This window comes from Triturus cristatus, chromosome 8, assembly GCF_964204655.1.
Source record: "Triturus cristatus chromosome 8, aTriCri1.1, whole genome shotgun sequence".
NCBI classification, from domain to species: domain Eukaryota; kingdom Metazoa; phylum Chordata; class Amphibia; order Caudata; family Salamandridae; genus Triturus; species Triturus cristatus.
Window position 1 is genome coordinate 207187430 of NC_140591.1, and position 144179 is coordinate 207331608.

At 44.7% G+C, this 144179-nt stretch overlaps 1 protein-coding gene across 2 annotated transcripts; it reads right to left on the reverse strand.

The window, feature by feature from the left end:
* Positions 1–15516: 15516 nt before the first annotated feature.
* On the reverse strand, positions 15517–99105 carry IFNGR2 (interferon gamma receptor 2). 2 transcript variants are annotated; one of them, XR_014967658.1, is made up of 8 exons: positions 98931–99105; positions 80602–80764; positions 67857–68026; positions 50186–50331; positions 44559–44718; positions 36779–36936; positions 16617–20474; positions 15517–16522 (listed from the first exon to the last, which is right to left on the reverse strand). XR_014967658.1 is itself a non-coding variant. In XM_085621377.1 (7 exons), exons 1-7 carry the CDS (start codon positions 98986–98988, stop codon positions 20382–20384), a joined length of 948 nt encoding a protein of 315 aa, XP_085477503.1. In that variant the 5' UTR covers positions 98989–99105; the 3' UTR covers positions 15517–20381. The 2 variants fall into 2 exon arrangements, 1 of the variants encoding a protein (XP_085477503.1); XM_085621377.1 differs by having other exon boundaries at positions 15517–20474.
* Positions 99106–144179: the final 45074 nt, after the last annotated feature.

The following is a 144179-nucleotide window of genomic DNA, read 5'->3' on the forward strand; positions in this document are numbered from 1 at the left end:
AAAAGATTTAATACCTAATGGAGTATAAAAACACCCAAGATGCGTAATCCCATTCAAAAACCATCTTTCCATGCATAAATCATTGAAGATCCCAGGGAGATGGCTATTTTTAAGGATTAGGGTGTAAAAAGATAGTTGTCCAATATTAGTAAGTTTTCTAACGGAATTCCAGGTCTTATAAATACCAAATATGGACTTAAATTTAACTTTTTTAAAATAGCTATCGTTAAGATGACGCCACAGGCAACCTCTGGATTCATTACCTAATAGCAGCTCTTGTGGAGTTGGAATATCCCTTTCGCTGCTAGATGCAAACGTGAATAAAAGCTTATTGCAGTATTTTAAGATAGTAGCCCAGTAATATAGCTTAAAGTTGGGCAATCCCATGCCCCCTCTATCTTTAGGGAAAGTAAAGGTTCGCAAGGCTCTACGGGATTTTTTGTACCCCCAGATAAAACTAGAAAACATACTATCCAAATCTTTAAATACTTGTGAAGGAAATTCTAGACAGATTGATCTAAAAAAAATAAAGAAATCTTGGAAGGAAAAGCATTTTAATCAAATTACACCGACCCACAATGGATAAGTGAAGATTGTTACTCCTAATCAAATCCTTTTTTGTACGTTGAATTAATGGATCAATATTATCGGAAACTAAATTCCCTATTTTGGCCGTAATACTCACTCCAAGATATATAGCTTGTTCGATGACCCGTGTATCCATCATCTCAATTTTACTGTTAAGGATAATCTGAGTTTTTGATTGGTTGAGTTTATAGCCCGATATTTGGCCAAAAATGTTAGCTTCCTCTTCAATCACCGCAGCCGAAATCGCTGGGTCACTGGTAACCAGCGCGATATCGTCCGCGTATGCCAATGTTTTGGTGGCCTGATCTCTTATCCAAATGGATGGTATCAATGCGTTGTTATCTAATCTTCGGATAAATGGGTCAATATATATAGCAAATATGAGGGGTGAACAAGGACACCCCTGTCTTGTACCTCTAGTAATAGAGAATGGTGCTGTAACTGACCCATTCACCATAACACCGGCAGACGGGTTGCTGTACAACATTTTTACCGCTGTAATAAAGGGATCTCCAATGCCACATCTAGCCATCGCAATCCAGAGATATTTCCAGGAGACCCTATCGAAGGCTTTTTCGGCATCTAAAAGTATAAGTGCCATAGGGTCTCCTGAAACTTCGCACCAATCAAACAATGAGATGACTCTCTGGATATGGTCTGTGGTATCTCTACCCGGGATGAACCCGTGTTGTCGAGCCGATACGATTTTGTGTATATTGAGAGCTAATCGTGTAGCGAGTAACTTAGCGTATATTTTAGAATCACTGGTTATTAAAGTAATTGGGCGATACGACCCAAGTTCTGTAGGGTCTTTATGTTTTTTTGGAAATACTATAATTTTGGCCCTTGACCATGACTCTGGGGGTCGCCCCCCTAGGAATATATGTGCAAAAAGTGTTGTTAGTATATTCTTAACTTGGGGAAAGAATTGGATATAAAATTCAGTGGGAATCCCATCCATACCCGCCGCTTTGCCTGAAGCAAGACTTTTTAATGCGAGAAGAATTTCCTCCCCTTGCGGGATAAAATCCATATCTTCTGAATCATTACTTTCTAATCTCGATGGACTATCTTGATTAATGTAATCATTGATTGCATCTATTTGTATATTAATATCATTATCCCTATATAGAGCCTGATAGAATTTATAGAAGGCAGTTCTAATTGCATCCGAATCTGTAATTAGCCCTACTTCTGGATCTCGAATCATCTTAACGGAATTAACGGAATTGAGTTCACGGGCGCGTACCGCTAACTGATGTCCAACTTGTTCACTCAGTTCGTAAATAGTTTCCTTATATGCGGTTGCTTTATTAATAGCTTTTGTAGTTAGTATATCTATGACACTGTTTTTAGCAAGTGAGATCTGTCTTAACTCATTTTCCGTGTCTCTTCCCTCCTGAATGGCTTTAATTAGCCCTCCTTCAGCGATTGCGATGTTACCCTGAAGTGTTTTCATCACTTGTTTAGCTTTTTTATTAGCATTCAATGAAAATCGAAGTGTTTCCCCTCTGATTCCAGCTTTGAGAGTGTCCCAAATGATCTCAATTGGTGCACTACCTATATTTTCTTCTAGGAATCTGGGGATCCACTGTCGCATGCATTGACAGTAAACCTCGTTTAGTAATAATGCTCTTTCAAACGTCCATATTCTATTGCTCCGTTTTTGCGTACCAATTTCCATAGTTAAAAGAAGGGGATTATGGTCTGAAAGAACCCTTGGTAATTTTTCGATGAAACAACTAGTAGATAGGATACTAGAGACCAAGAAGTAATCCAACCTTGCATGGAGTGTATGTGGATGCGAGTAATATGTAAACCCCTGATTGTTTGGGTATTGCGCCTGCCAACTGTCTATGAGACCATGAGTTAAGCAAAGATTTTTGAGGGCTTGGAAAACTTTAGGCTTTCTGCTTTTATATTGGAACCCAGACTCCTCTGACCAATTACTAGGTAGATTTATGTTAAAATCCCCGCAGATTATTACTGGAAGTGGCCAATGGACCAGTTCGTTAGATATGTGATCCAAAACTACGGGGTCATCATTAATATTACTATAGATTGTACAAATTGTCATTCTATCTCCGTTAGACATCTGACACTCCGTAATAGCCCAACGACCACATTTATCGGAGATTGAGCGAGTGAACTGTGCCATATTCGCTCTCCCCAAAATAGCAACACCCTTTGTCCTGGTCCCTTGTGTAGTAGCGGTAATAAGCTTAAAACCCAGTTGATTCAGCAAATGAATTTGTGACCCCTCAATATGCGTTTCTTGAACACAGAGAATGTTCGCTCCGGATACTTGAAGCCCAATGGCCACTCTTTGTCTGTTTTTTTCATCATTGAGGCCACAAATGTTAATCGATAATATTTTTAGTTTATCCATACTGTTATTTTCCTTGCTCTAAAGAAATAAAAAAGTTTACTTAGTTCCTCAGTATTAATCTTTTTTCTACATTTGATACCGTTAGTGCCATTTTCTATATTAGACATAAGATTTTGCGAAAATATTAAGGACCCAGAACTGAGCTTTAACCCCCCTTCCCCCCTCCACCCCCCGCCCCCCACCACTATGTAGGCAATCAGGCTCAAACCTGAGCCTGTTATGATGGCGCCTGGTTACACCCTCACCCCAACCCCACGGCTCTCTATTTTCCTAATACTTTTTTTTTTTTTTTTTGTATCCCCCCCCCCCTCCCTATTTTTTTTTTTTTTTTTTAGCATTTGAAGAATTTTGGCCACAATCACTTCCCCTCTCTCTTTTATCTCTTTTTTTTCTTTTTTTCCCCTTTATATCTTTTTTTTTCCCCCCTTTCGCCCCCCCCTCTCACACTACAGCTTTCTCCTTCGACAACCAAGAAGAAGAAAAACAAAAAAAAAAAAGATTACCCACAAGCATAACTATAGGGCGAGTCACTAGGAATAAATGTTACCCATCTTAATTTCTACAGCTACTTCTCATCGCACCCTTTTCTATCTCCTTTTGTAATCTCCTCTAGTAATTTCTGCGCTTGAATTTATGAGGTAAAGTAGCGGTACTGTCCTTGGACATTAACTTTTAGTTTAGCAGGGTTTTGTAGGAAAACAGTAGCCCCAGCTTTCTGAAAAGGTGCAATCAACTGTCTAAGTCGCCATCTTCTCTCAACTGTAGCGTGTGCAAAATCTGGGCGAACAAAATATGAAAAGCTCTCCCAATTCCTTTTCTTGTCAGGTCTTGCGAGTTCAAAGACGGATTGTCGCAAAAGAAAATTTCCAAAGAAAATCAATATTGCTCTTGGGTATTGTTGATCATTTGGGCGTCGTCTTGAGATATTGAGGGGCAATCTATGCACTCGCTGGATTTCTCTATCCCACTCCCAATGATTTAGTTCAGGTAAAGAGTTCTTTAACAAATTGATAGTGAACCCTCTGATGTCCTCTCCTTCGCTATTCTCCGGAACCCCGAGGAGTCGCAGGTTATTGCGACGCTGCCGATTTTCAGCCTCCTCTAGCTTCCACATGACGTCGTTCAAAGTACTTTCCTGAAGAGTGGTGTTCTTTTTTAAGGTATCCACCGTGGTCTCCAACAGCTCGGTGCGATTCTCCAGAAGACTTAGCCTGTCCACAATCTCCGTGCAGGTCTTCCCCACTTTCCGAATTGAAGCTTGAATTTTTTTTGAAGCTACGCGAGCTTGTCGGCTCTCCTGCTTAGATTCGTCTTGAAACGATTTGAGGGACTGCAGGATTGTGGATAGAGATGGTTCCAGGGAGAGATCAGAATCCTTCTGTGCAGTCAATCTCACTGATTATTTTCCGGGAGCTTTCCCGCTCCCATCAGGCAATACCTGTGTATCAGAATAATCCCATCTCAGCTCTTCTGATCTCTCCTCTTCTTCATCTGTAACCTTGCGTCTCTGGGGACCTTTTCTCCCGTCTGAGGGCCTCTTGCTTTTCCTGGGTATTTTCTTTTCTGACTCATGTTGGCTGCAATTGCTTGTAGAAGTATCCTCGTCTCGCTCCCCATCACTGTTAGAGCTTAATGACATACTTTCTGACTCTCCAGACTCCTCGTTAACAGAATAGAAATTTTCCTGAGGATCAGGGGATAAGTAGCCTGCTTCCTGGTTAATTTCCCCTAGTGTCTTATTCGCTTCTTTAGCGGAAAGAGGGGAGGGAGCAGAGAGGGGAGCCTCTAAATCCATACCTGTGTTCTTCTCCATAGTGACCATGTCAACAATGTCCTTTAGTTGCTCGTCCAGCCCTGGCATATCTAGGACAGTTGTTTCCCCGGTGGACCCCCATAAAGTCCGCACATTGTTACTCTCTGGAAGTTTAGCTACAGAACTATTAGAGCCATAAGCATCCGTATCAATTATCACAGGATTAGAGGGGGAAGGATTAGCTATTAGCTTGTCAGAAAGTCCATCTGAATCTTTTGAGTAGGCTTGTCCTTTTGTAGGGTCTAATATATTTTTAGCAGGGAACAAACTCGTTATGGCCAATTGTTTTTTGTTCTGATCCCCAGGGCAGCAGGATTTAGGCCCGGAATTCTTATTACCTTCTTGCTTACCGGCTTTCGCAGTTGAGCAATCTTGTTTAGGCTTGATACATTCAGTTTTCTTTTTTAACTCAGGCTGTGCCACATTGGGGTTTACAGGTACCGTCGAGCGGGTCTTACTCCTTGCTCCGCGGGTAGCCATTACACCAACACCAACTACCTGCTCTCCCAGAGCACCCGGCGTCCTGGCGTCCGTGTTGCCTAGCAGCGCCGCTCCCACGTCCGAGATCCCACAACCGGCCGCCGCCGTCAGGAGAAGCCGTGCGAGAGACTCCCAGCGTTTCCACCGCTCCGCGCCCTGCACTCTCCCCGTCAGCGATCGTCGGGTTGAATGAAGGCAGCCTCTGCACCATCCGCCCAGAGTGGGCCAGTCAGAACCTCCTCCTCACATCCCAGGTACGGGAAACTTATTCGCGTTCCGGGGGGGTCACAGGTAGAGAGCTACGGGGTTGAGCCTGCGAAGAACTTCACTCAGTCGCCATCTTGCCCATTCCCCAAAATAATGCAATCTTAATTGGAATATATTTTTTCATCAAGAGATATTTGACAACCAAAGACGAGCCTAGATACAGTCATTGTTCATTTCAAAGAAAAAAGAGAAGGAAAGGAAAACATAGAACCATTGTACAAAAACCAAGAGTCAGATATATATATTTGTTATGTTATGTCGGGTATTTACAGAGCGCGTGGCTACTCCCGGGAGTGTCCCGGCGCTAGAGCAAAGAACACGCACCCGAACAACAGAAAGATGAAGCAGAGTACCAAGCAACAAAATGCTAGTTAAGCCGCTTTAAAGTTGGAATAACCATGTATTGAGCATTTTTCTAAAGGCAAGCAAATCCTGGGCCTGGCGGAGAGACAGGGGGAGGTTGTTCCATAGGCCGGAGGCAACTGCCTGAAAAGAGCGACCTCCGACCCGTGCAAGTGCGATTTTCGGCACAGAGGTCAGGAGTTGAGATGAAGATCTCAGAGTACGTTGAGGGACATAGCGGGGGAACCTATGTTTTAAGAAAGGAGCTCCAATTTGATTGAAAGCTTTAAACACAAGAACCAGGGCTTTAAAATAAATTCTCTTCTGGACCGGCAACCAGTGCAGGGAGGACAAGAGCGGAGATGTCCGAGTGCTAGAGGGGACCAGGAAAATGGCCCTGGCCGCTGCATTTTGAATCACCTGCAAACAGGAGATCAAATAGCTAGGGAGACCCAAATACAAAGAATTCGCATAGTCCCGACGCGAGGTTATCAGATCCTGGACTATGATTCTTCTGTGAGAGACAGAGAGCAAAGGTAAGAAGTTCCTCATCATTCTTAAAATCCCGAAACAAGTCCCTGCTACAGACTGAATCTGGGGTTTCATAGAAAGCGAGGAGTCCATCTTGACTCAGAGATTCTTAACCACGGTCACTGACGACCCAGGGGGGGACAGATCCCGCGGCCACCAATTATGCCAGATCTCACAGGGGCGGTGGCCAAAGAAGATAATCTCGGATTTGTCGGGATTACATTTCATTTGGTTATCCTTCAACCACGAGAAGACTTCAGAGAGACAGGTATTTATTGCATGACCATCAAACTCGGCGCCCTTCGCACAGGTGAATAGCAGCTGAGTATCGTCTGCATACGATACAATCTTTGCCCCGTGTTGTTCAGCGAGGCAGGCAATAGGGGTCATGTAAAGATTGAACAAAGTAGGGCTCAAGATAGAGCCCTGCGGGATCCCAACATTCAAAGGTGGATTAGCAGCTGCAAACGGAGGGGACCATAAGGTTTGAAGACAATTACTGAGAAAGGACCTGATCCAATTTAGTGCCAATCTTTGCACCAGTCTGTTATGGGGCACGGTGTCAAAGGCCGCAGAGAGGTCCAAAAGGACCAACACCGCGTTGCCTCCCCTATCAAGCGTGGCTTTAATGGTCTCAGATATTTCTAAAAGGGCGGTTTCGGTACTGAAATTAGCCGTAAAACCGGACTGACTAGGGTGCAAAAGATGGTTAGTCTCAATGTACTCCGTGAGAATGGAGTGAACATATTTCTCCAGAACATTTGCAAAAAAAGGAAGTAACGATATGGGACGGCAATTACCGGCTTCCTCCAGATCCGCCGTGGGTTTTTTTAATAGAGGGAGAATTCTGGCATGTTTCCAGCACAAAGGCACATATCCTTCCCGCAGGGAGTTGTTTAAAATCCGATTCACTATGGGGTTGATAGCCTCAGCAATAGCCGACAGCACCCTGGCAGGACAGGGGTCGGCCGGTGAGCCCGATTTCAAGGACTTCATAATAGATGGTGATTGGACCATGGAGATAGCAGGAATCTGCAAAAGGGAGAATTCAGAACTAACAGCAACGCCGGAAAGATCTAGGTCTAAAGTTAAGTCAAGCGACTGTATTTCAAATACATTCTGAATCTTTTTAATTTTATCATAAAAGAAAGAAGCCATCATGTTGGTCCATTTACTCGATGGCACAAATGGACGTCTGATCACTGCGGGGGAGGTAACATTTTTAACAATATTATAAAGTTCTCTGCTTTTATTGCCGGCTTGGTCAATTTTTGTTGAAAAGAAAAGTCTCTTTCCCTCTCGGACTTTCTGGTAGTGATCTCTTAGAGCTGCTTTTGTAAGTCAATTTGTCAAGAACCAAATAATTTGCTCGCCATATCCTTTCTAGATGTTTGCAGGCGGTTTTACTTTTCCTAGCGCTTCAGTGTACCAGGGGGCAGAAGCACGAGACGTTTTTGTCGCTCTCAGGGTAGGGGGGGGCAAGTTCGAAGGCTCTAAGGGATAGCCATTGATCCAAGGAATGCACATCATTTTCGAGAGTTCCACAGAATGAAATGGGGTGGGATTGCAGGGCGCTCTGTAAGGCCTCAGAAGTAATTTGGTTAAAAGGCCTAAAACTGCTAGCGCAGACATTTACCAATGGACGGCATCGATTGAGACTCTTAGGGACTCTAAAATGAACCAAACAGGGGTCAGACCAGGTAAGGGGAAGAGGGACTTCAACATCTAATGGAGTTGAAGAAAAAATCTGGTCTAAAATATGACCCTTATCGTGAGTAGGCAGGTGAACAAAAGGGCTCAGGCGTAATATATCAAGGGATTCATACAATTTAAGCACCTCCGGTGCTAGCAAATTGTCCATGTGCAAGTTAAAATCACCAATGACCAAGCAATGACTATATATAGCGGCTAAAGGGGAAATAATGTGGCTGATCGCCTCCAGGAACTTCCCAGCCGGCCCTGGTGGGCGATAAATAACCGCCCCGGCGATAGACTGATGGGCCGAGATGGTTAAAAGAAAACCAATGGACTCAGCCCCCTCGATCTCGGGGAGAGCTAGCGAAACACAGCTAAAGGTGCTTTTGTAAATAAGGGCCAACCCCCCCGCCCCTCCCTTTTCCCCAGGATCTGATAGCCTGCGGGGATCGCCCCGGCCATAGTAGGGTTGGAAGCCTCGGTTAGCCATGTTTCAGTTAAAAACATCATGTCAGGGCGGGAGTCCTCTAATAGTTACTGAAGTTGGAGCTCATGTTTTTTAACTGAGCGTATATTAAGCAGTGACGCTGAGAGGTACAGGCCACCCCCGCCCCTGTGCATTTTGTTCATCACTGGATGCAGTGTATCACCCCGTAACCCAAGAGCATGGGAGGCCAGCCAGTTGCAATCTTTGCAAAGGACAGCCTCCACACTCAAAGCCACAGAAGAGTGCAATCATAAAATTACTGACTAAAAATATATCTTTCTAGTTGCTAAGAATAAAAACACCCATCGAAATGTAACAGTCCCTTTGAAATCCACAGCTCCTCCTCGTTCAGCTGAATCAGTGTAAAGCTCTCATGTGCTTAAACCTACATAGTTAGAAAATGAATTAAAAGCCTCATCCATTTGCTTCAATTTACTCTAAATAGTATCACACAGAATTTTCAGAGGCAGCACACTATACAAATCATAAATGGGCAAATTGTTATTACCTGCATACCTACTATAAATGCACAAAACTACCCAAAAACTATGAGTCACCTGATCTGGCGATCTCTATACAAACTGTGTTCTTAAGATTAGATGAACGGACCGATCCACATATTCAGAAAAAGCCCCATTAAGGGTTCCTTTAATCTTGCAATAGAAGCTTAAGTAATGCAGAATTATCTAGGCTGGGAAGAAAACTCTTAGAACTTGTATCCAACACAAAGATCGCACTCTCCTTATATAAATAACTACTCACTTAGAGCTCCAACCAGTTTTCAAAATTCCTCTCAGTCATCCAAACGCCTGACGAAAAGCAATACAAACTCTTCTAATTCAATGAGGGCGGCCACGAGTCAATTACCATTTCGGTGCTGTAACATTATAAAACTCTATGTCAAAGACACAGGTCGGGAGTAATTGACCAATCTAGTCTTGAAATATCTGAGCTAGCACGGTGATTGATGGCTACAATCCGGTATTGCAGCGTATACTCACATAATCTTCCAATCAGAGGTCAGACCACTCAGCCAACACAGAAACATGTGCTCGGTAAAAACCAGAGCTTTTAAAAACAAGCTCACGAGTGGGACGCGCGCGCAGCAAAGAATGTTAGGTATGCAGCTGGCACCTGGCCGCGCTGCTGCTCGCTCCCGAGATCCGTAGGCCATGGGAGTCAACGTTTAGAGAGAAGGCGGGACATGCACCCGCCTTTGGCCTATTGCAGGCTTTCAATTTTTGAAAGCCACACGCAAAGGCCAATGGAATGTATGGGAGAAGGAAAACCCACACGGAGAAGTCTCTTGGAAGCTGGAGTGATTCCAAGAGGCACTCTCCTAAGGCAGCGCTTGCGCGCTGCGCTAGGCGAGACCCAAGAAGGACGAGTGGAATTCTTTAGTTAATCACATGCTTTGAGCACCTGTAGGGAGCCCTGTAGCCCTAATATGAGGAACTACACCTTTCGGCTTATTTTAGAGGGATTACTAGTAACAACCCGAGATACTGCACCTATTCTGACAACCTCAGGAGGGCTTCTAGTAACAATATGAAGTATAGTACCTTTTCTACTCACTTCAGAGGAACAGGTAATACTACTGCAGTATAAAAAACAGAAGTAGCAGGTACAGGACTCCCTGTCGAGGAACTATAAGGAGTGTAGCATCATCATTATACGCACTGTCATTTCCATGTGTAAATGGCTTATTTTATTATTAAACAATCACTTTCTCTTATAAAATAACCAAGTGTATTAGCGCTGATGTAAAAGGTGTGCATCCATCCATGCAGTCCCAAAATCACCCGCCACCCATTGCTGAACTCAGTTATTAAGCCATTCATCCATGTATGAATTTGCTTACACTGTATTTCTTCATGCACTGTCACTAATTCGTCCATGCCCTCAATCATCCATCCAATTCCAATATCATTATAACATTCACCGATCCAGCCACACCAATCAAGGAATAATTATTTTCAATTATAAAACACCCAGGTCTAATTGCTTTGGTGCAATATAGCTGCATCCATTCATCAATCGATCAGTGTAGTTATTCAATCATTCACCCACTTATGAATACACTTAACCTACTCGTTTTTCGAATTGACATTCACATACTCACCCACTCATCTACACTTGGCAATCAATGAAGAATCACTTTCACTTCTCTATCTATATCTCCTCATTGCAATTGGGCCTCTATACGTTATAAGTGCAAGGTTGAGTAAAACTGGGGCCGTCCTTGCTGCCCACTGTGATGTCAAAATGAAATAAAAGTAGATCTCTAAGAAAGAGAGTTTTGTCTGCAGCTCAGGCACTGCTCTGTCTGTAGGCGCCTCCAGTGGCTGCCAAGCTCCGCCATACAAATGCCTGGCCAGCCCTGAAATAAACAATCTCCACACCTTGTCGCCTTAGGGCATAGTGTGCTTTATAAATCAGATCACATGATTGCCTGACCTCCCACTTATCTCCAACTGGTTACTAAATTCCCCCCCATCATGTTATTAGTCTCGTGCTATCATCAAAGCAAAATGTTATCATACTATTCTTTATTCACCTTAATTAGGAGTAGGGCTCGGACTGTGATCCCAAATCAGCCCTGACAAATTTTGTCAGACCAGCCCCCATATGGTGCAAAGCGATTGAGCACAGCAAGGGAGCCTGACCACTACAAAACGGGGCTTGGAAAAGATTTCCTTCCCCCAAAAATTGGGGAAAAATGACAAAATCATGCATTCTACAACACATTTTGCATTATATAATCAATTGTATTAGTTTTTAAAGAATAGTAATTGATCAATCACCTTACAGTGCACCACGATACAGCAATCTTTATTAGGACTCTTCAATGTTTACCTCACTATCACCCTCCAACAATGAATCTCATCTCTCCATAGCCCCTCTCTCACATATATTTCATTAGTTTTATAAGTGCCTCTCATACCAGTGTTGGGTGTTGGAAGCATTTTACATCACACACACATACAAAGACAAGCAATCATACATGTGTAAATCAGTGCATAGAAAATGTTACATAAGACAAAGGGGACTACAAGGTATAGGATTCACATGCCATCCATTCTAGTAGGCATTTCTTTAAGCGTGCTTGGTATGGGGAAGCACAAACTCAGGATTCTGAACGTAATAGTGGTTAGGATTAACTTTACTAAAAAAAAATTATTTCTACCTAAAAAAACTTTTTTTAGCAAAATTAGAATAATAAATACCAAGACAAAAAAATAGAACTTTCTAACCTAGATTACGATTGTAATTTATGTACTGCACAGTAACAAAACGATCTCTGTGACAAAAGTAGTAGCCCACTGAGTTATGCACATAAAATACTATTCTGTGATCTGCATAGTACACGCTCTTTGCAGCAGGCAGATTAACCTGCTGTACTACCTTGGATGAGTCTAAACTGCCACAAGACAAAACTGCGATCTCTCTCCAACAGGTACATTAATCACCAGAATTATTTTGGTACTTTTATTGCTGCAAGAAAATTGTTGGATATACAAGGAAATCTACAGTGCTTTAAAACTGCTGATCTGCTACAAAACTGGCCCTCAGTAACAAAAACAAACGAGCCCGCACCCCTCCAGCCTCCCAAGAAACGCACAATGCCTGGTACATACAGCCAGTCTGGCCTTGATTTGGAGGTTTTATTTTTTATATATAGCGTGAACTAAGCTCCAAGAAGCAGCGCAGAAAATATTTTTATTACAGCAGGAATATCTGGAACATGACGTGCTGTACACGGAACACTACTGCGCATGTGCTGTTCCACAGATACCAGATTGCAAGCAAAAAAAAAAAAGTATATGATGGGAAGGGTGACCGTGAAACCATTCACTGTGTACTGCTTTTTAGGTCTCGCCTGACCCAGCGCATGCTCTGGTCTGGCGAGACTTTGAGAGGGCTCCAAAAAGTGCTACCAGGCCAGCCTAGAGCTACAGTGCACGTGCGCTTTACCGCGATTACTTTCATGTTTGATCGCGACCGCGATCACTTTGGCGGCCGCACGTTTTTCTGAACTTATTGATCGATCTTGGATCGGTAAGTTCAAAAAAGCACCCACATAATTTTATAGGCTCACGTATACATGCATGCGCAGGTGTGATGATGCATGTGCGTGTATGTCGTCAAGCATGCATGCGTATACAAAAGAATGCAGCTCCTCATTTTCCTTTTTTTCCTTTTGGCCGTGCTGCACAACATTGGCAAGAAATGCTTTTTGCTGACACTGTACAGCTTGGCCAGAAGACATTAGCTATGCCATTGGTTTTGCCAATGCTTATTTCAGAACATGTCACCTGCAAAGCAGTACCATAAAGCTTCCTTTTATTTTACAGTCTCTAATTCTCCTACATCTATGTCGTGCGGTGCTGGAGAGCACGCACAACATTTTCCATAAGCTCAAATGTACAATAACATTATTAACCATAGAAATAATAACACTTGCACGACACTCACGGACTGGCAGGCCACATGCCTTCCACAGCAATCTCAGCAGCATCGTTACTCCCCTGTATCACACATCACGTGCTGCCAAACCCATTGGAAAAGTAAACGCAGCATCAGTGCTCCCCCATCACTAACCGCACAGAACGTGTTAACGCTACCGGGTGATTTGATATTCAACTAACATGGCAGGTCACAACACTTCACAAACAATAAGGCTTCTTCGCTAATTGAGTTTGTCCTTACCCCTAAACACTCTCTCCATTAAATGGGACCCTTCCAAGCTACGGATTGCCGTAAAGTATGTAGATTTGGGTAAACAAACTGGAGCTTCTCACTGTTGCAAGCATTCACTCCTACCTCATGAAACAGGAACTGTTCCTATTTGATACAGTAGGTCTGAACACGTTTTACTTCTCATAGTCAGACCCACTGCCAAGCGTTCCTGCTTCTAGCCATGTCCAACTGTGTCTCCTGCTTTGTCTTCAGGACCCCCGGATGGTAAAGTGCAGGTGGAGTCAAAACTGCTTACAGTTTTCCTTCTCCTTGATGACGTGGGCAGACTCCGCTCTGTAATCATAGCTGAAACACATCCTCATCACCAGTGTAGGAGCCAAATATTGCAAGCCAGTGGTGATGATAGACTACTGGCAACTTCATTGTTGGTAATTTGTTAAAGTTAAAAGGAGTCCGTCATGGGGGTGTGATCAAGTGGAGTGCAAGATGACCGCAGATTTGTGAGCTCTGTGAGGCCGCAGAGCCCAACTGAGTTTTCTACTCGCACCAAAGAACAAGCATTTTCAATGCAATAGGTCTTGCTTTTGTGAGCCTTTAGGTGATTGTCATTGTAAATGAGAAGGCCTATTTTTTAAGTGTTTTAAACCCAACACATATTTAAAAGGCATTGTTATTTTTAATGCCAATAGCTCAAACTCTTGCGGCTGCTGAAGTGAAAATGGCATGCGCTATTAATTAATAAAATAAACAAGCGCGGCGGCTATTGTGAAAGCGTCTGCCTGTAAAATAAATAATTATATAAGCACAGCCTCTAAACTAAAAGTGGACCATGGCTTAAATTAAATAAGTGAATAAGTGCGGACGTTATAGTTAAAGCCGACCGCGTAGTAATTTAAATAAATACAGTAGTAAGCGTGCAGCGTGCTGCAATGTCGTGCGTGGAATAGGGGAAGAGCATTAAGGCAAATGGTGCTCACCAACTTGTAAAGCAGAGCATGTAACAACACCAGTAAAAGGTCCAGTCATTATGGGCGGTAACAAAAGGAGACAAGCATTTGCAATGCAATAGGTCTCGCATTTGCGAGAGTTTGAGCTATTCGCATTGCAAATACCAATGCCTTTTATTTATGCGTTTGAAAACCTGCAAGCTGTGCGTAAACAAGCACTTTGTACTAATAGTCCTTGCTTATGAGAAGCAAAGCTGGCAGTCTCTTTTACTGACAGCCTTGCTTCTCGTAATCAAGGATTATAGGTACAAAGTGCGTGTTTATGCACCACTTGCAGGTTTTCAAAACAGATGAATAAAGGGCATTGTCATTTACAATGCTAATTGCTCCAACTCTCGCAAATGCGAGACCTATTGCATTGCAAATGCTTGTTTCACATTACATTTAGACATTTAATTACACATATATACATGTTATCTGACTACCCGCACATCACTTCCCAACGCTCCTCTTGGGCAGCAATTTCCATCTCTTTCACCTAAGCACTTACCTCAATTTACACCCTGCCTCCGCTGAATCCCCCCCAAAAACCATCAAGTTCATCTATTCTACAGCTTAGGTAATTTTACCATCTGATTCTTCTTCACCGGAACACCTTTGTTGTGGATCTGTGCTTTGCCACCGTTCAAGAACCTTTCAAAAGCATCAACGCAACCTAATAGCCCGTCCTCCCCATTCACTGATGTACTCAGGCACACGTCTTCCCATACCCCGATATCTGTTACCAAACACTGAGGACCTGATTATAGGTGGTATTTATCACACATGATAAATATCAATACCACGGGGCACGTTATTTATAGTGTGTGAAACACCCCCTCTTACAAGCTGTTGGGGAATAACAGGTGGATTGTGGCGTTTAACGAAATAAAATAATTCACATGATACTTACTGTAAATACCGTAGGGTTTTCCTTTGTTAAATTTTGGCAAGCTTGACAAAGGATGAGGTATTTAAATTAATACAACTGACAATTATCAGATGTGTTAAATACCTACAAACTCGAAATTCCAATCCGTGACAGAACGAGCAGCTGAGTAACTCGCAAGCAGGACCCTATAAGTGGTATGAAACCGATGTGTTGCACTACTGTTACCGGAGATGTAGGATGCATAGATAAATACATGTACATTTGAGAATGTAAACACGTTATGCTACAGGGAAACCAAGTCTGTGTATTGGAAATCTGCCACACAAAAACAATTATAACAGCCAATAATGTAAAAATAAATTTAATGTTGTCTGGACATTGTTTGAGAAATAAAACTAAGTAAAAAAAAAAAAAAAAATCCCATGAAAAGCCTGAAAAAATATATGTTAAAAGACAACGTTTAACAGCTTGTAAAATGACATTTTCGCTAACACAATCAACTCATCAAGCTACATACATAAAGCAAATATTAATTGAACAAGTCTGTTTTATGGCACCAATTTAAATAAACAAACTACCAAAGATTTTGATAAACATTTCCAAATAAATATGCGTTACATTTTTATAAAACCTTTTTCAGCCATCACTCGCGACTTGAGAATGTAAGGTGGAGTACATGAAGTCAATCGGCACAGTCACAGGATTAGTTTATGGTGGTGTAGCTAAAGTCAATCAGAACACGGTTACAGGATCAGGGTGAGCACTAAGTGAAACAAGTGGTTTCGTGTTTGTGTGGCATCTGGAGGACCTTTAAAAGCATTTGAGGGTCTGAAATATTTCTTTTTTTTAAAGATACAAAACCCCAGCCGTTGTGAATGCTGCCAAGCTAGACCCTGGACCACACAAACCTAATTGACTGAAGTACCCATTTGAGGTCAGGTCATTATACTGCTGAAAGCAAATAACGGATGAAAAAATAGGCTTCAGGGCTGGTGCTTTTATGTCTACATCTTGAGATAACTGTCCGCAAGGTAGTTATCTTCTACAATGTAAATCACAGAGTATTACAAACTGTACTGGCTGAAGCCATTCTTTTATCATTCTTTACATTCCACCGCAGGATCCATTTCAGATTTTGAGGCTACCCATAGACGTTCAATTTCATACACTTAATATGAATGGAACTAATATACAGTGAATGTTATCTTGAAAATCTGACATAGACTCGGGCCCACCTTAGACTATTACCTTAGATTGTTCTGTTGCCAATGGTTCCTCCTGTCTTGGAAAGCGTCTGCCCCTTTCTGTTTCAATCCAGGGCATTAATTAAGTATGTAGATAATGAGTGACCCTAAAGCTCACAAGGCGGAATAGGGCGCTGAGTATATTCTGCCCCTTTCTGTTTCAATCCAGGGCATTAATTAAGTACGTAGATAATGAGTGACCCTAAAGCTCACAAGGCGGAATAGGGCGCTGAGTATATTCTGCCCCTTTCTGTTTCAATCCAGGGCATTAATTAAGTACGTAGATAATGAGTGACCCTAAAGCTCACAAGGCGGAATAGGGCGCTGAGTATATTCTGGCTGCCACCCTGGACAGAAGTCAATCCTTAGAACAGTTTGTAGTGAGCGGGTCTCACTGTGGGTGCTCACTCCGGCAAGCAGATCTGTGCACTGACACTTGTGCAACTAGCTAGACATATATTAGTTTCCACAATTACACACATTGTGTAACGTTTATCCCTTTGTGAGTGTCTTACCATTTGAACTTACACATCCCCCTTTACCATTTGTACATCAAAAACTAGAATATGAAAATAGATGAAGGTGGAGATGAACACACGCGCCAAGGCCTAACACATGTATGGCTGACTTTACCAATCGCGCGCCTGGATGAAGTTGTGAGACATAAAACATGTACCATTTCAATACACAAACCAATGGAAATGACAAATAACATAAAGGCCCTATCCCTGGGAAACTGCAAAGGACATTTTGCCCCACCTATTAAACCTATTTTTAAGGCAGACTAGTGTTTAGAAAACATATCAAAGTAAAATACAATTCTACAGCCTGATTCTGCAGTTATCTACACAATACCCTGTGCTACTAAAGGTTTTTAATTAAGATGCAAAAAATGTATTAACAGTTACACATACCTTCAATAAATAAAGCAAAACACAAACGCGGGAGACACAGCAAGAGCACATAAATAAATAATTGTGTGCCCTACACATACTTGACAAGTTTCCCAGGTCCATACGAGACTATTTAGTCCAGTCCTGGATTTTCTCAGACTTGTGGGACTTGCAATTCTGGGTTTTATTCTTGGTTAAAGAAGACTATAAGTCCCAAAATTTAAAAGAAAAACCGTGACTTGACAAAATAATCATGCATGGAAACTTGGCAGCTATGCATGCACAATTGTCAATACTAACGGACCGCTATCATTTTCCGTTTCAATGTTGACATGTTTTGCTTCTGTAATTGAAGATATACGTATGGGTTTGGCTGAAAAAGCCTACCATTTAAAGGTAAGCAGACTGGACTCTGTCAGCCGTTTCATGTGAACCACAGCAAGTCGTGGAAATGTGCATGCTTGAGGGTGGCCACACCATACAAACAGCAAAACATGACTTCCCTCTTCTGTATATCCAAAAAATCCCCGTTTTTTTCCGAATAAACATCTGACCCCAGAAGAAAGAATTGTGCCTGTTAAAACAATGATATCTGGGTGGATATATACATTTTTTTGTAAACCCAAGGTTGCAAAAATGTGTTTTCGAAAAATTGCACTAACTGTGGTTCAACATTTGACAACAATTTTGCACAAAAATGACTACACTCAAAGCTCTGAAAAATCCCACCTTTTCCACTAAGTAAAGGTATCGGGTAGATTTGTGTCACAATCCCACGGAAAGTTTTTTCCGGTTTGCCCTTCCGCATTAATTTTTTTTACACTAAATATTATCATCTGGTCATGTCATGTCAATATCCAGCAAAAGCGATATAATGGCCAGATATGAAAACATTATGATGACACAGCAGCAACAGAAGACCGGTAATTTTGTCTAAAACGATCAGTCGCAAAAATTATTCATTTTTAGCCTTTACATAGGGAAAGTCAAGACTTCTGAATTATGTTTCATAGCACTTATCCCACCTACAGTAACAGGACAAACAAATGAAGAAACAGTAATCACTTACACTGTAAATTACTCGCTGTGTTAATGTTTGCGATCCTATTTTAAATCCTTGAGAAAGTAAATCATGTACCTGTACTTACAAAGACTGGGGTTAGCATTAGACAGTATCCTGGGTAATTTTAATTGAAGAAACTACACTAACTCCTTTGGCATAATTGTTAACTCCAAAAACACATCATCTCCCTGCCTTAAGAAGGCAAACCTTGTGCTGGTCAAAAAATGATGAAAATTGTGAAAGTTTCCAAAATGGACACTATTCAACGAAGGAAGACCTTATGCAGTAACTCATCTTTGCACCATAAATAGAAAAGGGTGCATGGCCCCCTGGAGCTTGAGGCTAAAGATATATTTTTTTTTTTTGCTGGGGGTTTCTCTGCTGACCTCTGTAGTCTAGTTGACGTTGATATTAGACATACCTGAAAACAATTTCTAAAGTAAAAAGGAAAGCATTGGTTTGGAGACCCTACTGACCTCTTAAACAGTGATCTTTGTGCAATTATACTAACTTCTGAAGTGCAAGTTCAAGGGGCCTTCTTGCTACTGCTTACATCTTCTTATCACATGTACAGTCCATACGAAAATCTCTGAGCTTCTCGATGCTAAAGTGCACTTGTACCTTCCATACATGTTGCGTGAAATGTGGCTACTGTATTTCAATACTACTGGAATAACAGTGTTTAACTCAACTCGTGATAGAAGAAAATATTTAGTAAAGTTCTCACTGAGATCAAATAAACTGATTGCTAGGAATGTGGGGAGTGACTGGCGATCAACGCTTGCATTTCATGTGTCCTCTGACTCAACAGCAACTTTCTATTGCAAAGTCTTAGGTTTTTTCAGGCTCTGAAGGAAAGGCAAGCCCATAGCTGCAGTGAAGCTACCTCTGGCTTCTGCCTGCAGCTCCTTCCCAAGGGCTGCATGGCTGCCTCTTAGCAGCAGGAGTGTATTTTAGGAAAGGTGGTAATGTGATATTTTTGACCTATCCATATGTAGAAATCATCACGTTTGGCTATGGAAATCTAACTCTGGAAGAAGTAAATAATCCCATAATGTGCCTGCAAAATCACTGACAGTGTATGTTCAACTGCCAAACTGTGAAATGTCCAAGAGAAACCTGCGGTTATGCTGCAAGAAGTTGTCTGAATGGTGTAACTGTTTCTTAGTTAAAGGCTAGAGTCACATCCCCCGAACACTTCTTTATATGAAGATGTACTAGGCAAATTCCGGTCTTTAACTGGGGAAAAAACAGAATTTCATCTTCCAGTGGACTGAGAACATGCACGAAAACCTTCCAAATAGCCTGCAGCAGAGCCAGCTTCTCCGACATATGGTAAAATGGTTACCTTGAAACTTCCAGATGCCTACTCAACAGACCTTCAAATACACAAGCAGAGTGGATAGATCCATGGATGGAGGGATGAAAAGAATTGTGTCCATGTATAGCAATAGGTGACATTAAACGTCTAAACCCATAAAGTCATTTTTTACCCAATGCCACTCAGTTCATTATTTCAGAATGAAGAAAGGCTGAGTCAACCCACTAAGATCCAAACTTCAGGTTACATATATATCTCAACCCGTAGAGGTATTTTATCAATGTTTGTGGCCATTGTAGCGAAGTAGTTAAACCCAGTCAGAAGGTGTGCACATACTGCCCATGCCAGGGCATCCTTACAATACAATGGGCTTCTATTGAATGTCTCCTCTTTTACTAGCATCTGCATCATGTACATCCTCTCTTTACACCAGTCAGGGCGTATTTACAAGAACCACACCTGCAAGGGTACTGCCTTGTATGATACAACAAGCAGTCTTTAAGCTGTTCAGATGAATGCTCTTGTTGAAGCAGTGACTTCGGTTGCAAGGAAGACACGGTAACAAGCACAGTTGCTTGATCTTTAGCAATAGCTTCAAGCACGAACATGTTTTCATCGGAGCAGGACGACTTTTTGTAAACAGATAGTCATTCTTCTGCAGCTGTACAAATCTGAATAGATGCTTCACTTTAAACAAAAGTTAACTTGTCATAATGATCCTCTTCATTGACTTGTGATTCCAGCTTCTCAATATATGTGTTCGAACAGTGATCATGCAAATACTAAAAAAGAAAAAAGAAAAATGTAAATTACATGGTAGACAATATCATCATCATATAGAACTATATTCGGTCATTTGTACAAAACACCATCAAAGTATGCAAAAAATAAAACACAAATAAAAATACAATTAAATTAGTATTAAACCATTTTGAGCACAAGTACAAATGACATCCCAAATCAGGTTAAAAAACATACATATAAAAATTCATTTGACCTAATCAAGCTAAAAGGGAGTGCTATACAATCCACCAGACATTTGGGGTGCTGCACCATATGTACCAACTTAATATTTTAAGATACATGTACAACATAAGGAGGGATTTTGCAATACGTATAGAAAGCGAGGCAAGGACATCATTTTAAATAGTGATGCCCTGCCCAGCAGTGAGAGAGAAAGAAACAAAAAATGACTTTATTACTACAATAAGATTTTTTTGCGAAACAACCAGAAGGATAATATCATAATGCGAAGGTCAAGACAAGCAACCCACCCAAGCAGTGTAAATGGTTCACTATTTTCATTCCTGAAAATTACTCCTTGATGCACATCACTAAAACAAAATTCTGTGCACTGTCTTTTGTATAAGAGATGCTGAAAAAGATTGGCCTATACAAGGCACACTCTCGTGGAAGTTCCCCCTTTTCCTTACTTTCTGCAAACATCGCACGCATGTACAGGGCGAATCTATCAGGTCTGAGTTTGTAGAACTCAATCAGTAGGCCATTGGGGCCTAAGGCCTTCTCGGGTCTGAGGCTTCTGATTGCTTGGGCTATCTCATCAGTAGTAAGATCTCCTTCTAAGAACTTTAAGTCTTCGGCCGAAAGGGTTGGCAGGGCAAGGTCTTTGAGGAGACCTTGAGAATCGCGCACTGTGTATGCCGTCTGCGAACAATATATTTTCCAATAATGAGCCGCAAATGTGTTAGCTATCTTCTGGGGGTCAGTGATCAGTTGTCCCGCACTGCCAGTCAACTCAGGTACCAGTCTACCCGCAAGTTCTTTCTTATCCAACCACGCAATTAGTTTCCCCGCCTTGTCACCAAGGTCTTATATTCTGCCCTGCGTTTCTCTTCCCAGTGCTTTCGCTCTTTCAGTCACTATGGCCTTGTAGCCATCTCTCTTCAGTTGCAGGATATGGAGTCTGTCTGGTGTGACCCCCCCCCCCTCCGGACTGAGGACTTCTTCATCAACGGCAACTTCCTCTTTTACTTTCTCTTTCCGCACCCTGCTATGTGGGAGAGTGCCTGCCCACTTATTACAGTTTTAAACGATTCTATTTTCCGTTTTGAAAGTTATTTTTCACACCCTCCGGTGGGCCATGTCTGCAGAGCAAGTTATTTTAACCCTCTTCTGAAGTGCTGACTGAGCGAGGAACAGTTCCTACTCACAGCCCCCCTCTCGTAGATCTAGGGATGGTGCTATTCTCCACGGCGGGGCGCCGTGTTAAAGATAAACCAAGTTTGCCCAGAGCAATGAGAACGCACTCACTTCAGGAGAAATCTTCCAATTTATTTGGATAACAAAAATAACTTTCAAAACGGAAACCAGAGCCCACTGAAGGGAAGGAATTAACTCTGCACTTGACCTCAAGTACCAGCCTGCATTGCAATAATGACGCACTGAAGCGACGCCCACTGGGGGGTATTTAAATTAAGGCTGAATCAGAGTCATCTGTGGAACGTTCTGAAAGGCATCCATGATTAAGAGGCAGGCAGCCTCGAAGTTTCAGGGGCGTTATAGTTAGCTGGACTTTTCACTCGTACAAAACCATTGAAATTCCCCCGTTCTAGTTAGTTCGGCTAACTATAACTCGCAGGCACGCAATGCACTGCTAATGACATCACATATTACATCACTCATGACATGGTCAGTGACATCACTCATGACATCACTGACGACATCTCAAATGACATCACTGATGACATCATCCAGTGAATGTGTGTTTTTCTGAAAATTAAATATGTTTTATATATGTACATCTCAAGGTCGATGGAAGAATAAATGGGTATATAAGTGTCTAAATGGATGATTTGTTTTTGAAAAATTGATTGTATAACTGACTGATTAAGTGTATCTTAGTGAATACATGGCTTAGTGAGTAATGTTTAAATGTGTTAATATCTGTATCAGTCTCTCACTTTGGGCCATATGTAGGAAGCCTAATACCGGTCGGTAACGGCCGATTTTCGGTAAATATCCCGTTACCGACTGGTATTTAGGCTTTTGGTATGTAGGGGGCACATTTCAGGATTCGGTAATTTACCGAATCGGTAAAATTACCGATTCGGTAATTTTACCGATTCGGTAAATACCGAATCCTGAAATGAGATGTAGGGGGAAGTGTGTCGGTGGTGTGGGGATTCGTTATTTACCACCAACTAAAAGTTGATGGTAAATGACGAATAGCTGTAAAAAAGCACTTTTGTGCACTTTGAAGTGTGCAATGTGGCAGACATACATGCCCTTAGGGCATGTATGTGCGCCACATGTGCACACATGCAGGAATCAGGGGTGCAACAGGGTGTCAAAGTGACACCCTGCCACCCATGATGATGCCTCCCCCATTACCGAATCGGTATTTATCGATTCGGTAATGGCAACTGGCTTCCCATTCATTCCTATGGGCCTCCAGGCCCATAGGAATGAATGGGAAGCCAGTTGCCATTACCGAATCGGTAAATACCGATTCTAAAATACCGACACTTACCGATTCGGTAATATTTTACCTACATTACATTTACCGATTCATTAATACCGAATCGGTAAAATTCGGTATTTAAGAATCGGTAAATGTAATTTACCTACATATGGCCCTGAGTGTATAAGTGGCTGCATGGGTTGGTGAGTAGCTACATGAGTGTCTATATAGGTTATTAGTTGCTTTTTGAGTATCAGTATGAGTGTCTGAGTGTCTGTATGGTTCGGTGGGGGTATTACGTAGTGCATAGGTGCATGAATGAGTGACTCACTGTTTGTATGTGTTGAAGACAGCATCTGTGCAGGACTGTATGGGTGGATGAGTGTGTGCATGGGTGTGTTAGTGAGTGAATGACTGTCTCAATAGTGTCTTTATGAGTAACTACATATGTTTTAAACTAGTATATGTGACTATTGGTGTATATAAGGGAGTATATGTGAGAGTGAGAGATTGAAAGAGTTCCTGTATGAATAAGTATGTGTTTCTATAAGTGATTTTTTAAAAGACTAAGTATGTCTAAGTTTCTGTAGAAGTAAGTGTGGTGGTGTGTGTATAACTGTATATGCAAGTAAATGGATGTTTGATTTTTTATTAGCATGAGTGACTATGTGTGTGAGTAACTCTATGGATGAGTGGCGTTGTGTAACAGGATGTATAGGTGTATGAGTACATATGAGGTGTAAAAAGGGGCGTGGCCCCAGCACACCTGTCTGCAACGCAGCTCCCTGGCGCATACTGGAGATACCTGTTGGGCTAGTTGGCCCTCAGGAACCCTCAGTATTGAAGGGGAATTAATTCCCCAACTTACATCTGGCCAGGGGACGCGTTTGCAGAGTACTGCAAGGAGGGGGAGTGGCCTCCGGCGCGATGCCGGTCTTTTATTTATTTTATTTTTTTAAGAAGGAGGGCTGTGTGGCCCCCCTTTTTCTAATTTATTGGCCTTGGGGACCCCATCCCCCAGGGCCTGCACCCTAATTTTTTTTGTTGAAAAAAATAAATGTGGCCCTCCCAAGACCTTAATCGGCCTCGGGGACCCCAACCCCTGGGTCATGGCCTTTTTTTTTTTTTTTCAAATTCTTTAGGAGGGGCGCTGCATTGCCCCCCTCCTCAGGCCACTTATAGCCCTGGGGACTCCATCCCCCGGGGCAGGCCTTTGTTTTGTATTATTTAAAAAAAAATATATTTATAGAAACACCTAGAACATGCTGGACAAACCGTATGTACCTATCACCATGACGATTTGCGTGATATTCATTAAAAGGCGACTATGCATACAGTGAATCCACGTGGAATGTATTTACACCGCTAGTGAAGCTCTGACGTGTCTGATGCCCTACCGTGCCTAATCCCGGCACCCCCGCCGGTGGGTACTCTCCAAGTAGACACCCTTGTCGTTTATTTATACAAACATGGATAGCTGTTGACAGGCACATTTAATACACACGCACACCAAGCCATTCAAAGGGGATTCGACAAAAATGCGACCAAACTATGCAAGAAACCCCCCTCACGGTTAATAAAACACACATCCACCGCCGGATGTGTAATACTTTTATTTTACTCTCTGGAAAGGAGACGAACCTCACTTGAGAGTCACAGCGTGCTCCTGGCTGAGTCCAATGCTATGTTACACCCACCAGTGCCCGCCGAGTGCCACACACCTCTGTGTTGTATTCCACCAGCTAGTGCGTATGCTATGACACTCTCTAGCCCATGTGCACTATAACACCACCCCGTGAATATGTCATGCCACACTTGCCTTCGCACGGGTTATATTGCCCCATCTAACATGCCTTCCTCGATGCCTATGTTATAACGCACAGCGCTATGCCATACATATTACAATCTGGGATTCATATCTTTGTCACAGTGCATATGCAACGTTACACTCCCCAGCACATATTTTATATTACAGCTTTAGAGACTAGTTAGGTTACACAACACTGCCCTGTGCATATTACACTCCAAGGCGCATATCGCATAGCACGCACTAGTGCCTGTGCTATCTCGCGCTCTCCAATAAATCTGTCATTGCGCACAATGTATTGCACATTATATTTCACGCCCCGGTTCATCTTATATCACACTTTTTGGTGCATAGTTTATACCATATACTATATCTAGTTTTAATTTTCAATCGTGCTCTCAGGACTATGTTCTATATAACACTGCGTCCACCTACCCTTTTGACGGGCATTACATTTTGCGATGGGGGGGTGGAGGGTCAGGGGGTGTTTCTGCCAAGTGAGCCCGGAGTCACAGCAACAAACGTCCTCTTCTTCCTGAATAAAAGTGAGATTATGCTGCATACTTGTTCATAATTTAAGTAGTTCGCACAGACCACACATTTTAGAAACAATAAAGTTCCTAATACCCACCATCTCTGAACAGTTAGCTTGCTGCCCCATCCACCTCCTCCCTATCCTCTGTTGTCTGAATCCATGGACTAGCCTCCTCCCTCCTGCCATGCATGGTCTGATGTGCTGCCACTGCCCTCCATTTAGCATGATGTACCAGTCCACTCCTCCTGCCCTCCATTGCCCAATTCTATGGCCCATCATTGACCTCCTGCTTAGCCTCTGTGCTTAGCTTGCTGCCTCTATTCTCCTTCCCCCTGCCCTCCGATGTCTTTGTGCATGCCCCTGCTCCATCCTTTTTGCCCACCATGTTCCATGGACCTGCCACTCCTATCTACTCTGAGTGTTCTGTTGAGCTGCCACTCCCCTCCCACCTGCCTAGCATTGTCAGATGACTGTAACCTGTCCCTGCCACCTCCACCCTGCCTGTCCACATGCCATGCCCCTATCCCCTTCCTCCTGTCCTCCATGGTCCATTTTACTGCCACACCCTTCTGCCCTCCCTGGTCTGTTGTGCTGCAACTGCTCCTCCTGCCTGCCCCACGCGGTCTGTTGTGAGGCCCCTTCCCCTGACCTCTCTTGTCTGTGCCCAGGTCCTGACCCTCCCTTCTATCCTCCATGGTCCTTTGTGCATGCCCCTGCACCCTCCTTCTTGCCCATCATAGCCATTGTGCTGCCACTAACCCTCCCGCTTGCCATGCATGGTCTTCTGTGCTGCCATGGCCCTGCCCACCTTCCCTGTATGGTCAGCTAGCTGTCCATGACCCCCTCCCACCTTCCCTCCATGGTCTGTGTGTATGCCATCATAGTCTCATTGTTGCTCTCCATGGTGTGTCTTGTTTCTAGTGCCCATCCTGCCTGACCACCATGGCCATCTTGCTGCTCCTGCCCCCTTGCCCCCAGCCCTCTGTTTCCATGTGCAGACCCCTATTCCCTCCCTCCTGGCTTGTCTGTTCCATTGTAATTCCCCTGATCCGTCCCTCCTGCCCTTTATGGTCTCTTATGCTGCAGCTTTCTCTCCTGTCTGTCCATCATGGTCAGCTAGCTAACGTTGCCTCTTTCCTCCCTGTTCTCTGTTGTCCATGTGCGGTCCTGTCCCCTCCCTATTGCTTTCTATGGATTGTTGTGCTGCACACCCGTCCTGCATGCCCTGTGTGGTGTATTGTGCTGCTGCAAACCCTGATGCCTGCCCTGTAGGGTCAGTTTGGTGCACCTCTCCATGTCCCTCTTGTCCTCTGTTATCCGAGTCCATGTCCCTACCCCAATTCCTCCTGCCTACCATGATCCAATGTACCATACTTGCGAACATTTTGAACTTGGTAAGAGGGAAATTTTGAAAAAAAACTGGGGTATTTATTTTCCCCTTTGAGTTACATTGAAAAAGAGGAGATTGTAGACAGGAGACAGATCAAATAAAGCCCATTTGAGCTTAAAAACATTGGACGTTTCCTGGCTGAAACGGGTCTGTTGGCATGTATGGTTGTACTACCACTGCCACCTTCTTCTGCCCACAATGGTCTATTATATTGCCACAGCCTCTCTTGCCAGTCCTGTATTGTTGGTTTGTTGCCCCTGCCCCCCTTTCTACTGCCCTCCATAGTCGGTTGTGCTGCCACTGCCCTTCCTGCCTGCCCAGTGTGGTCAAATTGTTGCCTCTGCACTCTCCTACCTGCCTTCAATTTTCAGAGTCCGTGCCCCTGGCCTCTGCCTCTCCATAGTATCCCAATGAACAACTAGATTGCTAACATTCTATATTTATTACAAAAGTGTGGAACGCCTGACGTCATCTTGATGTGATCAAAACTGTAATACCTAGAGCATTTCCTTTAGAAATTACATATATGAGAGGGTCTTATTTGCATCAAAATTATGGTTAGTGCTCTAAAAAACTAAAATGAGGACATATTTTCTGAGTTTTCAAATAGCGACAACGCATTTTAAATTATTTGTTATCTTTATGTTTTTTATCCAGTTGACCACTTGATTAAATGTTGCACCTAGGGGAGAGGATGTGGTGTTACTTCCAGAGCTGCAGACTTTGCAACTGGGGAACCAGGTTGGAGTTTCTGCTTCAGCTCAACATTCTGTGATTCTGGTCAAATCACTTAGTCTCCCCATGTCTAGAACCAAAATGAATTTGATCTTGTGTGATGTAACCAATGCTCATGTAAAGCACTCCAATACCTGACAAGTCTGCACTATATAAAACTGCAAATACACAAAAAATAAGTGTTTTGCACACTTCTGTCATTGGGCTACATGTGGGCTACATCTGGGTGATATTTGGCCTACATTTGGGCTCTTTTGTCTCTGGTGGCCATCTTGGGAGATTTATTTGTTATGCAGTTTCCGAATTTCCTCCTTTACTGCAGTCTCCTCAGTAGGAAATACTTTCAGTCTTTTACTTTGGTTCCATCAAGAAGGCATTCAGATGTGTCACACATTTGCCATAAATTCTGAATGTTAGCACACTTGTTGCTCATTAGATCACTGTAGTAAAGTTACTGCTCACCAGGGAAGTCTGCTGCTGGTATTCAAAGTGCATGTTTCAGTCTGCATGTCAGAATTTTTTTATGAAATAGAAGAGGATTTGAGAAGTCAAAATGTGCCCCAATTTTTCTTTCTGCAGCACTAATCATAATTTCTATGGCAAAATGAACCCCCTCTTTTTGTTCCTTTGTAAATTAAATGTTTTAAGTGTTACCACTTTATTCCAATCAAGATGGCTTCAGGTGTGCCATACTTTTGTCATAAATAAGACTGTTAGCGTTCTAGTTGTTCGTTAGAACACTCTGGGGCATTCTGTCATTGGGCTATACTTGGGGTACATCTGGGTGATATTTGGGCTACATTTGGGCTCTGTTGTCTCTGGTGGCCATTTTGGGAGACTTATTTGTTATGAAGTTTCCTAATTTCCTCATTTACTACAGTCTCCTCAGTAGGAAATACTTTCAGTTTTTTTACTTTGATTCCATCAAGAAGGCATTCAGATGTGTCACACATTTGCCATAAATTCAAAATGTTAGCACACTAGTTGCTTATTAGATCACTGTAGTATACTGGTCACCAGGGAAGTCTGCTGCTGGTATTGAAAGTGCATGTTTCAGTCTGCATGTCAGAATTTTTTAATGAAATAGAAGAGGATTTGAGAAGTCACTCAAAATGTGCCCTAATGAACAAGTTACTTAGCTTCGGTAACGCTTTTTCGGGTGGATACAGTATCTGCCTGTGGATTCCTCACCTTGTGAATATCCCCTGCGCCAGCATTCCACGGAATTTTTCTTCCCCAGCACTCCACGTGGGCGACGTCATAATACATCGGCTCCGCTCGCGACTCCGTATGACGTCACCGGAGCCATAAGAGGCCCACGTTGGCGTGATGACGTCAGTTCCACCCATTTTTTCCGTGCCTTCGAGGCTAACAGGTGGACCAACGACAGACTCAAAGTATACACAGTATACAATATACCAACACATATACCCAGTATACGAAGGAAAGGAATGCTAAGTAAACAAGCATTACCTACAAATGTACAAGAAAGTATTAAAACATATCAACAAGACCTTTTCCATGGTATACAAAGGTGGACAACGGGGAGGCGGGTGGGTCAGTGAGGAATCCACAGGCAGATACTGTATCCACCAGAAAAAGCGTTACCGAAGATAAGTAACTTGTTCTTCTGATGGATACATCTGCCAGTGGATTCCTCACCTTGTGAATAGATTCCCACAGCAGTCCCCACTCCCGGAGGAGGGTGTCCACCTTCCTATATAAGAAAGTCTTGCAAGACAGAGCGCGCGAAGTGGCCCTCCCTCCTCATCTCAGAGTCCAAGCAATAATGCTTTGCGAAAGTATGGAGGGAGGCCCAATTCGCGCCTTTACAAATATCTGCCACAGGAACACCCCGGGTCAAAGCAGATGACTTCGCTCTAGTCGAATGAGCTCTAATGCCCTCAGGAGGAGTCTTACCAGCCAGGGCGTAGCAGATCTTGATGGCAAGGATGATGCATCTCGATAGCGTGCGCTTGTGCACCGCTCTACCCTTCGAATGACCAACATAGCCAATGAAGAGTTGATCATCAAGACGAAAGTCTTTAGTCCTGTCCAGATAAAAACTCACAGCCCTCTTCGGGTCCAGGCGATGGAGTCTTTCCTCCTCTTTGGAAGGATGAGGAGGTGGATAGAAAACAGGGAGAGTAACAGACTGTCCCAAATGAAATGGAGTAACAACTTTTGGCAGGAAGGCAGCCCTGGTCCTGAGAACCATCCGTTCAGCATGTAAGGTAAGAAAAGGAGGTTTGGAACTTAGAGCTTGAAGCTCACTCACCCTCCTTGCCGAGGTTATGGCTACAAGAAAGACCACCTTAAAGGACAATAGCCTCAAAGGACAGCTATGCAGAGGCTCAAATGGAGAACCCATTAGAAAGGTTAAAACAAGATTAAGGTCCCACTGAGGCATTACAAAGGGAGTGGGAGTAAACATGTTCGTAAGGCCCTTGATAAACCTCAGAACAACTGGAGATTTAAACAGTGACGGTTGATCTGGAAGGCATAGAAAAGCCGATAAGGCCGAAAGATAGCCCTTGACCGTGGCCACAGCACAGCCCTGCTGAGCCAAGGAAAGAGCAAACTGGAGCACATCAGAAAGATGAGATTTTAAAGGGTCAATGGACCTCTCTCCACACCATTTTACAAATTTAGACCACCTATAGGAGTAAATGGACTTGGTGGAGTGTCGCCTGGCCGATAAAATAACATCCACCACATCAGGCGGGAGAGAGAATAAACTCAGGTTGCCCCGTTCAATCTCCAGGCATGAAGGTGTAAGCTCTGGAGGTGGGGGTGTAGAACCTGCCCCTCCGACTGCGAGAGGAGGTCTGCCCTCAGAGGGAGACGGAGCGGAGGGCACGAGGAGAGGTGGAGAAGATCTGTATACCACACCCTTCTTGGCCAATCCGGGGCGACCAATATGACTTGGGCCCGGTCTAGGCGAATCTTCCTCAGAACCCGAGGCATCAAGGGTATGGGAGGAAATGCGTAAAGGAGTTGTGAGCCCCAACTCAACTGAAACGCGTCCCCCAACGCCCCCTGCATCGGAAACTGGAGACTGCAGAATGACGGGCAGTGCACGTTCTTGCGGATGGCAAACAGGTCCACCCGAGGGGTTCCCCACGTCCGAAAAACATGACGAACCACCTCTGGATGGAGCCTCCACTCGTGGTCGGCGGAGAACTGCCGACTGAGACTGTCCGCGCGCACGTTCAGCACCCCGGCCAGATGATTTGCCATGAGACAAATCTGATGGTCCTGAGCCCAGGACCATAGACGCAGGGCCTCTCTGCACAGACAAAGAGACCCCACTCCTCCCTGCTTGTTGACATACCACATCGCGGTAGTGTTGTTTGCCAGGACTTGAATCAACCGACCGCGAAGGGAAGGGAGGAAGGCCTTGAGCGCCAAACGAATCGCCTGCAATTCCAGAAGGTTGATGTGAAGCAACCTTTCCTCTGGAGACCAAAGACCCTTGATCTCCAGATCCCCCAGATGAGCACCCCACCCTAAGGTGGATGCATCCGAAATCACTGTGCCCACCGACGGAGTCAGATTGAGACAGATTGCCCTCCACGCTCCACCAAGATAGATCCGCTGCAGCTTCTCTGGAGATCTTGATCGACTCCCTGAGATCCCCGTCGTGCTGATACCACTGCTTGCGGAGGCACCACTGGAGCGCCCTCATGTGCCAGCGTGCATGGTTGACCAACAGAATGCAGGAAGCGAACAGACCGAGCAGGCGAAGGACCTTCAGAACTGGAACAACCGCTCCATTGTGGAATAAAGGGACCATCTCCTGAATGTCGAGAATCCTTTGAGGTGGAGGGAATGCTCGACACACAGTAGTGTCCAGTACCGCCCCTATGAACAGGTTGCGTTGAGAGGGCACCAGGTGAGATTTGGGCACATTGATTGAAAAACCCAAGTCGAACAACAGCTGAGTTGTCACCTGCAGATGACGCTGCACCATCTCTGGGGACTCTGCCTTCAGAAGCCAGTTGTTCAGGTAGGGGAAAACCGGAATCCCCGACCTCCTGAGATGAGCAGCCACCACTGCCATCACCTTTGTGAAGACTCGAGGTGCGGTAGTAAGACCAAACGGGAGGACCGCAAACTGGTAATGTTGCGACCCAACCGTAAAACGGAGATACCTCCTGTGCGACTTCAGGATTGGGACATGGAAGTACGCGTCCTGCAAGTCGAGCGACACCATCAGTCTCCTTGCTGCAACGCTTGAAGAACCTGCGCAAGAGTCAGCATCTTGAATTTCTCCTGTCTCAGGTAAAATTTCAAGGTTCTGAGGTCCAGGATCGGACGCAATCTGCCGTCCTTTTTGGGGATCAGAAAATACCAGGAGTAGCATCCCTGACCCCTTTCCTGCTCTGGAACCACTTCTATTGCACCCTTTTGGAGCAAGGCCAGAACCTCTTTCTGAAGGAGTAGCAGATGGTCCTCTGAGCAGTAACCTTGGCAAGGAGGGTAAGGGGGAGGAAACTCCCGAAAGGGAAGGGCGTACCCAGTCTCTACGAGGTTCAAAACCCAAAATTTCCAACCCCATAGAAAGTAGGACACCCGACCCCCCACAGATCTTACATGATCCGGGATGGGGGATCTAGGGCTGCTTCCCTGATGCCTCATTGGGAGCAGAGGAGGAGGAGGAAGAGGGGTTGCGTCCAGAACCTCTTTGCCTCCCTCTATAGGATTTATAGAGGGGATTCTGCTGTTGCTGCTGCTGCTGCTGCTGTTGTTGCTGAGGCTGTCGGTAGGAGCGAAAAGACGATCTTCCAAAGCCCCTAAATTTTCTAAAACTAGAAACCTTTGCAGGAGCCTGCAGACCCAGAGACTTTGCCGTTAATCTGCTGTCCTTAAATCTCTGCAGTGCAGAGTCAGCCTTCTCACCAAAAAACTTTTGCCCATCAAATGGCACATCCACTAACGTGGCTTGGACATCCGATGAGAACCCCGACGAACGGAGCCATGCCTGCCTTCTTGCAGCTATAGAGGAGCCCATAATCCTCGCCACCGAATCCGCCGTATCCAATCCTGACTGGATGACCTGTCTGGCAGCGGCCTGAGTGTCCGTAACCACCTCCAAGAAGGATGCCTTATCGCCCTCAGGTAGCTTAAGGGCCAAAGTCTTCATGGAGGCCATCAATGCATGTATGTAACGCCCCAGCAAGCACGTGGCATTAGTTGACTTTAATGCCATACTCCCTGAAGAGTAGGACTTTTTAGCTGCCTGGTACACCTTCTTAGACTCCCTATCCGCGGGAGACTGAGGGAAAGCGCCCGAAGCATGTTTTGAGCAGGATGCCTGCACAACTAGGCTCTCTGGAGACGGGTGTATTGATAGAAAGTCCGGATCCCCAGGCGCCACCCTATACCTTCTTGCCACCTGTCTGGAAACCGCCGGAGAAGAAAGAGGTTTTCGCCATATATCCAAACAGGCTCCAAGATGGCCTCATTAAAGGGCAGTAAAGGCTCTGAAGTGGTCGTAGGAGAGTGCAGAACCTCCGTCAACAAGTTCGACTTGTACTCCGCCGTTGGCAACTGCAAATCGAACAGCTCTGCAGCCTTTTTAATCATATTATGGTATGGAGCCAATCCCTGAGGCGGAGAGGATCTTGCCGATGTGTGCTCCCATTCTGGGGTAGTGTCCAGGCCACTAGCCTCTTGTATGCCCTCAAAATCATCAGAGGATGTGTCCACCTCACCTTCCTCTATCTCTTCTCTGTACCTTCCTTCTTCCAATACCCTCTGGGCCTCCCTCCTTGAAGGAATCCGAGGAGCCGGTGTCGTCGACGTCGTACACGGCGTCTGTGGAGCCAGAGGTGTTGGGAGTCGGCGGCACCATAGATGGAGTCGGCCGCGGCGCTGATGGAGTCGACAACGGCGTCGAGGAAGGCTCTGAAGTCTGACGGTCCATCCGAAGTCGTGTCGAAGTCGTGCCGGAAACTGCCACGAAGGTGCCATCGGCAGAAAGGGCATGAAGGGGGCCTGAGCATATTGCTGCGGCACCTCCAACGTATAAGCCATAGGGCCCACGGGACCAGTTGGTGCTCCGGATGGGAAGGCCGCCCTATTGAAAATACCATACATGGCATTCAAGAATTGAGATGAATCAGTACCTGGAGCAGGAAACTGAGGAAAAGGCAATGAACCTACATCCTATATGCGGAGTACTTGGCTGCGGCGCCTCAGTGTCCTCCACCGGAGCCATAGATTCTTCCAGCGCCGGAGTCGGTTCCTCCTTTTGTTCCTGATCCGAAACAGGCACCTGATCCGGAGACGACGCCGGAGATGGCGCCGGGGACTGCGCCGGTGAATGCGCCGGAGCCCGCTTCGGCAACGGAGAATCTCTCGGAGTCTTAGAAGGAGAAGGAGAAGGTGAAATGTCCTTACTCCGACGACGCCGAGGTGAAGTCGACCTCGACTTCCTGCTCTTCGAGGACCGGCGTCATGAAGAGTGCTTCCTCTTCTTATGACGCCTTCTTGACTTCGACGACTTCGAAGACGACGACTCCTGCCTCGACTTCTCTTTCTTCCTTCCTCTCTTCTCCTTACCGATCTTCGCCATAAACAACTTGGCCTTTCTTTCCTTCAAAGCTGTAGGGTTCATTCTCCTACAGCATTCACAGTCTTTGACTTCGTGGTCCGAAGAGAGACACCACAAACAGTCTTGATGTGGATCTGTCATGGACATATGTCCGCCACATTCCCTACAGGGCTTAAAGCCGGACTTCCTCGTCGAAGACATCACTGGATTTTGCAACAGAAACACCATAACACTACAAAGTAGCAGGAGTACTGGAAAAAACCGTTGCGCGTCGACGGCGCGGAAAAAAGGGAACGGACGTCATCACGCCGACGTGCCCCTCCTTTGGCTCCGGTGACGTCATACGGAGTCGCGAGCGGAGCCGATGTCTTATGACGTCGCCCACGTCGACGTGGAGTGCTGGGGAAGAAAAATTCCGTGGAATGCTGGTGCAGGGGATATTCACAAGGTGAGGAATCCACTGGCAGATGTATCCATCAGAATTTACTTTCTGCAGCACTAATCATACTTTCTATGGCAAAACGAACCCCCTCATTTTGTTTCTTTTTAAATTAAATGTTTTAAGAGTTACCACTTTATTCCAATCAAGATGGCTTCAGGTGTGCAATACGTTTGTCATAAGTAGGACTGTTAGCGCTCTCGTTGTTCTTTAGAACACTCTGGGAAGCTGCAGTAGAACACAAAGGAATCAACTGACAGTCTCTGTCCTTGTTGGATGTACATGTTTTACTGAGAATGTCAGACTTAATTCTCACATGACTGAGAAAGATAATGTGAATTTACAGAAAATATGCTCTCCGTTTAGCTTATAGATCACCTTCCAAACCTCTGTGGGAAAAGCATGAGAAAATAGTTCTCTCAAACATGATTCATGATATTACAGCAGAAGGCTTTTTCATATGGTAAAATCACCTTAGAACACACCACAATTCCTAAAATGAGTATGGTACCATCAACAAATGATTTATAATGTAACTAAAGTCTTAAAATCTTCTATTAACTGCAATGCTTTTCAATGAGGGGCTATCATGTATATTGGTCACAAGATGGCTGTCAACACTTCTTGGATGAAGTACTGACAGCCAATCAGATCTCACGATGAGATGTGTGGTTAGGCTCCGCCCAGATATATGTAACTTTTTAACTCTAAATTTCTCAGGAACTACTGAACGGATTTACACTATTTAAGCAAAAGGCACGAGTCTGAACTGAGGACTACCTCTTTGCCAAATTCGGTGTAATCCCGTTCAGCAGTTCGGGCTGTAGCTGCGTTAACAGGTCCTATGGGTAAATGCATGGGGAAAGCGCGTTTTGGGACCGCCCTTTTTTCTCGGCCCCCGCTTGACGAATCACCTTTTTTCAGGATAGGGGCGGACCGGAGCTGGGCAAAAGTTTGGAAAATTTCGCCAAGATTCGTCAATCGGTGCCAACGTTATTCCAAATAGAATGTTGCGGATTTCCTTTGGAGAATAGGTCCTAACTATAACTACCTACTGGTTATAAAATATATATGTTTATGTGCCTATTGAAGATAAAAGGCGCATATTATGTTGGTTTGGCATTGAGCTGCGAAATGTACAACTATTTGTTTTTATTTTTTGCACATTCATTTATGAGTGATGTCATAAGCATTTATAATACTGCATTTATGCTGTTATTAATGTAAAGATCTCTATGCAAGAGTAATTTTTCTATGTTGATGCCTGCGCTTAGTGGGAAGGGCTTTAAATACCTACGCATTTTTGGCGACAAATAGATTGAGACAGCCTTCTGCGAAGGCGAAACGCGTCTCTCTGAGCTCAGGGTCGAGGGAGACCCATGCAATGAATAAGCCGTATCCTGACAGCTTCGTGTGCGAGTATATATATATATATATATATATATATATATATATATATATATATATATTCTCTGATGAATTATATTGGGGCAAATGTACAACTTGTAAGAATGCCAGTGCAACAGATGTTTTCGCACAGCATGCCATCAATAGGTTGTAAATAGACAGCCGGGGATCAATTGATAATTTGCCCACAACTGAATTTCATGGCACCGTGGACTAGCTGCTCTTTAGCAAACGTGATCCTTTGTTGCGGTAGGGCAATGGCTAATTTGTAAGCTTTATAGATCTGCTGGAATATTCTGGTAGGACGGAAAGATGCTGTGGGAGGAAAAAAATTGATCCACTGAATGGGCAAACCTATTTTACAGTTACTCATGAGCATATCGACAGCTAGGTAGACACTGCTTAAGCCCCTCCACTTTTGTCAAGGAAGGTCGTGCTGAGCAGAGCTTTGATGGAGTTTCTATTTTTCTGGGTGTATTTTAAACGAAATATGATTGGGGGGGGGGGGGAGGGAGAAGTGGGGGTGAACCAGCTTAATACCATGTATCTCGGGTGGGTACAATGGTATGCAGGACTTGAGGTTTCAAAATCAGGAGTTCATTCAAGAGGAATTGTTTATGATAAAATCAATGGTTTGTTCAACTTTTATTTACCTCCAATATCTAGCATCAGAAAATCTTTTATATTCCTCTTCGACCTTTAATTATGGAAATAAAGATCTTGTAACATACGCAAGAAACACAAACTGATTAATCTTAGGAAGCATTACAATGGGGAGATGTAAATACCATACCTCCTCTATATGCTCTGGTATTCGGAATGGCGGGTAGAGCCAGCGTTTAATGTCCTTCTGAAACTTGTGCAGCAAGAAGAAACATCCAAGCCCCACAACAAACACAGTCAACATGGACGAGAACAGGATTATGGCGATGTAACCTGCTCTGGTGAAAGCTGTAAAAAGCACACAAGCACAAATGTTGGTGTTAGCAAATTCAACCCAAGATAAAAAAAATCTATGGCTGCTCAACTTTACAGTCTTCCTTCATACTAAACACCAGAACTTAAATATCCCAGAACAGATCTCAATTTTAGCATAGCCTAGGTCTTCCATACATTTAGTGACACAGTACCAGTGGGGTGCAAACTCTACACCTGTAAACTCTGATCAGAGACAATGGTAAAAGGGAAAGGGCGGGGAGGTTGTCTGTATGCAGGGCAGGTTGGAGTCCAGCAAGAGTGGGTCAGCCATGCTCCTTCGTGCTGTGGGAAGTGGTCTTTTAGAAGCCGCATCCCCTGCCTAGTCCTTTAGCAATTTTGCCACCCCAATTTTGGGGCTGGTAAAATCTGACCCAGTATTCCCTCATCTAAATAAGACTGATGCAGGAACACCAGACCAGTTGTGTTCTGGCTGAGCAGTACAATACCCCAAAATACCGCCCGGTCGCATAGGAATTGGAATCTTAGTGTAAAGTACAAAGGGGGGAAAATAATATCAACTAGCAACTTAATCAATGAAATAACATTTGGGTTAGGTACAAAACACATTTTTCCCATTTATGGAAGGATGTCACAATGCCTTTGAGTTTTTGTTACTCCCATATTTCTGAGTTTTAGTGAAAAATTCAATACATGATTCACTGTGTCAAGTGTATGTTTATTGCGGTCTACCTACAGGGCACTTTAGAGGCTCGTTCAGCACAATATATATCCGAGGATTCCTGAATTTTCCCTTGAGATGTGATGGTTGACCTTATGAGTCAGGATTCACATCTGATGCTTTTCCACATACAAAAGCAGGTTTGATATTCAAGACCAAATTATTCTTTAAATACAGTGTCAGCACTGGGGTTCATTCGTTCCGTAAGTTCGCTCAAACGTTATTTTCAAAGTGGCAAAATACACAGTTTTCCATTTTAAATAACTGAATTTGAGATTTACTTGAGGACTGAATTCTTTTCACGATTCAAAAGGGTCCTGGCGGTAATTTATGATATAAAGCAGCATGGTAGAGCATCTGAGTGACAAACAATGAGGAAAAGAAGTTACTACCTTGTGGTTAACTGCTACCAAGCTCCCAAAATGCCTAAAAATGAGAAAAGGATAAAAACTATGCATCTCTAAGGGTATCCTGGAAACATTTGGCCTCAGCAGCGAAGTGTGCATTGGGGATTTTGCGAGAAAAAAAACTCAATCAATATACAATTAAACTGACAGCCTTCAAACCACCTACAAGGAGCTGTACAAGTCAAAAATAAGCCCTAGATTTTTAGGTCTCGCCTAGCGACGCAGCACATTCGCGGTCATTGGTTTTGCTAGCGAAGGGGTACAGGAGATGTGAATGCGCCCGGACAGGCGATGTGCACGCGTACATCTCGGCTCCCTCAACACGCGCATGGCGTGCTTTCGCTTTCCCTTGGACACAGACATGGCCTCCGATACTGAGCATCTTCACCGAGTGAATGAAAACAAACTTGTGCCTACTATTGTACCCTTCTTCAGACATATTGTCCTCACCGTGTGAATGAAAACGGACTTGTGCCTACTCACGCGACCGGCCTTGGCCATAACATCCTAGTTGCGTGAATAGTGAATAAATGTAATTTTAGAAATTCACTAAATGGAGTGGACTTGCTAATTCCGTCCTCAACAAACACTTCCCTGATACATGAAATCCACTGCTACACACAAATTCTGATTTACTTTTACATTACAGCCCCTCACATGAAAGTTCACTTACGTCTACCCATAAACGTAAACAATACACTGCAAACGTTTGCAAGTGCCCCTGTTGTCTGCCGCGTAGTGGGCAAACACACAATGGTGTCTACATTCACAAAGTAATGTATGAGTAAGTGGCGCAGAAGTGAGGGGATACTACCTCACCTGCTCGTGTTAGTTGGCCTCAAATCACACTGCATTCTGGAACACTCCGCTAATCCTCTCCCTTCTCTGTTGCTAAATCCCGGGGAACCCTGGCGCCTGCAGACTGACAATCCCAGAGTATATGCGTTATCCATTTGGGGTGTAACAAGGCTAACTGAAGAAAAACAGATTTTAATGATATGTGCCTTGGATATCCCTCGGTTCGTAAATCAGCGGTAAAATATATTTATATAACTTACAATTTCCTGCAAGATTAAACCCCTTGATGTCAATTCAGCAATGCCTGAGGTAGATCGAGCGAGGAAGTGGGGCGATGCATCCTTTAAACCGGACTTGCGACTGAAAACAGCGTTGTAAATCAGGCTACTCTCGCAGAAATACTAAATCCACCCAGGTTTAACGCATTCTACAACAAGAGTACTAGCTGATGTAGCATGTTTTCTTAAACCTTAATTTATAATCACAGATAGGAAGGGGCAATGAATAAAGATAGCATTTCATCCTGAAACATGTGGGTATGATATATTTTTCATTCAGCCTGGGGGAAATATCAGAATCCTCATATCAGTCCGCCTGCACTTTATAATGTATTGCCAGATTTATTTATTTTTAAATCTTTTATAAAACTCGCTTCCCTGCTGCAAACCATAGCGCAATGCCTTCCAAGCAAAGCTTGGAAACATGGCCACATAACTCTGGTATGAAACTAGGGGTGGGCGGAATTTGCGAAATTCACTTTCGCAAATTATCGCGAAAATGTAAAAAATCTCCGCAAACACGCGGAAATATCGCGAAGATGCAGAAGTTTTTTTCCTGCCCGTTCGCGGTATTTTCTGCGTGGTCGCGGCTCGCCAACTTACCCATGCGGTTGCTCGCGGGCACGGCCATCTTGTTTTCACTTGTCTCGCGGTGCATGATCGCGAGAAGAAAGACGTGATTGCTCTACGAATGACGTTACTGCGGGCACGAACTGTCGCGAGACAGCGCAAATGGCTACCAACAATCCAACATCTCGTGGAGAACGTGACCAGACCGGGAAAACTTGTCGGCGAACGCGAGAATGTATTATTTTACAGTGCGAGCAAGCAAAAAATTTCCAGTAAAATGCGGATTGCGGAATTTGACATTTTAGTGCTCTCCGCGGAACGCGAAAATGTCAAATTATTGCAATTTCTGTGAGAAGAACGGAATTTTAGCCCAGGCCTACGTGAAACTACTGCATAATAATAGTATTGACGGAGACAATAAACGCATTGAGCGGAAACATGCGAGCATGAAGAAAAGCTGCCTCTACTATACTGAGCCAGTAGATGGCAGGCAAGAGCTTTGTTGACAGACAACGTTCCTACGATATTTAATACGGATGCCCTACAGATATGAACAACAAGCATCTGCAATGCAATAGGTCTCGCATTTACACGAGTTTAAGGTATTGGCATTGTAAATGACAATGCGTTTTATTTAGGTTTAAAAATGAAAACATAAATAAAAGGCATGGTCATTTACAATGCCGATAGCTTAAACTCGCGTAAGTGCGATACCAATTGCATTGCAAAAGCTTGTTTTTATCTTGCGTTCACCCAAACATCACTGATTAATACTGTAGTCATTGGCAACTTTTTCCGAGTAGGCAACTCAAAGCCATTCTTCTCCTGGTCTTCACAGAAGGGCCCGCCCTGGTAGTTCGAGCGGCAAATTATTCCGGCCTTCATTCCTGCTTGCAACGCAGCAGGTTTTACAGCAGGCTGCCTTAAAAAACAGGGCACTCATCACCTGTTTTCAGTGAATAGCTTTAATTACTTAAGATACTCACAAAGAGCCCACTCAGTATCTGACAGCAGAGACGTAACTGACGGGAACATGCCTTGAATTCCTCAACTGGAACAGAACCTTCTACCAACATACAAATTCTACTGATATGGATCCAGATTGTGTTTGGCATAGAGAACCCTACTCTTACAACAGAAATGCATACTTGACTTCCAAAGTAACTCACGATGTCAAAGGACTTTGGCGACTTCACCAGGTGTATCTGCCTTTTAATAACGTACAACTATACTGAAGCAGGCCTGGGATGGAATTTGGCATAATAGGGCTAACAAAAAACACAACATGGCCCAATTAATCATAACATAGCAATGTGCTATTTAAATCAAAAAGGTCACGTGCTAGCAGGAACCGGGACTCACTTCCTAGTGATTTAGGTATTTCACACTGCAGGTAAATATTCCGCTTCGGGAAAGACGTTACAGCCTGGTTTAGTGTACAGAAGGCTGATTATCCATCTGCCACTGCAGCAGATTTTCCCACCATGGCAGCAGACCTTTTCCCATCGAAGTGGCTGTTTCTCGCACAGGAGTCACTGCGAACCTTAGACTTTCGGAGAAAAACATAGCAATGGCATGGGGACTGCTGCAATGTCCACAATCAAAGGTGGGCACCAGAAACATATAGAGGTATTAAATAGAAGCAGGTCTGCCAGCATCATTTGCAGCTGTCCAACCCAATGGCACAGCTGGATGGTGTGATCTCCACTAACAGTATTATCATTGTTTAGGAAAATGCACTTGCCATTGAGCAGCAGGTGTAAAGCCAGCCATTTTAGGTACATTCCCTCTCTTCCTTATGTCAAGTCCTTCAATTTATTTAATTATTATTTATGGTCATTTTAGGCATAAGCACATCGCTCTTGTAGAAAGTTGAGGAAAGCATCCTTACTCAATGCGCAATAGTTTCTAAGAGGCCCTTATATGCCAAGACAAACAATTGCTCAGAAAAACCATACAAAATACAGTGCACAGCTTCACAATGATAAACAATACATAACAAGAAGGGCCATAGCTTTAGTAATATTCTCTATCAATATCCTAAGCTTATTTTTGCTAAATGCAATTCCATTTCTGTGTGTTTATGTTTGAGAGTGAACACTACTACAGAAGACTGGACTCATGTAGGACTTCAGGCTCATCTTTTTATAAGGAGTAATGAACAGGTGGCTTAATGTTCAATGTAAGGAAGTGGCCCACAATTGGATCACTGTGACTGAAACCCTCGCCATCCATTTTTTAATGGAAACTGGTCCAGAGAGAGACCAAAGTATGGAACTCCCTACCAACCCAACTCAGACACATACAAACCGAACTTAAATTCAGAAAGTCTTTGAAAACTTGGATTTTTGGTATCCCAGATAACACGGCCTGGTCTTTTCTTTAACTTCTATCTCTGAGACTATGCCAGCTTTCTTACTCCTTCCGGAAGGTGCCTTCTCCCCCCGCATACAGCACCAAGATACTCCTTGGAGTGAACGTTGCGCTATATAAAAGTTATTTCATTCATTCATTCATTCATTCAAAAGCCTAGGATGATGCTTGATGGTGAAATGTCCCTGATGCCCCTAGTTATGAACGTTGTGATAAATAGGTTCAAGCGATATGCATTATTTAATTGCCCCAAAATGTTAAGCATCGAGCTCAAGCATTTAGGTAATGGGTCCAAACAAGTCTCAATTATACTATAAGATTTCTTAGACAATATATAATTCCCAAACACTGCAGAGAAGCTACTGACATCAACTGCATGAAATGCACATATCTAATCAGCCATTAGATTACACTATGGACTGCCTTTGATCGAAAGAATCAGATTTTAGACTCTGTCTCTAGCACATAGTGCATTGTATCAACAGCAAACCTAGGTCATTTAGATAAGATCACCCCATATAAACTGCATGCCCCAAAATTGAAGAAAGCAGGAACTGGGGTGTCAGCCTTCTTGGAACAAGCCGGTAGAATGTTGAACCAAATCCTACTCTACCTGCGAAAGATAGAGAATAATCTTACATTGAGACATAGCTTATGTTTGTTCCTGAAAGGGGAATATTTAGTTCGCCAAAAATAGGAAGAGGCCGTCTTCTCGACAACAGAGTTTGGAGACAATTGGCACTTTATAAGAAAATCCATAATATGATATTTGAATCTCCTCTCCAGAGCAAAACAAAAAGTAATGGACTACAACTTTGATCAAGCATATTCAGGTCAAAGAAGAAAGGAGGTAAGAACTAATGCTGGACAAATGAATAAAATAAAACAAAACAAAACATAATATAACAAAACCATAAGTACACCAATATGCAAACAAAAAAAGGAAGTTAAATAATCAAACTTAAGGGAAAAAAGGAACTGGAATAGCAACGAGGAAAGGAACACCCTAAATAAAGGTGACATGGTTGGCAAACTGATGAACCATAGCAGAGGACGAATACTACGGCCAAATAAATAAATAGATAAGTAAATAAATAAATAACAAAAGGTTTAAGTTCTCATCAGCCTAAGAAAATCCAGCTAAAAGATTAACAGATAGCATACTACAAAAGGAGCACCAAATGATCATCAATAACAAAACCAAATGGAATCCAACACTAGTCAGCTACTGTCCTCACAGACAACCCTAGTCATTATATCACGGTGAAGCCCACAAGACGGAATCTGATTAGAAAGTAAAGTGAACAGGATGAACTAAAAAATGCCAGGACTGAGAACACCCAGTATTCAGGAGTTTGATAACAATATATCCAGACACAAGGGTTGAAGAATGCAACCTTAAACACCCGTCCTGAAACAGACCTCAAAGACTTGCACCAAGATGAGAGTTGCCAATGGATTTCCAGTTATAAACTCTTGATAGGAGGAAAATAAACAATGAAGTAGATCCAGGCAGTAATTAAAAAGATGGAACTGCAGACCTATCGCAACAGGACTCGCAGCCCTTCATAAAAATGGAAATATCTACAAGAACATTATCATTCAAGCAAGTAAGAACACTGAAGGATTTTAAAGGGACATCTACAAATCTAAAGAAGACAAAAGAAATATAAAGGCAACAGTTGAACAACAATAACTGATGGCAGATAGGAAGATCCTACTCTAGAGGTATGCAAATGCAAAGTGCTCTATAGAACAATTCTTTTACTCACTCAATTAGATCGCAGGGCACAGGACAATCAAATGCTAGAGTGTCACATCACATAGACATAAACTGCAGACAAGCCTAAAAACATAAATGGCATCAGACCAACTCATCTCAAACACACAACAACCACAGTTTCAGAGATCATAAGTTAATAACTTGCAGTCAAATAGGCAAAACAAGTTAATAAGTTTCACCCAAACAAAAACATCTCAAGGGTATGAAAAGAGACAACACATCCAGCCATGACATGTATCATGATTCATATGTTAGGCATAATTGTGCAGGTATATAAATGACCGGCAACATACTACGAGACCTTTTCACGGTACTACTCACTACCAAGTCATATTAGCGTCAGATAGGTATTTAAACTTTCTTCTCTCTCTCTCTCTCTCTCTCTCTCTCTCTCTCTCTCTCTCTCTCTCTCTCTCACACACTCTCACTCTCTCCATCCATCCATCATCTCAGAATTGAAAGAAGAGGGGAAAACAAAAAAATCTGGCCTGTTAAACTCCCTCTTAGTTTTCCAGTCTTTACTCCTTCTAGCTGCCTGCCCGAGGTATGGTAAGGGAGCACAGACATTTGTATTTGTGGTCCTCATTGTGTTCTGGCTATTGTCCTCCTAATGCTCATTGTTTCTGGTGTCCGTTTCTGTTTTTTGATTTGAACACATTGTTTTAGGGTTCAATTAATTAAGCAAATCTCTAACACCCAAAACCTACCTGTGGCTTCAATTTCTGTGCACACCACATCACTGATCTTCCCTCTTCTCTTTCCTCTGGAGGTATTGTACCTTGGTATCACCTCAACACAGTATTCAGTCCAAACCGCTACATCTGAAAGCGTGTGGACAGTTTTCTTTGTGTCAATGCATGCTTTATCCTGTTTTAAAACAAATTTGCAATACAATGAAAAATACACATTGGCAAAATCACAGTTCACAGCCTTAGAGTGAGTACAAAACTAGTAACACTCTAAAAATTGGAGTATGAATTTTATTACGCGCTTACACTTTTCCCAATAGTAAAAACAGAGTAGACAGGAATTGCACGGCGGTTAATCCTTGCTAGCATTGTAATGCACCATTTAGTAAATGTATTGTCTTTAACAAATCTTTCCATAAGGTAAGCCCTGTCCAAATGACAAAAGGTAGTTAATCAACTGGCAATCAATCAATCAGGGGTTTGTATAGCGCAGCTACTCACTCGTTAGGGTCTCAAGGTGCGGGGGCAGCTCCGTTGGTGTCATCTGAAGAGCCAGGTCTTGAGGTCCTACCTGAACTGGAGCAGTGTAGGGCTTTGCCGGAGGGGAAGGTGGAGGTCGTTGCAGATCTTGGCTGTTCTACCTGCTCTGGTCCTGTAGAAACGTGGGCCAGTGGCCAAGGAGAGGTCAGCTGATTGGAGATTTTTGGGGGGCGCGGAAGGTTGAGGTATTCTGGTCCGATGTTGTGGAGAGTCTTGTATGTGTGCATGAGCAGCTTGAATGTTATTCTTCTTTCGACAGGGAGCCAGTGGAGATCGCGGAGGTGTTGGGTGATGTGGTTGTGTCGGGGAATGTCAAGGATCAGTCTGGCTGCGGCGTTCTGGACGGTGTGGAGCTTGCGGAGGAGTTTTTTGTTGATTCCGGCATAGAGGACTTTGCCGTAGTCCAGTCTGCTGGTGATGAGGGTGTGCGTGACTGTCTTTCTGGATTCAAAGGGAATCAATTTGAATGTTTTTTTAAGTATGCGGAGGGTGTTGAAGCAGACCGAGGATACAGCGTTTATCTGGCGGTTCAATGAGTCGAGTATGATACCGAGGTTACATGCATGGCCCGTCTTTTCCGAAGGCGGGGGGTTACCAGGAGTCATCCCAAGCTGAGGAAGTGGGGCCATGGATGAGGACTTCTGTTTTCTCCGAGTTGAGTTTCAGGCATCTGTTCTTCATCCAGGTTGCGACGGCTGACATCTCTTCTTGGAAGTTGTGTCTGGTGATGTTGAGTTCCTTGGTGAGGGAGATAATGAGCTGGGTATTATTATCTTAAGAGACTATGTTGAGCCTGTGGTTTCTGACGATGATTGCGAGGGGGGGCCATGTAGATGCTGAAGAGAGTGGGGCTGAGGGAGGATCCCTTCCGCATTTGGTCTCTGTCGGTTCTGAAAGGTAGGGCGGGAGTATGACTCTGTTCTGTCTGTGAGGAATGAGCGTATCCAGTTTAGGGCCTATCCTCGGATGCCAGTGTTGTGGTTGCTAGTGTGCGGTAGGAGACCGCGTCGAAGGCTGCTGATAGATCTAGTAGGATGAGGGCTGCCATTTGACCCTGGTCGAGGAGGGCGCTGATGTCATCAGTGGCGGCGAGAAGGGCAGTCTCGGTGCTGTGGTTGCTGCGGAATCCAGATTGGGAGAGGTCTAGGACATTGTTAGCTTTGATGAAGCTTGCTAGCTGGGTGTTGGGCCTTAAATTCTTGAGGTCTATCGGGTTTGCAGAGGGTTTTTTCAGGAGAGGGGTGGACTTTGGCGTGCTTCCAGTCATCGGGGAATTTGGCAGTCTCAAGGGAGCTGTTGATCATCTGGAGTAGCTCGGGTGCGATGGCGGTGGCGACCCTGTGGAAGATGTGGGACGGACAGGGGTCTGAGGGTGCTCCGGAGTGGAAACTCTTCATGGTCTTTAAGGTGTCTTCGGTCGTGAGCAGGGTCCAAGTGAGTAGGGTCTGTTGGGTGGCGTCGCAGGGGTGGGGGCGGAGGCTGTGCAGGTCTTGGTTGTCAAAGTTGTCTTAATCTTGAGGTGCAAGAAGGAGCGGAGTCTGTTGCAGAGGTCTTGGGAAAGTGGGCGTCTGTTTCGCTGCTGGGTTTGGCAAAGTCCTGAATGATGGAGAAGAGTTCCTTGGAGTTGTGGGTGTTGGAGAGGATTCGGTCTTGGAGGAAGTTCTTCTTTGTGGATTTGATGAGTTGGTGGTGTGCTGTGGTGGCTGTTCTGCAGGCGGTGTGTGTTTCAGGCATTTTGCTGTTTCTCCATGACTTTTCAAGTCGTCGGCAGGAGTGCTTGGATTCTTGGAGTGCTGTGGTGAACCAGTGTGCTTTCCTGTTGTGTCATCCTATAGCTTTCTGGAGGGGGAAGAGTGTGTCGGTGCAGTTGGTGATCCAGCGGTGGAGGTTGCTTGCCGCGGTGTTGGCATATGGCATTGGTGGAGGTGGTGTGCTGGTGAGGGCAGAGGCGAGATGTTCTTCGGTGACTTTATTCCAACTTCTACGGGGGAGGCGGCACACATGCTTGTGGGCGGTGGGTTTTCTAAAAGGAAGTGGATGCAGTGGTGGCCTGCTCAGAGCCATTCCATGGTGTAGCTGTAGGAGATGCTGTTTCCTCCTGCGAAGATGGGGTCGAGTGTGTGTCCTGCTGTGGGCCTCAAGACCTGGATTTTAGGCACACAAAGTGTAGGGGACAAAATGGATACACAACAGAATGTTTTTTGCTGTTTGCCTGTGTCAGGATATAAAATGTGTGCACGTGCTCCAGATATTGGGCTGCGTAAAGGTTTATGCATCAAAAAAGTCAGACACACTGAGGAAGTAGCCTCCTGGGAGAAGAGAAGTTCTTTGTTTCTGTGGGAAGCTGAGAGTTGCTGGAACTAGATTGGAAAGGGGCAGAAACCAATTTTATCTGTAAAGCAAGGCACTGCTAGTCTTCCACCAAAATGTCCCTTTCCCTCAACTGCATCATCTTCAATAACTAGCTGAAATTAAGAATAGAACTTTCCATATTCCAGGGAAAACTTCTAGGCACACTTTAGAGCGAACATGAAACGAGCGACCAATATCACAACATCAAATTAGGCTTTGATTCACAAACTTATCTTTATTCTAAAAACAATGTTTTAATTTTGGAATTGCTTGGACAATCTTAGGATCCATATAAAAATTACACTTTGTATAAATTCGTTCTACATTAAAAAAAATAGATAAATTGCATGTCAAAGTCACAACATTTATGAATTATATATTTAGATCCGTCTATTCAAAAACAACACCTAGGAATGACAGACCATTTTAAATGACTAGTTATAACTTTTTACAATATCCTAAATAAAGTTTTATTTAGATGTGATTTATAATCTAATAATATTTTATAGTCCCCAACAACCAATTGAAATAAAATCTTTTGGAAAAGAGTTTTAAAGTATAGTAACTGATAATTTCAAACAACATACAACTTCTTTTGGTTGTTATTACATGGGCGAAGCACAGTATTACAGTCATCTTTTTTCCCAAATAATTGTACCCAAATTTGTACTGAAAAATTGAATGGAAAAAGTTCTATAAACAATTTTGCCTGAATTTTACGTTGATAAAAAACACAACTTCACCTGCGAGCTACACATTGTTATCCATTTTCGGAAGAAAATATGTACCTTGAAATAGCTTCAATCACCATAATTAAGCAAATGCTAGTTGGGAGTTCCATTCTGTAGATCAGGTTTGTCCGCCATATATGGAAAATATGGATCCTCTATTGTTTGGCAGACAAAACCCAATTGAAAGATAATACATCAATGGAAAGTCACGGAAGTAGACATGAGGCAAACTAGGGTCTGTCTTGCAAGTTCTGCCTTCATGGCTGATACAGTGCTGCATGGCTTGAGACTATAGATTCTCTGTACTCTCCGTTAGCAGCACAATATATTTCTGCACTGTAAATAGTGCTCTTTCATGGCTTAGGTTTGAATGGCTTGAAGTGTTGCATTAGCGAAGCTATTGCAACAAGAAAACTGATATGTTATCTTCCACATAGCCTCTCAACACAACTGGGATGCCAAAGCAACTGCACCATTCTAAGATAAGTTCTAACATATATCAAGTCTTGGTTTGTATATCTACTACACCACTATAGCCTACACTAGAGATATACTAGAAAACATTTATACAGTGGGGACACGTCACTCAAAGTTTCCAGAGAAGCCCTTTTGTCACCGACAAAATAAATAATCACTTCCAAATGGTAGATAGTAAAACCCTGTGTGATGGCAAAAGGCTTAAAAACCACAGCAGGGGAGATCCTAACAGCATACAGAGACTCCTCCGGCTGCCTCAAATGTAACGCTCAAGATTTCTAAAGGCAACAGAACTGCTCAGGAGACGTCCGTGTCTGATAAACTTAGATATCTGGTTACCTATAATCCACCAATAAGCAAGCTGTGGCACAGGGTAAACATGAGGTGTGGGAACATTATCTGAACCTGTTGTGAATAGAGAATGCCAGAGCCTTGCACGAACGAGAAATGTGAAAATTTCCGTTGTTACCAAACCCAATAATTTATTTTTCTCACAAATAGCAAAACTCAAATACTAGTTTTAAGTGATACCAGATACATTGCTTTATTTATGGCCGTTATTTTCTAAGATTCTCAAATGCTCAATATAAGAGGATTTTTGAAGAATTCAGAAAGGTTTCTATGCAAAAGGAATCCACTAATACTGGCACAAAGGCATCACAATCATGCTCCTGGCGATGCTCCAAAGTGGTTCCAAAGACTTGACATGTGTCAGTTTAAAAAAAAAAAAATAATAAACACAAACTAAACAAAGATAGTAATAGGACACTTCAGACCATTGATAGAATAGAGTCAGCAAAACCACAATCACCTTTTCTATTCGTGTCCAGCAGCTCAGGGCATGGAGAGTTTGGCACCACTATTTTTATGGGACCATCAGTGTGACGTTTTAGAGGCATTTTAAGCATCTCACCATTCACCTGAGAAGTAACATGGTAACACTGTTAAAGTGTCTCAGGAAGTGGAAGGACAGCTGAGTCCTAAGCACATTTCTTTAAAAACACATTATCTGGTGCCCCACCTAAGCGGATGACTGTGCAAGCGGGTCACTTCAGAAGAAGGCAAAAGGTAGTAAGAATGACAGTGGAGTTTTACTCTCAGAATTTCGGTGTTACACCCCCAAAAAATGTACAGCAAATGAAAGAAAAAAAAAAAAAAGAAGCCACTCTTGTCTCTATGCCCACCCCATGTTTCATATAGTGCCCTCGGATGCAAAAGGGTAGGCTAAAAAACACTCTAAAAGAGGCTTCTTACAAGAAAATCAAAATAAAGCTTGGATTGAATTTACAATTTTGACTGGATTTTAACAGCATATTTTCAGGCCTGTCAGCCCTAAACAAATGCAATCAAGATTTGACTAGAGGGTAAAATTTAACCCATTTAGTGCCCATGTACATATACATACAAGTATGTTTTTTTATGTAAAATACACACCAGGTGGCAAAGAGAATGACTAGCATATGCCCACATTCACTCCTTAAAAAGAAAAGAATTATAGCGCAACATGGTAAAATGGTTTCAAACATGTTTCAGGGCAGCACTTGCCTCAGGAGCAGACTCCTTTTTCCAGTAGCAGAGCTCATACTCCAAGTTCCATACTTCAGGTGTATCCTGGAAAGGTGCAGAGTAACTGATGAAAAGCGACCCGGACTCTGAGGTGACGTTCAGAGAGTTTACTGGTCCCACAACAGCTAAAACGAAGAAAGAAAGAAATCTTAAGTGCAAGAAAAGAGGTTTGGAATTCACTATTTTGACGCAAAGAAACCAAAGACCTAAAAATTAAAAAATCATGAAACGTTTGAATCAAGTCCAAGTAGTGCAAATATAACTGTTAGGAACTTAGAAGTGTTGTTTCCCCATATTAAGAACTATATGAAAACCGCCACAACTAATAAAAATCATTCTAGAAGTCCACACAAGTTCAATTTCTCCCCTTCGCGATCACTAAAATTCTCTTCATATTACACAAAAAACCCAAGGGAGTGCTTGCAAATGCAAGACAGTTACGGGAGGGCTGGTGTTTCAGTAGTTAATTCCTAACCTCTCTATGCTAGATGGGACACTCAGCGGGTCTCCGCCCTTACTCTAGCACACTCACTATGGAAAGGAGGAATGTCGAATATTCTCATGTAGGCCGTTAGCTTTAGGGTCCTGCCCTAGAAGCCGAAATGGATTTTCATCACAAAGGCTAGGAAATTCAGAGTTGATAAGGCCAAGGTATAGTTGTAGAATTAAGCCTTTAAAGTAAAATGTTCTTTAATGTTCTTTCCGTCAAGTGCAAACATACAATAAAAAAGAAAAACGTTAATTGGGAACAAAGCGACCCCAAACCAGGGCCTAAGTGTAATTAACTCCCTCTCCTTTAGTTACTACGTCTCCCTACCAGTCCAAGGTCTGCTTTGAGTTCTTATGGCAAAGCTCTACACCAAGTCAATCACCTGTCCTAGACGCAGTGCTGCAGTAGACAACTGTGCGAGCATTCGTGCCTCAGGCGTCAAGACTCCGCTCTAAAGCTATAAGCTGTGCAACTCTAAGGTGATATAGTCACACATGTTCTCTGAATTTAGTTTGAAAATCTTTATCTGACTTGTCACTGGTCGATGTTATTTTTAACATGGTCTGTTGGTGCCAAATCTTAGCAAGTCTATTTGCTGTGCTACGAGTTCGTTCCTTACCGCAATAGGAGGTGATCCGCTATTTAGCTACCAGAAGCGTTTGGGGAGTATGCCTTCCAAGGTTACAATATACCAGGAAGGTCTTAGTACTGGCACTTTAGAATATCAGTTCAGTGACAAAGATTGCATTCATCATTTCCTATTACTTCCTCCAAAACACGGACAATTATGAGCATTCTCAAAATTCAAACAACAGAGTATGGTCCTCATCACAACAAAAGTTTGATCTCCCCAATCCCATTTTTGATGCAACAGGATGTATAGTACCAGCATAGAAAGAGTCTCTCCACCAGTCACATTCCTTGTGGTTTCATGAAGCTTCGTTACTATGTGATCCCTGTTTCCACTCAATAACATTTGGTCTCGTTCTCACTCCTGCGACACGCCTTCTTAGTGTTGGCATCGAGAAGCAAGTGTTGCCTGGTTCTCACTCCCACATTACCTCTCACTCCCACGTTACCTCTTCTAAGTGTTGGCATCAAGAAGTAAGTGTCACCTTGTTATGAATCCCACGTTACCTCTGTGCAGCGTTGATATATTTATTTGTAAGAAAATGTTTCTCCTCTTCTTTCCTATGTAACAGTAAATGGTCTGGTCTTCACTTATCGGATAGTTGGGTGAGAGGCAGTGTGCCGCACTTGGCTTTATCTCAACTTTTCAGTTTTAAGTACTTGAAAGTCCTTAATTAAGGATTTCGACAGTGTTCCCCGCATGTATACCATGAACCTTTGTACAACACCTGCAAGAGCGTAAACCCTATGTGTATTTACAGGTGTAAATTCTGGGTTGGATGTTGGTGCTGCAATGCGTGACTAAAAGAAAAGAGGTGAGGCCCTTCTTCATGCAGACCCCATAGTATATTTGTGCCATGATCACTTTAATTGGAAAGTTGAAGGCTCCTTTTGGACTGCGATGCCTGGATAACCAATTGGGCAAACCATTATGTGTTATTCGCTATGTGTGGTCAACAAAACACCACTATCTATCCATCTCCTTCCTGCTCTATTGCTATAGAAACCTTAGTAGCGCTGTCTCATTAACACAATATATCCACGACCTCCAAACCCATGCTATTGTTTTGGATGAATCTTAGTCTCTTTTATGGAGATTCAGAGCTTATTCCTGTCCCACAGGAAGTTAATAATCCCTCTCTGTACGGCGGGAATCAACGGGTCTTGGATTAGTAGGGTTAAAGCCTGGAAAATATTACAGTTATGGCAGGAGTGTCATCTTAATATCAGTTATCCCTCATAACAATGATTAGGCCGGGGGAGGAGCCAAGATGGCGACCGGGACAGCAGCGTAGGCTCCCGGCTCCGTGAACCTCCGCATCCCGCACAGATATCCTGTATGAGATCCTTCGCCTGCGCTATATGCCCGTGTTGGTGAATGAGAGCGGCAACCGATCGTGTGACTCTGAAGTTTCTGGCGGCGGTATCGCCGGAGAAATGTCCGTTTGAAGATTGCGGCCTGTGCAACCCTGGAACCGGGACCTCGAGTGGATAACATGGCCGGGCGGCAGTTAAACAACAGCGGCCTTTGGTGACTGGGTGGAGTCGGACTAACCGAAGCGGTGCGAATATCGGCCTACATTTCGCCGTGACCGTTCCTACCACTAAGCGTAGCGGAACGAGTGCAGGCCCGAGGTGGCTAATCCAAGATTCCCCGGTGATTGCCTCAGCCTTCGCCGGTGAGCTGCCCGGCCGCCGCCCGTAACTCGCCTTGATTCTTGCGGCCTGCTCCCGGATTTTCGCGGGCGCAGGTCCGTGGTGGGGATGACTGTTGCCTGTGACCACATACCGGATATATTTTTTGCCTGCCCCCGAAACCCTGATTCCAGTGACATGGAACCTGCGGCGCTTGTCCCGGAGTCCTGGTCCCAATCTGGGTTGGACTAACCCGGCGGCCATCTTGACAGGACGAAGTCTACCATCCTGTACACTGGGTCGCAGCACGATTGGAAGTGTGCGACTATGAGGAGCGTAGCGGAGCGAGCGCCGAGAGCTGTGCTGGGGTATGGTGATCTTCTCGAGGCTCTCGGTGCCCTTCATTCCGCCTTGGTTCACGGCGCCTGGGTATTGGGGAGTAAGCTTGATGGGGTGGCATCAGCATCGGAACAGTTGCTGCCTGCCTGTCCCCAGGTACACGGGGACTTCCTACACTGCACATAGGAGGACAGTGTCGTGGCCGGCCCTGTGGATAGTGACCAGCTGGAAACTCCGGACAGTATATTAACGTGTGATCGGCAGGCTGTGGGTCTGGTCTGTTCCGGAGGTCTTGGACCTGAGTGGGGGGTGGTGGCCTTGTCCCGTGCGCGGCCTCCGGCGACCCAGGCAATATTCAAGCAACGGTCGCCTGTTCTGGCTGATCTCGCCTTCTTGGACCTTGTGTGCAGTGCAGATCCTGGGGCAGCACTGGGAAAGACGACTCTCCATACTGCTGACTGTGTTGGTATTCAGAGACTTCCACCCTGCCTGTGTGTGTCGCTTCCTGCTCTTTTTTGGACGCTCCTCTTCTTTGTAACATTGGACATGGTACTGGGTCGATGGGTATGCATGGGTAGATTCGCAAAGAGTGGCCAAGGATAAGGTTGATCCTTCAGAGGTGGTCATCTAATAGGCGGACGGGCTCACGGGTTGCGTGCTCTCACGGCATAACTGGTAGTGTAATAGGCGCATAATGCTCCCCATTCTTCTTTGACATGGTCGATTCTGTGTTGCTTATTGTTTGCTTTGGGGGAAAACATACTGTGCGGGAGGGAGAAGCCGGGGGCATGTTTTGAAGGCCCTCCTCCAGTTTATTAATACTCTCTCTACCCCCCCGTCTGGTGGGGTTTCTTTTCTTACTCCTCTTTCTCTGTTTCTTCTATATTTCGGGTCTGGTTCCGGGGCGACAGGCACACTGCTGGGGGGGGGGGGCCGTACTCATCTGCAGAGGTGCAGGGTGGGGGGTTGGGGGAGGGGATCCTTTAGTCTTTAACCCTTTTTTTCCATGGCCTCCTTTTTCTTCTCTTATTCTTTTTTGTCCTTCTTTTCTGGGATCAGCATGGTAAAACTCCTTCGTTGTTAATCGCTGCGTTTTCATGTGTGCCACAATTTCCGTGGTGTTTTCTGGGTTTTAGGGCAGGGGACTGCAGGCGCAAATGGCCGTGATATTCCTCCACATCCTGACTTTCCTGTTTCAGCGCCATTGACTAGATAAATTGCTTTATTGTTGACGTTTATTATTCTGCCTGCCATTTCTTGCTGCTGGGAAACTGTTTGGCACCTGATCCTTCCATCCTCCCTTATTATAAAATGAAAACCTTTTGTATCCTGGTCACCTACTTGGGCTGTTCAGTGGCCGACAGTTTAATAGCATGGAGATTCCGCTCCCCGAGGTGCTGCCTGTGATAAATATTGATTTCTGTTACTCTGACTGCTTAGCGGCCGGCCCCGGGGGTTGTAGGCCCATACTTGTTATTGGTTGAAATGTCAATAAAGGTTTTTAAAAAAAAAAAATAAAAAAAAAAAAAAAACAATGATTAGGCCTTTGAACATCATTGGTGCAATTCTGTGTTTCCCGAAGCAAAAAAGGGGTTGGGGGAGGGGCTGAGATGCATAGTTCTCTGTACTGCTGAGGAAATCCGGATACCTGAAATTGTAATGGCATGGATGTACATTTCAAGGAGTATTGCTCACTAAGCTCCTGGACCACTTTCTGTAGTGTGCAGTTGATCAGTATTTCAGGTTTCTGCACATCAATTTTAAAGCGCATCCCCTTCCAGTATTTGTTGGAATTTTCAATCAAGGTTGGACTCTATGCATGAGGCTCAGACAGGCTGATTAAAATATCATCTGCACAAATGTAAGCAAGAGGAGCAGCAGAGAAAGTGGGCATGTCCACCAGATCCCTCTTCCGTTCTGTAACATTTTTAGATATTACCCCATTCACTCTCTATTTCGCCCCTGTACTCCAATAGCTGCCAAAAACCCATAACCTAAAATTGGCCCACTGCTGCCATTGCATCGACTATGAATTCTAATTTCACCTGATGAAAGGAGTTCTCTGCGTTTAATTTAAATAGTTCTGCTCTACAGCCCATGTGGTACCCATCATCTTTGATATACAAAATCCTTTTTGGTGCTGTGGCTCCTTTGTCTTTACTTAACCCAACTGATTAGGATGGACTGGCATGGGCATTCTATTCTCTAATCAACGCACAGACACTAGTGAAACATTTGCCATCGAAATTCAAAAGAGAAATGGGATGGTACAACTTATGTAAACAAGGTTCCTTGTCTAGCTTTGGAATGTTATGTTAGATAAATTTATAACGCGCGATAGTTACTCCAAGGAGTGTCCCAGCGCGAAGCCAAATGAGGAGAACTAAAGTAGAAGGATATGGAAACAGATGGGTTTTGAGGAGACGTTTGAAATAGAGTGGGTCCTTAGTGTTGCGCAAGAAGAAAGGGAGAGCATTCCAGGCAGCGGCAGCTTTAACCGCGAGCGAGCTGCCCCCGATCCTGGACCGGGAGAAACGAGGAACCTTGGCCAGCAGAAGGGCTGAAGAGCGGAGAGCTCTGGTCGGGACATAAAATGAAAACCGCCTCTGCAGGTAGATGGGACCCAGGTTGTGAAGGGCTTTGTGGGCAATGACCAATGCTTTAAATTTAACCCTTTCAGCCATGGGCAGCCAATGCAGGGCACGGAAATAAGTGCGAACGCTGCTGCTCCTGGCGATTCCAAGGAGGAGCCTTGCGGCTGCATTTTGGATCACCTGCAGCCTGTACATGGAGTAGCCGGGTAAGCCCACATACAGGGCATTGGCGTAGTCCAGGCGGGAAAGTAGCAGTGCCCGAACAACCGTTTCCTTGGCAGTTCTAGGGAGAAGAGGAAGAAAACCCCTAAGAACCTTAAGAAGGCCAAAACAGCCACCCGAGACCTTCTTCACCTGGGCTGAGAACGACAGGTTATCCTCAAACCAAACTCCGAGATTTTTAACGGAGTTACCATTAGAGGGAGGAGGAGGGAGATCCGGGGGCCAGATCTCGCGTCTGAAGTCCAAGGGGAAGTTACCATACAGAAGGATCTCTGATTTGTCTTCGTTGCACTTGAGTTGGGCTCTAGCAAGCCAACCAAATACCGAAGACAGACACTTCTGTACAGGCAAGACGGAATCTTCCCCCTTGGCCCAGGTAAAAAGAAGCTGTGTGTCATCCGCATAGGCTATCACCTTAGCCCCCAACTTCTCGGCCAAACAGACCAGAGGAGTAACATAGATGTTAAAAAGGAGGGGGCTAAGGGACGAACCTTGGGGGACACCTGTGGGAACCTCCTGCCGAGAAGAGGCGGCCGGTGGCACCCAAACCTGTTGGGTACGGCCCTCCAGAAAAGACCTCAGCCAAGCGAGGGCCAAGCCAGAAACCCCAATCTCAGAGAGGCGGGAGAGCAGTCTGGCATGGGGCACCGTGTCAAATGCTGCTGACAGATCAAGCATTACCAGAGCTGCTCTGCCACCAGCATCTAAGCAGTCCCTAATCGCCTCTGAGATCTCCACTAGCGCTGACTCTGTGCTATAGGCTGCCCGAAACCCAGACTGGGCAGGGTGCAAGGCCTCAGATCTTTCCACGAATTCGGAGAGATGTCGGGTCACTACCTTCTCACATACCTTAGCAAGGCAAGGGAGAAGGGAGATAGGGCGGTAATTGCCGGGCAGCGTGGGGTCAAGGGACGGTTTCTTTATTAAGGGAAGAATTTTAGCCTGTTTCCACTCCGGCGGAACACAGGCCTCCCTAAGGGAAAGGTTAATAATGGCATTCACCTCAGGGTTGATGATCTCCGCGACCGCGGCCAGCAGTCTGGCAGGGCATAAATCCGAAGGTGAACCGGACTTGAGGCCCTTAAGTAATTTCAGAGTACTAGCCATGTCGACAGGAGGGAAGACCGACAGAGCGTGTATTGGAGCGCCCCCAGAGGGAACAATCAATCCATCATCTGCCTGGAGAGCTGAACACACAGGCAAGGACTGCTGTATCATACGGATTTTATCCTTGAAAAAGCAGGAAAGGGTATTGCACCAGTCAGTCGTGGCCGGGCCCGAGCAATTGAGAGCGACAGGGGATGTAAAGCTCTGCACTATGTGAAAGATCTCCTTCGAGTTGTTGCAGGCCTGTTCAATACGCTCGGTGAAATATTGCTTTTTAGCCTGAGAAATGGCGGCATAATAGATCTTTTGCTTAGTCCTCAGAGCGGCCTTAGCCAAAGGACAGTAGTCCTGACGGCGCCAGGCCCGTTCCAATTTTTTGCAACTGTGTTTGAGCGTGCGCAGCTCATCCGAAAACCATGGTTTAGAAGGCGCTACTCTCGAGGGCCGAGAGGAAGTAGGAGTAGCCAGCAAGGTCATGGACTTGTCCAGCCAGTTGGAAAAACCAGCAAGGCTACCCTCGAGATTATTAATGAGGTAGGGCCTGGAAGCCGCCAGGACCCTAGCCAAAGAAACGGGGTCAACCTTCTTAAAGGCTGGTTTCCGTGAGGTAGAAACAGCCGCATGAGGCTGGCCAGCCTTCCAGGAAAAAAAAGTGATAAAGTGGTCTGACCACACAAGGGGAAGAGGATCCTCAACTAGGATGTTAAAATTAGAACAGATCGGGTCAAGGATGTGGCCACCCTGATGCGTAGGGTGGATAACCCATTGAGACAGTTGAGTCATCTGAAGAATCTCTTTAAAGGCACACGCCTCGGTAGATGACCCTTGATCCAAGTGTAGGTTCAAGTCACCAAGGAACAGGAACTGGGAAAAACGAAGCGCCCTTGCAGTAAGCTCATCTCCCCACTTCTGAATGGAAGCATGGGCAGAGCCAGGGGGACGATAGACCAGCGCCCCACCAAGAAGAAAATGGGGGGAGAGCCTAATACTGAAATCCAGCGCTTCACCAGTGCCCCAAGCATGGGTTTCGCCCCTAATAAATTCCCATTTGTCTCTGAAGACAACCGCTACACCGCCGCCCCTGCCTTCCGAACGGTCGGCCCTTGCCATTTTAAAGCCCTCCGGGATAGCCAGAGTAACGTAGGGGTCAGAGTTGGAATCGAGCCAGGTTTCCGTAAGGAACAGAAGATCAACAGGGTGGTCGGTGAGCAGGTCGAAGATGTCGGCGTGATGTTTTTTTAAAGACCGTACATTGATTAGGGCGGCAGAGATAGATGGACCAATATCCTGTTTATGCCGTTGACCTAACAAACATGAGGCATCAGGAGAGATAGCCGGGAGACGAAAGCCACAAACAGGACAAACATGCTTCTGAGCATTCAGCATATCAAACTGAGAATGTGAAAGACCTAAAGTCACATTGAGACTCAGTAGCTTGTCCCTACCATATGTCAGCACAGCACAAACGCCCCCCATTGGAAGAGCAGGGTAACGGGCGCAGGGCGCATCCGAGGCGCGGACGGGCGCATCCGGGCTTGCCTTAGGCGCGCCTTCGGCGCGCCAGCGGCGCGCCCGCTGCGCTCGTCCGCGTGCATCTTTGTAGGCCGGCAGCCAGAAAGACTAGAGAGCGTACTGCAAAAATGGCGTCTCTCTATGGCTGACCGGCAAGACCAGGAAGTGAGTGAAGTCCCCCCTGAAGCAAATAACAAACAAATCACCCCACAGATTCCCTCGCCGAAAATAAAACGTTCACAATCTTTTTAAAAATATCCCCCTTTCACCCAGCAATAAAAACGAGCGAAATACGATCAGACAGATAAGTAATTACATTAGCATTTACAATTGCTAAAAACAGTGTCATACAAGGAAACGAAGTCTAGTTTCACAGATAGCCCGGAATCACCAAACCTGGTACCTCCTGCTGAAAGCATACGACTGATCCCCGCTAAGAAGGGATTAAATATCACTGCAAACTCTGTTTCCTAGATCTGTCTAAATGTCTTGCAAAATGACTCTACAAAGCCATCAGGGAGTGGCACCTATGTAAGCTTTAGACCCCTGATTGCATTGGTCACCTTGTCCATTCTCACTGGTGCTTATATGGGGTCAGCTGTGGCTTTATTGTAATTTCTTCAAACTCACATGGTTTGCGCATGTTTGAATGACCTCCTTTTCATTTGCGTCTGCTGAATAGAGCTCTTGATAGAAAGCTCTGAACAGGTGGACTATAACCGGGTCATCATATATCGTGAGCTTCCCTATCTCCTTAACCAAATCTATTCTTTACACCATCTTGTCACAGAATGTGTTTGCTACTAATTTTCCTGCTTTAATCTCCTATGTGGGGAGAATCACAATTTAATACCCAATAGTAATATTCATGCCTAGAGATCTCAAATGCACGTGCACCACTACCACCTTGCTCCAGATTGTTTTGGGACACTGTCTTCTTATGCTATGCCTCCAAAGCTTCTACACTAGCCGTGAACTATGTTTTGACCGCCACCCTCCACTTGTTGACAAAGCCTAAATAAATTGCCCTCTGATGACTGCCTTCATGGAGTGAACAAAGAATTTCCTTCGCGGTCACCTTCCTCTCTTTTTCTTAAAAATACCATCAATATCCATTTCCTAAAATCCTCAGTTGTTTAAAGGTCCTCTCTGAAGCCATTAATACACTGCCATATTTTGACTCAGTAGTGTAATTTAATCCAAGCTTTTGTCTTCAAATCTTTGCAGGTGGAACAAATTGAAAAGTAGTCTTGTTTGACATGCTTGTTTAGAGGAGCATGAGGGACAGTGATTTTTCTTCATGGGTCACCCTCCGGGAGGCCTCAGACTCCCCCGCACTAGGGTGCTTTTTTGGCTGCAGTTACCGCTGGTCTCTAGCAGAGTTCCCAGACTTCAACGCTGCCTTTTCACCTAGTGACTGCCCTCCTGCTCTTAGTCATGTGCTTGATGCCGTCAGTGCACCTACGGTGTGTTTCAGTGGCTCTCTGGAGGGTGTTGGGTGCTTCATTCACTCATGAACAGTTGGAAAGGAGTTGAGCAGCAACCATCCATCCACTGCTGTGTAAAAACATGGACTTCATGGTTAAAAGAGAGATTTAGCTTCTTTTCACTGGCTTTACAATTTAGAAAGATAAACCTATGCTTTGTTGCACATCACTTCATGGGTTCAAGTTTCTCACCTCTCACCCACTACCAGATGTCTCACCTCAGCTACTTTTGTTTTGAAGCCACACTACCATGATATTGTGATAGTCTGTATCAAACAGATCCCAGCGTGGCATTGGTCAAAGCTAGCTCAGGTTTTGTGAAAAAATTCAGATGATAATCAGGACTTCTGACTAGGGCCTGGCGTCCGGACCTTTGAAATCTATTTTGGGAAATAGAAACTGGAAAGTTACCTGCAGGACCCATGTCCACTCTGAAAATAGAAATGTTTGCACTTGAGAAAAGAAAATGGGGCGGGAGCTGAAAGAAATAGAAAAGTTAAGAGCAAGTAGTCACAAGCAGATGAGAGTGCAAGAAGAAATAAGGGCAAATCTAAAACAGAAAGAAATGTTTGTCAAACATGTTTTCGTCATGATGAATTTCATCACTCACGGCTCTCCTAGGATAAAAGATCCTCCCAGCATACGCTAGTGGGGGTGGTATTCCGAAGTTGGAACTAAAAGCCCAGTTTAGAGTTCAGCTACCCGAGATCACAATTATGCATTTCTGCCGGGCCAGGAAGCAGTAGAGTCGCTAGTGATATTCTTGCCAAAATGGCAAATTGCAGAGATGCATTTACTGCCAAATGACAAATCCGTAAGTGGAGTTTACAAAACTGAGTGGTTTCAGAAGCAGTTTCTGCTACAACAATAAGTGTTTTAAATGGGCAGGTACAGTCCAGTACCGAATCCCTGCACTTTTTAAATTTGAAAGGGTGAGCATTTGCACTTTTCAGCCTTGCTCCAATACATTTACTGGGATAGTATGGGCACTTCTCACGGGGAAATATGTACTCTATACAGAGTACGAGAACTTCAGTATTTCCATTTAAAGCACTGACTAAAACGTAACATTTGCAGACACATAAAAAGCAGATTGGCCACTATACTTGCCGCTCCTTTTCATACATTTCGCAGGCTAAAAGTCTACACTAAAATGGTTAGACAAAACCTCAGGATTAAGATTAGTTTCAAAATTGCCATCCAGGAGGACTGTAAAGGGGCAAAACAACGAAAAACACAATCAAGCATGTCGAATGATGGTTATTGTGGAATGCCTGCATAGCCCCTTTAGCACAAGGGAAGGGAGAGAAGGACTCATCAGACAAGGCTATAATTTGCCAGAAACTATGTGATCCCTTGGCAACTGCTGGAACCAGAGAAAATAAAAAGAGAGTTTACATACATAGAAAGCGAGGGACTATGCAGTCAGTAACTCAATTTTTCACCGCGTGGGATAAGCCAAAATCTCAGCAACTGTCTCCCCCTGCTCTTGAAGCCAAAAGTTCATGAAACAAAGACAGTGTGAAGAATGGACCCCCATGTAACTTGAGATCAGATTCCCTTTGAGAGTAAGGTAGAGCATAGAATCTACTACCAGGTATGTGACCACAAGGAACATCTCACAATGTGTGAATGTTTGACATTTGTGAACAGGTTTAAAGACCAGTGGAGCCGAAAGAAGGTGCAAAGCTTTAATTAATGAGGTCCCCCTTTTGCCCATTCAAGATTCCTATTAGAATATTTAGAGTTGATCTGCAAAAGAAACAGGTAAAATCGTAGCCATTGTCATGAATAAAACACACTATTTCCACAATATGCTTGTGTGGGAAGTCTGTTGCAAAGGATTGATTTTGCTCCTTTGCCAGGTGCAGGCTACCACCAAATGAATCACATTGATCAGTTTTAAAAATATTATCAGGTTCCAGAAGTCAGAAAAGAATACCCCTCAACAGGTTATTCTTCAATCTCCAATTACCATCTCATGAGACACTAGTAAGTGGATGACCGAACACTAAAGTGTCACTGCCTTGCTGTTACTGGAGGAATAAACAGATTTGCAATTTCCTGAATAAGTGATGTTTTTGATAGGTTCATCATCATCATTAGTGGCCCTCTTAAACCAGACAAGCAAGAGGGTATTAGAGTTGTGGAAAAGAAGCCAGAGTCTGCAAAGTATTTAGTTAGAAGTTGTATATCCCCCTGCAACTCAGAGGAACTGTTATTCCAGTCATGATATTAGTGAATTAACCTGGGAACTATCTAGTACTGGCAATACGTTGCTTCTGCCACAAAGCAAGGTGTGTTTCAGTAAGGTTGCTACATTGGTCTACGGAACAATCAACAGAGCAAGACAACTTTACCTTCGTGAGAGAGGATTTGTGCCAATGACACCATTATGATTTTTTCCCCCCCACCAGAAAAGGATCATTTACTAAGCACCAGTAGAAGAGGATTACTTAACCTTTGACAGAAGCTACAGAGAAGGGTTTGTAAAGGGAAGAGAAGACATGCAGAGAATAAAGGGTGGTAATACGATGATCTGGCCCAATACAACAAAGCCGCTGCTTTGGAAATTTCTCCTCAAGTGCTTTAGCTAGAGAGAAGGTGGTCTCATCTAGGGGAGGACCTGCCTGATGATAAAATGTGTAACCTCCAGGCAAGATTAAAATGTATTTATTCTTGCTCCTTGGTGTAACAGTCAGGTTTTGAGCTTCTGGTCTAGAAATCTCTAAACCTATAAATGAACTGACTTATTCTGATCATGAAGACAGAGGAGCTAAGTGGGATATAGCCAGTGCTTAATTTGAGACGGTGGTTTCCGGTGCTCAGCACCTGCACTTAATCATCAACACCAGCGCTTTTCATGAGCACTAGTTAAGGACACATTTATGGTTCGGGAAGATTAAGTGATTTGCCCAGAATCACAGGATGTTGAGCAGAGACTCAAACCTGGTTCTCCAGCACCAAAGTCTGCAGCTTTGGCCGTTACGCCACATCTTCACCCCACTTTCAATGTTTGTAGTTGATTCTGTTTTAGGCGGGACTAACAGGAGAAACGGGCTGGTGCAAGCTGCCTCCTGACAAAAGCCCTGGCACTTATTTTGTTTTAACAAATTAACCACTGGATATAGCCAAAGGTTTTATGGTATTTATTGGGAAGCCAGAGAGCCTATAAGCCTGAGAGTAGTCTCTATGACTTTGTCGGGTTTGAGAGTAGCTGGCCCAAGGTTAATCCTTGCACAGTAGAACAAAGTGGGACTAGAAGCTGCGACAAATATCACAATGAAAACAGGGCCTTCTATGGTCCTGTAAGAGAACTCTACGTTCATACCTGATAAAAGATAACTCTTGAATATTTCCAAGGAACATTTTTGAGAGGATAGCATGCTTAGAGTTGTAAAAATCAAGGTATCAGCCTTTATTATTGAACTGGGCAGAAGAGGGAGTTCTTGAAAATACAACACTAAACTAAGCCACCACAATGATGTCTTTCTGTCCCTTACCTTCTTCTATGGCCTTCACATCCCTAAAACATTGCCCTACGACAGAAGAGAAGAAGTATAGGGGCCAATTACGATGCGGCCCGGAAAGGCATCTATCGGTCAGAGTCTTTCCGGGCCGCATCACGGTTTCATTTTTGACAGCTGCATTACAATGCTGGCGGTCGTAACATAAACCACCCAGTCATTCTGGCTGTCTTCCAGCAGCTCAAATAGCCATTTTGGAGGCCAGACCGCAATCCCAAAGGGGGGCCTTTCTGCCCTTGCAATTACGATACTCTGTCTCAGGCAGGCTTTCCATTTTTTTTTTTTTAAAACATAGTTTATTGGTTTTTTGTACAACCACATATAGATCCATACAAACTGTTTTTGCCTTGTTTTCCACATGCTCCCCGAGGATTAATCACAAACTCCCGGTAGTCATACAGTGCATAATACAAGGCCATGTAAATCTCTCCAGAGCTTATGCGTCAAACAAACAAAAAAAACCTCCATACGAAATACCCTACCCCTAAACACTATGAAAATTATAAATTCCCTCCCCCTCCCTCAGTCCTCACCAACAACTCAGGTGGCCGCCTCTGTCCTCTGGTATCCTACATTCCGAGGAATATCTATGTGTTGAGTTATATGATGTACCCAGCTTGTTCCGGGGCTATCCCCTCATCCCCGACTCGGTCTCCGCCATCAGCATACGGTTCATAATCTCGTAGTGCCTGTACTAACGCCTCCCATGCAGCTGCCGCTTCTAGCGCCTTATCGTCGTTGCGTCTGCGCGCCCATTGATACCGTAACGCGCCCTCACTGGTGGCCCATTTAAGAAATACCCTTTCCATCGTTTACTAGTGGGACCCACTGTTGCTTTCCAACGTTTCGTGATTTCTCGTTTCGCTAAAATAAGTCCCATATCTATGAATTTGCTTGTGATCTTAGTTTTGGGCATGTGTGGGAACCAGTGCAATATACTAACGGCCATATCAAACACCAGCCGCCTCTCTGTCACCTCGCTCAGGGTATCTCCCATCTCTTTCCAGTAAAGACCCATCGCTGGGCAAGACCACAGCATATGATCCAATTCCACCCCAGTTCTCATGCATCTGGGACATGCCGCCCCCGCAACCTTAAAATATCTCTGGATTTTTCCAGGTGTCAAGTAAGCTCTGTGGAGGATATAGAAGTGCACTAGCCGAAACCTTGCGTTCCTCGTGCTCTTCCAGGCTCGTCGCACTATCTGCACCCAGGCTGTCTCAGGGATAGCTTTACCTAGATCAGTTTCCCACTTCTCCTTCAATTCAGTTAGGGGCGGTAGGTTTTCCAGAAGCATTCTAGAATATAGGCACGTGATCGCTTTGAAAGTCCCTGCCGTCATCATGGTGTACTGGCAAGCCATCGACGTCTTAGGCTCCATCAGCCCCTCCTTCCAGTGTGCCTGCATCGCTCTGGTAAGCGCTGCGTGCAGCAAGAAGCCTCCCATTGGTAAATCAAACCTCTCTTGGAGAGTTTGGTAGGTCAGCAGAATCCCGTCTTCATACAGGTCTCCCACCACCTGCAGTCCCGCTTCTTCCCAGAGTTGTAATTGCGACCAATCGCCCCCGTGTGGTAGTGCCGTCAGCATCCCCAGCGGCATCTCCGGCACATACGGATGTAACACTCCCGCCTGCCGTTGGGACCGGTTCCAGCAGAGTCTGAAGGTTGTCTCCTCTGTGAGGAGGTCCCTGGGCTCCCGTCTCTGCTGCAGGGCAATATAGGAAAGGACATGTCGTGGGGTACCCCCTCCCCTCCTATCCTCCGGGCCTCGGAATACCCGCGCCACATTCTGGGTGAAGATCTGCAATTGAGCCGCCAAGTAGTACAATTCAAAGTCTGGGACCACCAGCCCTCCCTCAATCTTGGGTCTTATAAGCGTTGCCTGCGCTACTCTACGCCTACCCGCACCCCACATAAAAGACACCACCATCGATTTCAGCAACCTGAACGTGGAGCCTGGAATCCACACCGGGAGTGTCCTAAAATAGTATAATAATCGAGGGAGTGCCACCATTTTCAAAAGGGATATGCGGCCTGTCACCGACAACGGAAGGGTGGCCCAAAAGGCCATACTCCCTCTTAATGCTCTCACACTGCGGCCCACATTTCCCTCTAGTATATCTGCCATCGTGTGATAGATGTGTACGCCGAGGTAGTTCAAACAGGTAGGTTCCCAGCGCACCGCGCGAGCCATGTCCGGTCTAGTTTCCCCTTGCCTCACCGGGAACATGCATGTCTTAGCCCAATTAACTCTCAGACCCGAGATGTCCCCAAAACCCGAGAGTAAGCTCTCTGCTCCCGCCAGTGCCCTATCGGCGTCTTCAAGGAATAGTAAAAGGTCGTCTGCATAAAGCGATATATGCAACCGTCAGTCTCTGCTATCTAGGCCCCCGTAATAGTGACCTCTCCGAATCTTAGCCGCGAGGGGCTCCACCGCCAAGGCGAACAATAATGGGGAGAGCGGGCATCCCTACCTCGTCCCGCGTTCAACCAGATACCTCGGGGAGATCAATGAGCCCGTTCTCACTCTAGCCACTGCCGAAGTATACTCAAGCGGACTTTCCATGTCGGGCTTCCCGACATGGAAAGCCTGTCGGAGAGAGAGTATGGGGGACCCCTAGCAAGGCCACCTTGCCTCTGCTGCCTCCGGTTGGGGGCAGAGGTGTCACCCTGTTAATCCCTGCACCCCCCTGGCAGGCACCTTAAGGCACCTTAAGGTGCCTGCCAGGGGGGTGCAGGGATTAACACCAACTCCCATCTCCCTATAGGAGCATGTACTACGGCCGGTTTACAGCCGTAACACATGCTCCCATTGCATCCTAATAAGGAGGTCGGTACCATTTCCAAGATGGTGTTGGGCAGACGCAAGTCCGCCAGACAACATTAAAGGCCCCATAATGTCTCCATCAGAAAAGGTGCAGGATGCTCTTTTGTGCACTCCTAAAGAATCTCCCCTATTAACCTGTATCCACACTTCCCCGTGTGGGCTTAGAAATAAAGGTCATGAGCACACTGAGGTCTAAAATTGAAGGCAGGATAAAGAAGGGGCACCAGGCTCATATTGAAAAGCTTATTCAGGAACTGATTATTCCAGGGAGAGCTCAGAAACTGCATGAAAGAGATAGGCAAATCTGCTTGGTGCGACTGCCACTGGGAAGGGCCTAGGTAAACAGGAGAAACCTATTGCAGCTCTCTGTTAATTGCTTACTGAATTTATGAGCGGATATTCGGTATGAAGAAAGCTATCCTGGTCTGATTATTTGTGGGCATCGGATAGTTCCCAAAGAGCCTCAACTCGCACATTAGGAGGCATTTATTTTGAAGTAGACCACACAAGTTAAGATTTTATTTGAAGAGCCTTCCACTTCCTTGTTCCGACACTAGGCATACCGAGCCCGGTGTCTAGATCTCAAGAGTTTCTAACACCACCTGCGGCTGGTATTTGGACATTTCTCAAGTGTGCTCTTTCAACTTGAGTAAATTAAGGTTAATGATTGGCTAGATAATGGGGATATGCAGCAAAGACACTGCAGTGGAAATGTGACACGCTTATGTGCAGTTACAAGGAAAATGTATACATCACACCAGTGATACTGTGATACAAACAGAATATATCTGAATCTATATAGGAAGACAGTGAACGGAACCCGAGATTACAGTACACACATAAAACAAATATTAAAACATAGGCAGAACACTTGAAATTACAACGAATAAGGCAACAAATTAGAGAGCACCTGTTACTCGCACACGCAGGTAGTGTGAAATATAGTGGTACTAAGTGTCACAGGATACCATTTTGACATCAATAGAATGAATCCAGTTAGGTAATAGAAACCACTATTGTGCAAGAACCAAAAACATTCGAGTATGTGGTGGGCTATACATAAATATCTACATCCAATAGTGATATATATGGGTTCATATCATGTCTTAATTTATATACTTCCATCTGCAGGACAATAGTGTTATTAGTCCTGGACAGGCAGAATAAGAAGTATGGATGATGAAAGTAAAGGTGAGATCAAAGGGAGTGTATAAACAAGTTATTTTATTCTTAGGTTTATAATAAAAAAAATAATCAAAGTCCTGAGAAATCATTCTTACTGTCTCTGGTTGCCTCAAACTCTTGAGTTTCTACCCAGTCAGATTTTAGCTGCCCTTGGGTAGCCTGGACTCGAAGGCATATTCTCCAAAAGGGTGGCGCAGTTTTTGTGAAGTCACACTGTGTCTGTGTGGCATCTTCACAGGTAACTGGATTCCAACTGTGGCGTGATCTGTAAAACAGTAACATTAATGCATTAGAGAGTCAATGTTTTGATGTGGTCTTTTGTGATTTAGTAAGTCATGCTGAGACTGGCACCAAACCCTCGCATGTGGTTATATTACACAATAAGATTCAGGAGGGATACTGAAGAATTTAACACAGTCAAATCTAACGCAGTTTTTCTTTGCTCACCAACTGCACAGTTAAGCCAATACATCCAGTGCATTTTCGGTTACCAGACTGAACTCAGATGCCCACACTAAATCTTGTTCCGTCTATCCTGGATGCAAATCATATGTGGGTACAGTCTTGGCTTGTGGACCACTCCGCCAAATAGGAACGTGGAAGTGTATGCAGACAGGCCACGTGTCCAAGATTACCTATCCAACTGCTAAGCAGTTTTGGGTAAATGATATCTGACCCACTCATGGTTAAGTAGACAGACGATCCAAGCAGCTGTGTAGCAAAGCCATACAGCAATAAGCTCCGAATGAAGATACATTAATCAGAGAAACCCAATTCAAACCATAGATGACAACATTGAAAAAGAGCAAAGATGTACAATCAATTAGGGAGAAGAATAATGGACAGAGAGATTAAAACGGATTCAGATGGTTCAGGATTAAAAAGATGCAGTGACAAACCGAACTCCCTTGAAAGTGGGCACATATGATAAATAAAGCCTGGAGGAATAATTGGGCTCACTGAAGGGAAATTAGTCACCACAAACAATAAGGATTTTGTTTCAAAGATCTAAGGTGACTTACTGTCCTCACCCAAAAAAATATAGCACAGTAATTCAAAAAAATATTCCAGCACCCAGCTCGAGGCAAGTCAAAAGAGGTCAATATTGTCCTGGTTCATTTGTCACAGGAGACAATGATTAAACAAAAGAGTGAACAGTAAAACTTTGATAAGTGGGTATGACCAGTAAGGAGTTACATCACAATCTATACTCTGCTATACCCTATAGAAGGTGGAAACTGGCACACCATATTGACAAATATTAAAAAGCAGGTGTCACCACCTTTCTGAAATACCCTGGAAAAAATCAGTTATTACCAGTTGAGAAGTAACATTTTTCTTTATTGTTATAAAGAAGTAGCAATGTTGTTGAAAATTGTCAACATGAGTAAATGGAAACACACACAAAACAAAAGTGTGGACGTCTACATCTGCAGTAAACGGATTAAATCAAGACAAAGAAGATAGTGGAGTATCAGAATAAAGTTAAATGTAAACCATAACAAAACCCTTGCATATGTATGGAAAAGGGGGGGGAAAAGGAATGTTTAGGAAGTAAGACACTAAGGGCCCGATTCCGATGCAGTTAGGAAAGCATTCCCACCTAGGCCTGATTACAATGCGGTTAGGAAGGCCTCCTAATGGCAATTGCTCCTTCTGAATCGGATTGGTAATGTGTCTTCCCGACCAAGGGTCCGATTACGATGCAGTTAGGATCATAGGCTCCCATTGAAGTCAATCTGGAATCGTATCTGGAAGTATCCGGATGCATCGTACTCGGTCGGTCGGACTCTCCCGATCCGAGTGGGTCGGAAACCATTTCCAAACCGATTCGATCGGGAAGGTTTCCTAACCAGATCAGAATCTGGCCCTAAATAGTAGCTAAAACTCAAACTGTAAAGAACTGTGTACGAACGCTGCAGATAAAGAAAAACCACTAGCAAAAGGGACAGTTTTAAAGTGCTAAATTAATGAGAAAGATGAAGACTCATGGAAAATCAACAATAATGAAACAAGTAAAGATTATAACCAGTAAGCAAATAATAGGTATAATGAGAAAAAAGAACAGCAGGCCAAATTTATTTTTACGGTACATACAGGATAAAAGTTAAAAGATAAAATGACAAAACAAATAAGACATTTAATTATACTGCAAGACATTTCAAGAATCTAATTTGTCCAATCAAGGATATTAAACTGGCAAATACTAATTGGTTGAGAATAACTGGGTAGACATTGTTGGATGACAAAATTAGAAGCGTCACAATTATGTATGGTCAAAATATGAGAGCTGAAATGAAGACCACATTACAGGTAAGGAACACACACCATTTGAAAAGTAAATATTGAAGAATTAAAACTGTTTCTCGATTTTATGACTGAAATCAAGATTAAACAGGATAGGGATATGAAGCACTATAAAAAAAACAAATTACAATTGTTATTTTTATTATTAAATCTGACTTTACAAGAGAAATTTTCCACCAATAAAAGCGCATTCAAATTTGTGAGGATTTTAAAAAATATATTTCTTAATTGATCTTATCATGAAGGCGCCGATTTGATGCGGCACGTAAAGGCTCCGACATATGGTCGGAGCCTTTACAGTCGCATCATAATGGGCTGTTCAGTTTTCTTTCTGACCACCTCATTGCGATGGAGGCGGTCGGAAAGGAAACCGGCCAGTCATTTCGACTGGCTTCCGATGGGCTCAAAGAGCCAGTCTGCCATTCGGAATGCGGCCTGTAATTCCAAGGACAGCTCTTTCTGCCCTTGAAATTACAATGCACGTTTCCAACATGGTTTCCATGTCGGTCTGTCTGACATGTAAACCATGTCGGAAACCGTGTTAGGAGGCCCCCCTTTGGTTTATGGCCTCCGGTTAGAGGCCGAGGGGGAACCTATGGCACCCCCATGTTGATCTCTACACCTTGAGGTGCCTACCACGTAGTGCAGGGATGAACTGCACTTCCCATTTTACAATGGGAGCATGCATTACGGTCGGAATGCATGCTCCCATAGTAAAATATAGGATTGCGACCGAATAGTGTTCGGTCGCATCCTAATGGGGCGGTCGGTCCCGTGACCGATGCGGTATCGGGCGGAAGTGATTCCGCCCAAAATCGTAATGACCCCCAATGCCGCCTACATTACTGCATAGCAATGCCCTTTCAATTCCCATATGCCTTCATAAGAGTGATCAAGAACAACTCTTTGAGGTCACATGAAGCCCAAAGTGAGAGATACAGGAACCCCACATTTTATAATGTTAATGTGGCAGCCTTATGTCTGCTACATCCCTCTTTCTATAATTTCACATATGTCTATCTCAATCAAACATTCCTTCAAAGGTGAGGCCCTTGACGACAGCCAGTGCTTGGCAGAATTCGGCTATGCCACTAAAAACAAATGCACTATTAGATTACCCAACTCCCGTGAGAATCCCACCCCTTCCAACATACTCAACAGGGAGTGTTGGTGACATGTCAATGGGCATGTGTAGGACCTCAGACAACGCATGTGTGAATTTGGACAATTATTGTTGCAGTTCCAACAAAACCAACAATCTCCTGCTTAGATCGGAGTCAATTTGAGGATGCAATGTTCCTCATCTTCCAGAGCTCTTTTAGTGTGTAGTAAACTCAATGAGTATGAAAATTGGATGATTTTCAGTTTAACTGGAATTGAAAGACTGGCATCTTTTCTTTCCGCCAGCTGCTTTCATTCAAAAGATCCAACGTCCACTTCCCAGCCTTCTCTAACTTTTAATAAGCTACCTAGCGTATTATTTACCATACATCTATATATTTCCCCTCCCCACAAGGGACCTGTTCAGATACTTCTAAAGGGCTATATTACGGAATTTAAATAAATCATTTATAGAGTGTGGGTGTCCCGACGCATTGGAGCTTGCATGCTGCAGCGTGGGGGTTATTTTCCAAATAGCCAGGTCTATAGCTCTCTACTGAATTGCTGTAGTGACTGTGCTGCCCTGAGGTGCAGGGGGAGGGTTGTTCCAAGTCTTGGCTACCAGATGTGAAAAGGAGCGTCCTCCGCTGTTGGCTCAACTGATCCGTGGGGTGTCTGCAATGGAGAGGGAGGCTGAACGGAGGTGTCTGGGTGATTGGTAGAGGTCTAGGTGTTTGTTGATGTATGCTGGCCCTTCATTGTACAGGGCCTTGTAGGTGTGGGTCAGCATCTTGAACAGGCATTTCTTCTGGATCAGGAACTAGTGTAGTTTCTTGAGATGATGGTGTAATGTGGGTTCTTCTGGGGAGGTCAAGTATGAGTCTAGCCTCTTAGTTATGTATGGTCTGGAGTCTCTTCAGGAGTCACACTGAGATTCCTACATAGAGAGCATTTCCGTATTCCAGTCTGCTAGTGATGAGGGCCTGTATAATGGTACTATTGGTGTTGACCTGGAGCCATTTGAAGATCTTGTGGCGCATGCAAAAGGTGTGGAAGCATGGGGAGAATGAGTACAATGGGGGGTGAAGGAGTCTAAATTTCTACGAATGTTCTTGAAATAATTTTATAGAACTAGTATTTCAGATGTCCCCCCGCTCATTATATAACAATATGATCCCATACCGAAAACCCTCTCGACTTTTGCAGGCAGAGTACCATCCTCGAGGAGCGTCTCGTTCGTTACCAATGTATACCATTCAATCGATCGGATTGCCTTGTGCCAGCAGTCCAGTACCGCCTGGGGTAAAATGGCTGGTACAGACCACCGTAAAGCGTGTTTAACACCATTGGTTTGCTAAGTTCTGGCACTTCAATTCATATTGCTGGGCCATTTGTACTCTGGAAAAGCAAGTCATTTAGAACTGCCAGCTGCGCTGCCCAATAATATAAGTGAATGTCGACCATTCCAAGGCCTCCTTCACACCATGAGCAAACACACGTATCAAAAGCTACTCAGGGTATCTTGTGTGACCAAAGAAATGTGCAAGTATATTCTCTGAGGTATATTGTAATGGTAATTCTGAAGGACATACAGCAGCCTATTGAGTGAGACCATTTTAAACAGTACTACTCTGCCTTTAGTTAAGACTGGCAACACGTTTCATTGTAGTTGTTCAGTGCAGACTTTACAGAGCAATGTCACTGGTTCAAGCTCCCATGTCACTAGTGTGTTCGCCCATCAACTGCATTCTCAGGAATGTAAAACTGTCCTAGGCAACTAGCAGACGGGACTGGAAGTTGTGTGCACTGCTCCACCATCTCGGTCCCAGCTGGTCACTAGGGTGGACATTATACCAACCATATGTAGTATTTCCATCAAGGGTATTGGACATAACTAAATGCAGTAGTCTCTGCCCCCTTGCCAATCCAAACCCTACACTTATCTTTCCTTCCTTACAGAGCCTGCTAGTGGTTCAACAGATAATGCAAATAATAAAAGGAAGCGAGAACACTTCTGGTATGTGCTTCTTGCGATGTGGAGTGGAACCCATGCTGCTGGGTTATGTCAGACTTCTATGAACTGTTTTGTAAGAGTGGCTCCCTAATTTGTACCACTCCAGTACCTGGAACAAGAAGGACAAGTTTAAAGTATCAAACGTTTTCTTAGGATCAATAAGAACAATGATCACCAAGAGTGAAAGCAAGTGCACTCCTCCCATAGCAAACTGTACTCTCCTCAGGTTCTGTCTCATCGCCCTCCAGAGCATTAAGCCATTTTGATTCATGTGGACCAGTAAGGTAATTACGTTTGTAGGTCGATTAAGCAAGGATTTGCAATAATCTTTGTTTCAGTCTTCAGAAGGAATATAGGCCAATATGAGCTGCACCTATCTAATGAATGACCTGGTGTCAGGACAATTATGAAGGTTGCTCCACCACCCCCCTAACACTGGGCAGTGTGAAGGAAGGCCGTCTCTTCAACAGCGCTACTGCAAGGCTATTAGGGATCAGCATTTTACCACTACCTAATCCCTTCAGGGCTTCGGACAACTCCACTAGAGTCAGTGGTCCATTCAATTTGTTTTGTGTATCCGGTGGAAGGCAGGGAATTGGTAATTTTTTCACCATCTCCTCCACTCTGGTCATTCAGCAGACCTGTTTTGTAAGGCTTCTGATAATAATCAGCAAATGTTAGAGTTGCCGGCTTGCAGGTCTACAATGTTGACCTCTTTGTCATTATTTATTTCTGGCACTACATCATATTTCTCTTGATTCTTTGGCAGCCACTGGAGCAGTTTCCCCGCGTTTCCCTCCATTCACAGTAACAGTGTTGAGATGCTGGTCAGTTTGTCCTGGCTAGATCTATTGCTATCTGTCGAATGGTTTGACGCGTTGCTTCTGTGTAGCAGAGCCAGGTGTCTAAAGTGACCATGGTTTCAGCTTTTCATTTTTTCTGCATGCTTGAAGATGCCACTGCTTCGCTGCTTACGACAGCCTTATACACGTTACATATCATACTTGCCATGGACTCCAAATTTATATTAAGCTGCAAGTATGCATCAACCTTTACTGAAAGGAGTTTTATTGTGAACGAAGGAGATTTTAATGTGGCATTGCAAAGTGAGATAAGTACTCAATAAATGCAAATCAAAAGCATATGATCAAAGTAAGGAAGATGATGGAGATCGTGATCGCTTTCGGATTGGTAGTTTGACTATGTTAAATTTGAGTGGACTGAATTTACTTATATTTTTTATTCATGTGGACAGAAGCAGGGAGATTTTTCTTAAATAGATCTGTTTCTTCAAAGCTGTGAAATAATACTCCTATACAGAAGCTGGATTGAGGTAGAATGTTTGTCAATTCCTTCTCTAGTGACACTGCAAATAAAAAACTCAAAATAAACATTTTGAAAAAAGCTTCGGCTATTGCATTATGAGCTCCAGAGATAAACTGAATTTAGACCACATATTAGTCAGGTGATAAAAATAAACAGTAAATTTAAAAAGTGTTCCAACTACTATCATATGGAATATATTTTAAGTCAAAATATGCAGAAGAATGTTTGAAAGTCCTTATATCGACATGTTATATTGAACTGCAGTATATTCCAATGCCAGGGAATCCGTTTGAGTGCACACAGGAAATGTCCCTTCATTCCAGTGATCATCAACTGTCAAAATAGGCAAATTCTATTCAGAGAGGGCGTCTTCTATCACAAAGCATTCAGTGGGCTATCTGGTGCAAATTTCCCAATTGTTCCCAATTTTACTCATTTATAAACCTAACCGATCAAATGTTTAATCAGTACTACCCCACCCTAAACAATTTCTACTATTTGAATCACAAAACAATACAAATACAGAAATACACAAATTATGAAATATTTTATTTAATTCACAAACAAATATTAAATGTTAATGTAAGGTTGGAGCTGGTTTTATCTCTAAAGAGGAGATATGCCAGACTCGCTAGCATATCACTGTGTCTTTTTTTGCTCCTAGTACTAATGCATGCTTTTTTGTAGGTGCATACCACTGCACCAGTTGAGGTCACAAAACGTCCATATTAGATTCTATTTACGGTACTTGTGCTGCTCCCACAAATAAAGCTAAGGATAGAAGCTTAACTTTCAGCTTCTGAACTCAAACACCTTTGCACTTACAAAGCAGTTCAATATATATTTACAATTTCGTTTTTCAATACATGTGTAATTTATCAATCTGCAAATATTATTTAATTATTTAAATAGTCGCATTCTCCCGAAGTGCGCATCGCAGACTCCGGGTTATGAACCACTGGACTACATCAAAAGACCTCTCTTTTTTAGGTCTCGCCTGAGCCAGCGCTTTAGTGCTGCTCTCGCGAGAGCTTTTGTAAACGGGGGTTTTGGAAGTGCAAACGAGTGCTTTGAGGCCGCCAACTACAGTGCATGTGCGCCGGGCGCGCGCACCATTTGGCAGCCTGCGTGTACATTTCGCGGCCGCTTTGATGTTCTCAGTGAGCCGCGCGGCCACTGAGAACATCAAAGCAGCGTGCGTGCCTCTCTCCCCTACCCCCTCCCTTATCCCACTTCCTTATAGCGCGAGGAGCTGTCTATCCCTAGCGCGTGCGTCAACGTTCCTCCCCCACCACAGAGTGAGACGCGCGGCTGCGCGTCTTCCACAACTCCTGGGTTTGTTTAATTTAATTTTTGTGCGCGACAACTCCTGGCTGAGTCGTGCGGCCAATGCTTGTATAGACTGCTCTTTGAATGGCCTTGGAAAGTGTGTGTATCATTTGCACTTCTGTATATACGGGATTTTTTTTTAAACAGGTGTTTCTATGATTGTGCAGATACCAGACGGCATTTCAAACGTGACCTCGTTGGACGGTTCAGAATGAGGCATTCTCATAAAATGTCAAACCTCAAGCTACCTTCTTCAGTTAAATTGCGGCTCTTCACAACCCCTGCTGCAACCCCACCCCTACCCCACCCCCTCCCTTCCACTCGCGATTTTTTCCCAAAGAATGTTAAAAGGACATTCTCTTATCTGGCTAAATGATCTGCCAGGGGTCGCTGGTCGTCTATTCAGTAATCCTCATGAAGCCTGATGTGAACTGTATGCAGGGTTGCTGGTTTTTGGAAAGTTGTAACCTCCGAGCTGCCGCCAAGCCTTTACTATTCTGTTTTTAGTCCCGCAGTCATTGATGCTTTATTTCTGTATGGTGTAAATGACTTCCTTTTTAGCTCCACAAGAAGCATATTACCTGAATTACTATACACAGATTTCTATAAAACAAAGGTTGTACTTTCACCACTGACCTTCCGCATAGGGGGGGTCTGCAAAGAACACATCGCTTCTTGAGAACACATAGCAAGCTGCACATTAATGATGCTGCGTATCAGCTGTGAACAAAGCGATCTGTTAGGATCTGTTGCAAGGCAGCACGTTTCTAGCTCCACCTCCTAAGGCTCATTCAACACCCCCGGCCGTGGCCCGCTCCACCTTCAAAAGGATTGAAGATAAACGTAGACTGAAGTCTGGGAGCCGAATTGGAAGTGTGTGTCTTGGGTACAAAAACTGTACTTGATCCGGCCATGAACAGTACAACATCTTTTTAAAAAACAATCTTTTCCTCCATGTTGTCTGTTGTTTCTACTTCATTGAAGCCTGGCGTCCGCTGCCCGCTTAGTCCCCCTCAAACAGTGGCGGAAAGAAATGTGGCCTCAGTAAATACCTGCCTTACATTTTACAAACCAAGAAAGGTGTGCAAGCCTCACTTCCATTAGTGCTGTTTGGAGATTGTTCTTCCCCGAGAAAATAAAAACAAGCATTTGCAATGCAATAAGTCTCGCATATACGCGAGTTTGAGCTATTGACATTGTAAATTACGACTTATTTTTGTTTTAGTTTTTAAAACATAAATAAAAGGCATTGTCATTTACAATGCCAATAGCTTAAACTCTTGTAAATGCGAGACCTATTGCATTGCAAATGCTTGTTTACCATTAACCCTACACAAAAAGAAACTCCAGAAGGGGAAAACAGGTAAAATAACACCAAGAGAAACCAGTGCAAACAAAGAATAAAGATCTCAAAGAAGGAATTCAGTTCTTTGAGAAAAAGGTATTACAAATAGGGACCACTTTGTTATTCACATACTCTAAAATAAATTAGAAACACTGATTTTGGTTTAAGTTTATGACAGCTATCCAACTTGACCACAGAGGCCCCCCTTAACAAGGAAAACTTCAATCCTTTTAGTACATGCCATCAATTAGCCACAAAGATAATGATCCCTTTCAGAACATGGATCAAAATTAATCAAAGATTCAATACAAATGAAGATATCATGGTAACCCAAGTATACAAATGAGAACAATTATCCAGAAATTAGCAATAGATAATGTAATCACCTCCAAGATAGCTGACAAAAGGGGAGCGGAGGGCACCTCATTTTATACCAACAAAAAAAGACCATGAACATGTGTTAGCTCCAGATAAACATGCCAAATTGAAAAATAATCCCACCTGTGAGTTCAGAATTTTGAGGAAGACATCAACTGATGGTGAACAATGTGATTGGATTAATGGCAACACAAAAAGATATTTACTTCTTGATTATCCAAGGAGTACTCAAACATAATTCTTATTCATTGTACAGTTAAAGAACTTAGTCACCTTTTCATCCTATCTTTACCAGATTTAGTTCCATCTACGCCAACACTGGCTAATATATGCCCCACTCTCTTCAGACTACAGTACAGAGCTGGAGATACCACAATTTGGGTATCATCCGCATAGGAAGTGAGACCAAACCCAAATGATCTAATGATGGGGGCCAAAGATGAAACAAACATTAAAAAGGAGAACCCCTGTGGAACCCCACAGGGTGCTGAAAAGGGTTGACTGGTATACACCCAGCGCAACAGTTTGTTCTCTACCAGATAGAAACGAGCTTAACAACTCCCAGGCTTTAGATTGGATCCCACATTCCCTTAAACGGTCTATCGAGATACCATGATGGACCGTGTCAAAGGCTGCAGACAGATCCAACAGGATCAGGGCTGCCCTTCCACCCCGATCCACGGCCTCTCTAATCTCTTCTGTGGCCTTAATGAGAGCAGACTTGGTACTGTGTCCCCCTCTGAAGCCATATTGGGAGGGGTCCAAGGCTTGTGTTGTAGCCAGGAAAGAGCTAACTTACATATTCAAAAAGATTTCAACTAACTTGGCTGGAAGCGGAAGACGGAAGATCAGGCGGAAGTTATTAGGGTCTTTAGGATCCAAACTCGGTTTCTTTAGAAGGGGCAATATAGAGGCCAGTTTCCAAAAGGTAGGGAAATGCCCTGATTCACACATGCCCTTAAAAATCAATGACAATGATCGAGCAATGGACCCGGGGCCAGTTTGGCCAATGCTACCGGGCATGGATCATAGGGTGAGCCTGATTTAGCTGTCATAAGCAGCTTCTCGAAATTGTCCGGAGATATCAGCACAAATGTGTCTAAGTGTTAGTAGAGATTTTTAAGGGCTTGGGTATTTCACCTGCAGAATTTAGCGTGGTAGTATTTGGACCGCAAAATCTTGAGAAGATAGTTGCCACTTACATCCGGAAGAATTTGGCTATCTCCTCACACAGATCTTGGCTTGATTCCACTATGGCTGGGCGTGGAGTGGTCTGGCTAGAAACAGTTCTGAATAATTCTTTTACCAAATTTTTTGCTAAATCAATATGAGCCGTTTCTTTATAGCCCTTCCGCCAGGTTCGCTCTAAACGTTTGCAAATGAGTTTGTGACTTCTCAAGTCTTCTGTGTACCATGGGGCAGATGGTTGCGATCGTTTAGAAAAGAAAGATTTTTGGGGGGCTAATTTATCACAGGCTGTCTCCAGCCATTTAGTGTATGCCATGGCGGCCTCTTCTCCTCCCGCCAGCACCTGGTCTATGTCTATGTATTGGTATTTGTAAGGCGCATATATCACCCGAAGGTCTCATAGCGCCAGCTGTGGAGGTAAGAAGCTCTTGCAAGGCAGTCCCCTCAATGTTATGCCATGCACTAGTCCACACCACCATGCAATGTAAGAACAGTTTATGGCTAAACGTGAACATTATTACATCCTAAAAAAGTCAACAATGGGACAATTGTATATGTATAAAATATGTAGCGGTCTGGTTGATGGAGTAGACCAAATATATGTATATTTAGAATTCTGAGAAAAACCAAATCAAGTTACATTAGTAGGCAATCACTAATAATCGATTTACCAGCAAGCTATTTCAATGCAGTAAATTAACGGATACCTCTATTTTAACAGGAAACCCAACTCAGCTAGATTACTATATGTCATGTAAACACAGGTGCAACAAATTGTAGGTGGATTGAATTTGCCAGCATTCTTTAGATACTAACGAAGCAGTGAGCACACATAAATAAGAAGGGGAAAAAATGAAAATCAGAAACATTTTTTACAATGTTTTTAATTTTTAACAATAAGCATACATGATCTGCAGAATCTGCAATTGGTATCAACATTCCATTTATAAAAAAACAGACTGTGATATTCAGGCGGGCAACTAGAGACAAATTTCGGGGGGGGGGGGGGGGCTGAAAAAGATTTCGGGGGGGGGGGGGTCTAAGTCTTCCAGCCATAGGCAGGGTGGCTGTAAGAAGGGGTGAAAACACAACAAAAGCCTCATTAACGAGTAAATGGTCGTTTAAAGACCTGTGAAGTACTCGGGTCTGGCTGCAATTAGACGGACGCCAGCCCGCGAGGCTGTCTCAGCCGGGCTGACACAAATGACGGGGGGGTGAAGCCCGGTGAGCCCAATGGGTGTTGCGCACCTGGTGATATTGTAGACATGGCAGACGCTAATCCCCGAGCACATATTTCTCATGGTAGATATTCCGATTGTTTTCCAGGCAGGATACCAATCAAACTACAGCACACGATCAACGCAGCCACAGTGCAAACTGTAGAAAAGACTCTAAATAGAACCACTCTTGCTACTCAGTGCTGAATCTTTGAGAACCAATATTTAAAGCATCCTGGGACCAACAAAAACACGATTTAGGGCCTTTGGGTAAAACGTGAAGTTCCTGGTCTTTGAATATTCCATGTATACAACCACGCTACAATTCTTAATGTGTACTTGATGATAACAGGTCATATTGTTTTGTTTCAACTATAGATCAATCAAAAATCCTAAAACTATAGTTTATTTAAAAAACACACACAAAGAAACAACTGAACTATTACGAGTCTCACATATTTCTGGGAACTACATAGAAATAACACAGCCCTATCATTAAATGAACCCTTGTGTAAATGGAAAATGCAATACGACGGTTATTGAAATAAATGATCACTTCAGCTCTTCAGAATGTACAGCGTTTTACTCGGTTTCTATGTACCACAGCAACGGCATAGATCAAAATATCAACTTACATTGTGTTGTACTCGACAACGTACTTGACTGGCAAGTTGTACTCTACGGTGTACGTGTCTGCAGAGTTATCCAATGGAAGAGCGGGATCCCAGGTAAGTAACTGCCTCAAATTGTAGGACTTCACTCTGACATTCGTTGGTGCCGGCAGCTTTGGAAGGGACTCTGAAATCAAAACAAGAGAATCACCGACCTTGACACAGACACAGCACGCTGCAGAGAGGACTCGGCCTGGGGCCTCCTTTGTCTTGCATTGTGTCACGCCATGGAAGCGGCGTTTAAGTATCTAACGGACAACGGTCTCCATGCACAAAACCAGAAACACCCCATACCAAACACAACCCACAGAAGAAGAATCGCTGGCCTCTCCAGAATGCCAGTGCAGGGTGCAGCACGAAGAGAACGGTCTTTAACTAACGCTCCACAACATACAAGTCAGACTTGAATACGTTTATTTGATATCTTTTTTTAATTTGTTAACTCTGGTAGCACTTCATAAGAAGCACCATTATTTATATGTCAAATCTGGCATATAGGAACAGAGAAGATGACGTCATTATGGCCAGGGGGTTTGTAAGGGGTTGTCAAAGAGCAGCTCATAAATCAATTGTGTAATACAGTTACAATGAGCATATCCCACAATTGCACGGAAAAAAGTACTTCCTTGAACATTTGTAGTTTGTTGTCCTGATGAAGGCTCCAATTAGAAGAAGAAAAAAAAAAAATCTTTCGAAAAAGCCAATAGGTCTCACCATGCTGACTTATTGATTTTGCCAATGTTTTTTTCTGATGCTGCGCAGATCAGGGAAAAGGGCAAAATGCGGTTTGCCTTTGATGTACATAATCTGCACACAAAAAAGTAAAAAGGTGCAATGATGCAGACAGTTGCCAAATTCCGCTTCACATGCATATGTGACGATGTATGCACACGAGTCCCCATGCATGTGCTCTCTAGTGGAAGGATGTGGGCACTATTTGCCTTGTTTTTTTTTTTTTTATTTACAGACCCAAATCGACAGAAGCCACAAGGATCGCTATATATATTTTTTTTTTAAATCATATTTTTATTGCAAAGGCATGAACAAGGGGGAGTGGAGGCGGGGTATGAGGGGGTTGGGGAGAAAGGGAGGTGCAGGTTGGGGGGGGAAGGAACATACGAAGAAGAGGAACAGAGGCTGGGGAAGAAGCACATGATGGAGAAATCCACCCGAATCGAGCATTAGCGGGGAGAAACACAAGAGAAAGAAAGAGCGGCACACTAGGAAGTGAGGAACATAGGAGGCAGAAGAACACACGGGGGAGCAACACACGGGGGAGCAGCACACGGGGCCTCATTATGATGGCGGTCAGGTGAGCATCCGACCTCCATTGTATCAGAATAGCAACAGCCCGACATGTACTCAGTGACTCCATCCACCTTATTATGATGCGAACGTCGTGAAGGAAGTCGTAAACATGCCTTTTACGATTGCGTGCTGCGAGTCGGAAAAGGGCCACAGCACAAGCCACAAACGAAAAAGGCATTTTTCAAACATCCATGCACTATGCTCCAGGCACCATGGATGTTGAGGGGGCGGGGGGGGGCACCACATGTGCCCCTCTGGCTCCATAGTGAAGGCCCACAGAGTCCCATTGGTCGAACCGCCATGTAAAGGCAGAGGGAAAGGGGACATCGTAATCCCTATAGCAGTGCCTCCACAGGCATCGCCCCCATTGTAGGGATTACGCTCTGACCGACGCTCTCCAAGAGTCTGTCGGAGACATCAGTCGGCCTCTCCGACCGCTGCTGCTCTGACCGGCCGCATCATTATGCAGAGGTTGGACTGCAGCCTCCGATGTCGGGCGGACCACGCACGGTTTGTGGCGATCGCCCGATGACATAGTCGGGCCCAGAGTGTGGATGCAGGTACTTCAGAGGATGAGAAGCTGGAAAACACATGCACTCTCCCGGAGTGCTTAAACAAAAAAAAAACGGTACTTCACTAAAAGTGAGCAGCAGCAGGATACAAGTCATGTAGTGAAATGGCTGGTAAAGAGGCTATGTTCCAGGAGAGGGACAAAAACTTGATGTAGAAGATAAGCAACTGAGTAAGAAATGAACAAATTACACTAATAAAGTCCATCAATGGTAAGCAATCGGTAAGATTTAAGCCCACTATACGTTTTTGGTAAGCCAAGAATGTGTCTTTCACAACCAAACAACTTGCGCTGGCTGGTAGGTGAGGCCTTAAATTATTAATTCTTTTATATAAATGAAATATTGGCTAATAGGTCTCATCTGCGAGAGCTATTGGCTTTGGCAATGATTTTGACCACCCTGTGGCAAAAAAAAAAAAAGCATTGAAAAAGTTTTATGACCTAGCCTGCGCTAATGCGCTTTATTTAATAAAAAATAGGAAAAATAAAACAGGGGAGTGAGTTGGGGTACAAGGCACAACAGAGGGAGGGCTGGAGAGAAGGATGTGGGTAGGGGAAAAGATATACAAAAGACAATAGGCAGGAGGTGGTGGAGAAACAAGCTGACACCCGAGGATGGAGGGGATAGATAACCAAGCCAACAACAGAGGTTGTGGGGGTAGTGGGCTGGAGAATCACAGAGAACAGAGGGTGGGCGGGGGCTGAAAAAGCACACAGACAACAGAGGGTGGGCGGGTGGGGCTGCACATGGATAACAAGACTGGAGAAGCATGTGGGCAATATAGGGCGACAGTCGAAGGGAGCTGGAGAAACACAGGCATCGGAGGGTGGTGGGCAGGAGGGATGGCTACATACATAGACAATGATGGGTGGGCAGGGAACACAGGGGAAACAAATGGCCAACAGAGGGTGCATGCAGAGCAAATGGGAAAGGGAGTGTTGGGGAAACAAGAATGGCACTGGAAGCTGGTTGGGGAGGAAGCAATAAAAGCAACTGAGGGAAGGCGAGAAAGAGGAATCAGATGGGAGAGAATTGCATGAAGGAGACAGCTCTTAAACACATGTACTCGGCCTAAAAGCAGTACAGAGAGTTAATGAGAAATGGACAGCAGGAGGAGGGCTGGGGTTAACACGAAGGACTACACAGAGGCGGGAGGAGGACGGGGAAGTGATGAAACAACGAATAGTGAAGGAGGGCAGGAGGAGTGAATAAACAATGGACAGGGGAGAAGAGGAGTGGGGGGGGGACTGATTTAACAACAGACAGGGGAGGAGGGTGGGGGGGGAAGGATTAAAGAACAGACACAGGAGGAGAGCGGTGGGGAAAGGATTAATAAACAAAGGGGGAGTGCGGTGGGGGAATGATTAAACAACAGACTCAGGAGGGAGAGGTGAGGGGAATGATTAAACAACAGACACAGAAGGAGGGTGGGGAAGGGAATGATTAAACAACAGACAAGAGGAGGGCTGTGGGGGGGGTGACTAAAAAATGCACACGGGCGGTGACTAAAGAACAGACACTGGAGAACGGCGGGGTGATTTAAAAATGTACAAGGGAGGGGAGCGCTTAAACAATGGAAATGGGTGGTTGGTGTGGGGGGGTGGAGGTTAAACAACGGACACGGGAGTGATCGAACAACAGACATGGCAGGAGGGCGGGGGAGTGATCGAACAGACCTAGGAAGAGGGCGGGGAGAGTGATTAATCAACGGATAGGGGCAGGAAACAACAGACATGGGACCAGTGCTTAATTTTTTAAAATATGAAGTGCAGGTGCTCAAATCTTTGTTGGAGTCCACACCTACTTTTTTGGCCCCGCCCACTTCCTCCACTGGCTCCACCCACTTCCTCAATTAGCTCTACCCACATTCTGAAACGGCACTGCAAAAAGTCAGATTAATTTCAGCAAGGGAGCCTTCCTCATAGTAAGGTTTTGATAGGAGGTTCCCTTGCCCTGTGAAATGTTTGAAAAAGATTAAATGAAAAGTGCATTTAAAGCACAATTTTGGAATACATTAGCTAAAATCATTAATGCATTGAAAAGGGACAATTCCAGTGCTCTATGTGCAATGTCTGATACTTGCACGTTTCTCTCGTCTTCATTGCTTGATTTTTCCTCGCCAAAAAGTGACTTTCATAGTTGTTGAAATGCCACTCATAATTACACTAAATTGACTGAAATTATGAAAATGGCACTCATAGGAATCTGAAACCTTGACTGCTATGCGGCGGGTGTCATTCTTACTGGGCAAAGGGTGCGCACTGCAACGAGAGCAGAAGGACTTCACTACCTGGCAAATGAAACACAGGCCTATAAGAGAGGGCAGCCCTTTAATAAGTGGTATTGGCATACACAGAAAGTTTTTTTTATTTTTTTTAATTAATTTATTTTTGAAATGAGAAAATAAGAAATAAGAAAACAGAGTGTGTATACATCCATTCGCCTACAACCCAGAGGGCCGGCTACTTAGTATCTTACAGTCAGTGCATGTCAAGCGTTTCCCACATCCCGGAAGCCGGGCATCGCTGTCGTATATGTGCAATAAGTCAACATCTCTTTACAAGAATGCCACCAACCAAGTCTATTCACGCAATCTGTGCCCTATAAATAGCCCAAAATCTTCTTCTTTGTCACTCACCCAACCCGTTATCAACCATACACAGAAAGTTAATAAAGTTCTAAGAGCAGCATTTCCACCCAATGATATGATATTCTAAAATAAACAAGGGGAGGAAGGAACAATAGGCAAACACAGGAATAGTGGAAACATTGGAATGTTGTAGATCTATACCAGTCATTACTGGTCATCCGCATTCAATTGTCCTAAAAGGAGCTCCCGGCATTCCAGTACATGGAATTTCATTGTATTAAGAGCAAGCTGGGTCAGGATTGGAAGAAAAACATTGGAACACATATACAGAAAATGTGAAATGCCACAGTGTAAAAAAAGGGCTCTATGGAAATTTGAGGCAGCAGAACCGCTGGGCTTGTGGGAATTAGATATAGGTTTAACTAGCTTTACCTTATGCCCTCTTTCAACTTTCAGCTTCAAAGTACCCGAGCCAGACACAAACCAGCACACACAGGCAACATGCACAAAGTCACCTGTACACACCGCTGTGTGTGTGGGAGGGAAACTTACCCATATTTGTACACTTGCTCCACCTCTTTGCATCCCCGTACCTGCGTACCCCTGGACCCTCTCCCTCATAGAGACTGAGTCAATCATTTTGGCTTCGGCAACATAGAACACAGGTATAGCTTTGACAACAAGAGTGCAAGCTTCCCTAACACAAAGAACAGTTACACGACAAGACTCAGTGACAGCAGTGCAAGATTCCCAAGTGTGAATACAAGCTGTGGCCACCACTGCCATGTGCTGCCATCACCTTATGTGCATTACTTGCGCTTGCAAACTTTTAAAAGTTATAAATGAATAATGAACATTTCGTACAAGTTTGTACATAAATACCGCTGCTTGCTGCACAGCACTAAACAACACTGCAGTCTTCTCTTGACAGACTACAAACGCACACATGCATGGCTGAAGCCACCAGGGTATAAATTTCATCAACAGGGCTGGAGGGCATTTGCATTCGAAGAGAGGATGAGGATCACAAAGTTGTATACGTAATTGGGGTGGTTTGCCACCCACAGATTCAAGGAAAAGTGGGCAATTAATCTGGCCCTCACCTCCCAAGGCCCTCCCCGGAATTCTTTCTCGCTCTTGCTTGCTTCTATTTTTCTCTCTAAATCTCTCACCCCACCCCCTGTCTGCCTTTAACTTTGATTGTCTTTTTCTACCTATCCCTCCCTCAACACCCTGTCTTTCTATTTATCTTCTTTTCTCTCCTTGCCCATCTCTTGCTCCGTCATCTCTCTCTCGGTATCTGACCTCACCCCTCTTTACCTCTGTCTCTCTCTGCTTCCTACCCTTCCTCCTTACCCTCTTCTAACTTAAGTTATTCTTCACCTCACCTTCGACAATTCAGCTATACCATCCTCCGCCAAGAATAAAGAAACAAAGAAATCCAGTGGCACGAAGAGTCCACTGTCCACAGGGCCTCCTGCTTAATCAAATGAGGTTATGCTCAGGTGGCGTGCTGTATTCATTAGCCCCCCCTAGTATATCCCCCCCCCCCCGCCGCTAGGGCTAGGGCTGGATGCCACTACATCGCGCAATATAACTAATTAAATTAACGCAGGACATTGCAGGCTGACTGACGACCTACTCCGGTCAGTTGTTTTTGCACATTGTCTTCTTTAATACATATTTAGGCACGATTATAATACTTGACAAGCACAAATGGCACGATTAAAGAGCTTTACCCACGTCTACGCTATGGGCTCATTTATTATGTGTGCCAGCCGGAGGTGTGCGCAACTACTTACTGGTAGAAAAGAAGGCATTCAACCAGTTTAACATCTTTTCATGGCACATTTGATTTACTGGCCACTCCAAGTTAAGAGGAACTGTTAAGAAGGAATGGAGCCGGAGGAGGATACTTCAAGACTAAGGCAGGGCCTTTAACTTCTTAACTCCACAGAATCCCGTCTACCAGTCATGGTTAATTGCCCATTGTGAATAATTTTGCAAAAATTACGTATTGAGCAAAGGTAAATTATGTCAATGTGCAGCTGCCATTTTACGGTATATACTTGCATCTGCTTTTCGGTGCTAAATATTTTTGGAAGCACATGTTGGTCGGCACCGCAGCAAGTGTATCTGCAGTTGTGCACTGACGCAAAAGAGAGGTGTAAATCTGACCCTAAAAAATATTCCAGAGCTTTGATAATTATAATGTGTGTGTCAAGCAGGGTATTGAAACGGAGATCACACCCAGTGGCAGAGAACATGAGGACACAAGCAGGACAGGCAAATCACATAGCATGGGTAGGGGCAATAAAACAGAGGTACAAACAGTGGAAGTAAAACACACAATAAGCAGGACAACGAACACTAGCAGAAGGAGCAAATCAGAGAGCACAGGCATGGATCGTGAAACAGAATACAAGTATTGGCAGTGAAACCGAGGTTCACAAGTTGGAGAACTGAAAGAGAGTGCTTAGGTAGAGTGGGTGAAAGAGAGAACACAGGCAGGTGTGGCGAAGCAGAGAACAGAGGTAGGGATAATGAAACAGGCAATATGAGGACAGTGAGGATGAGACAGAGCGCAGGCAGGAGCAGAAGAAAGAGCATATTCGGTGGAAGTGAAAAAGGGCACAGGCAAGACAGCACACAGACTTAAGTGAAATTGCACAATCAGGAGAAGAGAAGTAGAAAGCACGGTTAGGGGCAGCAAAAAGGAGAGCACATGTATTGGCAGTGAAAGAGAGAGCACCTTTACAGGCAGTGAAGTAAAGAACACACACAGGGCGGAGAATAAGATTACTCTGTCATGGACAGTGAAATAAAGAGGCTAAACGGGCCAGTGAAAGAGGACACAAGTGGGATAATTGTGACAGATTAACAGGCAAGATCAGTGAAACACAAAACAATCTAGGGCAGTGAAACAGAATAGTCAAATGTATCGATAGAGAAAACAGACGCAGGCAGTGAACAGAGAGCAAAAAGGGTGACTAGAAAGCACTGGCAAAGGTGAGAAACACATGGCACAGGCAAGAGGCAGTGGGTCAGAAAGCTCATGTAAAGAGGGGGCAGTGGAACCCAGAACACAGGACAAGGAAGTGAAATAGACTGCACGGGTAGGGGCAGTGGGACACAGAAATAGAATAGTGAAATAGATTCATAGTAGTGGCAGTAGAACACAGGAAGAGGACGTGAAATAAATTGCACAGGGAGAGGCAGTGGGACTCACAGCACTGCCTGGGCAGGAGTGCATAAAGAGCACGGGCAATGAACGTGAAACATACAACACTGGCAGGGACAGTGAGACACATGGCGCATGGAGGGGCGGATGAAAATTGGGCACAGGAAGCGGAAGTGAAATAGACTGCAGGGGTAGTGACACGCAGGGCAAGGAAGTGACAGAGTGCACGGGCAGGGAAGTGTAACAGATTGCACAAGCAGGGATAGTGAAACACTTGGCACTGTCAGGGCAGTGCAGCAGAGAGGACAGGCAGCGTGGCGGTGAAAGAGCACAGATACGGGATGGAAGACACAGCACAGGCAGGGGAGTACGCCAGGGAGCCCGTAAAGGGTAATAGATTGCACGGGCAGGGGCAGTGAAACACTTGGCACAGAGAAGGTCAGGGGAGAAGAGGGGAATGGCAGTGCCACCCCTATCACACCCATCAGATGACAACATTATAGAGGGGCAGGCCACCTGCAGCACTCGGTTTTATGCAGACGAATGTGCCGGACAAGCTCTGTCTGTATGAAGGGCACTCACTCACAAAAGCGATATAGTTTCGATCTGCCGCGTTTATCTAATATTCAAGACAATATCACACAAGGGCTTTTCATGCCCGACTTATACACACGCATAGTACCCACATATGAGCGTTGATAGAGTAAAATCAGGGGCCTTCTCTCGTCACGGATACACTTTGCATCATTTAATGAACAATAAGGCCTCTTTCAACCCGTATCCTTTATTAATTAATAGGCCATTAGCGTATGCGTATGATGGAACCGCTCCGTCACGGCCCCGCCCGCGCAACGAACCTTCAGCACAGCGCGGTAATCTGCGCCGCGCTGAAGGGGTTAACTTAATCAAAGGCGAGACTTATTGCATTTTCAATGCTTGTTTGTATTTACAACATGTATACTGCGAACCACAAAATGATCAGTCAACGCACACGGGCGGCCTGACTACACATTAATCGGTGCAAGTAACCTAATCACACGTGGTTCCAGCCCCACGAGACACTAAACAAAACAAACACTAATTTTAGTACCTAAAGAAAGAGTTGAAAAAGAAAGAACACGACAAAAAAAAAAAAATCTGATATTTCAAATGTTTTGAGATATATATATATATATATATATATATATATATATATATATAAACACACACACAATTTGAATCATTACACCTTGATGTTCAAAATACTTTCAACTACTTAGTTAACGTTATTGATGAGTGCTGACAAAATAATTAACGAGAAACACACGAAGTGTTAAGTGTGACTGAGTAGCAGAGTCATATACCAGGAAGGGGGAGGGGCCGAGGAAGTGGATGCAATTAGTAATGGTACGTCCGTTTTACTTAGACAAACACTAAGAATTACAGCAACAAAAATGACACCATTATTTCTTAAGGCAGAAGTGGGACGGCCTGCTTGGGTCAATATTCCTAGAAAAGATTGTCGATTTTCAGAAGAAAAAAAAGAGGGGGGAGTACCCTAAAATGCGTTTGTTTGAAGAAACAACTAAAGGGCAATAGGGACAACATACACGCTGGTGAAAGTGTGGTGATTTTGTGTTATGCAAAAGAAAATCACATTAGTTCGGTAGCAGGGCACAAGTTCTAAAAAAAAAAAGACGCGGGGGACTAAACAAGTTAGACAGTATGCAGGTGACATCATGGCGCGCGCGATAGCAAAGCATGACATAGCACATGAAATCAAGGAAGTGGCATCACAACTTGTGACCTCACAAGAAGTGACATCAGATCTTAAGACCTCACGCATATGTTTAGCAGGTCTATCATGAGTACATTTGAGAACATTACAGTATTTGTCAAATTAGTTTTTGCGTCGGGTTGGGCCAAAAAAAGTGACAACCCAAACACAAAATCTGGGCCTCCACTTGTACATTTATTTTTTAAAACCCTGCCACAAGGAAATGGACATCAAGGAGAAATGTAGCAGTAAATCGGTTCAGCTTAACTGGCTGCAAAGTCTGTATTTTAAATAACTTATTGGGTTAATGCATTTGCTGAAGAGATATTTGTGTGCCAACAAAATCTCGGGGAATAATAATAATAATGGTAGAGAACTCTGGAGGTTAACGTATTTGCTGGAGAGATCTGTGTTTTTCTAGTGCCCTGGGCACCGCACTCAAACCGACAGACCATGCACGCAACCTGGGCTTCATCCTGGACTCCTCCCTCTCCATGACCAGGCAAGTCAACGCCGTCTCCTCGGCGTGCTTCAACATCCTACGCATGCTACGGAAGATCTTCTGGTGGATCCCCACCGAGACCAGGAGGACCGTCACCCAGGCCCTCGTCACCAGCCGACTGGACTACGGCAACGCCCTCTACGCCGGTACCACCGCCAAGCTCCAGAAGAGACTCCAGCGGATCCAGAACGCCTCAGCCAGACTCATCCTCGACATCCCACGAACCAGCCACATCTCCGGACATCTGAGAGACCTTCACTGGCTCCCCGTCAACAAAAGAATCACCTTCCGCCTCCTCACCCACGCACACAAAGCGCTACACGACCAAGGCCCGAGCTACCTCAACAGCCGAGTCAACTTCTACGCTCCCAAACGCCACCTCCGATCAGCCAACCTCGCCCTCGCCGCCGTCCCCCGCATCCGAAGAGCGACCACAGGAGGAAGGTCCTTCTCCTACCTGGCCGCCAAGACCTGGAACTCCCTCCCGACCGACCTGCGCCTGACCCAAGACCACCTCTCCTTCAGGAAGAAGCTGAAGACATGGCTGTTTGAGCAGTAGCGGCACCCCCCCACCCCCAGCGCCTTGAGACCCTACGGGTATGTAGTGCGCTCTATAAATGTCACTGATTGATAGTCCCAGTTTTGAATCAAAGTAGCACAGAAGGTATGTCTCAGCATATAACACGCAGATGACAGAGTTTTATTTTATGTAAATGGAAAAGCGGTTAACTCCTCTTAACACAGATATCGTTTTGTTTTGCAGTTCATAAATTGCAATCTTTCTAATATAGCAGAGTGAGCTATGAAGGACATGTGGATTCTACCTTATGACCTTCAGTCTTATGTAGCAGACCTTACACATTGATTTACACACATATGATTTATTGTCAATGTATAATGAATAAAACCAAAAGCCTGCCTCTCTTAACCTGTGAAGTGATAAGGTGTGTGCTTTTGTTTCCTCTCCATTGCATTTAGGTGCGAGGCTCCCAATAGCTCCTATCCAGGATACTCCAACAAAAGAAGGCTGGGTGGCCCCTTAACATTTCCCTTTGTTATGGGCCCAGCTGGAATCTAACAAGGTCCCTCCCGCCTGCCCTTTGCTGCTCCAAAGGAAAGCAGGCACTGTACAGGCACTGCCGAATGCGTCCTGGTGTCTGAAGAGAATACCTGGACAACTTTTCTATATTTCTGTGGGGCCAACTTCTAGGGAGGGTAGGCTGCTTCCACCCAGCGAAAAGAGTGGGTAGACGCAGTCTACCCTCGTATGCCCTGCTCGGTAGTTAGGGAACGAGGGCTCTGCTTTTGTGGTGCTTAGGGTCGGTAGGGGACAGAAAATATGAGCAGGGTTGAGGTTGAAATGAACTTGGGGGAGATGTTGGTCTTCTAGCGAAGTCCTTTGTTTGTGTTGGTGATCGCTACCGGTCCCACTCCGAATGTTCAGAGCGTTACATTAATGACGTCAGCGCGGCACCGTGACACAGGCTCTGTTCGCCGTGGCGGTTGCACGCACTGTCCTGCTGGTCCTGTGGGCCCTGAGTATTTACCGCAAATAAATCCCTAAAAAAGCATTCTAATTTGCCGGTAAGCATTATTTCTACAACAATGGCGACGATGGACGGAATCCGGTAAACGGGGCTCACGGGCGAGTGATCCTGATGAGAAGAACTCGTGAAGGGAGAACTGTCTCACAGACCAAAAGCATCGTCGGAAAAAAAAAAAAGAACTGAAAGCGGTGGGCACATCGACGGCAAAATCATAAGTGTGCACTGTGAGGGAATGACAAACAGTGGATGCCTATGAGGAAAGTGACAAGAAAAGCGCGCCGAAGGTCGGTGTGACGTAGGGCCAGCTCTACATTCTCACTGGAGCAGCGCCGGGCACGTCACACCCACACAGCGACCAGCCGCCATTTTAAGCAACCGAAGTCTGTGAGGAAATAACGCGTGTGTGCCGAGCAAAGCAAGGGTGGCAGCTCGATAAATAATAAACTAAAAAGAAGAGTGTTTACACGCTGAGAAACGTGTGACTGTCAGTGCTCTCTTCATGGTGCCCCAAGAGGGAAGGATAATCGGCACAGGCCACAGCCAATAAGGCACATGGAGAAATAAATAAAGAGAGTGACAGACATATCTATGAGGAGAACAGCTAGAGTAAATGAAGAGAAGCAAATAAGAAGTGAACTGATTGTTCAGCAACCAGCAGCAAAGGATAAGTGCGATTGATGTGTAAAAGAGTGGTGACTGACATCTAAAGGAAGTTATATAAGCAAAACTTAAACACTACCAGAGGAAGTAAATATGGCGCAAAGTAATAACATATGTGTACCCCCATTATTTCTGGAAGAACCCGGAAAACCTATAATGAAGTGGAAGAGCTGGCTAAGAGCGTTTGAAAATTACATAGTCTCAATAGATGGAAAAAAATATGACGCTGAAAGGAAAAAAGCGCTTTTATTTGGACTTTTAGGCAAAGCGGGACAAGAAATTTTTGATAGCTTGCCGGAGTATGAGAGTCCACCAGGGGTGTTCATACCATTAAATGAATACCAGGAAGCGATAAAGAAACTTGAAAAACAATTTTCAGAGGAGTGCAATATAATGGTGGGGAGGCACAAATTCGCGCTGAGGAAGCAAGAAGAGGGGGAGACAGTTGAGGAGTACATAGCATGCTTGAGAGTGCTGGCGAAAGATTGTGAATACGAAGACATGGTTGATGTCTATTAGAGATCAAGTGGTATTTTATTGTTACTCAAAAAAAGTACGAGAGGTTGTTAGCATGCAGGAATCCGACGTTAGAGGAAGTGACAGATATTGCCAAGGGTATAGAAAGGTCGCTGGTATCAACTAAGGAGTTAGCAACTACCAGTAGTAACGCAAATGTGTTTCACCTGCAGGACAAAAGCAAGGTAGAGCCAAGGGGTGTCGAGAAGAATTGGGGCAGTAGAAAAATGGGAGTAAAAAATTGGAATTGTTTCAGATGTGGGTCACAAGACCATTTAGCAGACTGTAGGACATGTCCAGCACTAGGTAAGAAGTGCGTAAAATGTAAAAAAAATGGGTCACTACTCAGCACTGTGTAAAACAAAAAAGCCAGGAGAAGGAATGAGGATAAGCGCATTGAGTGAGGCAGAACAGGAAATGTGTGCGAACATTGTACTGTCGATAGATAGTCTTGATGGTAGAATTAAGGGCCCAATAGGAAACGCACTTATCGGAGAGGTAGAACTGGCATTCACAGCGGATTCAGGGTCGCCCATAACGCTAATTTCAGATGAAGTGTTCGATGAAAAGTGGGAAAAGATAAAACTAGAAGTAACTGATGTTAACCCAAAGGCGTTTGGGGATCAGGACATTGAGATGGTGGGTTACTTTGAGGATGAGCTCACTTTCAAAGGCAGAAGTATCAGAACCAAGATATATGTGGCGAAGCGTAGTAGAAACTTGATAGGATGGAGAGACCTAGCCAAACTGGGCATAATACTAGTACCAGGTGCAGAAGAGCCCATAATGTTGAGGGAAGACATGATGCATATGATAAATGAAGTGCATGTATGTGATGATGAAAATAGTTTACACTATATAATGAAAGAGTTTAGCGATATTTTGGAAGGCGGAATTGGATGTGTGAAAGGATTTGTACATGAGATAAAAATGAAAGAAGGGGCAATACCTGTAAAACATAAAGTGCGAACTGTACCTCTCTCAGTGAGAAATGAATTGAAGGAAATGCTAACAAAACTTGTAAAAGAAGGTGTAATTGAGGAGGCAGACGCCTCAGAATGGGTTTCAGCAATTGTAGTTTCAAAGAAAAAAAATACTGGAAACTTACGTCTCTGTGTAGATCTTAGGTCATTAAACAAAAGTATACTAGTGAACTGCCATCCCCTACCAAAAATACAGGAGATACTCGCGTCAACAGCGGGGTCAAAATATTTCTCACTAATAGACTTGAAATCGGCATACCACCAGGTTTGCCTAACGGAGGAGTCCAAAAAACTGACAACGTTCATCACTCCTTTTGGAGCCTATAGGTATGTACGTCTACCATTTGGTCTGGCTTCATCGTCTGGAGTGTTCCAAAAGCTCATGGATTTACTATTTGGAAACTTAAATGGGGTAGAAGCATTCCAGGACGACATACTGATACATACAAAGGAAAAGAAAGAACATCTACAATTAATAAGCACTGTAATGAGAATATTGAGAGACAAAGGTATGACAGTTTCTAAAGAAAAGTGTAGATTCATGGAGGAGAAGATTGAATATCTGGGACACACACTGACCTCCAACGGAGTTACACCAAAGGATGACTTGGTAGAGGCGATCAGGGAAGCACCTGAGCCAGGAAATAAGGATGCCTAGAAATCTTTTTGGGGCCTCAGCGAATACTATGCGAAGTTCATAGAAGGATATGCAAGTATGGCGGAACCGTTAAGGCAGTTATTGAGAAAAAATGTAAGATATCTATGGACTAATGAACAAAGAAGTGCGTTTGAAAAAATAATGCACGACATAGTCAACGCGCCGGCCTTGAAACCATACAATCCAAAATTGAGGAACATCATCACGGTAGATGCAAGTGCCGTGGGGATAGGGGCTATATTCTGTCAGATGGAAGGCAACACTGAGAATACGGTCGCATTTATATCGAGAACTTTGAATGAGGCAGAAAAGAATTACAGCACAATAGAACGTGAGACGCTCGCATGTGTGTGGGCTGTACAGAAATTGAAGACTTATTTATGGGGCAAACCATTTGAGATCGTGACGGATCACAAACCACTAACTTACATGTTGGACGGTACCGGAAGAGGAAGAGGAAATGGTAATGCTAGTGCAAGACTGATTCGGTTGTTGTCCAGGATGCAGGAGTATAACTTTAGCATCAGACACATAAAAGGTGGAAAGAATTGCAGGGCTGACTGCATGTCAAGATTGCCAATAAAAAAAAACAGACGAAAGTTCGCTTGAGGATAAGGAGTGTGTGGTAGCGCTGATTGATGCGACAGCAATGTGCGACGGATCAATTACAGGAGATGAATGGCTGAGGAGTGTAAACGAAGACAACCTGACGAGAAAGGTGATGGAGCATGTAATGTCAACATGGCCTCCTGTAAGAAACCTAGGGAAAGAACTAAGAAGCTACCAGCAAGTAAGTGACGAACTTTCGATTGAAAATGGGTTCTTGAAGAGATGCGACCTATTTGTGCCACCCGCAGGGTTACGACAAAGGTTGATCAAATTAGCACACAAGGCGCACCCGGGTAGCACCGCGACAAGAAACATACTAAAACAGTATTACTGGTGGCCAGGTATGTCAAGCGACGTGAATATGTACGTGGAAACATGCGAACAATGTCTCAAAGCAGACAAACATTGGAAGGCGCGCAGAGGAGAAGTACAAATGGTTGACATCCCCAGAGGTCCATGGGCGAAAGTAGCCATAGACTTCGCAGGCCCTTTCAACTTACTACAAGATAACTGCCGTTATGTAATGGTAATCACAGACTATTACTTGAAATGGGTGCACTACAAATTTACACGTTGCATTACCACGGAGTGTGTCATAAAGTTCCTGAAGAAGATCTTCTCCATGGAAGGTCAGCCAAGGGTCATTGTGTCAGATAATGGCACCCAGTTGGTATCGCAACAAATGGTAGACTTCTTAAACAATTTAGGAATCGTGCAAGAGAAAACACCACTCTACAGTCCGAAAAGTAATGGACAAGTGGAGAGGATGAATAGATTCATTAAGGAAGGCATCCAACTGGCAATTGCATCGAACCTGAACGTGCAGGATTACATTCGTGCAAAAATAGATACGTACAACACTACTCCAAATGACACCACCCAATACACACCATTCTTTCTGATGAGAGGAAGAGAGTGTACGTGCGAGATCACGCCGAAGTACAACAAGTGGTTTGAAGGGACTGAGAAAGTGAAGGAAATAAATGACACAGCGACAAACGTCAGACAGAAAATTGTCTCTAAGCAAGAAAAATCTAAGGCATATACTGATATAACGAATAAAGCAAAGGAAAAAGACATTGTAAAAGGCGATTGGGTGATAGTAAGGAAGCCCTACAAGGTCATAAAAGGAGAGTCAGTGTTCAGTGACCCAATTCTGGTGCAGCAAGCATCCAAGGGAGCCGTTTGTTTAGAGCAGGCAGGATGGCGAAGCAAAGACGACGTAGTGAAACTAAAAAAGGGACAAGAGAAAATCATCATGAAAGGAAGAGGCCAGCAAGATGCTGAGGACAGCGTTTTGAGTTGGGAAGAGTGCGCCTCGGCTAGGCACAGCGTGAGCGGATCGGAGGAAGGGTGGAATAGAAGCTTCGAGGAATCTAGAAGCAGTGGCAAGATTGGAGGAAACAACCCCGACAAGGACTCTGCTCACGAAAATGTGCAATTCAGAAGAGGAACAGAACAAGAAATGGTCACAACCCAAGGAGGCATGAGCAAGACTGTGAGTAGTGAATCCACAGAAAGAGTGGACGGCCTAGGATCTATGAGCCAAGAAAGGCCAAGAAGGGTGATCAAACCGCCCAAGAAGTACGAGGACTACGAAATGTACTAATGTTTGTATATGTTGGTAAAGGGAGATGTTGAGGATGAAATGAACTTGTGGGAGATGTTGGTCTTCTAGCGAAGTCCTTTGTTTGTGTTGGTGATCGCTACCGGTCCCACTCCGAATGTTCAGAGCGTTACATTAATGACGTCAGCGTGGCACCGTGACACAGGCTCTGTTCGCCGTGGCGGTTGCACGCACTGTCCTACTGGTCCTGTGGGCCCTGAGTATTTACCGCAAATAAATCCCTAAAAAAGAATTCTAATTTGCCGGTAAGCATTATTTTTACAACAAGCAGCCACTTAGATAAAAGTTGCCCATCCTTTGCGAATCAGATAGCTATGAAAGAGACAAACATTTGCATATCGGGGTCGTTTTGAACTTGTAAAGACAGGCTATTGCAATAGGTATTTTGATTTCGGCTGGCAATGTTTGGGGTAACATCAGAGAAGTCAACAGTAAGAAAACGGCCAACCAGAACGTAAAACAGGCCCACAAAACAGCTTACAGATTGCCCTAGCCCAATAAAAACACTGAGCTAAGATGCAACATTGACCAGTCAGACCCTAGTTGTGCTTGTTAAAAATACGATCGAAGAGGGATTGTAGCTGTATGTAAAATAAAGATCATATCCATTGGAATCCTTGTCAGGAGAGATCGCGACTCATAATTAAACCTAGGAAGACCAGCAGGGAGTAAAACAAAAACTCATACACTGGGCAAGAGAAGAACATAAGCAGGCTGTTACATTTAAGAAGGTACTCTAGCAGGTGATATAATCCAGGAGTCATAGGTGTAGTTAAGTAGATTTATTTGTTGTAAGTTAGATGGTAAGAATGCCCCACCGGGAGCAGCATCCAGCTGCTCAGCCCATCTCACTCAACTGACCCCACTTCAAACCATGCATCCATGAACATTCCAAATGACATCACACACACACACAGGCTGAGCAGCAGGGAGAAGGAGAAGACAAGAATACCACATCTCCTTTCTTTAAATAAGGAAACAAAAGATACAAAAGAAAATCACAGTAAGTCCTGACGATGACAAGCCAGGATTACAAATAAGCACTGACTAAAATGTATGAATAAATTCACATAAAATTTTAAAATAGCATTACATCACAATGTAAGAACTCCAATCATGGAGAATAATTTAAAATGGTATGATTGATTGTATCACACCACATGACAAAACACCACTCCACTAAATACAAAAGGACGTCACATTATGCATTAACATGAAAAGAAACACACTTCCACCTAGCACAACCCAATTAAAACAATACACAACCTACAAACCAACCATCACTGCAAAACCTCACATGACAACACATGCGACAATAACCAAATGTAAAAACATCACAGGACACTACCATTCACCCATTCACACTGACACACAAAACATTACCTAACCACCATCCCTCTTACAAACCAAAAATACCCAAAATATCACATCAGAAGCGAGGGGGGATTCCCAGACCTAGCCTCCCTTGTCAGTGGATCTCAGAAGGTGAAAGGCGGAGTCACGGTATTCAACCCCTATACCCCCATGTACTGTCTCAGGCAGAACCCTCAAGCAGACGCCCAACGCATCGATATGTTCTTCCAGGGAAAGATTAAGAAACCTTTACCTTGTCTGTCTGTCTCACTTGGCTCTCTATACAGACAGCGCTGGGTTATTAAGCTGATTTTATAAACTACGCACCCCTTTCTAAAGAGGAAGTAAAACAGAAGTCGGGAGTTTTCTACGCTGCGATACAACCTTCTGACGTGAGTTGCATCGGGCTCGCCATCGCCCCTTTAAAATACCTGCGAAGAGAACAGGGAGCAGGACGAGGAAGCAGGCGGCGCGCAGGATCTTCCCCATGGTAGCATCATCGGAACAACCCTTCTTCCCCTCTCAAGAGCAGTACACACTCCAAACAGTTACACTGCTCCCAAACTCGAGGACACCCGGAAGTTCTCTCCCTTCCTCCGCCCTCCATTACACGTCACAGATCCGACCATGATGTCTCCATAGGCAGTGTGACTTCGTGACTCAGCTCCGTTGTCACCGCCCACGTCGGGAAGTAGCTTTCAAAGGAATATGCGTGGCGTGCCGCCTAGCACTTCGTCACTTGTTATCTTCGACTGGTATCACTGTACCGGTATATTATCTATACATCCTACGTGCTGATCACAACCTTACCCAAATAAAAACATCGGCCTTGTGTTCACGTTTAAAAACCTTGGAAAGGCCAACGAGTGTTACTTGAAAATAACTTTTAAAAAAACCTCTTTATTAAGTATGAACATGTTTCAAGTTTCAAGTTTATTTAAATACTTGCTGCAATACATGTTATACATGGTATAAATACACTGTTACATGATGTAGAGCATAATATTTTTGGGTCGAGCCTTGGCATCGCATACAATTGTAATTGAAATTGCATTTATATTAGGGCTTACTGCTCCATACGATTGCATTTATATTAGAGCTTACTACCCTTGACGAGGTGTCGAAGCACATTTTTGGCGAGTAGCAGGCTGCTCCGGAACCCAAAGAGCAGTGCTTAATTTGTAAAAAAAAAAAAAGTAAATAATAAGAACCAGGGCTCTGGTCAGTAAGCCAATGCAGCTTTCACCACACATTGCCACTGCTACCAATGATAGTAACAACACAACTACTAACCAACTATTCCAGGCCCCCAACGCTGTAAGCATGGGAAGCAGGTAAAATTAATTTTTAATGCAGGAAATAGTAATTTTTAATGTATATTGAATTAATAGTTAACTGCTGCTGTGCTCATCTCTAAATTTGAGAGACAGCGCTATCTTGTGGCAGACTGTCACAAGCACCGGTGCTGAACACCGGAAACCACCAGCTGAAATTAAGCACTGCCAAAGAAGTTTAGTGGTGAATTAGTATAGGGAGATATGAAATTAATTTGAGCGGTAGACATGTGAGTTTTTTATATGGGTTGAAAAAGGATAGTGGCGGGATATGGAGAGGGAAGGGTTTGCATTTATATTGCGCTTACTACCCCATATGAGGTGTCAAAGTGCTTTTTGGGGGGTAGCACGCTACTCCGGAACCCAAACAGGGTTAGTGGGGAATCAGTTTAGGGAAATATGAAATTAATTTGAGCTGTGAACATGTTAGTGTGTTAGATGGATTGAAATGGAGAGTGAAGGGATAGAAGAAAGAAGGGTCTAGAAAGGTTTCTTTTTGGAGGTCATAGTAGTAGTAGGCGGTTTGGGATGAGTAAAGGGGAGGTGGAGGGGGAAGTGTCAGAGGGAAGGGTTTAGAAAGGCTTGTTTGGGAGATCTGAATAGTAAAAGAGATATGAGATGATGCAAGTAGGGGTAGAAGAAGGCAGAGTCTAGAAAGGGTTATTTTGGGGATCATAGTAATAGAATGGGGTTTGGGATGAGTCATAGAATGCAGGTAGATGATATATTGAGAGAGGTATAGGGTGAGTATAGAGTAGCTCATTGGAGATGCTGAATTAGAAGTAAAGTAATAAATATAAAGATACATAAGCACATGGAAGGTATATATGTATAAGGAAGGTAATATATGTAGATTTAAGTTGTATTTGATAAAGTCAGACTTTCAAGTGTTGCTCTAAGTTAATTTATTTGTTTTTATCATTTTCTGGGGGGATTCAATAGTGAAGCAATTGTAGATACATAGTTATGATAAAGATTTACTTATTTATTCAGTGACCTATATACATGTTAAATATGGAATAACAATCATAAGTGATATGTTCATTTGTTAAGCAGAACTAACAAATATCTATATATTTATAGATATAATTATTATACACGTTTATACAAAGCAATACATATGCAGGAACACATATTTAAGCCAAATAAATGCTTATATACTCATGGATATGCTGTATATTTATGTTTGAGTATGGTGGTTATGTGGGGAAGAGCCAACTCTTGAGTAGTTTTCTATAGATAAGGTAGTTATCTGTGGATCATATGTTAGGGGTATAGAGTTCTGTAGTTTGGCTGCTTGAACAGAGAAGGATGTGCCACCTATGTTTTCTTCCTTGTAGGATGGGATTTTGAGGCGAGGTGCCAATCAAGAGCAGAGGTTCCTTTGTTCAATGTATTTGGTGATTCTATTCCTGATGAAGAGCGGTCCTGTTCATGTATCGCTTAGTGGGTGATACAGAGCAGCTTGAATGTGGATCTTCTGTCAAGGGGTGCCAATGTAGGGCTTTATATGTAAGAGTAGTAACAGTAACAGTAAGTAAGTAAATGTTATTGTTTAGTTAATTCAAACCATAACAATTTAAGCACAGTTACACATATTCCAATTAAAACTTAATAACACCTCTAAATATAAACACCGTTTTAAAATCTCCAAAAAGAGAATATAATGCATCTATTTATCTTCTAAAAAAATATGCAAATAGGCTTAATTCATAGTTGGTCGTTTATTTTTTTTGACCTAATAACAAATACCTAGGGGCAGAACTTTGTTTTTTGACAAGTGTCCTCATGCATCCCTCTACTATAGTCCTTTAAATATTAACTGTTCTTATAGTCCAAAAATGTTTTTGTTGCCATTCTTCGTTCCAGAGTGGGTCTTCCCCTTTCTTTATGGTTTACATTTTTTTATTGAAGATTAGCTCAAAGAACATCAGCTCAAAGAACATGCGGCAAAACCCAAGTACCCCTTACAATGATAGAACTACCATCTGGGTCATTGTCATTCTTCTGTGAACCTAAGTGTGCTTTAGCCGAATAATCATTTACTCAAACACAACTTTCAAATAGAAACCCACCCTTTCCAGTAAAAGCCCCTCCAAATAACTCAACTCCCCTTCCGTCCCCCGAACCCCATCCCCCCCTCCCGGACTCCACGTCTTGCCCAAGGCCCCGCCAGTTTTAATGTCCGTCTCCATCTGGAGTCCCTGTAATACGTAACAATCTTAAATATCGGGGACATGTGACCTCCCTAAACTCTGAGGCTAAGAGTGATAAAAAGGGCTGCCATAGCTCCCCGCATCTGTCCCCCTCCCCTGCCATGGTTAGCGCTAGCTTTTCCATACCCAGGACATACCACAATCGGTGGAGCCAACCCACGAAGGTCGGTAGTTGAGGTGTGCGCCAGTGCGCAAGTATATTTTGTATAGCAGACCCCAGCGCGATGGCTATCAATCTGCCTCTGCGTGAGCGTAATGGGTATGTCAGAGGGTTGGGTAGGCCCAAGATCACATGAGCGGGGAAACGCGGTATCTCTGTCTCGAAGTGCTTATCCACTTCATCCAACACCCGCTTCCAATAAGATTGGAGGTGTGTGCAATCCCACAATATGTGCGTCAGACTACCCAATTGACCACAACCCCTCTAGCATGTCGCCTCCCGAGAGTGGTCCATCACATGTAAGCGCTCCGGTGTATAATACCAATATGTCACTACTTTCGTGAGAGTCTCCGTGAGCCCCATATGATATGCCGAGTGTCGTGCCCTGTAGTAGATGCCCTCCCGTTCTTTATGAGTCAGTGTTCTTCCCAGCTCTCGTTCCCATCTGAGCCTGTTCGAGTTATATGTGTGTTTGTGTTTAATCTGCAACTGTTTATAATGATCTGAAACTAGGTGTTTGTCTGATGTGCGTGTGATAAGCCATCGCTCGTAAGGGAGGGGCGCCTCTCTGCCCCCAATCGGACCCGTGGCTGGAGCGCCCAGTGTCTCACTTGCATATACCGTAACCTCTCTGGCAGCCCAAAATCTCTCTGCATATGAACGAACGAGTTCACCCCTTCCGCTCCGTAAACATGACACAGGGACCGATAGCCCGCTGCTTTCCAGCTCGCAAAGGCGGCCTCTGCTAATCCTGGGGTGAAATCGGGATTGCCTAGCAGGGGGGTAAGCGGGGACGGGAACGATGTGAGTTTGTGTGTGAGATTAGTGGCGTCCCATACCTCCAGAGGGACTCGCGTAATATAGGAGGCATATAGGTTAGGCCGCCGGTGCGCCTTGCGTAAGAAAGGAATATCCTGTAAAGGTCGCGCAGCCACCGCCTGATCTCGGATTCCCATCTACTCCACTCCACTAGATATCTCAGCTGAGCTGCTTGAAAGTAGAGTCCCAGATCTGGGATTCCGGAGCCAAAACCTCCAGCGCCCGTCGCATCCGCGGTTTCTTCCTGTTCCAGATAAACCGGGCCAGGTCTGACTGTGTCGTTCGGATCCATCCCACCGGTGGACGGAGAGGTATAGTGTGGAAGAAATAGAGAATCTGTGGAAGGATGGTCATTTTGACAGCCGCAATCCTACCGAACCACGAGAGGGGATAATGCCGCCATCTGTCGAGTTCCCGACGGATCCTGTCGCGTAGCTGTGCATAGTTCGTCTGTACTATCTTAGAAAGCGATTGGGCCAATTGGATCCCTAGGTATGGTATCGTGTCCGTTGCCCACCGAATGGGAAGCCGGGATTGCAAATGCTCACGAGTGGACCGTGACAGCGACAGGTCTAGGGCTAAGGATTTCTCTGCGTTCACTTTGAACCCGGCCGCTCGCGCTAAAACCTCCAAGTCTGCCCAGCATGCTGGAAGGGCAGGGCCCGGATCAGATAAGGATAATAAGACATCATGCGCATATAGACTGATTGTGTGGACGAAGCCCCCAAACCGGATTCCTGGGATTTCCGGGTTTTGTCGCACCCTCTGAGCCAACGGCTCCATATAGAGGGCAAAGAGAATGGGGGACAACGGACATCCCTGCCTTGTGCCCCTCTCAATGTGGAACCTGGAGGATGTGCACCCGTTCACTCTAACTTCCCCTTTCTTTAAAGTGTTTCCTGATGTGATATTTTTACCATGTGATCATGCAATTTAAAATATTTTATCACTTTGCAATTCAGCTGCAAATGTGACGGGTCCAAAGGTTCCGCGATTGCTGCTCTGCAAATCCTCGTCTCTTTTGCCAAAAAATTCTTTTTTCAATAAAGTGACACATGCTTTCTGTAAGTATGGGCAGCTGCAGATTAAATGAATAAAGTCCTCTTGGTTCCACCACAGAGTCTACATTCTATGGGCCCACTATAATTCCAAGATGGTCTGTCAGTCAATGATGGTAGTTGGCCAAAGCGGATTGCCATCAGATTTTTAGGTCGAGTCTGAGCCAGCGCGCAATTGCTGCTTTGCAAAGATCTGTGGTAGTTCAGTACGGAGGGAAGCTTCGCCCACTCCCCTGCCCTTATTTTTCTTTGGTTGTGTGTTTGTCCTTTGTAAATGCTGTCTTCTGATTCATTATGAGGCTTGTTAGTCCATCCTTAGTACAGCCATGTCGTCATTTGTATCCTCCCATGGCTACTGGCCCCTTTACTTGGTTGTTACACGGTGTACTATTTTCGTCATTGAGTTTCTTCTAAATTAGGCACAACGGCGTGCTGTGGTTACATTCAGCGCACCGTGCGTGCTTTCACTTTTACGGCCGTATTGTGTAATTTGATATACTTAAAAGAAGGAGACCTTAGGGGGCCCATGCAGCCATTGGTAAACTTTTCATCGGAGCTCTGCTCCTGGGCAATAAGCATGTGGCTCGACTTTATTCACCCCCCAATGCGCCTGTAGTACAGGGAGAACCAGTCGCTTTCACTTCCCCCATGTGCAAGCTATATCTTCCTCGCTTGTCCACCTGCACCCTGCGGTCCGAGCGGGCCTGCAAACCCTCCACGAGGCAGAGCTCTCCAGCCCGTCCCAACAGAGGGCAAGGTGTGATGCAGTCATACACCGTGCCAGGGCAACCCTAAACTGTAGGGCCGGCGACGGGAATATGATCTGGCTCCGACGCAGCCATGGCGGCAGCACTGGCTGCAATGGCGTCCTCTCTATGCCGGAGCCAACTCGCTAGACGGTAGAGGCAGCAGAGATACCATACTGCCGTGAAGGGACACGAGGAAGGAACACCGTATTACACCTGCTTGAGGTTCATCTACCAGGCCCTTATCAAGGAGGCCCACACTGAACGTAGAGTCACAGAATAACACGTGACTGAACCATCTCTTAACGCACATTTGCTTTCCATGACTACTCCATCCATTTTGACCGAGGGAAATCTACAACTTCGATTCTCGCTCCATCTCATTAGCCCTGACGAAGTTCAAACTCTTGAACGAAACACGTTGGCTGAGTTTTTTTCACAATTTGATGGATTTTGAAATAAAGAGATACTTCTTCACAAATGAATTGACCAGTCTCTATTATTGAACAATACACACCTGGTAGTGCACCGCTTCATTCTGTGGCAGTAGAGGCAGCAGAGAGTTGCCCTTCTCGCAATTGTGGACGATGGGGCTCCACACAGACAACATGCCCTTCCTCCTTCAAACCTCTGTCCTACCCAAAGAAGCCAACGAAGGGAAGTGGGCCCGACCCCGCGGCAGCACTGGCTGCAACACTACCTCATCGCCACACCAAATCAATGCAGGAACAGCTGTCCCCAATTGGGCACCCTAAGCTCTGAAAGCAACGGGCCCCACCGCACCCCTGTACTCAAAAAGGATTATAGTCCACAGGCATGTCAGAAGTGGGATCCAAAACCACACCTCCAGCGGAACTGCGCCCTGAACTCAGGTCCTGGCCCGCTCAGCTCTCCCGACCTGCGCTAGAAACACGGACGCCCGACACGAGTGATGGGGCACCTGCCACTGGCGGGGCTGAGTGTCACCGACCCTGCTAGTTTACTGACAGAAGGATGGGGGAGTTAAAATTATGACAAAGAGTGGAGCCGATTTGGGTGACTGATATCAGCCTCCCCGTGATGCTTCTCAGCCGATAGCCTGCCTGTGTGTCACGGGGTACACACAGAGAACGTTGCATTTTGTGACAAAATGACATACTGAGCATCTTTTTGAAGAGGCAGAGCTGGGCTTGCTGAAACACTCGGTGCAGCAGTAACCTTGAGAAAACAAATAAATAAACAATACTCACTATTAATAAACATGCCGGGTTTTTGCCCTACCATTGAATGTCTCTATCATTGAAATAAACCGTGATGCTCAATTGTCTGCCCCCCTCCACCGCTCGGAATCCCACTTTCCGACTGCCAGACTGAAGGACGGGACAGCAGGTCCCCAAGAGAAGGGGATAGACTCCCCACTGCAAATCCGACGCCTGCGGTACCTCTGGACTCAGGGACATGACGCGGCCAGACAGCGTGCCGCACTGCCCATGCATGGTCATCTCCGATTACTGGGAACCCAGTGAATTACTTCTTCTGACAGCTCGATTCCGTTCATAACAGTTGCAATCATCGATAATACATAAAAACACAGTTTACACTTGTTAACTAAAATAATAAGCATTGCAATGCAACAGGTCTCGCATTTACGTGAGTTTCAGCAATTGGCATTGTATAAATGACAATCGCATTTATTTATCTTTTGTTTTTGCAAACATAAATAAAATTCATTGTCATTTACAATGCCAATAGCTTAAACTCACGTAAATGCGAGACCTGTTGCATTGCAAATGCTTGTTTTTATTCTTGTCGAGAAGGTTAGACCCAGATTGGATTCTGGTTGAAGGGTTTGGTAATTTTTAATTATCATCCTGCTATGTGATCTGGAACTAAAAATATCCTTTTAAGCAGTAACAAATGAAGTTTCGCAAGAGGGGGTTTAAAAATATCAAAGGAAAGATTCTTATTCCAAAGCTATGCAGAGTTGGTTAGTGCTAGAGATTTGAACAGGTACTGATTATATAATGAGTTTTTGCTTTTTTCAACTTCAACCCATAGAGCTTCATTGATCGGGCTGTTCGCCAAATTTAGTTTTATTTTATACCAGCACTTTATTGTCGAGTACAATCTACCTACAGTTTCATTAATCAGGCAAAATTATAGGCGTACTTGCGCTGGTGAGGCAGACTTAGGTAGTTAGAAAACAGATATATACGTTGTGACCAGCAGCTATTTATTAATGCAGAATCTTTTCCGTACAGGATGACACTCGCATAAGATATTGTAGGTAGCAATTTTGCTGCTATTACCGCAATCAATGGTTTAAATGACGGGCCATTTAGTCTTTTAGCCAATGAGGTAAATGCGTATAATAATGCTCTTGATTTTTGCGACATGAATTTTTTTTGCAATTGGTGCGTGAATCTGCTGTCGATGAGTAGTTGTAGATGGTCTCTTCTTCCAGCACTTTCCCGTTTAGCCAGATATTCAGGGCGGGAGGAGGACGATTACAATTCTGCATGATCTTCGTTTTTGATGTGTTGATTTCTAGGTTATTGGCTGTGACATAAATATGTTTTTCATTCAACGACCTCTGAAGTTCTACTTTTGTTTGACTCATCAGTACTATGTCATCTGCATATAACAAATGTGATAATGTTAGATTTCCTAAATGTGGCGGGTGAGAGTTAATCTGGGTAAGTTGAGGTGTCAGGTCATACCAAAACAAATTAAAGAGATGTGGCGCCAGGACGCATCGCTGATGGAGATCTTTATTTGTGATCAGTTCTCTTAACAGTCTTGAGCCATCTCCCAGTTTAACTCTAATCTATGTAGTAGAATGAAGTAATAATATTTCTTTCAGAATTGTGTCTAGGATGTCCCAGGCTCTTAGTTTTCTCCAGAGACTACTAAGACCCACGCTGTCAAATGCTGCTTTCAGGTCAATAAAACAAAGAAACATTTTTTGCTTGTTGCGCTTGCTTTATTCTGTGACTAGCGACAGTGCAAGTATGTTTGTGACAGTTCCGATCCCTTTTCAGAATCCTGTTTGGTTAGCCGTAATCAAACTCTTAGATTCAGACCAGTCCACAAGATCTTTAAGGATCAGCGAGGAGTAGTACTTTGCTTCCACGTCTTGAAGCGCTATAAGCCTATAGTTTGCTGGGCTCGTTCTATCACCTCCTTTATAGATTGGGGAGATGATTGAGCCTTGCCAGCTTGGCTGTATTTTGTATAATAGCTCTATTTCTTTATATAGAGCGTATAGTTGGTTACTCCAAAACGCCGGGTCGTTTGTAAAGATCACTTGTGGGATGCCGTTAGGTCCTGGCGCTCCTTCCTTTCTGCCCTTCCTTATTATATTAATTATAATCTCGGCCCGAATGTTTTGATAATTTATGCCATGTGATGAGAGTAAGCCTAGAACATCTTGTCCAATACTTGAATTAATGATTGTATCCAATCCTGTCCCCTGCTTGTGAGCTATCGTGCTGACCACATAAGGGATCCCCCATAAACCTCTCAGTCAAAAAATTGACCCAATCATGTTCCTGGACGTTAAAGGACAGCACATTATTTGGTCTATTCAGCTTGTTTATTGCATCCCAAAATTTACTGGAGTTGACTTGCTTTGCCCTATACAATAGTTTAACACAAAATATATCTTCCTTTATTTTTTTTTCTGCCCATATTTTCTTTTTGTATTTTTTCCGTAATAGTCTGACTTTATCCCATGCCAGCTTATCACGAGTAAAAAGTTTTAACTTCCTGACCGCTTTCTTTAGTTCCTGTTTTAGGGACTTAATGGGACGAGAAATAATTTTACCTGTTTTTTTTTAGTTGTGGGTTTGTGCAGTCGACATCAAAAGTATTAAGTTTGAAGTAAATGTCATCCAGGTATCAACATTATCCTGTTGCTTCGTGCGAACTGCCAATATTCGTTCCTGTACTGTATGTTGCAATTCTTATAGGGAGTCATTTGTCCATTTAAGTTGCCTTAAATTTACTGTGTTTGTGGTAGCAGCAATTATAGTTACTTCTTTGTGTTTTGGCAAAGTTAAGTTGAATTAAACACATTGATACGTATGATCACTTTTGGTAGTGTATGCGATTAAATATTGTAAAGGTAGTGGCATAGCGTGACTATTGTGTAATCTAAAATTGACGTGCATGAGGTCCGTGGAATGTAAATTTTGGAGGAGTGTCGTCCGATGTTCTGCCGTTTAATACCCTCATCTCTAGATATTCCAATGCTGTGATTAGGGACTGGCCTGTGCGATCTAGTCTAGCTATTGTTGAATGATACTGAGGGAGAATACACCAATAGTTCATTCTTTATTAATGTTTAGACACCGTCTTTAAAACATTAAGGGCCAGATGTACGACCTGCCAAATAGCACCTCGCAAATTGCGCCGCTTTTGCGACTTACAATTTGCGACTCGCTATTAGGCACGTACAACAGTGTCTTGGACACTGTTTTGATTCACAATGGGGTCGCAAATTGCGAGGCTCGTGAATATAAATGAGCCAATCGCAATTTGCGAGCCCATTGGGAATGACTGGCCCTCCCAGGGATGGTGGCCTGCTGGGCTTAGCAGACCACCATGTCTGGGACAGCTTTTAAATAAAGCAGCCTTTTTTTTTACAAATGCAGCACGTTTTCCTTAAAGGAAAACGAGATGCATAAAAAAATTTTTTTTAAAAAGAAACGTTTTAGTTTCATTTTTTTAACGGCAGACAGCGGTCCCTGGGACCACTGCCTGGCCTTAAAAAATAATTTAGCATGCATTTGTAAAGTGGGACCCCTTCCCATTTGCGAATGCATTACCACCTACTTGAAGTAGGTGGTAATTTGCTAGTGTTTTGCAATTGTGGTCACAAAACATCAGTACATGGCAATGGATTCGTTATTTGGAAGGGAACGCCCCTTCCAAATACCGAGTCGCAAAACAGTATTTTGCGTGTCGCAATTTATTTGCGACTCGGAAAATACGGTTTGTACATGGGCCCATGGTTTTTAGCATGCGAAAACAGGTATAAGACCTGTTTGCGCACGCTAAGAATCGTCGTACATCTGGCCCCAAAGTCTTTAAAAGCAAAAAAAAGTTTATATAATTATTCCATATAAATACCAATTCATCATAATACAGTAAAAACTCTAAACCCCTACTATTTACACTATAAGACACTAATCCAAAAATGTTTTAAGACACTTAGCCAGTGCGCAAGCCACATCAAAGAATTTCATCTTTAAGAGAAGTTCTAGTGCATCATTTCGACAATTGATATTATATTTTTTTAAAAGAGGTTCTAAAATCAAGCAACGTGTCCTAGAAAAATGACGACAAGCAATTAAAAGATGAACGTTGAGGTTATGAAACGGAAGTCCACATGTGCCGTTATTCTCTTGATCTATCATGGCATCAAATTTCTCAGCTCTTACATAACGCACATCTAATCCTGCCCGGAACTTTAATAGTAGTAATCGTAACCGGGCCTCTGGGAATGCAGATAAATACGGGAATACATTCATATTTTCCCATTAATCTAACATGTATTTTGCAGAGGGTTTGTTCCTTATATACTTCAAGTCCGCCAATCTAGATTCTTTTTTACAGGCTGTTTTTAATTCTGCTTTAGAGATTGAGGCTTCAGCTATTTTTAACTCTAGTTTTAAGGTTCCTGCAATGTCTTCCAATCTTTTCTTTACCTCCCTTGCCCACTGTAATTCATTTCTTTCTATTTCAGTGGCTCAGCAGGCTGATATGTTCTGAGTATTTAGGACCAATAATTTATCCCAAAAACGCAGAGTTGATTTAAAAGCTAGGAAGTTCCAGGCTTGCAATTTTGTTTCTAATCTTATTGTCTGGGTCATTGCACCTTTGGGGAGGGCCAACAGTTTTTCAGACTTTTGCTTTCACACGTGTCCCAACTTCCCTCCGTACTAATGGCTAACAGCTCAGCCCCATAGAGGCATTGCGTGGGGACCATTTTGTTATAAGTGATTAAGAGGGGAGACCAGGAGGGCCGCCATAAGTCTTTTCAAAGCGGACAAGTCCCACTGTCATAGCTAATGCCCTCGACTCCACTGATTCTTTATGTAAGGTTTAACTCAGCTGACTGGTGAATGTCAGGCCCAGATACTTGCAGGAAGAAACAACCTCTACTCTACTACTGCCTAACTGCCATTTATATAGTTTACTTTGTTTTTCCCATGTTTATCTTCAATTTATTAGCCTCACAATAATGATTAAACTTTTTTAACTTCCTCTGCAGGCCTACTTGAGTCACGTCCAGAATTGCCAAATCATCTGCATAGAGTAGGCACAACACATGTCTTCCTCCCATTTTCGGGGAGAACGAATGTGTCGCTGCCAACTCTCCAATAAGTATTATCTTCTGTTAAGATCTCATCCTCCTCTGGAGTGTATATTAAATTGCAGTTGAAATCTCCCGTTAAATGTATCTCCCAAAATGGGAAGGATAATCTTATGTCTATGATAATTGTAAAAAGTGATGAAATAAGTATTTTTTTCCCCTTGCATGTGTTTATTAGCAGCAGTGTGTTTGATTTAAGTGTACTATCAATTGTACACTTGACTATTTGTATTCCAGGATCTGGAGAAGTGAGCTGTTCAAGTTTAACGTTTAAGGCTGCAGACACATAGATTGCCAGTCCACCTTTACGACGCCCATACTGCTCTGTTTGTTCTGCAGCTGGGCTAAAGTGAATAAAGCCCCTTATGGGTAGTTTTCCAAAGCCCAGGTTTCTTGGAGGGCTTTTATATCAGAAAGTTCCCAGTCTAGGGGTGGAATCCCTTCTTCCAGACGCTTTTTCGCTCCTGCAATATTCCACAGTAGTAGACGGATTTTATTTTTTTCTGTGCTTGGTCATTGTACTCTATTAGCGTTAAGAACCGCTGGTAGCCAAGCACATCACATCTTATCTGAGCTGTAAAACTTATGCTGATCCTTATAATCATTGGGCATCATGTTTTAATTCAAGCTTCCTCCTTTGGCACTCTGTAGAACGGAATATACCAAGGTCTTATCAGTAGCTGGTTTAAATTTGTCGTCTGGTTTTGATGAGAACGGGTGAGGATATCGTGTTAGTGACGGTTTAATGAGTTTTATGCCCCATGTTTCAAATTGACTCAAGCATTCCAGAATACATTTTACTTTTTGTTCTGTTTGCCATGTTGTGCAGGTATATTCCTTGTGTTTTTGGTCTTCCATTAGGAGAAACTCTACTGTCAGGAGATTTAAATACACTAGATTTTTTTGTGCTGGAATCTGCTGTTAGTTTTAAAATGTTTCCCCTGTTTAATATGTCATGTCGACACTGAGATTCATATTCTGGTTTTAGTAATAGTTTGTGTATTACTTGTTGTTGAATAGTGGAGTAATCCTGCTTTTCATTTCTGCATATTAACATTTTCAATGGTAAACCGAAAGCTCTCTTCAACCTCCTTACTTTCCTTTGCTTTAGCAACCTGATTCCAGGGCAATTTCAGTGTGTCAACGTATAATTTCCCTAGACAGTTGGGGCCCACTCTCTGTGCTTTATTGTGTGCCTGGCTATCATTCTTGGGAGTTTTTAATTTGCTACCCACAGTACTAGGTTTGGTTGCCTGAAAGTCCTGGGAGATGACAGAAATGGATTCTTGTCTGTTTCCCAATGTGCAATCTCTTATCCAAAAATGTTGATCAATTGCTTCTTTCTCTCTTCTGCCTACTGTTTCTTGGCTAGGGGATGTTACCCATTTTCCTTCAGCTATGGTCTCTCCAGATTGTATTTCGTTAGTATCCTTAACTTCTGGTTCGGAGACACATGTCACCGTGTTGTTTTTTGTCAGATTTTTCAAATTTTCTGGTTGTGTAGGACCCTCACCCAGTCCTTGTAGTGAACATGCGTCTTCTGATGTGTTAAAGTCCATATTAGTTAGCTTGGAATTATTCGAGGAGCCGATTCCCGTTCAACGCAGACTCAATATGAGATATATTTTTGGTGTTAACAAATTTGATTGTTGTGTCTTTTTTTGTTTCTTGCTTTTCTTTCCCGCTTTCTTTGTCTTTTAGTGTTTATCCTCTTCAATGCCCATGACGAGCTGGTCTCGTCATGGGCCGCGGTTGCGCTGTGCCCATGACGAGACCAGCTCGTCATAAACCCCGCCCGCTAATGCAACGGCCGGCACAGGGCGGGGAAAGGGGCGGGCACTGAAGGGGTTATAGGAGTTGTAAGATGATCCAAATATTAGTTTTTCTGATGTTTGTTCAGAAACCCCTTGTTTATTCAGCTTGTTTTGGGGTACTTTTATTACTTCATTTCACTGCACAGAAATTGAAGTAAGCCTTTGTTGCTCTAAATGAACATTTACCACTTTGTCTGGCTTAACAACTGAGCTGTTGATATGATTTTCCATTTTAAGATGCAATATTTGTTCTAGTATTGCTGAGAGGGAGCCTAATTAGTCAATAATAGGACCACATGGGCAAGTTTCTTGTAGTGTCGAATGAACTGCTTGAACTCTTGTTATTAAATTAGTTAATTTTTCTAGCTTAGTTTTCATACCTGCAATGAAGGAAGCTGTAGCATTCATTAGTTCAATCTGAATATCTAGTTTATCAGATTGCATAGAAAGTGCCTCAGTTGAAGATTGTAGCGTGTGAAGTGATGGTTTGAAGATGTCAGTCTGACTACTCCGTTCACTATGCTGCCGCTGGTATATATTTTTAGATACAATAGCGAATGCTCCTTCGTGGTTCAGAACTAGTGAATTGTCCGATTGCTCGAGAGTAGAAATATAGGGAATTTTTTTTTCCCTACATGATCTTCATCAGAGGGCCACATGACCTACTCAGCCAATAGTTAAGAATCTTCTTTTCTACTTTTTCCTTTCTTACTTTCCAGCTGAAAAGACATATTGATTGTTGCTCTTAGATGGTCCTCATTTGACAGTAGAGTACGTGACCTCACCCATGTGATTTCAAAATTGCCCTGTCGGATTTGTGAGAGACCTCCAGGCCCCCTAAATATATCTGGCTTTAAATTAGTTCTCGGGGTCTAGTAAGGCGGTATTAACTCTACCACTATATTTAAAATCAATTTACGTATGGTGTGGATTTAGGTTGTGTTTGTGATGAGTGTATTAGTGGTATTGGATAGAGTGATGTTTTGTGTGTGAGTGAAGGTGTAAATGTGTGATAGGTTGAGTGGTATGGGGGAAAGGAACCCGCCCCTGCTTGCCTAAGCACAGTGCAGGGAAAACTAGGAGATAATTTTATCAGTCACGGGTAGAAAGACCAGCAGTTTTAAAGTATCAAGAATACACAGTACAAGTCCAATTTCATACCACCTTTGCTGTTGCTTGCTCTCTGGGCTTTCAAATAAAGTCTTGTCAAATGATTCTTGTTTGTTCGAACATATCCAGACGATATTAGAAAAGAGATTGCTAAATAATTATAAAAGAAAATAGGATAGTCTGCCTAGGTGTTAAGGTAATGACATTTATTTTTCATGTTCTCTGATTTGCTGAAGAAAGGATACATTATCAGATAAAACAATGATTCTCAAAACGTTTTTATTTTCTATGCAAGAATTGTGTATAAAAATCTCTTGATTTTGGGAGTAGGTTAAAAGATTTTCTGGAAATGTAAATGCTGCTATGGATGCTGTCTGTTTTCCTATTGATTTTCTGACTTTTGCATACTCTATAACTGAGAGCTTTTCATTTCAGTTAGTAATTTTTACATTTTTTGTTACTGAGTTTTATATAGCGTGCACTTGCCCCGAAGGTATTGGGTATCAGAGCGCTTTACAAGAGCACCAGTTGTGTTACATGAGGACACATTGATTTTTTTTTGTTAGGCACAGGGAGATTAAGTGATATGCCCAGAATCACAGGATGTTCAGCGCCATTGCCGAGCCTCGAACCCGGTTCCCAGATTCGAGGTCGACCGCCCTAGCCGTTAGGCCAACTCCTCTCCCTTAGTAATTGGGCGCACTTAAATTTTATTTGATTGAAATTATTATTTGTACTGTATTTTTCTCACTTTTGGTGTTCTTGGCGGTACCTTGAATTTGAGGTTAACATTGTCTCCAGTCCAGTAAACTTTGGTAAGTCTGGCACAGGTAAAGTTTGGGTTGTCTTAATTTTGGGGTGCCCTCCATTTGCTCTCACATCATCACATGGATGAAACCAAATACAGATGCATTGAGAGGGATGAAGAGGTTGTCAGTGTGCACCACTTTAGATCATGACTAAACATAACAGATGCTGCTGCACTTCTGTGACCAGCTAAAATCGTGCTGCCGCAGAAGAACTAGACATTCCAGATCCTGTTATACCTTTATTATAGTCTATACATGTTGTTAAAGGCCCTTAATCAGAGTTATAGGCTTAAGCCACAATAACGAGTCACAGTAATAAGGGCTATTGAAATATTTCATCCTCTGATGGAAGAATTTTTTTTAATTAAACAGGAAGAACCGAAAATCAAACATTGTAATGTTGGTGCAGAAGGGCCCATTACAAGTTATCATTGGCCCTGAGCCACTCCATTGTCTCTAATGGTGCTCTCAACATAACTGTGGTTTAATGACCTTTGAAAGATGACAGAGCAAACAACAAACGCTCCAGTGTGCCCATGCTTTCCAGTCAGCTGGTGCACAGAGCCTCAACGTACACATTTTCCCCTCACCAACAGGCTAACAAAAATGTCAAACAGGAGTAAGGGGCCAATATAAGTAAAGACTCAATAGGAAACGAAGAAAAGAAATGAGGAAACTAATGTTGTCTTGGTTTACTAGATCTGTCAACTTGAAATGTAAATTTCTCTCTCTAAACGCGCAGGGCTGGAAGGCCTGACTGCCGCTACTTCCACACGCTTTCACGTGGGAGACCTCTCCCTCCTAATAGAATGCCCAGACACTGCAATCTATTCAATCAATCAATCGAATAGCTTTATTCGATTTAGGATATAAATCATAAAAGCACAGTCTTATCACATATTATTACAAGCAGCGAATCACATAGATATAAATTAATTTAAAATTATATGAGAATTGTGTATTAAAAGCCAGGTTCGTATTCCACATTGTTTTCCTAGATTTGATCACGCATTTCAAATACATTGCTAAACATTTCGTACTGTAAGAGTTGTAACATTAAAAAGGCTGGGCGACATTGTTCCAAGCCTAAACTCTTTAAAATGGGAACAATCCATCTTTTTCTAGGAACAGGATAATATTAAACGAATGTGCATTTTAGACTGTTGAGACAAATCGTCGCATGGGCATGTGCCCAGGGTTTTAGACCAGTCATTCATGAATGGGAAACTTGTAAGTCTATGAAAAATCCCCAAGCGAAAACGAGTCAGCAACTTCCTCTCATAACCCCCAGTTACATACTCGAGATATGACTGGATGCCACAACATGACATTAATGGTCGATTTTCCAGGATCGTGGACATGACAATTTCTTTTGAAAGTCTAATTAAATCTAGGTGCATTAGGCAGTCTGCTTTCAGGGTTTTTCTTGGGATTAATATAATACTATCCGGGTTAGCAAAATATTCGAGATGCTCGATATCGGACATAGGTAGCAGTGCTATTGGAGACTGCCAATAGATATCTAACAAAGGCATTCTCGATTAATTGCAGCGACTGGGAGTCAGCATAGCCCCATAAGCCCGCACCGTAATTGGCAGTTGTGACACACTTAGTTTGTAAATTTACATTAATTCCACAACCGGCCTTCTGCCCAATTTTCTTGCAAAATTGGCGAGGGCGGTGGTGGCTTTAGAAAATAGCATTTTCCTAGTTTAAACGGCATGTGACCAGGTCCCTCTTTGATCAAAATGAATCCCCAAATAGGGAAGTCTGTTGATACACTTAACCTTAATATTATTAATAAAAATATTGCGGCATTTAGCCATGTTCGTTCCAAATTTCATGCTAAACGTTTTTGAAGTATTTACTTGCAGACCCAGATTTTGCATGAATGTAGCAAAGCTGGTCACTGCTCTTTGTAGCCCCAATTGGGTACGTGACATTAATACAGCGTCATCTGCATACAATAATGCAGGAATTGGGCGCTTATCAATGAGTGTCAAATCCTGGCATTGGCTAATGAAAACGTGGCCGAGGCCATTGATATATAAGGTAAAAAGGAAGGGGGCAAGGACACATCCTTGTCTCACCCCTTTTCTTATTGGAAATTTGACATTGCGCTCTCCCAAATTTCCATAACGGACCCTAGCACAAGCGTCTCGGTATAGCTGCCTCCAGTTTATGAGTGGTGTTTCCACTCCCATTCCGTCGAGAATGCTCCAGAGTTTGTTGTGTCTGATACAGTCAAACGCGGAGCTGAGGTCCACGAAGGCCACAAATAGCTTCCCCTGCTTGGCCCGCGTGTATTTACCCAGCAATAGATTTAGGTTTAGTCCCTGTTCTATTGTGCCTAAGCCCTGGCGGAAGCCATATAGTAACTCAGAAATCACACCAGCGTCTTTTGCCATGACTGCAATCTGTTTAGTAAAATACGGCCCGCCACTTTGAGGAAGGAGTCTAAAAGAGAAATTGGTCGTAAGCATGTAGGGATATTACGATCACCCTTTTTAAAAATTGGGACCAAGATCGATTCAGACCAAGATGGAGTAAAGCCATCGTTCAACGTGCTGTCAAAACCAGGGTTAATAATGCGGCCCAGAGAAAAAGGTTCGATTTGTACAGGTCGACGGGAACTCCATCCTGACCAGGAGCTTTACCTCCCACACTGGCGTTAATAGCACAGGTCTGTTCATCTAATGTAAAGTGAACATCTAGTGGAAAAAGGTTGGATAGTTCTAGCTCTGGGGGGGTCTGGTTGCAGCCAGTAATACTGCCTGCTCTTCGTTGTACAATGTGGTGAAGTGATCCGCCCATTGGTCCTCACTGATAGTTATCTCTATCGATGGTAAATCTCTGGAGGCTAGAAAAGGCACGTTGACTGCCTTCCAAAAGCTTGTATTATCTTTAAGTAAAGAGGCTTCATGCAGGGCCCGTCAAGACTCTGCTCTCAGGGCATCCTTATGTTCTTTCAATGCACGTCCATATGCTCTTCAGGCCATCTTAATTTCCAAATAATTTCTGTCCGGTTTATGCAGGGCTTTTTTCAGATCTATGTGGGCTTTTGTGCATTTAGAGTCGAACCATCCCTGCTTATTGGTGTGTCATTTTTTATTTTCCACAAATAAACTCCTCTTGACCTCTAAGGTAATTGATCCGAAGGAATTCAAGACTTCCACATGAGAAGCAGACTCGTTAAGACAAACTAAAAAGTCTGACTTACATTTGGTTAAAAGTGACTTTGTAAACTCAATTGGTTCCACTTTGGGCCAGCGCAGTGAGTATCCATTATTTCTTTTAGCTCAACGTTCTGCGCAAGGTGTTCTGATGTGCCCTTTCTATTTAACAGGTTGCTTGGAAATTGAAAAATAATACTTATAGGAAAGTGGTCACTCATTTTTTTTGTTTAACTTTGTTATTATTATTATTGTTGTTGCTATAATCACTGTGTGCATTACATTTATACGCGGTTGTGTAATCATACAAATTGAATCTTTGCATAAACAACTAATACAGTTGTGGCTTTCCTCAATTACAGCAGCGTCAAAGTGTACGAGTCCCAGTTGCGGGTCCTTACCATGCTGTCATTGCATACAGATTTAAACAATGTGCAATTAAAAACAGTGTTGTGTTATAATCAAGAAGAGAGAGGAGAACTAAGGAGGCTAGTCTGTTTCCCCAGTTTATATGTTAATAATCAATGAGAACTAGCTCTGGTTTAAATTGTTTGTATGTCTGCGGGTGGGGGAAAACCAATAGGTTTTTATGAAGGCCCTCTCCCACCAACCTAGTTGGTGGAATGCTTCATCATTGGGCCCCACCCGAGGCTCCAAGTGTACCTCAGGTGTGCTTCGACGCCAGATTACTGCGGAGTGGGTTTTTTTGGTTCGTGAGAGTGCTGTGGGTGTGCTCTGAGTGAGGTTTAAAATACTGTCCTGGGTGTCCCAAAGACTGTTTTAATGGTGGGCCCCAGGCAGTCAATAAAAACAAAGGCTATCGGACGTGCACGGTAGGCTTATGGCCTCCGACGTCCTGTGCGGTCAACTAGTTTCAGCCAGGCCTTTTCTTCTACTGGCTTTCGTCAGGACCTTATATGTGTGGGGTGTTACAGGGGTTGTTATGAGTTTGTCAGTGCCCTGTGTGTAAAGCACACGCTACGGTGCTTATATGTGCAAGAGGTGTTTCCTCTCGGATTGTACACCTGGTTATAGCGAACAACTCAGCATGGAGCTCAGCCGGGGGCCAGGACCATGTGCACTTGCGCAAAGTTGCTGGATCCTCAATGAACCTGTTGTCCGGGCAGAGGCTCCGTGAAAACAGTAACATAACTCTAAACAGTGTACCCCCCGTCGCCTGAAACATTTACAGTGAATCCATGTATCACTGCGTGTCTTATGTCCGTTTCTCGCCATTCCCGCCCCAGCAGCCCACCCGGCAGTGGCTACTAGTCTCAGCATATACCTTGGCATCCCGCGCCTCCAAATATTCAATGACTGCCACGCAGATGACGTGTGGTGATGTTTGGGGGCTGTATATATGTCTGACCGCAGAGAGCAAGCAGAGTGCTGGGGAAAAGGAGGGGGGGAATAGAGGGAGGGAAGGGGGAAAGGGTGGGGGGAAAGGCGGGGGAAAGTACGTCTAACAGTCATGTTCAGAAGTCATCGTGCTAGACGGCCGCGAGTCTCACGGAAAGTGGTAACTCATTACGTTGGTGTGAGACACGAAGTTATTCAACCTACTTGAGTGTCGATTAGAGATCAGAATATGATCAATGATGGAACCATGCCCTCTGCCATTAGAAGTACATCTAAATGGGACTGTAGGAGTACACAATTCATTTGCACATCCGAGATCAAGTAAGAACATGATTGAGTTTAGGTGGTCCCCAAATATCGAGTGTGGAAAATGAACAAGATTGACACCCTCGTCATAAGCTAGTCCACAGGTACTCCCCTTGGCATAAGCACACAGGACGGAATTGAAGTCCCCTCCCCAGATAGCACACGTCTTTGGCCGTGTCATTGCGTAAGTTAGACAGATCGTTCTGTAATTTGTTCAGCACACCCACAGACTGTTCTTTGGGAATATTGTTATAAACGTTTAACAAGGCAATACTGTGCTTTTTGTCAACATGAAACAAAACAATCTGATAATAATAGTCTGATATCGTAGGTTCGATCTTTTTTTAAATGTATTTTTTTTACTGTTTTTTATTGACAGTGTTGTTTCACATTACATCATATACCTTTATCATGTACATCCTTACATTTTGGTACTATACAATGATGTGCTGTGCTCTTTAAGACATATCCGATCACAATATACTTGCAACACCATTTCCGTTTTCCTTTATCGTAATCAAATACCAAGGATCAACGAGAAAAGAAAAAAACCCAGAAACTTAGAAGTTCCCCTGCCCTACTCCCCCCCTCGCCGGCAGCTATCAGTATCACATGCATGCGAAAGGGCCAGTGTTAATCTCCGTGCTGGGTACCTGTACATCCGTGGTACTCATAGTACGGCCCACGGGCCGCCAGCGGCCCGGCAGGCCTTCCTTGGCGGCCACAGACCTTGCAGGTAATGTACCCATGGCCCCCCAGAGAGAGAGAGAGAGAGAGGGAGTGAAGAGAGAGAGTGGAGAGAAAGAGAGAGAGAGTGGAGAGAGAGAAAGTGGAGAGAGCGGGGAGAGACAGAGAGTGGAGAGAGAGACAGTGGGGAGAGAGTGGAGAGAGAGTGAGTAGAGAGAGAGTGGAAAGAGAGTGGAGAGAGTGACTGACTTAGAGAGAGAGAGAGAGAGAGAGAGAGAGAGAGAGTCTGAAAGAGAGAGAGACTGGCTGAGAGAAAGAGGGAGACTGACAGAGAGACACTGACTGAGAGAGAGACTAGGAGAGAGAGAGAGACTGACATAGAGAGACTGACTGACTGAGAGAGAGAGACTGACAGAGAAACTGACTGACTGAGAGAGAGACTGACAGTGAGAGAGAGACTGACTGACTGACCAAGAGAGACTGACTGACAGAGAACGAGACTGACTTAGAGAGAGACTGACTGGCTGACTAAGAGAGAGAGAGACAGAGAGAGAGACTGACTGACTAAGACTGACTGAGAGAGACACTGACTGAGACTGACTGAGAGAGACTGACTGAGAGAGAGAGAGAGACTGACTGAGAGAGACTGAATGAGAGAGAGAGAGACTGACTGAGAGATACTGACTGACAGAGAGAGACTGACTGACAGAGAGAGACTGACTGACAGAGAGACTGACTGACTGAGAGAGAGACTGACAGTGAAAGAGAGACTGACTGACAGAGAAAGAGACTGACTTAGAGAGAGGCCGACTGGCTGGCTGACTGAGAGAGAGACTGACTGACAGAGAGATAGAGACTGACTGACTGAGAGAGAGACTGACTGACTGACTGAGAGAGACACTGACTGAATAAGACACTGACTGACTGACTGAGAGAGAGACTGACCGACAGAGCGAGAGACTGACTGGGAGAGAGAGAGACTGACTGAGAGAGAGACTGTCTGACTAGGAGAGAGAGAGACTGACTGACAGAGAGAGAGAGACTGACTGACAGAGAGAGAGACTGTGATGAAATTGGGGTCAAAGTGTGTATGAAGCTATGCAATGTCTCTTAAGATTGCTATTGTCTGCTAATAAAAATGTATTATCAAAATGAGCTCTTTGTAGTTACATCTGCTTTTGAAATACAGCATTGTCGCATTGTCTAATGTTTTGAAACAGATTTGATTTTTTTACTGTAGCCCGCCCCCATTGACCCTACCCCTACTGGTGCGGCCCTCGGCCACACACCACACTGTAATTTTGGCCCCCGATAGAAAGTTTGTGAGTACCCATGCTGTACATCGTGTGTAGTTGACTGTGTGTGTGTAGTGTCCTTGTTACCCTGAGTTGCTGTTACTGTCACTTAGGTTAACATTTGTCCCCAATCCACCAAGTCGCTCTCAGAAGGTATTCTACCCTTACTCCGCAGCTGGTACTGCGCATTACCGTTTCTGCGCCTTTTTTACTTAGCATGCTGTTAGTACGCATGCTACAGTTACTTCGCAAATAGGTTTATTCGCAGGCTATCTACTTCGTTGTGTTTATTTTATAACGTGAATCTGATGACAGGAAGCATAAGAAGAGAGGAAGCAGGCTTGAAGGTGAAGAGAGGGACCACGAGGGGAGACAGGTAAGTGGGGCTGTGTGGTTTTTAGGGTGGTGAAGGGGGAAGACTTTTAGGTTTTAGGGTTGTGTTGTGTAGTGTAGTGTAAAGTAGTGTATTTGTGCTTAGGGTAGTGTCGGGTTCGTGAAGGGTAGTGTAATAATATAGGGACAGGACTGGGGGAAGGGGAAGGGTTGTGCATGGGGTAGTACTTTAGGGTTTAGGGTAGTGCTGTGGTGTAGTGCTGTGGTGTTTGTTTTGTGTTTGTGTGTGTGTAGTGTAGGGTAGTGTCAGGTTGGGATGAGGAGGGTAAAAACTGCTGTAAATGTGATGTTTTGTGCATTAATATGTGTGTGTAGAGTAGTGTCGGGGGGACGAGGAGGGTAAAAAGTGCTGTTAAGATTCATCACAACAAAGGCGCCTAGTTTTAGTATGAATGTGATGAAATTAATTTAAAGGTTTTTTTTTTTTATCTCAGCAGTTTCTCTCTCACATCGTGTTTGCTTTAAAAATATCTTGCCACTCGTTTTTCATCGATATTGTTATCGGTTTATTTAATCAAGGTACGATGTATGCTTGTTTTTATTTTCTCGTTCTCCGTTTCATATTTTTCCCTATCTCGGTGATGTTGGTATTTTGGCTGCAGGATGGCTCTTACAGTTAAAACGTGAGCAAAAGGAAAATAAGTGGTATGCGTATTAAAACAAAGCGGAGAAAGAGCATAGTTTTGTTTATTGTCAATGTATTTACGTAGTAAAAGGATGCGAAATATAAAATTGCGAAGTAATGGTTTTTGTGATGTAAAAACATCGCACTAAAGTCATGCGCCGTTATGGTCTGCTAAGTAACGACATACATTCTCTTGTTCGATCTTTTTAACATTGACTCGGTTGGACACATATGTGCACACACCTCCCTCATTTCTCCCATGTGCTGATGTTAACGCTGGTGTATGGAATATTTTATAGCCCTTGATATACCAAGGGTTCTCCAACCAGGTTTCTTGCAAGCACAGTATGGTGAAATCCTCTACTAAATTTAACCATAGGGGATCGCTGGCTTTAGTTTGCAGACGTTCCAAAATAATAAATTGCAGGTAGGTGTCCTACTATTGCCACCTTCACACTGTGTTATATCATTACCTTAGCGTACAATATTATGATGTTGTTCTATCTGTGCCAGTGTGTCCTGAACACAGGTAGAAGTGTTAGCAAGGGGGGGGGGGGGGGGGGGGGGATTCGAGTCTTCGTCCGTAAGAACTGTCATGTTTACAGAAGATACAGATTTTGTGGGAGTTGTATACACATCAAGCCCCTTTATTTGGACAACGTGTGCATCAGGGGCATTAGGTCAATCTATGTCCTCTAGTGTAGGTAGGATGTCAAAGCGATTGAATACAGGGACATTATAAGAATGTGGGGGAATAGCATGAGGACCCCTAATCTGTGTTCTCGTGTAGGTTACATGATGTGGCTGGTAAAAATACCCCAAAGGCAGAATATTAATGCCAGTGTTCGTGATGTGTTGATTTCCAGTTTGAGTAAGAATCGCCTGTATTAATTGTGGGGAGTTAAATGTCAGTACTACGCAGTCGACGAATAACGTTTTATGGTCTCTGCCAACCCAGCTAACCCTTCTGACCATTTTAAAATCAGCAAATAAAGCCTCCATTAGTCCTGTTTTTATACCCAGCCAGAATAGGGCTTTATTTCTCAAGGCATCCCATGGTTCTTTTATCTGGGTCGAGAGGACTGGAACATTGGCCAATACTATTGTGTAGGGGGTTGCTGCCACTGGTAAATCCAGTGTGTGACTTCCCATATGTGAATGGGATAGAAGTATAGGAAAAGGCTGCTGGTTCACTCTTAAATTTGGTTTGGGAGGTAACCTTATCTGTAATGCAATTAGCAGTGTTAACATTTTTAGTAGGGGGAATTGAACCCGTGACTGGATAATCAAAAGTCAATGGTAACATTGGACCGGTCCTTTCATGGGGCTCGTTGCATAACGCTCCTCCATATTTTTGACCCTTGAGCTGAATCATTAATTCGCTGCTTGGGCAAGTAGCAGTGTTAACCTTTAAGGGGCAATGTTGAATACCTACTTGGCTCTTTAGTATGCCCTCAATTACTTCCATCCTGGCTGATAGCTTAGTTAGTGCTTCGTTTAGAGTTTTATGTAGATCATCTATTTTATCTGCTATCTTAATTAAGGTCGGCTGATTGGTTCGTGATTAAGGTGTTGATAGAGAGAAAACCCTTCCTGCCTGCCTCAGGTCTGCTAGATTTGTTTATGTTTTACGTTTCTTTATAGTATCTGACCTAAATACTGGTTGAGTTATATCGATATGTTTAGAGACAACCTTGGGATTTCTGGGGCGCTTTGATGGAGGCTGTGGGTCACAGTCCAGGTCGCTCACATATATGTCCATTCCGGGGGTGATTGACTAGAAGAGACCTCAGGTTGGCTGGATGAGGAGGCAATGCGTGCAGTAATCTGGGGATCTTAACCGCCTCTCCTCCTACTTTTCCTTGTATTAGAGACTCTTCAACTGAATTAATTTGTTTTTCAATGGCCCCCATTGACCCAGTTAGGTAGTTCATTCAAGATTGCTGTGAGTCCCCTGCCGGTTTAGGAATACTCCCCGCCTTCTCTTGCCCATCCCGCGCCCTCTCTTGCAAGAACAGATATGTTACAGCAAGTTAATAATCGTATCAATCCCGAAATATAAGAGGTATAGGGCTCAACCCCTTGAGTCCAACAGGCTAAGTATCCAAGTTACCAGTAATGCAGGAAAATAGGCCTCCAGTAAAATCTAATACCTGCAACAATGAGCCCGTTACCATGCAGTTCCAACTTGAGCCAAATGTATCCTGTGTATGTCCCACAATAGTGATGGCTAGCTCTGCCATTATCCGTTCAAGGCCTGTGACAAATTGTCCTTACTTGCATATGCCCTCCAACAAACTTCAGGGGACTCACTAGCCGTTATAAGTAACTGCTCTGGGTGTAATTGCACAAAAAGAAAGACTCACCCCCGTAAGCTCGAGAATCCGTTTGTGAGGTGGTCAAGGGGGGTGGCCCAGCCCGGCCTCCTCCGGTCTCTGACGGGCTAAGACGGGCCTGTCTTGGCCCGGGCCGAGCCCAGGCACGCTCCGCGCGTGTCCCGTGCTGCGGGACCGCTGCAGTCCTTTTCAGGCGTACCACGCCCCTCCTCCAGGCCAAGCAGGGATCGGGCCAAAAGTGCTGCGTGCGTGTCTGAGGATTGGCCAAAAGTGCTGAGTGCTCTGCTTCCTGCGCTGCGGGACCTCCTCTATTCATAGAAGGCAACACAAGCGAGTAGTGCTCCATTTTCATGCAAGTTTAAATTTTTCAACCACAGAAGGTGTTTACCCGTGGATTCCATTATAAAACGTAGACACTGTTTTAAAATTTCAGACAGTTGCACATTCTCATTAAGGTACTTGACTGAAGTCTAAGCAATATTCACACAAATAGTATGCGAGTATGTGACTGGGGCAAGTAATCTGAGGCAATTCGTTTATAAGTGGTGCAACATCAAGGAAGCTACACACCAGACAACACAACAAGGATATCAGAAACTGGAGCAGAGATACCGGTCTCATGAATGGTGAGATGTTGACTTTGCCAATGGTTATTGGTGAGGCTGTACAGCATCCCCAATGCTGTGCAGCGTGGCTAAAGAAAAAGAAGAAAAGCAACTTCGATCATTAAAAAAAAGAGGGAAAGTGTTTTTTTTTTTTTTTTAAGCAACATTGGGAGCGCAGTTGGGGGATGAGAACATGGGCGTCAGTGGAGTGGGGCAAGGACAAATGGGGCTGCTGATGAGGGGAGGCAACTCAGAGGGCTGAGGTGGGGCAAGCAACACAGATTGAGCAAAGAGAGGGAGCAACAGGGAGGGCGTAGGTCAAGGGAAGCAAATGTGAGGGCATAGGTGGGTGGAGGAGAAAAGCAAACGGGAGAGACAGCAACGGGGAGCGCGGAGGAAGAAAAGCAAACAGCAAGAGAGCAATGTGGAGCTGGCGGAGAAGCTCCCGGGTGAGAAAGCACTAGTGCAGGAGGGAGAAGCACACAAGGGCAAGAGCATCATTGAGGCTTGAGGGGAGAAGCACGCTGTCGAGAGAGAGCACAATGGAGGACGGCAGGGTAAGAAGTACACATGAGAGACAACTGGAAAACACATGCACTCTCGCGCAGTGCTTAAGACAAAACAAAACATAGTTCCTTAAAAGCGAGCAGTGGAAGGACAGCCTTCTCTACCGCGTGACCGTAACTCTGTGGTCAAGTTGCTGTTTGTTGGGAAAATTTATCATTTTGTTTCGATATTTATACTAGATGGTGGGGTTCGAGCAGTTACCAGAGTAAGATAATAGGGAAAGCTTCACATTACAGTTAAACTATTCTGGTTTATCAAAGCACCTTTAATGTAAGTATTGTTCAACTCAAAAGCATCTATTACAGATTTCTTTATATTTTATTTTACAGAAGGAATATCTCCTCAGATATAACAATAATCTTACGTCTAAATAGCATAACCTAAGCACCTTATAAAAATACTCTTCTGGTTTTCAACAACAATGTACATTCTGAAACGTGGTAAATGAGTTTACAAAATAAATATTACATAAATTGAAGTTAAGCAGTTAGGAAATGTTAATCTTGCCCAATCCTTATAAACAGTGTGCCTTATAGAGCAAAAGGGTAACTACCACCAATGACAACCTTCCAGCTTTGTTTCACCACCTTCATTCACATGGAGAGTTTACAAGTGACCAGAAGTTACTTGTTGCCATATTGATGACATGGGGAGTGCTCCTTTTTAGGTCTCGCCTGGCGAACGCAGCGCATGCGCTACTTTCGCCTTGACGAGACTCTATTGTTGTTGGTTTCGTTCAGAAGGGAGACAAACCATGTGCGCTCACGGACAGTCGATGTGCATGCGCATGGCGTCTCCTCTCTGGCTTCATTCAATGCCGCTCACATGCATGCACATCTCCTGTCCCTCCCTGTCTCCTGTTCGCTGTGCCTGCGCGGACAGGAGATGTGCACGCGGAGACAGCTTGTTTTGTAATCCAATCTGCTGTCAGTGCTAATGCATGCCCTCCTCCCGTGGCACAGCCTGGGTATGCTATTTGCATTTTTATTTTCTGAATGTCTGTATCCCGACACCCTGCTCCTAGACCTAGGGTGCATAGAAATGCTCAACTTCCTACAGACACACAGGGCAAAAGCAGCACACATGGGCGTCCCTCCCCCTTATAGCAGGACTTCCCTCCCCTTCCTAAATAGCTCGAGCTTGGCTCTCGCATCCAGTCTTCCTTCCAACAGTAAGTTTTAGCAATTCCCTTTAGGAAACGAGCAGTTCACTCCAGCACTTGTTTCCTCTCTTTCACACATTTACACAGATATTCTTTCTCTCAAACACTGTCACAAAGATTTTCCCAAACTGTAACACACTCTGTCTGACACTAAATCTCTCACACATGGTTCTCTCGGGCATGAGCTCTCACTCACTCACACACTCACTCACTCACTCACTCACTCACTCACTCACTCACTCACTCACTCACTCACTCACTCACTCACTCACTTACTCACTCACACGCGCGCACACACACACACACTCTCTCACACACACACACACTCACACTCTCTCACACTCACACACTCTCTCTCACACACTCACACACACTGTCACACACACTCTCTCACACACACTAACACTCTCTCACACACATACACACACTCTCACACACGCATTCTAAATCTGTCTCTCGTCCACAGGTCCAGAGCCCCATCCCTGTGAGTGCACAACCCCACTAGCCCTTGCCGTGTTGCCAATTCCGCTGCACATGTGGTGACTGCACAGGTTTCCGCATCCCGACTGACTTCTTGAGTCTATGCACCCGCCGATACCTAGCAGCCAACGGGCTCCTGTGTCTGGTTGTCAGTGCCGCAGGTTCAGCTTTTCTTTCATCAACCGTTTCTAAAACTCCCAAATCACTTGTCACTTTGTTAAACTTGCGGCACTTAAAGCTTAAACACCCCTCGATGCTATTGTGCCCACCTTGTGCCAGGTGGTGCCTCTGACTGCCTATGAAGCTCTGACCTCCGCGGAGGACCTCTTGTAGTGTGTATCTGTGTTTCACGGGGGATTAAAATGTAGCTTATATGGCAGATGATTCATTCATCTCTTTGTTCCATGTTGCATTTTATCAGTGCAAATTGCAATAGGTCTCGCCTTTAATTAAGCCAAAGCCATTTGCTTTGCTATACAATATTAGCAAAACAAATGGCTTTAACTTAATCAAGGCGAGACCTTTTGCATTTTCAATGCTTGTTTCTTATTGGTATTCCCCTGACTAGAGGAAGCTTTGTCTTGACAGACGTTTAACTGTGAGATCATCAGCGGTGTGCCCGTACTGGAAGGACGCTAGCGGGAAGGAACACGTGGAGCCAACTATGGTTACAAGAAAAGACAGTTCACTGAAATTAACTACAAAGGATCAGGTAACCTGGACTCCAAAATGTTAGCATAAATGTCTTATGAATGATGTGCAGAAGAAGGATTTAGGAAATCTTGTAGGGGCAGGGGAGAAGTTTGGGGAAAGTGTAACAACGCTTAGTTTAGTCCACATTTCCAGTGGCAGTCTCCCTCTAAAGTAAAATTAGATTACAAATACAATATACACAAAGTGATGGCACTTTAGAACCTAACATGCATATGCTAAGCTTTGAAGGAAATACCTAGAAGATTCCATTTGTAGACACTATTTAATGCAATACATGGCTTCTTCTATTTCCATGCTATGGTAGGTGCACGACTGCTCCAAACAAAATGCTTCTTACACATGAGCACTGTTTTCCAAGTCATCAGTTTACATGCACTATCAACTTTAAAAAGACCGTCAATTATACGCAAAAAAATGCCCAGTGATTTGCCTCAGGAAAAATAACTAAAGAATAAAATAAAATGAACTATTAGACATTATGGGAAGTAATAATTCAGTGTCTGGCGCAGCTTAATACAATGCCCATCGATGTAGAACTCATCTCCTACTGAAGCCATTCAACTGGGAATTCTCATGCAGGCAGGCAAAGAAACTGCATGGGATTGTGGGATGGGCGATTAATAAGCACAGCTTTAGCCAAAGGCCAAGCAGCCAACAAAGGTGTACTTTGAGCCAATCCAAAAATAGATGAATGGCTAATCTATCTATAGCTGATCCATGTTCAATGCAGGCCACAGTATGGCCTTGTAAAGGGGACATGGGACAGGGAGAGGCATGGCACTTAAAGCCTCCTTGAAAAACAGTTCAGAAACACTTCATTAAAAGTGGTGCAGAAAAACTACATACCAACATGGCAGCACCACTTTTAACAACTTGTAATTAGGTATGTACCACATGTGCAGAATTGTACCAACAAGTGTGCTATTTTAGAACAATATGAATATTGTCCTAAAAATCCAAAGACATGTACACTAGTTAGGTCTTGGAAATTTTGCGACATAGGTGGTGAGTGAGGGGCACATATGTGGCAAGACATTAAAGTAAAGTAAAATGATGTATTGTTTGATTACTTAAAATCTCTAAAATATCATGAGGTCATTAGAAAAGATATCAAGATATCTATTATAAAATTAAACTGCAATTTAAATTTCTTAATTGTGGACATTAATTTAATACACTTACGGGCAATTTAAAATTAGCGCTGTTCATCATTCCATTAGGGCATGAGTAAAAGTATGGATGCTCACATATATAAAAACTGACTTTAGCAGAGTCCTTCATTCCAAGATGAGAGATGACCATGTACATCTGAGCAGAATTGTTTCTGTCTGATAGCCACACAGTCTGCAGCTTGTGTCCAAATCTTTAGTCACCCACAGTGGGGCTTGATCTGTAGACCGGACTTGATCTTTAGAAGGCAAGATGCTAGATCAATGCTGAATGAATTTTAGTTTAGTTTCTGCCAAACATGTGCTGCTTTGAAAGGCATGCTGTAATCTAGACTGTGGCTTGAAGCACCTCCCACCTTTTCCATTCTTTCCTGTACGTGCCCTTCATATGCACCTGCTTTTGGTTGGTCAGCATGCTTAATTAGTCCCGCCTTTTGAGCTTTCGGACCCTCCCAGCAGACTGCCCCTGCCTACACTTTTTTTAATTTAAGTTCCTTCGTGTGCACTATTTCTTTGGGGTGGGGGGGGTCTGCCTTGGGCTTATGTATCAGCATGGCGCCTGCTTCACGGATGCCTCGCTTGTTTCCAAAAGATGTTATGTTGTAAAAAAGAGCATTTCCGCTACTACTTGTTTCTTACACAATTAGCATGTTTACGCTGCTTCTGCCCTTACACCCTCTCTGCCAGTCTATTAGTGACCTAATGGCTGCCCGTTGTATTTAGCATTCAGCGAGAACGAGTCTGGACTGCTTTTACACATTGCAGTGGAGCCGTGTGCATGTCAGCTGGCCCAAGTTATTTGTTTGTCTGAGTTTCCTGTAATATGTTGTCTGCATTCTGGCCGCTCTATTTCTGGATCGGAGAGGCGACCATCATTTTTACTGTAAGTACCCTAATCCTCTTAAAGGGAGTGCCCGCATGTTTGTCCCTTAAAGTTCTGATGTTATCGGAGCACCTTGTTGTAGCATCAGACAGCGCGGGGCTCAACAAAGGCGCTTTTCTGCCCGCTAGCGCTGCTAATTAGGATATAACGGTCCCTGGCGCTCTGCGTTAGTCCCCCTTCCCCAGCTCGTCCAGTGGTCCCCGGTGTTCTTTTAATTGCATTTTCATGATTGTTTCATGCAGGTCAACTCAGAGCTGAGTTTGCACACTTTTATTAGTGCCCTGCACAGATCTGCAGCTCCTGTCTCTTACAAGCTATACTAAGCGCCTTTATACGAATATCCGCCACCTAGGCATTTTATACCCCGCCTCACTCTGACAAGGACACATGGTCGTAGTATTCTGTCGGTTCCTCGTTCGCAATAAATATTTATACAACAGTTAACAAGTGAATAACCCATTGGGGTGTTCTTTTTCACAAAACAGCAGACGCAGGGCACGCAGTGAGGATGTACAGATTTATTTTTAAACAGATTTTATTGAGGTTTTCAGATATCAGCTGGGCATACAAATAAATCTCTTAGATATCAGTAGCTACAAGAGGCGTGGATTGTGGGACACTCCCAGAACATATGTGGTATGGATGCACCCACTTCCCCACATTTGGGGCAGGCCCTGTCCAAAACTCGGAAATGCGGCCTATTCGTTCAGGTGTTAAATAAACTCTATGTAATACATAATAATTGATTAACTTAAAACGCGCATTCCTAGAGACCTTTGGTGTTTGTTCTATTATCTTGTCCCAGGCATTTGGCTCAATCAGGATGCCCAAGTCCTCCTCCCATCTAGTTCTCAGCACATGCAGGCTAAGCTGGTGGTCTGCCCGCAGCACTCTGTAAAGGCATGAGACCATTTTTATAGTGCCAATGAGAGCGCTATGTAGCGGCAGCTCTGGGATGATGTGGGTTCTGTGGTGCCTCCAGTGTTTCCGTATTGGTGATGTGAGTGCTTTATGGAGCAGAAAATGCCCTTGTGGTATGTCGTACTCCGCCCGAAAGTCTGCAAATGGGAGCAGCTCCGAGTCCCTATACAGGTCTACTACCTCCGATACCCCAGCCTCCCTCCACATATCCAATCCCTGTCAGTCTCCCCTGTGTGGAAGTGCGTGCAGGAAATCTAGGGGCATCTCCGTGGAATATGGGACACTAATGCTTATCCTTTGTAAACCCCTGTTCCAGCACCTTGTCAAACGGTTGAGTTCAGTAGAGTCATTGTGGCCAGGGCGCAGCACCAGAAGGAAAATCCGAATAAGCTCCCGGAGCGGTGGCACGATGGGGCCAGAAGTCTAGTCCGAGCTGCGATTATGCGCTATTCCCTGGATCAACCACTGTAGTTGAGCCGCTAAATAATACAACTCAAAATCAGGGAATGCAAGGCCTCCTTCCGCAGTGGGGGGCTGCATTGTGGCCAACGCTACACTCCGGTGTCTTGATTCCCAGATGAACTCAGTAGTCAGGGTTCTGAGCTCTCTAAACTGTTTCCCCAGAATCCAGAGAGGGATTGTAGTTTAAAAATAGAGGAGACGGGGCAGGGCCACTATCTTCAGGTGGGCTATCCTTCCCATCACTGACAAAGTCAGTGTTCTCCAAAAGGTCATGGAGGCCCTCAGGGAGCCAACTGCATGACCCACATTGCCCACCAGTATGCCAGCCACAGCTGGGTAGATCCTGACCCCCAGGTATGTCAAACACCTCCTCAGCCACCAGGGGCCCTGGGGTATCCTCCCTCCGCACTATCAGGAAGAGCTTAGACGTCTGCCAATTAACTTGAAGCCCGGACAGGCGACAACTCCTCCAACCCAAGTCTGCCCCCCCAGAATTCCCTCCTGATCGTGCAGGAAGAGCAGCAGTTCATCAGCATACAGCGCTATTCTGTGGTGGTGTTTCTTTATCATCAGCCCCCTAAAAGCCTCCCCGGTTCTTGCACGTGCCATCAGGGGTTCCATGGCTATGGCAAAGTGTAACAGAGACATGGGGCATCCTTGTCGTGTCCCCAGCTCCACCGGGCAGCGCGCCGATATAGTCTGGGCTGTACGTACACTTGCAGTCGGGCTAGTGTATAATAGCCTCATCCAAGCCACAAATCGCTCAGCCAGACCCATGTGCAACATCACCTCCTAAAGTTAATGCCACTCAAGGCTATCAAAGGCTTTTTCGAGATCGACATCAAAGACCGTTGGGTCGCCTCAAGCATAGTTGTCTGCTTCCATAATAGCCAAGAGTCGCCATATATTAGTCGCTGTGTTGCGGCCCAGGATGAACCCAGTTTGGTCCAGGTCTATCAGCCGTGGCATATGGGCTAGGAGGCGAGTTGCCAAGATCCTGCTCAGGATCTCATAGTCGATATTAAACATCGACAGGGGCCTATATGCCGAGTGGTCGTGTACCGTTTGCCTGGCTTCAGAACAGGTTCTATGACGCTTCCCTAGTAGTGTCTGGTAGGAAACCTGTGTTTTTGGCCGCAGAGTATACTTCAGTCAGTCTAGGCATCATCTTCGCAGAGTAGGTGACATAGAATTCGGTTGGAAATCCATCTGTCCCCGGGGACTTGTTCCGCGTCATATGTTTAATAGTGCATGATATTTCCTGTGCTGAGATGTCCTCTCCCAGGGCTGCCGCCTCTTCCTCCCCCAGTCGCGGTAAAGGCGACATGTCCAGGAATACCTGGGTTGCCGCCGCTTTTATCACCATAGTACTAGTATAGAGATTTCTGGAGTATCTTGCAAATACTGGGAGTGCACCCTGTTACCCACTTTGTTCTCTAGGTCCACTATGGCCAATCCCTGTTTGGTCGAACTAGCCAGCTAGGCCAACAGAGAGCTAGGTTTATCCCTTTCTACATGGGTCCTGTCCATGTATCTTTTGTAGTCAAAGCACCTTAAGCGCTTTGTCTCACAGCCACTTCCTCTTTGGCTTCTGCTAATGTGGTCTGCAGGTCCAGTCGGCCCGGCCGCGGGATCTCTAGATCCCTAAGTACTTTTTCCTCAGCCTGAATTTCTCCTGGCAAGCTATGCCATATGCCGTTCGCTTCCGCTAGGCAATGACCCCTCAGGACCCCCTTAAAGGCATCCTACTCCACTTGTAGGGAGGCTCCATGCCTATATTGTTGTCGAAGTACTGGGTAATTTTTGCCCGGATCGTCTCCTGAAAGCTTGGTCTTCTAGCACTTCAGGCTTAAGTCTCCATGTGGGAATGGACGGACGTGGGAACCCACAGCAGTATTTAAGAGGAGCCCCTGTGATTTTTGGACTCTTCTGTGGCCAAAACAATTCATAAGGCAGTCTCCTCGACTTTTAAAAACGTGGCTGCGTATTCAGTATGTTAGTGGCAAGTGCAAACTCACATACGAGTACTTTTTCTGGACCTACGTAGGGCAACAAGTTAATAAAGAATAAGCTTCTGTTAAGCATTGCTCAGTGGAATAGGTATGATGAGGTTCAATTATGCAATGTGAAAAGGATTTAAAGTCCATACAGTAGGACCCAGATATGGGTGTGGATTGTGGTCCAAATAAAATACCATTTGATGATTTGAATGATCAATATTCCAATGATTTAAATGCTAATGATGTATAGAGTACAGATGGTTTTGTCACTAATATGTCTAAAATGTTAAAATTGGCTGACAAGTCACAGATGGTGATTTTCGAAGCAGGTGGCAATCCTATGTTTGATCAAGGGTTGTTGCAACGCCCAAATTTCTCTGAGTGGTTTCCTCAACCTCATTGTAGAAGATTAAATAAAATCAAGGATCAGGAATCCTATCAACAGAGCTACTAGGTCTAAGATGATGGCAGAATGCTCTAGGCTGAATGTTTTAGATAAAGCAACTTTGATCCCAGGTCCGGACACAAGAATTGTCATTTATTTTATGTAGAGTAGGTAAAGATCCCAGAGGGGTTTTGATAGAGCCTGGGCATCATGCCAAGGCAATATAGTGGTCACCCTGGTTCCATCAACAAGGATACTGTGCTTAGGTGAGCAGGCAAAGAACACAGGTGAACCTCTCAATCCAGATGTAGTTTCTAGGTGGGCCAAAAGGGCCATGTGTTTTTGGGGAATGGGAATGCATGACTGTCCAATGAAAAACTGTTAGAAATGGAGTTCCTGGTTGGCTAATGTATGCACCCAGGCCAGGCACAGAGCAAACAAGCTTATCTAAAGAGGCAATGTGTATAGGTATTTGTGCCACACACACGCACACACACAATGAATAGACCACAAAAAGACTCCACACAGGTTTTGGAAAATAGAGAATATTTATTGGATCAAAAAAAGCCCAAAATGACAAAAATCCAATCAGTAGAAGTCAAGATCTGCATTTTTAAACAGTAAATGCAAAAACAGTGCTTAGAAGTCACTAGCGCTCAAAGGGTTACTTAAGGTCGTGAGGAACCGGTGCAATTTCAAAGTTCATGCCGACCATGAGGGAGGGCAGGCTGGCGACATAACCCACGTAGGGCCTGCTGATAAAGTAGCTTGGATGGAGCAAGGCGTTAACGCTAAAGGCATGATGCGCTGATCTTTTCCATGCAGTCGGTTTGCTTCGTCGTCATCGAGCTTCGCTGAGGTGAAGGCAATGCCTCATCGTCAAGTTGCGCAGAGTGTCATCATCGGGCCCTGCAGGCTGTAGAATAGCTCTTGTCAAATAGCCTCTGTGTCGCCGTCGAAGAGCTATCCGTTGGTTCCAATTGGCACAAAAGTTGGTTTTGTAACAAAACAGCTACAGAAGCCACTTATGAGGCCCAGAACTTGGAGAGGGCACCTCAGGCAAGGGCAGGACTCACAGAAGGCAGGATCCAGCACTACCAGCAGAATTGCAGGAAGTCGTTTTGTCCCTGAGACTTCAGAAAACAGGAGGCAAGACCGTAAACCCTTGGAGATCACTTGGAGGAAAGGTAGAGCCCAGCTTCAGCAGAGTCAGGGGTCACTTCTCTGTCCATGCAACATTCCTTTAACCCTACTTTAATTAATTTCACTGGAGGTGCAAGACTCAATGTTAAAAGGGGCATTGGAGCTTTGTCTGCTGTTCCTCTAACAAGGGCTGCCATACAAGCTCCAATTCTTCTCATTTGGCCTATCCTCCAGTCCCTAGTGTTTCTTTTTTTTTTTTTGAAACCGTTTATTGCAATCTCAAGAATATACAAGTATGGGCCTACAACCTTCCGGCCGGCCGCTAGAATGACAGGAGCATATGACATACGTACAAAAACACTTGGCGTTGCAAAGGAGCAAAATAGGAGGTATCAGCGTCGTGGGCCACATCACTCTGACCCCACAATACGGTTTCATTTTATACAAACAACACAAAAACCACACCCGCAAGGCAACCTGCAATCGAAAGTAACAGCACGTGCTCCCCGAATGGGGGACCCCAGCCATCCACAGGAGTCTAAAGAGGGGAAGGGGAACAGATCGAGGACTGGGGGAATTCCGTGCTCGGGGCTAGGGAAAGGAGTCAACTAAGGGGACGGGGCTGGTGAGGCCGCAGGCAGCAGTGGTGGCGCGCAGATACCCCCGCGGTAGGCGTTCCAGGGGCCCCATACTTTCACCCATGCCCCAGGCTTACCCCTCGCCACATACACCACCTTTTCTCGGAACATGCACCAATCCATGTGTTCTTTCCAGGCCGACACCGCCGGGGGCCTCTGGGATCCCCACAGTTGAGCAATGTCACGCTTAGCTATCATATATCCCAGAGTCACCCATCGCGTCTGCGGAACCGAGTAGTCAGTTGGTTCCCACACATTCAGCAGGCATCTCCTCGCTTCAGGCAGCAGCGCGACATGCGTAACCACTCGCAGGACCTCATGCACACCACGCCAGAATCGCTCCACCTTCGGGCATTCCCACAAAATATGCAAAAAAGTCGCCAAAGCACCACACCCACGCGTACACAACCCATCCTCAGCATAGCCCATACGCAGAAGCCTTGGCCCCGTCATGTAAACCCGATGGAGTATCTTAAGCTGGACGAAGCGAAGGCGAGCCGGTATGGCCACCTCCTTCGGAGAGGCCACCGCGGAAATCCAGTCTGCGTCGTCCAACTCCAGCCCGTCGGCAACCCAAGCCTCGCGGAGGCCAGTCAGCAGGCCCGAGCGGTCATTAATCAATTTTTTGTAAATAAGGGAGATCGTGCTGTCCGGAACGTGGCCATCCAGCACTCTATCCTCCAGGGGGGAAGACTCCGGGATGGAGGCGACGTCTGGGAAGACTGAGCCCAGCGCGTGACGGACCTGCAAGTACCGAAAGTATTCACTGCCCTGCAGCTGAAACTCCGTCTGCAGCGTCTCGAATGTTTTAAATCCCCCTCTCGTCCAGAGGTCCCCCACTTTACTGATACCGATCGTGTCCCACTTCTCGAAGCCCTTCGAGGTCCACAGGGAGCCCAATCTCTCAGACGCGTACAACGGTGATGCCCGGGTCAAACGGTCCTTCCACCCCATAGCTGCGTTAGCCGCGTGCCATACTCGTACCATGACACGCGTAGGTCCCGTCAGGCGGGGGCCGGGCGCGCCAGAGTAGAGCGCTCGATTATAGTCGCCACCAGGCAGGAGCATCTTGTCCATTTCAAATGCCGGGTTTAAGGCGGGCCCGTAAAGGCCATGATTAATTGCAGCTAGCTGGGAGGCCCAGTAATACCGTTTAATATCCGGGAGGGCAATCCCCCCGTCGTACCATGGGAGCGTCAACTTCGCCAGGGCAATACGCGGCCTCCCGTCCCAGAACAGGCGGCGCTGTAGACTCTCCACCTCACGGAAGTAGCGCGCCGGGACTAAATCCATAGTATTCTGGAGAGCGTACAGGAAGCGTGGCAACGACATCATCTTAAACAATGCCGCCCGGCCGAGCGGCGAAAGCGGCAGGCGCCGCCAGCGCGCGACGTCCTCCTTCAAGCGCTGGAGGGGGGGAAGCAAATTCCGCTCGTAGCGGGCCTCCGGGTCCAGAGTAATGTAAACCCCCAGGTACCGAAACCCCTGTGAGGCAATCTGGATCGGACAGCCCCGCGGGAGGACGGGAGCCTCCCCGGAACGCACATACACACATGATTTAGCCCAGTTGATGACAAGGCCTGAGTTGCGGACGAATGAGCGCAAAACATCAACCAGGACAATCAGTGATTTACGCGGGGAGGCTAGGTACAAAAGGATATCGTCAGCGTATAGGGACACGCGGTCCTCATACTCGGGGGTCCAACGGAGACCACGGATGGAAGGGTGCCACCGCAGCCACTCCGCCAGGGGTTCCAAGGCCAGCGCGAAGAGGAGCGGCGACAAGGGACAGCCCTGTCGCGTGTCCCGTCCCAGCTCGAATGGGACCGATACTCTTCCATTCACCACCACCTGTGCCAATGGGCCCGAATACAACAATTTGACCCAGCTGATGAACCCCGGGCCAAATCCAAACTTCGCCAGCATAGCCCAGATGTATGGTCACTCGAGCGTGTCAAACGCCATGGTGGCGTCTAAGGACGCCAATATGGCCGGCTCCCGCACAAACGGGACACGCGCGAGCACCCCGTGCAAGCGCCGCAGATTAAGGGCCGTGTTGCGATGGGGAATAAAGCCGGACTGGTCTTGGTGGACCAGATCGCCCACCACGCCGACCAGCCGGTTGGCTAGCACCTTGGCGAGGATTTTGGGCTCCGCATTCAAGAGCGAGATAGGCCGGTAGGATGTAACCCGGTCTCGAGGTCTCCCTTCCTTGTGGATCACCACGATTGTAGCCAGACGTTGGTCCGGCGGGAGGGAGCCCAGCGAGTGGGCCGCCAGGAACATCGCACGGAGGTGGGGTGCCAGTACATCCGGTCGCAGCTTATACAACTCGATAGGGATGCCGTTCGGGCCCATGGCCTTGCCGGATGCGACCGAGCGTATGGCAAGGGCAATTTCGTCGGAGGTAGGAGCGGCATCTAACGACACCCTGTCCTCCACCGAAAGGGAAGGCAGCGCGATATCCCTAAGCAGGGCATGGGAATCCTCCTCCGAGCAGGGAGAAACCGGGGAATACACCTCGCGGAAATAATCCGCGAAACAAGAGACAATGTCTTCTGGCTCGGTGACACGCACACCATCCATCCTCTCAATCAGCGGGACCACACGACTCGCTCTCTCCTTTTTATCCAACCATGCAAGCAATTTACCAGCCTTATCACCCACATCATACAGTCGCCCCTGTTGCTCTCTATAGAGGCCCCTGGCCGCCTCCGTGACGAGGGCCCTGTAGGCCGCCTGCTTAAGTTGTAGGACATGTAGTGCAGCATCCGTCACCCCACCCTCTAGATCACCCTCCAATTCAGCGATTTCGGCCTCCACCCGGGTCACCTCCTCCTGCTCGCGCCTCCGGGCATGGGAAATAAAGGAGAGGGCCTCCCCTCTAAGAACTGTTTTGAAGGCTTCCCACAGGGAGATAGCCGAAGGGACGGACCCCACATTCTCATCGAAATACCGCTGCAAGGATTTAATCAAATCAGCGCGAATGGTGGGGTCGCGCAGGTACCAGGCATTGATTGGAGCTACTCTGCCCTCCCCCCTCGGGAAGACATCAACTTGCAACAGGAGCGGGGAGTGATCTGAAATACCCCGCGCCAAATGGCGCACCTCTCCTACCCTCCCAACATAGGCCGCAGGGACAAGGACATAATCAAGCCGTGAGAGGCTACCATGGGCACCCGAGTGGAAAGTGTACTGCAGCTGCGTGGGATGTTTTAAGCGCCAGCAGTCCACCAATCCCAGTGTATCTAAGAAGCCGGACAGCCACGCCTGCGCCCGGGGGAGGTCCCTAGGGGGGTGACGATCCACGGTCCCAGAAACCACCGCATTGAAGTCCCCCCCAACCACCAGAAGCCCCCCCGGAAGGTCAAGGAGGAGGCGCCCTAGGTCTGCAAAAGTCGTAGACTGTAACCCCGGTGGGACGTACACTGAGACAAAGACAACTACTTTACCCTCCATTCTCCCCACTAAGACAGTGTAACGTCCCCTCTCATCATGGCGCACCTCGTCTATTTCCAACGGGAGCGAGTTCTTCACCATGATGCCCACCCCCCGTGAGCCCGACGTGAAGCCCGAGTGGGCCACCAAGCGATAGCCACGCCGATTCATGGCACAAAAGGAATTACCAATAAGGTGTGTCTCCTGCAGAAAGACCACATCTGGCGAAAGTCGTTTCAAATACTGCAGGACCACACCTCGCTTAATCCTATCCCCCAGTCCGTTAACGTTCCAGGACAATAAAGTCAGGTCCCTACCCCCCATCACATACAGAAGCCATCATTCGTCCCCCCGAGAGCACCTTAAAAACACCAATACAATAAAGGGTTTGCCTTGCGGTAAAAACGAACAACACCCCACCCCAACCCACCCATCCCAACAGAACTCCCCCCTCCCTGCACCCCTGCATGAGCCCAAACAGCCCCCCCAAAGTGCAGTGTGCCTGTCGCCCCATGAATGATTAAACTAACTAGTCCCCCAGAGGAGGAGGGAGAGCCCCCAAGAGACCCCGTACCACCTCCACAGGAGGGAGACTTAACGAACAGTCAAAAATGACGACAATGTTGTCCAGAGCGAGGCCTACTATTAGTCCCTCAGTCCTGAGCCGGCGAGCCCTCCCCTCCAACCGGGCCCCCCCCCACCCCCCCGGCCCCGATCCCCGGGCAAGGAGTCCAACCAGTCCCCGGCTGCCTCGGGACGATCAAAAAGTGCGTGTGGCCATCCACCTCCACCCGCAACTTAGCTGGAAAAAGCATCGCATACTCGAGGTTCAGGTCCCGTAGACGACGTTTGACTCCGAGAAAGCTCAGTCTCTGCTTCTGGACCGCTGGGGTGAAATCAGGATAGAAGTTTACATCCATATTGTCAAGTCTGACCGGTCCTTGTTGCCTAGAAGTCTGAAGGATAGCGTCTCTGTCCCGAAAGTTGAAAATCCGGGCAATGAGAGGCCTCGGAGGGGCTCCGGCCTTAGGTCTTCCTCCGGGAACCCTGTGGGCACGTTCCACCGCAAAGAATTTACTCAGCCCTCGGGGCTGGAGATGGGTGAGAATCAGGTCCTCCACAAACAGGTCCGCCGCCGCCTCCTCACGTCCCTCCGGCACCCCGACAATGCGGACATTGTTCCTCCGGGCCCGACCCTCGGAATCCTCCAGTCGACGATCCATCAGGGCGCTCGCCTGGCCAAGCCGGCGCACCTCCTTTTGGAGGGCCGCCACGTCCGCTGTAAGGCCCGAGGTGGTGTGGGCCAAAGAATCGACCCGGTCATTGGTCTTGGATAAATCGGCCCTCACCAGGCCAACATCCACGTGGACCGAGTCAATCTTTTGCGCCAGTGTGTCAAAGCGCTGGTCCACCGAGGCCTTCATCTCGGCGATAGCGCCCATGACATCTCGCAGGGTCAGATCCGCGGGCAGCGCAGGAGCATCAGTCGGGCCCTCAGGGGACCTATGCGGCACCTCGGGAGATCCCTTCTGGAGGGTGTAGCGGTCCATGCTGTTGGACTGATGGGCTGCGCCACGGCGGGTCGATTTCCCCTTTGCCCGGTCGCCATCTTGCTTTGTGGACATGGTTTCAGTCCCCAAATCGTGCCAATCACCTCGGAAAAGGCCGACAAACCAGTTCACGGGCTCCGGGGGGGGGGCCACCACAGGTCCGCAGGACGGATCACAGCCGGCGGGCCAGCAGGGCACCCCAACGAGGCCACACCACCGCACACCGCCCCGCAACCCAACCTCGCCTACGCAGCAAGGAGGGTGCAAAAGCGAAAGTGAAAGTGCGGGGTACGCGAGTCGCCCAGCCCTGCCCGCCGCTGTTGATCACTTTGTCTCCGGATCGCCCCGCAACTCCAATCCGGGGGGCCGGCGTGGAGAAGGCCGCAAACCTCAATCGGTGCTCCCGCCGGTGTCCGAGGTCCAATTTGGAAACGGAAAACGGGTGACACCTCAGCTCGGGCTCACCAACACAGTCCCCTCATCTAGGACAGGATATTTTCAGGATTTATGTAGGAGGTCACGGAGGTCCTCGGGAGCCTCGCACCTACGCGGCCATCTTGGTTGCGCGCTAGGCTCCTCCCCCCCAGTCCCTAGTGTTTCAACAAGCATTTACACCCATTAGCGGCAGCGCTCAGGTACCAGGGACTGAACATGGCAGCATACTTGGGCAACATGATATTTCTAGGCTAGAAAAATAAATATTTGTTGAGCCAGGTACAGGCGCCCATAGAATTAAATAAAAGACTGGGATTTATTGTAATTTTAGAGTAGTCGAATCTGAATCTTTCGACAAAGATGACATTTCTGGGGGTTGTAGTGGACTTGAGAGAGAAAGGCTTTTGCTTTCAAACTGAAAATTAAAAGTAATCAAAAAAAGAGTTGAGGATGAGGTTGGTCCAACAGAAGATTTTGCTCTGGCACTTGGCAAGATTGGTGGGCCTTCTTTCAGATTCCATTCAAATGATCTTCCTAGGACCCCTTTACTACAGGGCTCTCTAACAAGGGAATGAAAGGCACTTACAAAGAGATTTAGAATACTCAGAGATAGTTCCTTTAGATATAGAGACAAAAGAAAAATACATTGGTGGTTAAGCGTGAAACGGGCGGACCATTTTTCATACATCTCCATATCTAGTATTAGAATCAGATGCAAGTCTCTGGGGCAGATGTGGCACCTTCTAGACTGGAGGAAGGTGGTCCAAGAGGGAGATGACAATGCACATAAATTGTTTAGAGCTTCTTTCAGGGTCCTTTGCAGGCCAAAGCGTGGCAAAACAAACAGGATCAGGTGTGCCGGGAATGAAAGGCCTCGCCACACAGTAGGGTAATTAACAGCGCTTGACCCTGGAAAAGGAAGGGGTGGGGAGGAAATCTGCATCTGATAATTAGCTTTTCACACTAGGACATCCCAGGCCGATTGAAAAAAAGGAGGAGGGCCTGTTCTCTGGATTCAACGCGGAAGGGGCTTGCCTTTGAAGTTTTGGTGGAAAGGTATCAGACAGCTGTGCCAGGTAGGGATGAAGCTGAGGCTTGTGGGATCTCTTTCCACAGACAACTTGAAGTTGTCATATTTGATTGTCGCAGAACAATGTGCAGGAGGGTTGGGACAGAGGTGGATTGACGTTGTGGCATTTTAGGATTAGGCAGGGGTGCCTGGATCCTAGAACTCTCCAGTCTACTTTAAAGCCCTTGAGACAGATGATAAAGCCATGGACCTGGAAGCAAGGACAGCAAAAGGATGCTCAGCTGGAAGGAGAAGCCACATGATGTCCTGCAAGGATGGACTGAAGGACTTTGGCTCCAGCTCCCCCCCTGGACTAGGATAGGTCTCCCAAGGGCCAGTGGTGGTGGACTACATGCCAAAGTTGCAACTTTAGAGGCCAGGAGACCTGAGAAAATGCTTCTATTAGCTAGGGCTGTGTTCCAAGAGCAAAACGAGCCCAGGTCTTCCACAGTTTGCACAACAGAGCCTGGGAAATGGACCTGTGAAGTCTGGCCCAGTTGCAGTGAGTACATTCTGGGTGCAGTCACTGCTTATTCGGTCTGGTCAATAGTCACCTTGCAGTCACCTCACACCTATTAGAAGTAACCTGATTGGTAGTTTCTCTGCAGACCTCATTTTTTCCAAGGCCCCCACTGTCAGTATTGTAAAGATGTAAATTTGCAATTGTGGCTGTCACAGGAAATAATCACACTAAATGGTTAATAGGTTGTCTATGTAAAAATAACAGATGTGTTGTGACATTTGACAAATTTAAAAGTTGATTTCCTTCATAACGTGTCTGGTGAACACTTCCAACATGGTGCCCAAAACTTAACGAAGTGGTGAGACAAGCCACAAACAAGTATTTCTGGAAGTCAGATCTGTCTCAGGTGTTGGAGGGAGTAGCCCATTTGAAAGTTATACTGTGCAATTAGGCAGCTGCTTGCTTCCCAAACCAGTTAATCTCTTTCCTCAGACTACCGTCTCTGTCAGTGTGCTTCAAAAGAACTTTCAAATAGAAGATAACATTTTGTGTTATCTTAGTTTGTAGCTTTGACCCTGAGACACATGGTAGGAATGTTTTGAATTCTTTTTTGCACAGAACCTTTGTTGATTAGATCAAGCCTTTAAAACTAAAGATTTCTGATGTGTCTGAACTAAGCTGTCCCAAACTGGAAGATGCTAGACAAAACATTCCTGATGCTCCTAAAACTTAAATTTCTGCATAACTAAGTTTGATATGATCTGCAAGTGCATATTTGTTTTGTAAACATTATTTAGTTTGAAGGTAAGTTTTACAAGGTACTGAAGCCTATAAATTTTGACATCCGGAGAAGGACTGTTTAATCTTGCAGATGTACTATATTTAATTTGTGATTAGTTTTTGGGAAAGGAGTCCAAGCCATGAATCATAGCATTGGAGGGACAGTGAATTAACTTAAAGTCTTCTTCATTTAGAAATGTTCTATACTGACTCATAGC

What these genes read in the sequence shown, in the direction of transcription:
- IFNGR2 (XM_085621377.1), bottom strand. Translation starts at nt 98,988, where the DNA reads ATGGGGAAGATCCTGCGCGCCGCCTGCTTCCTCGTCCTGCTCCCTGTT. An exon ending in GCTCCCTGTTCTCTTCGCAG is followed by an intron (nt 80,765 to 98,930) that starts GTATTTTAAAGG and finishes TTTTGATTTCAG; the next exon opens with AGTCCCTTCCAAAGCTGCCG. An exon ending in CACAGAAATTGAAGCCACAG is followed by an intron (nt 36,937 to 44,558) that starts GTAGGTTTTGGG and finishes TGCTTTTTACAG; the next exon opens with CTTTCACCAGAGCAGGTTAC.